Source organism: Eublepharis macularius, chromosome 14 (genome assembly GCF_028583425.1).
Source record: "Eublepharis macularius isolate TG4126 chromosome 14, MPM_Emac_v1.0, whole genome shotgun sequence".
Classification (NCBI taxonomy): domain Eukaryota; kingdom Metazoa; phylum Chordata; class Lepidosauria; order Squamata; family Eublepharidae; genus Eublepharis; species Eublepharis macularius.
In genome coordinates, this window is record NC_072803.1 from 68,196,364 (window position 1) to 68,340,126 (window position 143,763).

The following is a 143,763-nucleotide window of genomic DNA, read 5'->3' on the forward strand; positions in this document are numbered from 1 at the left end:
AAATTTGGAAGAAATAGACCGATATTTGCAAAAAACAGATCTACCAAAGATAACAGATGAAATGAAGCAGAGACTGAATGCTCCAGTAACAGAGGAAGAAATTGTACAAGCAACAGAAGCAGCAAAGATTGGAAAAGCACCAGGACCGGATGGGATCACTGCTAAATTTTACAAAGTAATGAAGACCTTGTACCGATATTAAAAAATATAATGAATGATACACTTCAAGGAAAAGGACTTCCAGATACATGGAATGAAGCGAGTATTGCTCTGATCCCGAAAGAATTACAAGACTTGACAGATGTGAAAAATTACAGACCAATTTCGCTTATAAACAATGACTACAAAATAATGGCAAGAATATTAGCAGACAGGCTTAAAATATGGTTAATGGACTTTATAGGAGAAGACCAGGCTGGATTCCTACCAAACAGACAACTAAAGGATAACTTGAGAGTGGTTATAAATGCCATTGAATATTTTGATAAGCGACCAGATAAAGAAGTTGGTTTTTTCTTTGCAGATGCAGAGAAGGCCTTTGACAATTTGCACTGGGATTTTATGTTCGCATCAATGGAAAAGATGGACCTAGGCAAAGAATTTATAGAAGCAGTAAAAACAATATACAAGGAACAAAGAGCGACAATCTGTGTCAATGACGACCTGACAGAGAAGTTTGAAATAAGAAAAGGCACAAGACAAGGATGTCCACTACCACCGTTGTTATTTGTGATGGTCTTAGAAATATTACTAAGGCAGATCAGAGAAGATGATGACATAAGAGGAATAAAAATAAAGAGATCTTCCTATAAGTTAAGCGTGTTTGCAGATGATGTGATGTTTATAGTAGAAGATCCACTACAAACTCTGCCAAGACTACTGGAAAAAATTAAGGAATTTGGAGATTTGGCAGGCTTCTATATAAATAAAAAGAAGTCAAAAATAATAACTAAGAACATGACCAAGAAGAAACAACAGGAACTAAGTGAAGTAATAAACTGTGAAGTGGTACATAAGACTAAATATTTGGGAATAGAGCTGACAGCTAAAAATATTGATTTATTTAAGAATAACTATGAAAAGCTCTGGACACAAATTGAAAGAGATATGATAAAATGGAATAAACTAAACTTGTCGTGGTTAGGTCGGATTGCCACAGTTAAAATGAATGTGTTGCCTAGAATGATGTTCCTAATGCAAACAATACCAATAGTAAAAGACAAAAAACAATTTGAAAAATGGCAGAAGAAGATATCGGAATTTGTGTGGGCAGGAAAGAAACCAAGAGTAAAGATGAAAGTTCTTTGTGATGCTAAGGAAAGAGGTGGAATGCAGTTACCTGATCTTCGACTTTACCATGAAGCGATATGTTTAGTCTGGATAAAAGAATGGGTGTCTTTAACCAATCATAAACTACTAACTTTGGAAGGATATAACAAACTATTTGGATGGCATGCATATATGTGGTACGATAAGTATAAAATGGACGCAATGTTTCAGCACCACTATTTGAGAAGAAATTTACTGTTGACTTGGCTAAAGTACAAAAAATGTATAGACCAGAAGAAACCACTTTGGATTATACCAGCGGAGGTGATCAACCCAAACTTAGAATATAAAGGAAAAGAATGGCTTACCTTCAAAGACTTAACAGAAGTAACAGATAACGAGTTGAAACTTAAACCAAATGAGGAGTTGCCATTCAAATATGGTTGGTTGCAATATAGACAAATTAAAGACTTATTTGACTCAGACCAAAGAAAGACAGGCTTTAGAACTAAGAATTCAGAACTAGAAGAATTACTGTTGGAAGATAATAGTAAAATAATCTCCTGGATGCAATTCCCATTGCTCCACATGATGGCGGTCGGCATATTTTTTGTAGTCCGCTTTAGCTTTGGTTAAAGTTTTTTGGATTACAGCCCACTGCTCCATGAGGGACGTCCACCATTATCCTAGATCCCCCGACCTCTTCGACTCTGGACTAATTTCAAAGGGGAAGGCTAGACCTTCATATCCATGAACAATTTTGAGTTTCTCCCGTTGAGCTGTGGATCGAGTTGTTATACGCGTACTCGGCAAAATGAAGAAATTGAGTCCAATTGTCCTGCTGAAAATTAATATAACATCTGAGGAATTGTTCTAAAACTTTATTAATTTTTTACGATTGTCCGTCGCTCTCGGGATGATGGACGGAACTTAATCCTTGTTCAATTCCAGCTACTTGTAAAAGCTCCCGCCAGAAGTTGGCAACAAACTGTACTCCTCAAACCGATATTACCTTAGAAGGAAAAGAATGCAGTCTTACAATGTGTTTCATGAATAAACTGGCGAGCTTCTTTGCTGTAGGTACTGTTGTGCAAGGAATAAAGTGAGCTTGTTTGGAGAACAGATCTACCACCACTAATATGCATATGCAACCTTTTGAGGGAGGTAGATCTGTGATAAAATCCATAGAAATGACTTCCCAGGGCCGGGAGGGGGTTTCCAGTGGTTGCAGAAGCCCTGGGGGTTTGCCTCTTCTAGGCTTTGCCATTATGCAAGTCGGGCAGGAAGCTACATATTGGGAGACATCTTTTCTAATACTGGGCCACCAGAACGGTCTCTGTACTAGGTACAGGGTTTTCAGGTAGCCGAAATGGCCTGCAGTTTTGGCGTCGTGGCATTGCTGCAAGTCTTCTTTTCTTAGGCTAGCTGAGATGTAGAGTTTGTCTCCTTTAAACCACTCTCCGCTTGCCGTTTGTGTCATTTTTCCTGTGGCCGCTTCCTCCCCCTCCTTTTCCACTTCACTTTTCACTTTTCCTCTCCACCCCTCGAGGCTTTCCTGCTTTCTCATTTGCTCTTTGGTTGCCTGGCTGCGTGTAGTCACCACACCTCCCAATTGGCTAGGAGAGAATAGAGTGTCGATAGTCTCCTCCCTCTTGCTCTGATGTTGGGGCATGTGCGAAAGAGCATCCGCTAGAAAGTTAGATTTACCGGGTAAAAAGTTTAAAGTGAAATCGAACTTTGAAAAGAATTCAGCCCAGTGAAGTTGTTTAGCGTTAAGGCGCCGGGGAGTGTGAAGCGCTTCTAGGTTTTTATGATCAGTCCACACCTGGAAGGGGTGACGGGATCCCTCCAGCCAGTGGCGCCAAGTGGTGAGAGCTACTTTTACTGCAAACGCCTCCTTCTCCCAAACATTCCAATTCCTCTCTGCTTCTGTGAACTTTCTGGATAAATAAGCGCATGGCCGTATTTTATTATCTTCCCCCTTTTGCATGAGGACCCCCCCCCCAGTGGCTGAATCACTGGCATCCACTTGCACTATGAAGGCTCGATTCTCATCGGGGTGCTGTAGGACCAGCTCTGTAGTGAAGTGGTCCTTTAATTTTTCCAACGCTAGCTGACAGTCTGGCCCACACCTTAGCTTTGCTAACGGTTTAGCGGCTTGATCTCCCTTCCCTTTTGTTTTCAGCAGGTCAGTTAGAGGGAGAGCAATCTGGGCGAAACCCTCAATGAATGGCATGTAGAAATTTGCAAAGCCCAGGAAGGATTGCAATTGCTTCCGCGTTGAGGGCTTCTGCCATTCTTGCACTGCTTTAATCTTAGCAGGATCCATTTTTAGCCCATGCCCCAAGACTCGATAGCCCAGATAGTCCAATTCCTCCTTATGGAATTCACATTTAGATAATTTGATTGGCAGTTTGTGGCGCATAAGAGCTGCCAACACTTTCCGGACCAATTTTACATGAGAGTCTTTATTTTCTGAATAAATTAACACGTCATCAAGGTAAACAACTACTCCTTTGTAAAGAAATTCATGCAGAACCTCATTGATCATCGTCATGTAAACCGCAGGGGCCTCTTTTAAGCTGAAAAGCATTACGAGATATTCATATTGGCCTAAGGGGGTGTTGAACGCGGTTTTCCATTCATCCCCTTCCCTTATTCTGACATGAAAATAAGCATCTTTGAGATCTAATTTCGAAAAGATCTTACCATGCGCCACCACACTGAGTAGGTCTCGAATCAAGGGGATGGGGTAGGCGTTGGACATCGACACAGCATTAATGCCTCGGAAATCCGTGCAAAGTCTGAGTCCCCCATCCTTCTTCTTCACGAACAGTACTGGGGTGGCGTGCGGGGAGGTGGCGGGGCGAATAAAGCCTCTTTCCAAGTTCTTATCTATAAACTTTCTGAGTTCTTGCCGTTCTGCTGGGCTCATGGGGTATAACTTTCCTTTGGGGAGCCTTTCTCCTGGAACTAGTTCGATGGCACAGTCTGTGTTGCGATGGGGAGGTAATCCATCCACCTCCTCCTCACTAAATGCTCGGGCCATATCTTGGTATTCCGATGGAATTAGATTTAGCTCCTCCGTTGTAAGGAGAGCGACCTCCAAATTCGCCGGGGCTCCTTCGCCCCACTCAGACCTCCATTGATGCTTTTGACAATATTCTTGGTCAAAGACTATCATCCCCTTTTCCCAGTTGATGTAGGGGTTGTGATCCCACAGCCACCTACTGCTGTGGGATGAGTGGGTACTTGGCTACTTGACTGACCACGTAGGGGCGGTTTTCCCAGTGCTTGCCCATCCCGGTAGGCACTAATTCTGTTTCCAGTACGGCTGGGTTCATGTTAGAGCCATCCATTTGCTCGAAGTTTATAGGGGGCTCTAGGGCATGGGTTTCCAACCCTAACCTATTCACTAGCGCCGGAGCAATAATGTCCTGTGAGCACCCAGAGTCTATCAAGGCTTGTACTCGCACGTAATAAAAAATAAAAAATATTATAAAAAAAAAAAGGCTTGTACTCGCACATGCGTACCCCTTTTTGGATTAACTAATTTTACGGGGATGAACAATATGGCCCCTCTTTCTCTCACCTCCTCCGGGGTGGTTGCCTCTTTGATCTGCCACTGGGGCCTCCTCATGACAGATCCTCCTCGTTTCCCGGCTGCCTGATGCCAGTGTCGTTGTCCTGGGTCGGAACTTCAAACTCCACTAACACCTCCTCGGCCTCTAATCCAGTATCGGGACGTCCTCTTTTGGCTTGTCCTCTACCCCTTCCAGCCCGTGGCGCAGGGACGGGTTGGGTCAGTGGAATCTGGGGGGGTCTGCGCTCGACAAGGGCACTGTGCAGCAAAATGTCCACTACTCCCGCATTTTAGACATAGCCCTTGTCTCTATCGAGCCTCTCTGGCTCCTCTTGTTACGGGAGTGCCACGTCCTCTGCCCGGGGTTGGAGGGACCCGACGAGACCCAGTGGCCTGCTGCTGCTCTACCAGGTGGACTACTTGGGTGCGGTTTTCCACCTGTCCGTTCCAGGGTCAGACAGTTCTATCGGAGTGGCTCCGGTATCCATCCTTCCTGGGTGAGGGGTTGGGGGATTAACAGGGATTCTCAACAAAATGTCAGACTATGGAATCCCAGTTATCCAGAGTTCGTCTCCCCCCTCTTGCAAGAAGCACAAGGTTTCTTGATTCCAAAAGGTTTATTGAAAGACAATGCTCATGATACAGTTGTCCATAATCCAAAGGCTGATCAGACCCTTGGCTGAACGAAAGTTTTGTTGAGAATGGCATGTAAAATGAAAGTTACAACATTTCAAACACCCATTCCCAGCCTCCCCCCCTAGTCCTGTCTGCGAAGGCATGAGAAGATGAGGACATCAAGGTCGTTGGCTGGACTGGATAGATAAGGCTCTTCGCTCCCATGGATATGAGTGGCCTGGACGACACCTGGGCCTGGAGGAAGGAAAACTAGACAACTACTTATTATAACACAAGTTAACATGGCGTTGCTCTGACTAAAGAACTGACATCCTGACAGTTGTATAGATTGACTTAGTCCATTTAATAAAATTGTCCCCAAAGTCCATATCTTCCAATATCTTAAACAGAAATTTCCAGTTTAAGTTGTCAAAGGCCTTCTCGGTGTCTAGGAAAATCAAAGCAACTTGTCTTTCATTATGTTTTTCTAAATATTCCAGAATATCCAATACTGTTCTTACATTATCCTTTAGATGCCTCTTAGGTAGGAATACACTTTGGTCTTCATGAATAATGTCCCGTAGGATACTTTTAAGTCTTCCTGCCAAGATCAATGCAAACAGCTTATAGTCATTATTTAATAGAAATATTGGCTTGTAGTTTCTTGTCAATGTGTGATCTTGTCCCTCTTTTGGAATAAGTGTTACGTTGGCTTCCTTCCATGAGTCCTGCATTTTCCCTCCCTCTAAAATAAAGTTCATCGTCTTTTGTAAAGGCTGAAGAAGTTCATCCTCAAAACACTTATAGTAGCTACTTGTAGCATCTGGTAGCTACTTGTAGCATCTGGTCCCCTTCTGATATATGTCCCCTTCTCTCCCCTCTCCCTCCTCCTCTTCTGTATTTGACCAGTTTGTATCATGCATCTGACGAAGAGAACTTGATTCTCGAAAGCTTATGCTACAATAAAATTGGTTAGTCTTAAAGGTGCTACTGGACTCTTTTTGATTTTGCTACTACAGACTAACACGGCTAACTCCTCTGGATCAGTAGCTACTTGGGAGGCCATCTGGTCCAGGAGCTTTCCCCAACTTACTCTTTTTTATGGCTTCTCCCACTTCTCTTACTTATAGGTCCATTCATAATTTGTCTTTGTTGTTCCATGTGTCAGGGCTTGCTGTGGTCACCGCTGGGCAGGGCACCGGCATGCCTGGCCCTGACATCAAAGGGGTGTCAGGGATACTGCAGGACCCTGCTCTGTGGAAGGAGGGGCAGTATACATCACCCAAACTCCCTCTCAGTCCACTTGCTGGCCTGCTCAACCTGATCCAGTCCTCCCCCTTGATCCCATTGATCCACCTTCCCACTCCCACTCCACCCTGTGGGTGGACTTTCCTTATATCCTACCCCTCATCCCAGGCTCCACCTGCCAGGCCACACCCCTCTTTTGCCATCCAGCATTGTCCTCGGCTGCCTCAAGCAGTTGCAGCTGGGGTAGCTACTTTGGCTGCATTGGCCAGCTACATCTGTGTCTCGTTGGCTGGCTGTCAAGCCTCTCTGGCTAAGCTGATTGCTGAAGGCAGGCCCAGCTGTGTCTCCTTGGATGGCTGCCCAGCTTTTCCAACAGAGTGCCTCAGGTGGTTTCACTTGGAGTTGCTTTGTTCCTGGAATCCCCTGGGCCAGGTTATTGCCTTCTAGCTGGGTTGTAGGCTGGGGCGTGGCTCTGCACTGCTGTGGCTGCTTCTCCTCCCAGGCTGGTACGGTTCCTGTTTGGATAGCTGCTGTCTGTCTGTCCCCACTGCCTTTTCCCTCTCCCTCTGCTCTGGCTCCCACTGGGTTGATGCCATTCTCCCTGCCTGGCCTCCTAGACTCCCACTGGAGGGTGGGACTAGCTGGCTTCCACCTGCCCCTTCTAACCCTCTGAGGCTTGGGTGCTTCTTTGCCTCCCTCCTGTGTAGGTAGGTTCTGGCCCTGGGAGCCTGTTGGGATGACTGGGCAGCTGTCTCCTGGCTGTCTCCTGTCTCCTCCTCCTGGCAAGTCTGGGGGCTGTGCCTTAGACCCCGGACACCGTGATCTTAGGTAGCTTCTGTTTATTAATATATGTTGTTTGCTGCTGGTTGCTGTTGCTCTTGGTTACAAGCCCCGCCCCTTACTGTCCTGGGGCTCTGCTGGGCTAAGCAGGAAGTGACCTTTTGAAACAAAAGGCTCCTCTTCGCCAGAGGGCGAGAGTTAAAGGGCTCTTGGCCTGTGGCTCTTAGCCTGGGGATCTGGTTGGGGGACCCAAAATGCTGCTGAGAGTACCCTGGGTATATATTTGGAAGGCAATCATGTCTACTGAAGCCCACTTCACAGTCACCTGCATGGAGTGTGCCATGTTTGTTTTCCTCCCAGAAGAGAAGATGGAGTTCACTTGCCAGAAGTGTAAGCTGGACAGACTTTTGGAAGAAAAGGTTCAGAGCCTGGAGGAGAGGATCACCACCCTTCAGGAAATCAAGGAGGGGGAGGATTTTATTGACAAGAGCCTGGGGGCTCGGCACAGCCTAGAAGAGGAAAGTCAAAGAGAAGAAGAGTCTCTCTCCCTTCTGAGCCTCCTCTCAGATCTAAAATACAAACCCAAAGACGTCAACAAAGAAAACGCTCTGGTCCACTTGATCTCAAGAATTGTTTTGAAGTGCTAGAGAGTGACGGAGATGAGAGTGGAAGGACAACCTCAAAGACCTGGAAGGGTGTGTGTTGAGGACATGGGGCCACACGGAAGTGGAAAAAAAACGGAAGGTGGTAGTTGTCGAGGACTCTCTGCTCAGGGGTATGGAACGCCATGTCTCTGGGCCAGATCCCCTATTCTGAGAGATGTGTTGCTTGCTGGGGGCCAGAATTCAGGATATTACCGACCAACTACCGAAACTCATCAAGCCCACTGATAAGTACCCATTTGTGCTGATTCATGTGGGAACGAATGACACAGCTGCGAATACTGTTGCAAGAATTAAAGAGGATTATGAAGCTCTTGGAAGGCAGTTGAAGGCATTGGGGGCACAGGTGGTATTCTCTTCTATCATTCCAGTCGTAGGAAGAGGAACATGCAGAGAGCAGACGATACTTGAGGTGAATCGTTGGCTGAGTTGGTGGTGCCAGCAGGAGCGCTTTGGGTTCTGGAACAATGGGATAGGTTTTCTTAGAGAAGGCCTTCTAGCACTTGATGGGCTTCACCTCTCAAGGGCAGGGAAGAAAATGTTTGGAATGAACCTGGAGACCTTCATTGAGTTTGGGCACTCTATGAAATTATTGAGCAGTCGGGTTAGAACAGATAGAAGAAAATACTACTTTACACAAAGGGTGATAAACACATGGAATTCGTTGCCACAGGAGGTGGTGGCAGCTACAAGCATTGCCAGCTTCAAGAGGGGACTGAACAAATATATGGAGCAGAGGTCCATCAGTGGCTATTAGCCACAGGAGATAGATGGTATTCTCTTTGTGGGGAGGTGGTGCTCTGTTGTCTTGGTGCTGGAAGGAAGGCAGTGGGAGGGCTTCTGGTGTCCTGGCCTCACTGACAGTCCTTTAGATGGCACTGGATTTCTAGCCACTGTGTGTGACAGAATGTTGGACTGGATGGGCCACTGGCCTGAACCAACATGGCTTTGCTTATGTTCTTATGTTCATCAGAAAAGCTTTATACTGATGCTACAAGGGGAAGGGGACATGGCAATTTCAACGATGAAGTGAAAACAGTAGTGACCCACCTGGGTAGGAAACAAAGGTACAAAGCTACAGGTGTTCAAAGTATGGGTAATAAGAAAGAAGAGCTTGAGCTTCTATTACAAACAGAGGGCTACAATATAGTAGGAATTACTGACACTTGGTGGGATGAGTCCCATGACTGGAATGTGCTAGTGGATGGGTATGAGTTGTTCAAGAAAAACCGGAAGGGTAGAAGAGGAGGTGGAGTGGCGTTGTATGTGAGGAGAGGGCTTGATTGTCAAGAAGTTATGGAGAATGGGGTGGACAGCCCAGTGGAAAGCATATGGGTTGAAATAAGGGGAGGAAGAACAAAGGGTATTATTGTTGGAGTCTGCTACAGATCACCTGACCAGCGAGAAGAAACGGATGCTGTCCTCTTTGAACAGATTGGTAGAGTATCCGGACATCAGAACCTTGTAATTACGGGGGAATTTCAACTTCCCTGATGTGTGCTGGGAGACAGGCTCAGTAAACCATCATGAATCACACAATTTCCTGACCTGCCTGGCCGTTAACTTCCTTTTTCAAATGGCGGAGGAAGCTACAAGGGGCTCGGCCATACTAGACTTGATATTAACCAACAGGGAAGAATTGGTAGATGAGGTGAAGGTGGTGGGGACCTTAGGGGAAAGTGACCATGTCCTCCGTGAATTTCAGTTGCTGTGGGGGGCCAAGGAAGTTCATAGCCAGAATCGTAGGTTAGATTTTCGTAGGGCCAACTTCGATGAACTCAGAGGCTTGATGAGAGTCATTCTGTGGCGGACTGTGCTGGAAGGGAAAGGAGCGAATGAAGGGTGGGCTCTTCTCAAACATGAGCTTTTGCAAGCTCAAGCCCTCACTATCCCAGCAAGAGGGAAACATGGTAAGGGCTCCAAGAAACTGATGTGGATGTACAGAGAGCTCCAGAATAAGCTAAGGGAGAAAAAGGAAATGTTCAGGAAATGGAGAGAAGGACAGACCTCTAAAGAGGAGTATATGAGGGTTACTAGGTACTGCAGATCAGCCATCAGAGAGGCCAAAGCTCGGTACGAGCTGGGTCTGACCAGGAGAGCTCGCTACAATAAGAAAATCTTCTACAGATATGTGAGAAGCAAACACAAGGTAAAAGAGGCAATTGGATCGCTGTTGGGAGGGGAAGGAGAAACTCTGATGCAGGACAGAGAAAAAGTAGACAGGCTTAATGACTTTTTTGCCTCTGTTTTCTCCCTGAAGAACTCAGGCACATCTAGAGATAGTAGAAAATGTGACAGGACACCTGAGTGGCTAGTTGACATTGACAGAGAGGTAGTGGAGAGGCATCTGGCTGCACTGGAGGAATACAAATCCCCTGGGCCGGATGGGGTGCACCCAAGAGTGCTGAAAGAACTTTCCAGAGAACTTGCAGAACCCCTGTCCATCATCTTCAAGGCCTCCTGGAGGACTGGGGATGTGCCACAAGATTGGAGAAGAGCGAATGTTATCCCAATCTTTAAGAATGGGAAGAAGGATGACCCGGGAAACTACAGGCCGGTCAGTCTGACTTCTGTTGGTGGGAAGATGTTAGAACAGATTTTAAAGGGATCAATCTGTAAGCATCTGAAGGACCACTCAGTGATCCGGGGAAGTCAGCATGGTTTTGTCCCTAAGAGATCTTGCCAGACCAACCTGGTTTCCTTCTTTGATCGAGTGACCAGCTTACTGGATGGGGGGAACTCTGTTGACGTGATTTATCTGGATTTCAGTAAAGCTTTTGATAAGGTCCCCCATGACATTCTGATGGGCAAACTGGAAGACTGTGGACTGGACTATAGGACAGTTTGGTGGACAGGGAACTGGTTAGAGGACCGCACCCAAAGAGTGGTGGTGAACGGTGTTTCATCAGATTGGAGGGAGGTGTCCAGTGGGGTACCGCAGGGCTTGGTTTTGGGCCCGGTACTTTTCAATATGAACAGTCAGTGTGATGCGGTGGCAAAAAAGGCCAATTCAATCCTGGGTTGTATTAAAGGGGTGATAGCATCGAAATCACAGGAAGTCATAGTCCCTCTCTATACTGCCTTGGTCAGGCCGCATCTGGAGTATTGTGTGCAGTTCTGGAGGCCTCACTTCAAAAAGGTGTTACCAGAACTGCTCTATTTGAATGGGGAATTAGCTAGCAGTCTGGAACTAAATTTAGATCTTTTAACCAATATATACCAGGGTCCTTCTCCAGATGCTCATGCAATAAAGAGGCAGACTAAATAAAGATACGACGTGTTTTACTAAATAATGTGGCGTATGCCTGAGCTAGCACACGCATACAAGGTTACATACAAGAGCTAGGAAAACAGAGTAGGAAAATAGAGATGGTTGCATTAGCGGGATAGCCCACTTGAGAAGTTGGGTATACTCACAATCCAGAGGCGGAGCAGACGTAAGAGCGAGGTGGTCTAATGCCTGCACTAGATCCGAAGTAGAGTGACAGCAAGGAGTCTGGATAGGAATGGCACGCACACCAGGTGGCTTGGGAGACCAGCTTAAATACCCCAAAACGTACCCTGGGGCTGGTGCAGTTTCTAGTGGTTCTCACGGGTGAAACAAAGGTTTTAATGGCTCTACAACTACCCTAGATGGGCCATCTTAGAATGTGATTGTATTATTGTGACACCTTAGGAAGAGGGGACAAAGGAGGGAGGGGGAGATCCGGGCGTGTTCAATGGATGTTCCAGCGGACAGGGCTTGTCCCGACGTCATCATCTCTGGAATGTGGAGGCTGCTTTGAGATGCATTCTCTAAGTGCTTGGGATGGTCGGCACTTAGCTGCTTCTCTGGGGCGGCTATTAAGATATGCAGAGCAGGGTGATGCTCGCCGCTGTGGACGTAGTCTGCTCGCTTCCCCGAAATGGCTTCTCTCAGTAGGCTGCTTCTCTGGGTGCCTCAGAACAGGCTGTTTCTTCTTCTGGCTGCCTCGGAACATGGCTGCTGGCTGGGCATGGCTGGGGCTTGCTAGCAGGCTGCCTGGTAGTGAGGGCAAGCTGGGTGACCAGCCCGCGAGAGGCTCCAGGTGGGAACTGGCCAGGGGGTGCCTGTTCAGGCTTGCGGGAGGTCTCCCTGGCTGGCACCTGGCTGCTAAGAGCGCAGCTAGGGCCCAGGTGAGGCAGGCTTCCATGGAGGCAGGGAAACAGCATGTACAACACAGTCCATAGCAGGAATAGGGCACAGGCACGGTCCGTGGTGGATAATAAACAGGCAGGAAACAGACACATGTATTGGAGTTCAGACACGTAGGAAAGTCAGGATACTGGCATGGGCAGTGTTGCCCAGAAAGAGAGTCTCTAGTGTAGCTTTAGTCCATAGCTTTAGTCTCTGGTAGAGACAGGAATAGGCATAGTCCATAGCAGATAACGATGCAGGCAGGAGACAGACACATGTATTAAGGTGCACACGTGCAGGGCAGTCTCTGGTGTAGCAGTACAACAGCAACGCAGGAAACTCAAACACAGTTCGTGGCAGGCCCTAGAGCAGGAGAGGGGGGCTACTTCGCAACAAAGGATGTGGACAAAATCAAGAGGGTGCAGAGGAGAGCGACGAGGATGATCAGGGGTCTGGAGATTGAGCCCTACAAGGAAAGGCTGAGGGACTTGGGAATGTTTAGTTTGGAGAAAAGGAGATTGAGGGGGAACATGATTGCTCTCTTCAAGTATTTGAAAGGCTGTCATTTGGAGGAGGGCAGGGAGCTGTTCCAGTTGGCAGCAGAGGGTAGGACCCAAAACAATGGGCTTATATTACATGCACAAAGGTACCGGCTGGATATTAGGAAGAACTTTTTCACGTTCAGAGTAGTTCAAAAGTGGAATCAGCTGCCTAGGGAGGTGGTGAGCTCCCCTTCCCTGGCAATTTTCAAGAAGAGGCTGGATGAATATTTGTCAGGGATGCTTTAGGCTGATCCTGCACTGGGCAGGGGGTTGGACTAGATGGTCGGTATAGCCTGATCCCAGTCCAAAAACTCTGCCAAGCCACAGTAATTTTGTCTACAATGTCCTCACCATCTTCTGGGATGGATCTAAACCTCAAAGCAAATTCTTTTGTATTTTTAACAGTGCCAGGCTGTCTAATTGTTTTTCAGTCAGACTATCATGAGAATCTACTTTGTTTTTTAATGTCTCAATTTTCTCCTTAATTTGATCCACTTCTACAGAGACTTGTTTCATAGATTGGTCCAATTTTTGAACTTGCTCTGTCATTTGATCTCTCAAAGCAACAATCTTTTTGTCTATTTGTTTCTCAAGGGAGTCCATTTTGGCCCCCAAATTCTTTCCCAACTCATCCATCTTATCAGTCATTTGTTGAAAATATTTCTGAAATTTTTCCATTTCTGGAAGATCTAGAGATCCACGGCGAGTTTTTTTTTTTTGCAGTTGTCATAACTTTGTAGATATTTCTGTAGTTGCCAGAAGGCGCCACAGAGTGGCAATAGACATGTAAAATTCTCTTAGTAGTGTCTCTCCTTCACTATAGCAATGGTATCTCTTCCAAGTCCTGTTGCCATAACAACAGAAAGAAAACCATAACACAGTCCAGGTGCTTTTATCTTGGATAGCCAAAACAAACAGTTGTTTTCCCAGTTTCATTTTCTCAGCTTAACTGTTCCTTTACTAGACAATGCTTTTAATTGCAAAAGTACTTTCCCCCTAAAAATGTTGAAATCTACATTAATAAATCTTGAACAAACATTCAGTCTTTAGACTTTTCACTTCCCAGGTCTATGAATCTTCCAAAAAGCTGGAATAAGAAAGATTTATTCAAACGTCCTTTATATCTCCTTTAAAAAAGGTTCTCTCCCCAAAGGATGTTATCTCATTGTCTTGGAGAAAATCTCTCTTCATTAACTTAAATTAGTCTCTTCTAACATCAAGAAATGAGGAGCCGAACACTTGGTGTTGATTATCGGCTCCAGCACTGCTATGAGTGAAGATAACTTTCCAAGATTCCAAATGCTGTGGCGGGAACCAATGCCAAAACCTCCGTCTCAGCAACCCCCCACCCCCCCGCAAGCAGTCTTAGGAATGCAGATGGGATCAACTCACGATCTGTCTTTTGATCCAAGCAGATAGTCGAGTGGAAAAAACTCCCACCCGACAAATTAGCAGTGTTGTTGGTTAGTCTTAAAGGTGCTACTGGACTCTTTACAAATTCAAAGTGCATCCTGATAAGATGGAGGTGGTGTGTTGAAAAAGCTCAGGTATTGAAGTCCTCCTCCACTCTTGATGGAGTCCTGCTGACACTCTGATTCAATTATGATCCCAGGGCTTATACAGGGCCCTTCATTACTACTGGAGAAGCAAGTCAATGCAGATGCAAAAAAAGAGAAAAAAAGCATTCTATCAGTTTCATTTACCCCTGCAGTTGGCTCCCTATCTTGACTCAGCCATTCTGACTCCCTGGATTCATGCCCTGTTACCTGGAGGCTAGACTACTGTAATGCACACTACATGGGGCTTCCCTTGAAGCCAGCTTGGAAATTCCAGTTGATACAGAACACAGCAGCCTTATTACTAGCAAGTGCTATGCAGGACATCTATGTCACTCCCACCTTGCAGTCACTCCATTGGGTACTGATCAGTTACTGGGCTGAATTCAAGGTACTGGTTATCACCTACAAAGTCCTTCATGGCTTAGGATTCACTTACCTGTGGGACTGCCTCTCCTACTATGTCCTGCCATGGCAGCTTTGGTTGTCTGAGCAAAATCTTATGAAGATTCCTCCTTGCAAATTGATTAAGATTGGCAGTCACCTGCTCACATAAATTATCTGTGGTGGCTACTGATTTGTAGTTGGATAGAAGGATCTAGAAGGGCACCTCCATATGGGAGTAGGGAGAGGGTGCTGCACTGCCTTGTACCATTGTAATCTTGCACTCTGCATCACTCACGCAACGCCAGTTTTCTGTTCACATTGTCATTTAATTTGCATTCCTGTTCCTAGTGCATTGTTCATTTGATGTCCTATATGGTGTGATTACATTTCTGTACTCAGCTGCCTTGAGTCTTAGTGAGAAAGTTGGCTATAAATAGGTGAAATAAAGAAATAAACAACAGTCCTGCAACACCCCTGCAAACTGCACTCCTCTGGAGCCACCATCCATCATATCTCTCCAAGCTTTGTCAGTTTATTGTCTCCACCCACAACCTCACTCCGGACTGGATCTGAGAGACAGCCACAATAGGAAAGCGGTGCTGCCTTTGCAGAACAGCCCACTGGGAACAAGATGTTCCTCGAGTCCAATGTGTGCCTGTGACAAGATGCACTGGCTGACAAGTTGCTAATTGCTTATGTCCCCCTTTAGGAAGAAAACAAGCAAAGTGGTGAACTGGTGAGAGCAACACCGGAGACCCACATGTTCTGAATTTTCTGGGAATAATATCTGTCAAGCGGTCAAGGCTGGGGAAAAAGGGGAGACTGTCTGGCAGAAACAGCAATTAAGAGCATACCTAATTCTTGCACAAATACACAAGCACAACACAAAGACATTTGTTTTGAAAGGGAAAAGCAATCTCTTAAATGTATGCAACCCATGGACAACATTAGCATACATTCTGGCGTCACATGTGGGGTTTACTGCTGGATGCCAGTTTGTTCTGGTAGACTCCTTTCTCTCCTCTCTTTCTCTCTTCTCTTTAAAAGAATGTTGGTGCTGTTGCCAAGGCGACTGCCTGATTGCATTAGGGGTGATGCTCTGCCTGAGGGATGCAGTGCTTTTCCTTAAAGGAGCACTGGCAATTTCTCACCACCTGTCTATTCTAGGAAATGAGGGCAAGGCACACAGGCCAGGGAGTAGGCTAGCCTTGCTCAGGTTAACAAAACAGGAATGGCTTTGCAGAGCCAGGCCAGAGGTCGGTATAGTCCAAAAGCGCCCCAGGAGGCCACAATGAGGGCATGAGATGCCTGATTTCCCCCTTGTTATTAATCTCAAGCACCCGGTTCTCAGAGGTATGCTGCTGCTGTATACGGAGGTTCCATTAAGCTCTCATGATGTGTAACCCTTCCTAGACCTACATTTGTACCATGCTACATTTACTTCTTTCCCTCTACCCTTTCTTTTCCTGTTTTCCCACTGGCAGTATTTTGGGAGAAGTGCTTGTATTTTTTCCTTGTGCTGTTCCAAAATAGCACCGTAATATCATTCTAATTATAGTTGTGCCCCTGAAAAAAAAACCATTTCTCAAGAGGCATGGGGGGGAAAATGAAAATTTAGCACTTACTGGGGATTAGAACCCTGGGGTGTCCTGTGATTGATATTAGCTGATCAGTGGAAGGGCATGTGTGGACAAGAAATCCAATATAGTCAGGGGAACTCTCTCCCATCTGGGCATCCTATGCTATTGAAATAATACAGTTCTATATCCATTCAGCATTGGCCAATTTCCTGCATGGCTGAGAATAATTTCTATTCAGGTCTCGGTTACCTCCTCCTGGAATTTCCAGCAGCCACCATAAGTGAAGCTCCACAACGGTCAGGTGCCTCCTGAGGCACTTCAGAAGAAATTAAGAAAAAATAGTCACTTTTATGTAGCATATAGGGATATCATATACCGCATATATTGTGTAGGGATAGTTCTTTAGTATGCCTTACAATAGCCCTACAAGGCAGACATGAAGGTCAGTGGCAGGCCTAAGCCTACCAAGTGAGTTGGTGACAAAAGTTACTCTGTCACTTCATATCACAGGAAGACCTAGTGGAAAGAGGAGCTGGCCAAGGCAGGAAGGACGAGGCAGTGCTGCCCTTTGTCAAAATAAAACCAAAGTCCAGGGCACTTGAAAGATCAAATGTGTTTGCTTCAGCATCAGCTTTTGTGAGCCACAGTCTGCTTCCTCATGAGATCTCATGTTGAAATGATAGTGGTTAGCTTTTCAAGTGCCCTGGACATGGGCTTTATTTTACTATAGGAGACTGGTGTGGCTTTGCAAGACCCTTTGTCAGTGAGATACCCTGGCGAGACTCTGGAGAACAAGAGGAGAGAGGTGGCAGGGCCCAGGGACGATTTCTAGGTGGCTGGACCTCTGGGAGGAAGAGGCTGGTGGTGTTTTTTAGGAACAGCCTCTTTAGTGTATTGAGACTGAGGGGGCTGCAGAGACAGAGCAGTGAATGGGATGGCAGAATCTTGGAAAGTCTTTGCTTTGCTTTTAGGGGGAAAATCTTTACAGTGGAGGAGAGGCAGACACTCGGAACTGAGGATACAGACTGGAGGGTGGCTGCTGGAGAGCTCCAGAAGCTTTGGACAGGTTGCTTTTGGAAACAGCAGATGCGTCTGATGCAGCCTGGTGTGTTAGAATTGGGATTAGATTCTAGAGTTAGAAAAAAATCATGGGATAGTTTTATCATCTGCTACTAATCATGATAACTGGGAGCAGAACCTCTGTGTTCAGAGGCAGTCTATCTCTGACTAACAGGTATTGAGGCCAAACACAAGAGGGGAGGGGCCTCTCCCATCACACCTTGCTTGGGCTCTTTTGTGAGGCATCTACCTGCCCATGGCTGGAAACCAGAGTTCTGAACTAACTGTACTGTGGACTGATAGAGAAGATGATCATGTCTTTGTTATGCTCCTTTGTTGCTCCTCCTGGATCTAGCAAAGGAAAAACAACGGGCAACCCCGGTACACAAACTGAAAGGAAACAACAAGACCGGGGATCCGCAACTGTAAAGTTAATTATGTATATTACTCAATTTTTCAATTTTTGAAGGGCAAAGTGCAAAAGTGCTAGTGTGAATAAATACATAACTGATTATACAATATAAATACAAAAGTACAAAAATACAGAGTCAATTCATTTACAAACATGGAATTATTTACAAATCTTCACTGTCCGTAACTCATTCAAGTCTTTGAAATGCAGAATGCCAATGATAGTAAAGGAAGCCGGTAGGTAGAGAGTTGTGCAAGATGTTATTCATTCACAGTCCAAGAACTTGAATTAATATTTGAAAAAACGCCGACGGAAATATGCAGGCAAATTATCATTAACCCGTTTCGTGAGTAAAAAACTCACTTCATCCTGGGCATAAAGTAATTCGGACCGGACATAAGTACATTACAGGCTCAAAACACACTCTCCTACCGCTTGTGAAGGGATGGTATTCACGGACTAAAGTCCTCCAAGCTGTGGGCCTTCCCAACCAGTAATACTTCCATTCTGTCTGGATTCAGTTTCTCTTCGTTTGCTTTCAGCCACTTGACCAGAGCAGTGACTCAGTACCTCTAACCAAAAAGAGTCCAGTAGCTCCTTTAAGACTAACCAATTTTATTGTAGCATAAGCTTTCGAGAATCACAGTTCTCTTCGTTAGATGCATGGAGGGCAAAAAGAAACTGGTCAGATATAGAGGAGGAGAGGGGAGGGCGGAGTAGATGCAAACAGCTCCTTCTGATATGGAGATGCAAACAGCTCCTTCTGATATGGAGATCAGTTTGCTTCTGTTGAGGAAATCAGTTACCTCTGATAATGAGATAACCATTCATAGTCCCTATTCACTCCCAGCTTGACAGAGTCAAATTTACATATGAATTCCAATTCAGCAGCTCCTGGATCTAGCGGCAGCCTTTGGCACAACAGATCATGCCATCCTGTTAAGGTGTTTAGAGACAGGAGGGGGTATCATTTAGAGACAGGACGGGATTTAAATTGCTCCTCTTGGACTCAAAGGGTTGCTGTTAGAGAACAGCTATCTTCAGTATCTTATCCCCTGTTATCCAACCTCTATGTAAAGCTTTTAGGAGAAATCATTTGTAGCTATGGAATTGGGTGTCATCAATATGTGGGTGATTACTGGCTTTATATTTCTCTATCCAAATCCATTGGAGATGCATTAGAGGTACTAGATCCAGAGGAGTTAGCCGTGTTAGTCTGTAGTAGCAAAATCAAAAAGAGTCCAGTAGCACCTTTAAGACTAACCAATTTTATTGTAGCATAAATACACTGGTTTCTGGACATTGCCATTTCTAATGTCAGATTTGTGTCCATTTATTCTTTTGCATAGAGGTTGGCTGGTTTGTCCAATGTACAGAGCAGAAGGACATTGTTGGCACATGAGGGCATATATCAGATTGGAGGATGAGCAGCTGTAAGAGCCAGAGACAGTGTAGTTGATGCCATTGGGTCCTGTAATTGTATTCCCTGGGTAGATATAGGGGCAGAGCTGGCATCTGGGTCTGTTGCAGGGCCTGGTACCTGTGCTGGTGACTCTGCTGGCCGATTCATGGTTGTGTGTGAGAAGTCGTTTAAGGTTGGGGGGCTGTCTGTAGGCAAGGAGAGGTCTTCCACTCAGGGCTTCTGAGAGAGAGGTATCATTTTCCAGGATGGGTTGTAGCTCACTGATGATACGTTGGATGGGTTTGAGCTGGGAACTATAGGTGACAACCAGTGGTGTTCTGTAGTTAGTTCCTTTAGGTTTGTCCTGGAGCAGACTGTTTCTGGGTACTAGTCTGGCCCTGTTGATTTGTTTCCTCACTTCATTTGGTGGGTACTGTAGCCCCAAAAATGCTTGTTGTAAATCTCTTAAGTGGGAGTCCCGATCAAGAGCATCGGAGCAGATACGGTTGTAACGTAAGGCTTGGCTGTAGACAATTGACTGAGTGGTATGTTTAGGGTGGTAGCTGGAGGCATGTAGATATGAGTATCGGTCTGTGAGTTTCCAGTATAAGGTGGTATTTATCCATCCATTATGTAGTTGTACAGTGGTGTCCAGGAAGTGTACCTGTTGTGTAGAGTGGTCCAGGCTCAGGTTGATAGTAGGGTGAAAGTTGTTGAAGTCCTGATGAAATCTCTCAAGGGCTTCCTTCCCATGGGTTCAAATGATGAAGATGTCATCCAAGAATCTTAAGTATAGTAGTGGTTCCAGTGGATGGGAGTTGAGGAAGCATTGTTCCAAGTCCGCCATGAATATGTTAGCATATTGTGGTGCCATGCGTGTGCCCATGGCTGTGCCATTAACCTGTAGATACAAGCTGTCACCAAATTCGAAGTAATTGTGAGTGAGTACGAAGTGACAAAGTTCAGTGGCGAGGTGTGCTGTGGTTTTGTCTGGGATAATATTCCTTATGGCTTGCAGTCCATCTGTATGTGGGATATTGGTGTATAAAGCCTCCACATCCATGGTTGCTAGGATGGTGTCATCTGGTAGGTTGTCAATGGACTGTATTTTCCTGATGAAGTCAGTGGTGTTCCGTAAATAGCTGGATGTGCTGGTGGCATAGGGCCTGAGGATAGAGTCCATGTATCCTGAGACTCCTACTGTGATAGTGCCTATTCCTGAAACAATGGGGCGTCCCGGGTTACCTGGTTTATGGATTTTGGGTAGTAGGTAGAATCTTCCTGGTCGTGGTTCCTGGGGTGTGTCCGTATGGATGCATTCTTGTATGTCCATGGGGAGAGTCTTTAATATTTTATTGAGTTCTCTTTTGTATTGCTCCATAGGGTCAGAAGGTTGTATTTTATAGAATGTTGCATTGGAGAGTTATACAATTACAAGGCCCACTGGCATCAACTACAGAGTCTCTGGCTCTTACAGCTGCTCATCCTCCAATGTGATATATGCCCTCATGTGCCAACAATGTCCATCTGCTCTGTACATTGGACAAACCAGCCAACCTCTATGCAAAAGAATAAATGGACACAAATCTGACATTAGAAATGGCAACGTCCAGAAACCAGTGGGAGAACACTTCAGTCTACCAGGACATTCCATCAAAGACTTAAAGGTCACTGTAGTTCAACAGAAACTTTTCAAAAACAAAATCCAACGGGAAGCTGCTGAATTGGAATTCATATGTAAATTTGACTCTGTCAAGCTGGGTGTCATGAGTCAGCCCTAGCCCCAACTGGCCACCTTACCTAGTGCCTCAGAGTCCTCCTCAGAGTCCTCCTCAGAAGATGAGCAGGAAGGGCCAGCAGGATCTCCTCTGGAGTTGGAAGTCCCTGCAGAAGCTATGGGAGAGGAGGAGCAGCCAGAAACTACTGCTGTTGCTCCAGAGGGAATTCAGCAGGAACAGCCTGGAGCTTCTGCAGAGACTGTCAGGGACGAGGAACAGCCAGAAACCTCCACAGAGGCTGTAAGAGACAAAGACTCCCCCAGGGCAAGAGCGAAATCCGAGCCTCTGGGGCCAGCTGAAAGGAGATAAGGCAGCGTTCCTGGAAAGGCGGAGGAGTGGCCGGCTACTAGCACAACGCCGGGCTGGGCTGTTCGAGGGAGAGGCAACAGCTGCCCCTCATTAGGACAGCAATAAAGGAAGACGCTGGGAAGACCGAAGCATGGAAGTAACTCAGCTCGCCACTCCCTGCTACCTGGACGTTCATGTACCCTGCTCTGCAGCTTGCTTGGACTTTGACCTTGGCCTGCCTATTGACTACTCTTCTGCCTGCCCCTCTCTCTCTCTGACTGATAGCCTGATCCTGACACCTGGCCTGACTCCTGGACCCCGGTTTGCTGTCTGGTAATCCTGAACTCCTGCCTGCTGTGTTCAGCCCTGCAGTACCAGTGAGCCTCCTGCCTGCTGTGCCCAGCCCTGTGCGCGACACGTTGCTTCCACCCCACAACTCAGCAGCTACTGGCAGCATGGACGCAGCCACAGCTGCTGCACTTGTAGTTCAGAACCAGACGCTGCAGCAGACAGTAACCCAACTGAGCAATGCTGTGGCTCAGCTTCAGCAACAGCTTCAGCAGCAAGCTGCGGCAGTACCGCCACCGGCCACGCCCAAGTGCCCGGTGAGCCCGCCAGAAAAGTTTGCGGGCAATGTGGAGGAGTTTCCTGTCTTCCTAGCCCAGTGCCAGCTGTACATCAGCCTGCGCCCCCGAGACTTTCCTGATGATAAGACCAAGGTGGGCTTCATCCTGAATCTTTTGAAAGGCCAGGTGGCCAAATGGTCCACCCCTCTGCTCCTGGAACAGTCGCCGCTGCTGCAAGACTACACTGGGTTTGTGGAGCGGCTCCAGCAAACTTTTGCCAACCCTATTAAGGCTGAGAGCGCCAACCGGCGCATCCAACGGCTCCGCCAGGGACGGGGGTCCGTGGCCACCTACGTGACGGAATTCCAGCTACTGGCTCAGGACCTTGCGTGGAATGAGGCAGCGCTGCAGGACCAGTTCGTGGAGGGCTTGTCCGATGAGGTTGCAGACGAGCTGGCCCGAACAGAACGCCCCAGTTCCCTTCAAAACCTTGTGGTGCTGTGCCAGCGCATTGACCAGTGCCTGGAAGCCCGGAGACAGGCACGCAGTGAAGGGGCCTGGCGGGGAGGGGTGCCCCGGCCAGTGCCTGCCGGCCCCTACTCCGCCCCCGATGCTCCAAAGGGGGTGGAAGGGGAGGAGCCCATGCAGCTGGGCGGCGCCCGACCCCGTCTTACGGCCGCAGAGAAAGCAAGGCGACGCACCCAGGGGCTCTGCTTGTACTGTGGCGGGGCTGGCCACTATGCCAACGCCTGCCCGGAAAAGCGCCACCCAGAAGGTGCAGCATGTCAGACTTGTGGCTAGATAACGTTCTTACTCCAGACTACCTCCTGCAATTAGACAACAGTCCATTGTTTCCAAAAGGCTTTTACTGAAGAATTAGTTCATTATAGTCCACGAGCCTGAACACAGGTCCAGGATGGTACATGTGCATTGTTACCAATGACAAGCAAAGCATGAGATACAGAGTAACAGATCACAGCAGGCCCAACCTCCCCCCACAGTTCTCAAAACAACCCCTTTGAAGTCGGAAGAGCAAGAAGCTCCCAAGGCCGGTTCTTGGTGGAACGTCGGTAGCCAAAACAATCCTTTTCTGCGAGATAGCTGCCTGGGAACCTTGGCACCTGGAAGAGAGCACTTACACACTGAAAGGATTAAAATGGAGTCAGTTAAGCAGAGGCATACAAGAAAGCAGTCTGGACCTGACATTCTGCCCCCTCTAAGATGTTTCCCCTCCAGGTTTCTGTGGGTAACGGGAGTGGAACGCCTTAACCAATCTAGGGGCATGAACATGTACAGAGTTCACCCATTCATCAAACCCAGAGTCAAAGTCCTTCCACCTGATGAGATAAAATAACTGGTTCCTTTGTATTTTAGAGTCCAGTATTTGTTGCACTTCATAGTGGGTTTGATCATCGATCAGAGTGGGGATTGGAGGTGCACGGGTGTGCCATTGGTTAGCAGGAGGGGCTTTTTTTAACAAACTTACATGGAAGGTATCATGTACATGACGAAGATTTTTTGGCAGATTTAGAGCAACAGTCACTTTGTTGATTACTTTGCGAACAGGAAACGGACCTAAAAATTTCAATGCTAGCTTGCGGCTGGTTTGGGTTGTTTTTAAATTCTTTGTGGAGAGGTAGACCAGATCACCCGGCTGTAATTCCCATTCTGCCGCGCAGTGGCGGTCAGTGTATTTCTTGTAATCCTGTTTGGCTTTGATGAGATGTTTCTTAATCTGCGTCCATTGTTGAGCTGCTTCCCCCCACCATTCAGTGACGTCGTTGGAGGCTGTAGTAGGGGGAGGAAGCGCCTCAAATGGGAAGGGCTTGAAGTGGAAGCCATAGACGATTTTGAAGGGAGTTTCTCCCGTAGAGGCGTGCACGCTGTTATTATACGAGAATTCTGCCAAGGGGAGCAAATCAAACCAATTATCCTGTTGGAAATTAATATAACAGCGTAGGAATTGTTCTAATATCTGATTTGTTTTTTCTGATTGTCCGTCTGTTTCTGGGTGGTGGCTTGAACTCAGGCCTTGTTCAATACCCAGTAGTTGTAAAAGCTCCCGCCAGAAGTTGGCAACGAACTGTCCGCCGCGATCCGAGATCACCTTGGATGGAAAAGAATGTATTTTTACAATGTTTTTTATAAAGATGTCAGCTAGTTTCCTAGCCGAAGGAATAGTAGTACAGGGTATAAAATGGGCTTGCTTGGAGAATAAATCAACCACGACTAAAATACAATTATGTCCCTTGGAGGGGGGCAAGTCTGTGATAAAGTCCATGGAAATTATTTCCCACGGTCGGCTCGGCGTTTCTAGGGGTTGTAGGAGTCCCGGAGGTTTTCCTTTTCGGGATTTGGCGCTGAGGCAGATGGGGCAAGATGCTACATATTGTGAAATGTCCTTGCGCATGCCCGGCCACCAAAATTGGCGCTGTACCAAATGAAGTGTTTTCAGGTACCCATAATGTCCCGCTGTGGGAGCATCGTGACAGCGTTGCAACACTTCTTTCCTTAAGCTTTTGGGTACGTAGAAGCGATCTCCCCAGAGCCATTCCCCCTGATTGGATTGTTGCAGTTTGTCTTTGGGCACATCTTCCCCCTCCTTTTCCACTTCAGCTTTTAATTTTTCTCTCCACCCCTGGTCAGGCTGGGGAAAGCGGGTGGTACGGCTGCGTGTTGTCACCACGCCCCCTAATTGCGTAGGCGAGAAGACGGTGTCTATTGTCTCCTCCCTTTTGCTTTTGTGCTGGGGCATGCGTGATAGAGCGTCCGCCAAGAAGTTGGTTTTCCCAGGGAGGAAGTTTAAAGTGAAATCGAATTTAGAGAAAAACTCCGCCCATCTCAGTTGTTTGGCGTTTAGTCTGCGAGGGCTACGCAGGGCTTCTAGATTTTTATGATCCGTCCAGACTTCGAACGGATGGCGGGCTCCTTCTAACCAATGTCTCCAGGTAGTGAGAGCCGCTTTTACAGCAAAGGCTTCTTTCTCCCATACATTCCAATTCCTTTCCGATTCTGAAAACTTTCTGGAAAGGAAGGCGCAGGGTTTGAGCTTTTCATCCGCCCCCCGCTGTAGTAGTACACCCCCAATTGCCGTATCGCTGGCATCGACCTGTACTATGAACGGGCGACTTTCGTCAGGGTGTTGCAGAACGGGCTCTGATACAAACTGCGTTTTAAGGTGATCGAACGCTGTTTGGCATTCCGCCGTCCAAGCCAATTTCGCACTTGGTTTTTTGGCTTGGTCCCCCTTATCTTTGGTTTTCAACAGTTCAGTTAGGGGGAGTGTGATTTGGGCGAAATTTGCAATAAATTCTCTATAGAAGTTGGCAAAGCCCAGGAAGGATTGTAATTCCTTGCGGGTTGTGGGGGTTTGCCAATGTAGTACTGCTTGTATTTTACTTGGATCCATCTTCAAACCCTCCCGGGAAATACAATAGCCCAAGTAAGTGAGTTCTGTCTTGTGAAATTCACATTTGGAAAGTTTAATAGGTAACTGGTTATTCATGAGGGTGGTTAAGACTCTTTTAACCAGTTCTACGTGTTCCTCTTCAGTTTCTGAATAAATTAACACATCATCCAGATACACCACGACACCTTTGTAGAGGAATTCATGCAGTACCTCATTAATCATGGACATGAAAACTGAGGGGGCTCCGGCCAGGCCGAAAGGCATAACCAAGTATTCAAATTGGCCGAGTGAAGTGTTGAAGGCCGTTTTCCATTCATCCCCCTCCCGAATACGAACGTGAAAGTAAGCATCTTTCAAATCTAATTTCGTAAAGATCTTATCTTGAGCCACGACGTTGAGTAGATCTCGTATGAGCGGGATAGGGTAGGCATTGCTGGAAGAGACCGCATTAAGACCTCGGAAGTCCGTGCATAATCTCAAGCCCCCATCTTTCTTTTTTACAAAAAGTACTGGTGCTGCATGGGGACTGTTAGCTGGCCGAATAAATCCTCTTTGAAGGTTGAGGTCGATAAATTTGCGGAGCTCCTCTCTTTCGTTGGGACTCATAGGGTATAGGCGGCCTTTGGGCAGCGAGGCGCCAGGTAAAATTTCCACAGCACAGTCTGTCCTCCTGTGAGGAGGTAACGAGTTGGCTTCTTCTTCTGTGAAGGCTTGTGTGTACGCCCTGTATTGTTTGGGTATTAGGTTGACTTCTTCCTGGGAGAGGAGAGCCGGTTCGGTTGTGGTCGGATCTTTTCCCCAATTTTGATTCCACCGATGACTTTTGCATGACTCATGGGTGAAGGTGATGCTTCCCTCTGTCCAGTTGATGTAGGGGTTATGATCGCATAACCACCGGCTTCCCAGGATCAAAGGGTACTTTGCGGTGGCACTAATAACGAAAGATCTTTTTTCCCAATGTTGCCCCATGCCTGTGATGACTGGCATGGTTTCTGTAGTCACTGGATTCATGTTAGTGCCATCCATTTGCTCGAAAATGACCGGTATGTCTAATTCTTTGACGGGGAGCACTAGTCCGTTTACCAAGGCTGGTGCAATAATGTCTCTAGAGCAGCCCGAATCAATAAGGGCTTGTACCCGGATGTGCATCCTTTTGTCAGAATTCACTAAAGTCACTGGTATGAAGAGTATGGACCCGTACGGTCGGTTCGGAACTGGAACTGACTGAGGTTTGATCTGTCGTTTGGGTCCTTTCACGACAGATCCATTTCGTTTCCCGAGGAGGGGCTTTCTGGATTCTCCCCTCCCGCCATCGCTGTTGGATCATATTCCATAACTTCTTCCAGTTCTAGCCCCCTCTCAGGGGGATTTCTTCTCGGCGCTCCCCTACCTCTTGCCATTCTGGGGGCTGGGGTAGGGCGCGGTGGCGCCGGGTAGGCAGCGGGGGCTGGGCGTCTGAGTTGGAGCAGAGGTCTTTGCACAGGCCGATAAGGACATTGCGCTGCAAAATGACCACTTTGTCCACACTGCAAACACAATCCTTGTTGCCATCTAGCATCTCTCGCTCCACGGATAGCGTAGCCAGCCCCCCGGCTCCCTCGAGCAGGAGTGGAGGAGCGTCTTTGGCCCGGAGGTTGTTGGTGTTGCTCCACCAAACGAACTTCCATCAGACAATTTTCTACTTCACAGGTCAATTGTATCCACCCTACCAGCGTAGGAGGATTATCTTGCATTAAAGCCCTGTCCAGCAATCTAGGGTTTAAACCCTGTTTAAACATGATAATCTTGGTGGATTCCTCACACCTTGGGCATTTGGCAGCAAGTTGTCGGAATTTGGCGGCATAGTCTCTAGCCGACATGTTGCCTTGCCTGATAGCCTGCAATTCTGTTCGGGCTCTGGTTTCTTCTAGGGGATCCTCATATTGAGCTCGGATTGCGTCTACCAGCCCTTGGAGTGTATCTAACTCAGGGGCCCCCACGTTATACAGTCCTACATACCAGTCAGCTGCTTTGCCTTGAAGACGTGACCCCAGATGTTCGATTTGACTAGCTTCATTTCCGAAAAGATGCCCCCAACGATTAAAAAATTGTACTACTTGTACTAGAAAAAATCCCAATTTGGAAGGGTCCCCATCGAACGTGGCATCCAACTTGACCCAACCCATCGGGAGGTCTTGTCGAGGGGCCGGTGCCGGCATTGGATAGACATCGAGTGGGCCGAGGGGTTGTCGTGGAGCTGGCGGCATCTGTGGTAGAGGGTGCTGCGGGTGCGGTTGCGGCTGGCGCGGTGAAGGCCCTCCCGGAAGCGGCTGGGGGGGGGTCCTCTCGGCATAGGTCGCGTTGGCCGACCGGGTGCTGGTTCCCCTCTAGGCAGCGGCTGATGAGGGGCCGGCCGTAATGGTAGCGGATGGAGAGGTAGCGGATTGAGAGGTACCGTATCCCCTCGAGGCCCTGGCGTTGGTCCCGTCCCTGGTATGTTTGGCGGTTGGTTCGCTTGCGTTGTAGGTGGAGGGGCTACCGGCTGGTCCGCTTGAGTCGTGGTTGGAGGGAGAAGCGGAGCCGTCGGCAGTAGCGGTTCTCCTCCGCCGTTGGTAGGAATGGTGGGACGGGGATCTCCCGGCTGCGGCCCGTCACCTCTTCCATCGGTCCCATCGTCAGCTGGTCCCACCGGTTGGTCAGGATGGGAATCATCTGGACACGGGTCAACTGGGCCGGGTCCTTCTCCGGTGAGCGAGTCCTCATCTCCCGTCTCCGGGGGCTGCTGCGGCCAGGGTTGAATAGGACCCCCCGGCCGAGGTAGGAGCGTTTGAAGGTTGGCCAAACTCTGACTGATGTCTGGTAATCCAGCGGGCCGATCACGACCGCTGTCCCCCGCAACTAGCACCGACAGCAGGTGGACGGCACTAGCCAAACTTTCTTCCATATTTATGAGTCTGTTTTCCAAAAGCTGCACTCTATCCATAGATTCCTCCCCCTCAGCAGCTCCGGCCGTCTGCGAGGTTTGCCTAGTTTCCGTCCGCGATCCCGTGGTAAGCGTTTGCTGCCAAGGCAAGGGTGTCTCGTCTCCTCGCTCCTCTTGGGACCTCGCGGCTAAGACTCCTTTTGTCAAGCCGGTGATTGCCGAAATGGCTAACGTTCTGCTTTGCAGTTGCACCCACTGGTGCTCACTTACTTCTTGTTGCCCCGACCACGGGGTGACTTCCGTATAATCCCAACTCAGGGTGCCACGGCGGGACGTGTCCCACTCCGATTGTTCGGTCGATCTATTCCAATATAGCCAAGGTTGTTCACCGGTTTGCTCGGGGATGGATTCCAGGCTACGCCGACTATCCAGCTGTAAATGCGTGAACATCGCGCTGGCCCTCCTATCCCTCGTTTCCCTTGGTCTCGCACCCCACTGTGTCGGGGTAGGCAGCGACAGCAGTGGAAGAGCTGCGGCCCGGGGCTGAGTATCAGCCCTGCTTGGAGCAAGGGTATAGATCGTTGTAACCGAGGAGTTATCCTCCCTCGGTGCAGGTATTTGAGAGTCCGAGCCTTGAGAGCCGGGAGAGGCATACAGGTCAAACAAAGGATCCCTGACAGGGACAGCTTTGGATTCCGTCTGATCCGGCTTAGGCATTGGAAAAGTTGATTGGTAACAAAATGTCAGACTTGTGGCTAGATAACGTTCTTACTCCAGACTACCTCCTGCAATTAGACAACAGTCCATTGTTTCCAAAAGGCTTTTACTGAAGAATTAGTTCATTATAGTCCACGAGCCTGAACACAGGTCCAGGATGGTACATGTGCATTGTTACCAATGACAAGCAAAGCATGAGATACAGAGTAACAGATCACAGCAGGCCCAACCTCCCCCCACAGTTCTCAAAACAACCCCTTTGAAGTCGGAAGAGCAAGAAGCTCCCAAGGCCGGTTCTTGGTGGAACGTCGGTAGCCAAAACAATCCTTTTCTGCGAGATAGCTGCCTGGGAACCTTGGCACCTGGAAGAGAGCACTTACACACTGAAAGGATTAAAATGGAGTCAGTTAAGCAGAGGCATACAAGAAAGCAGTCTGGACCTGACACAGCAAAAGCCCGGCCCCGGCTCGCGGCGACCCACGCGGACCGGGGTGAGAGGTTTACACCAATGGGGCCCTCGATGTCGGAGGGGGACACCTCCTCCTCCACCTAGAAATCCAGTTGCCAGATGGGCAGCGTGTGGAAACCCGCGCCATGGTTGACTCTGGCGCTTCCCGGAGTTTCATGGACCGGCAGTTTGCCCATCAGCACCACATCCCGTTGCACGAAAAACCCGTTGCTGCCCTACTGGAGGCCATCAATGGGCGGCTACTGAAATCCGGGCCAGTAACCCACAAGACTGAGCCGGTGGAGGTAGTTGTGGAAGGCCACCGGGACCACGTCCAGTTCGATGTAGTCTGCATGCCGCACTTCTCGGTAGTGCTGGGGCTGACCTGGCTCAGGGGCAGCAACCCGCTCATCGACTGGAAGCGCCAAGTCGTCCAGTTCCCGACCAGGAAGCCGGATCCCCTCCCGAAGCTGCTCGCCAGCGCCGACGCCAAGGTCCAGGGATCCCTGCTGCCACCCCGCTATGCAGAGTTCACGGACGTGTTCGAGGAGAAGGGGGCTGATCAACTACCTCCGCACAGACCCTACGATTGTGCCATCAACCTGATTCCCGATAAATCCCTTCCCAATGGACGCCTGTACTCGTTATCGGAGCCAGAACGAGTGGCCCTCAAGGACTTCTTGGCAAAAAACCTAGCACGGGGGTTTATCCAACCCTCAGCCTCTCCGACATCTGCACCAGTCCTGTTTGTCAAAAAGAAGGGAGGGGACTTGCGGTTATGCAACGATTACCGGGCCCTTAACCAGATTACAGTCAGAGACCGCTACCCACTACCTCTGATCCCTGACCTCTTAGAGCGGCTCCGAGGAGCAACCCGGTTCACTAAACTAGACCTGCGGGGGGAATATAACCTCATCCGGATAAGGTCAGGGGATGAATGGAAGACAGCTTTTGGGACTCGTTACGGCCAGTTCGAGTACCTGGTAATGCCCTTTGGCCTATGTAACGCGCCAGCGGTCTTCCAGCGTTTCATCAACGACGTGTTCCGGGACCTCCTCGACCACTATGTCATCGTGTACTTGGATGACATCCTGATTTACTCCTGCAACCCTGCCAGGCATGGGGAGCATGTGCGTTCTGTGTTGGAGAGACTTAGACAGCATGGGTTGTATGCCAAGCTCGAGAAATGCGAATTTGACCGGGAAGAAGTTGAGTTCCTGGGACACCGAGTGTCCAACCAGGGAGTACAGATGGATCCCGCTAAGGTCGAGGCGGTACTTTCCTGGCAGGCCCCCCGAAACCGTAAAGAGGTTCAGCGCTTCTTAGGGTTTGCGAACTACTACCGACAGTTCATCCCTGACTTTGCTGCACTAGCCGTCCCCTTGACCCGATTGACACGGCCCCGCCTGCCATTCCAATGGACCCAGGAAGCCCAACAGGCCTTTCAAACCCTGAAGACCCGGTTTACGACTGGACCGGTCCTTGTGTACCCAGATCCGAGCCTCCCGTTCATAGTGCAGGCTGACGCCTCTGACACCGCTTTGGGGGCAGTCTTAGCACAAAAACGCTCCTCCCACGAGGTGTCCCAACCATGTGCCTTCTACTCCCGACAGCTCACCCCAGCCGAGTGGAATTACACTATCTGGGAGAGGGAGCTGTTAGCCATCAAGGCTGCCTTTGAGACCTGGCGGCACCATTTGGAGGGAGCTCAGCACCTGGTGGTGGTGTATACAGACCACCGTAACCTAGAACATCTGCAAACCACCCGAAACCTAACGCAACGCCAAATCCGATGGGCGTTGTTCTTCTCCCGCTTTCAATTTACGATCCAATATATCCCTGGCTCACAGAACAAGTTGGCGGATGCCCTGTCCCGGAAACCCGAATTCAGCCGGCAGGCAGGGGAGAAGCCACCGGCCACAACCATTCTGGCTCCTGAGGTCTTTGCAGCCACCAATGCCCCAGATGCCCTGCAGGATCGGATCCAGCAAGCTCAAGGCACGGACCCCTGGACACAACGCATCACCCAGGGACTACAAGACCCCGCGCAGCCAGACCCCCCAGGCTACCTCCTGCAACAGGGCCTCCTTACATATGAAGGCCGAGTCTATGTTCCCCCAGGTGCGCTATGGGGGGAGGTACTGCAGCTTGCTCATGACACCCCAGCAGCTGGTCACTTTGGGAGATACAAGACCTTGCACCTATTGTCCAGGGATTTCTGGTGGTCCCGTATGCAGGTGGACGTGTTCCGCTACGTACAGTCCTGTGATACATGCCGGCGGGCCAAAGACCTTCCAGGGAAGCCAACAGGACTGTTACAACCACTGCCCACACCCGAGGGGCCCTGGGAAACCGTTTCCATGGATTTTGTCACGGACCTGCCACCCTCTAAAGGGCATACATGCATTGCGGTGTTTGTTGACCTGTTCACCAAGCTGGCCCACTTCGTACCTTGCCCATCGCTGCCTACAGCCAAAGATTTGGCATACCAGTACGTCCAAAACGTGTTCCGGCACCATGGGATTCCCCGGCACCTGGTTTCAGATCGGGGGGTGCAATTTACTTCGCGTTTCTGGAAGGCCCTCCAGACACTGCTCGGAACCCAGGTTCATCTGTCCTCGGCCCATCATCCACAGTCCGATGGGCAGACGGAGCGGACCAATGCCATGTTGGAGCAATACCTGCGCTGCTACATAAACTACCAGCAGGATGACTGGGCAGACCTTCTAGCCATGGCCGAGTTCACGTATAACAATTCAGTGCACGCCTCCACACGCCAGACCCCGTTCCTGGCCACCTACGGACGCCACCCACGTTACTTTCCCAGAGCAATGCCAAACTCATCAGTACCGTCAGCAGATGACTTCGTCCAGGAGCTGCAGGCCCTACACCTGGTTCTGCGAGAACAGTTGGACCGAGCCAAACGGGCCTACAAAGCAACCGCAGACCGGCGAAGGCGGGAAGGGGACCCTTTGAAGGTGGGGGACTCGGTGTGGCTTTCCACTCGGCACATTCGGTCACAGCGGCCCTCCCAGAAATTGGACCACCGGTTCATCGGGCCCTACCAAATTACCGCCCAGATCAATCCTGTGGCCTACCGATTGGAGCTCCCGCCAACACTCCGGATCCACCCCGTGTTCCATCGCTCCCTGCTCACCCCGGTAGCACCTCCACACCCCCTCCGTGAACCTGTACCACCGCCTCCCCCGGTCCTGGTGGACGGACAGGAGGAGTACGAAGTAGAACGGCTCGTGGACTCTCGCTGGCACCGGGGCCGTCTGCAGTACCTGGTGGAATGGAAGGGCTATGGACCCGAGGATAGATCATGGGAACCGGCCGAGAACCTCCATGCACCCCGCTTCATCCGCCAGTTCCATCGGACCTACCCCAGCAAGCCCGGACCCTCGGGTGGAGGGGGCCTTGGAAGGGGGGATGGTGTCATGAGTCAGCCCCAGCCCCAACTGGCCACCTTACCTAGTGCCCCAGAGTCCTCCTCAGAGTCCTCCTCAGAAGATGAGCAGAAGGGCCAGCAGGATCTCCTCTGGAGTTGGAAGCCCCTGCAGAAGCTATGGGAGAGGAGGAGCAGCCAGAAACTACTGCTGCTGCTCCAGAGGGAATTCAGCAGGAACAGCCTGGAGCTTCTGCAGAGACTGTCAGGGACGAGGAACAGCCAGAATCCTCCACAGAGGCTGTAAGAGACAAAGACTCCCCCAGGGCAAGAGCGAAATCCGAGCCTCTGGGGCCAGCTGAAAGGAGGAAACTTAGAGATAAGGCAGCGTTCCTGGAAAGGCGGAGGAGTGGCCGGCTACTAGCACAACGCCGGGCTGGGCTGTTCGAGGGAGAGGCAACAGCTGCCCCTCATTAGGACAGCAATAAAGGAAGACGCTGGGAAGACCGAAGCGTGGAAGCAACTCAGCTCGCCACTCCCTGCTACCTGGACGTTCGTGTACCCTGCTCTGCTGCATGCTTGGACTTTGACCTTGGCCTGCCTATTGACTACTCTTCTGCCTGCCCCTCTCTCTCTCTGACTGATAGCCTGATCCTGACACCTGGCCTGACTCCTGGACCCCGGTTTGCTGTCTGGTAATCCTGAACTCCTGCCTGCTGTGTTCAGCCCTGCAGTACCAGTGAGCCTCCTGCCTGCTGTGCCCAGCCCTGTGCGCGACACTGGGACTGAATAGGGACTATGAATGGTTATCTCATTATCAGAGGTAACTGATTTCCTCAACAGAAGCAAACTGATCTCCATATCAGAAGGAGCTGTTTGCATCTCCATATCAGAAGGAGCTGTTTGCATCTACTCTGCCCTCCCCTCTCCTCCTCTATATCTGACCAGTTTCTTTTTGCCGTCCATGCATCTGATGAAGAGAACTGTGATTCTCGAAAGCTTATGCTACAATAAAATTGGTTAGTCTAAAAGGAGCTACTGGACTCTTTTTGGTTAGAGGTACTGAGTCACTGCTCTGGTCAAGTGGCTGAAAGCAAACGAAGAGAAACTGAATCCAGACAGAATGGAAGTATTACTGGTTGGGAAGGCCCACAGCTTGGAGGACTTTCAGTGGGGTTCAGATGACCCCTGCGTGACTCAGTTAAGAGCTTAAGGGTTATAGTGAATCCACCGCTGCTGCTAGAAAAGCAAGTAAATGTAGGTGGAGCATGCATATTACTCCCATTCTTCAGTCACCTCATTGGCTACCCATCGGCTCAATTCAAGGTTTTGGCTATCACATGCAAAGCCCTTCTTGGCCTAGGTCCCTCATATCTGCAGCACCACATTTCTTCCTTTGCCCCACCAAGGCCGTTTCACTCATCCCAACAAGGGCTTCTGTAGATGCCACTCTGCAGTTGGGCAAAAGCAGCGGCTGCCCATACATGTGCATTCTGTACAGTGGTCTCTACCTCATGGAACAGCCTGCAGGAAGAGATCAGGGAAGCTCCCACTCTCGTGGCTTTCTGCAAACTATGCAAAACTGAATCCTTCAAGAGGGATTTTGACACTGGTAATAGGGCAGTATTGTAAGGGAATGTTCACAGAGATGCTTTGGAAAAGGGATAGGGACTGTTGACTATACTACACTGTACTGTACTGTGGTATAGTACTCTGCTGCTGCAAGTATGCTCCTACTGGGTATTTCCCACAACATTTAATACCTTAAATTACTTATGTTTTGTTTCAGCTCTATATTGGATTACTGCTTGTTTTAAAATTTCTGCAATCCATACTCTATTGTATTTTATTTTATTTATTTACCTTCAATTTCTATTCTGCCCTCCCTGAACTGGCAGGCTCAGGGCGGATTACATTCTATAAAACAGCACATTAATAACAACGATTTAAAATTAAACAACAATATAAAAACAGTACAATAGAAGTATTTAAAAGTCCAAGGAAGGCAGCGCAGGAGTAATCAGTTTATCAATTTCAGACCGCCACCGAATCCACCATATTAAGATTCCTTGCGTAGCTGGTTAAAAGAAAGCTCAATGGTGGCTGCCTTTAGCAGGGAGGGCGTTCACCTCTATCTGGCTGGTAGGGGCCCAGCTCAGCCTCCACCATACGCCTGGCAGAACAGCTCTGTCTTACAGGCCCGGTGGAAGGGTAACAAGTCCTGCCAGGCCCTGGTCTCATTGGACAGAGTGTTCCACCAGGCTGGAGCCAGGACTGAAAAGGCCCTGGCCCTGGTCGAGGCTAAGTGGGCCTCCCTGGGGCCAGTGACCACTTCTTGATCAAATATTCCTGCTGTTGATTGTATTGACTTACAGTGTGTAATCTGCCTTGAATCTCAGAAAATAACATAAATAAAATAAAATGTCTGTCTGGATGTAGACTGTTTTGACTATCAGAGGTGTCATAGTTGCAAAAGGAGCAGTAAATGTTTCAATGTTGACAATTACCTTTTTGGAAACAAAAGCCATTAGCATCTATGCTTGTGTAGTCCATGCGAGACCAAAGAGCAAGACTTGACCGCTGGGATATTTGCATTGTGTGATGTGTTTGTGATGTGCTGGTAAACAGTGGTAGATCTGAATACAACTGAATTGCTCAGGGCAAACGAAAGACGTTCAGAGGAATTGGATTTTCCTTCCTCTCAAATGAAACACTGGGATTTATGGACAGCTGGTATTGCAGAACACACGAAGCTGCCTTCACGCGAGCCAGCTGGGCCAGCCTGCCAGTGGCCCCTCCGCGCTGCAGCCCCGAGGTCTTGGAACTGGCGAGTTCCGGAGCAGAACCGGGAACTTCTCGCAGGCAATGCCAGAGGCAAGCTCTCTGCCGCTGACTTGGGGCTCCCAAGAGAGGCAGAAGAAAACGGTTCTTTTTGCTCGGGCATCGTTCCCACCCGGGGTTCTCCGACCCGGCCAGGAGGCCTCTGCGGGAGCACCGGCTCCGGGGCTGATGAGGCGGGAGAAGAGGCGGGAGCAGCGAGCCCTCGACGGGGCCCACCAGGGAGAGCCGGCCTTCCTCCACCTGCCGGCACGGGAGGCACTCAAGGGCCTCGCAGGCTGCGGGGCTGGCCGGTCTGCTGGCCCTGCCCCACTCGCAGGAGGGCGCAGGGCTGCCGATGCTCCGCAAGTGACCCCGGCAGTCATGGGGGGGCAGCGCCCCCACGACCTACTCAGCTGCCCCAAAGGGCCCGCAGCCTCAACGGGGCCGAGAGCGCTCCCCCGGCATGGCGGCGGGCCTTGGCGGCTGCTGGGGCCGGCCCATGGGCGCGTCTGGCAGGCCGGTAGCGTGGCCCCTCTCCCTAAAGGCGCCAGCGGGGGGAGCCTGCCCGTCCTCCCCTCGTCGGTCCCTTGCGGGCTGCGCGTCCTCCGCGCCCTTCCAGCCAGCGCCGTGCAGGGAAGCAAGAGCTGCTCGAGGCTGCGGGCGGCCCTTCGTGCAAGGCGCGACTCGCCGGTGAGGCGGGCCAGAGCGCGGCTGGGCTCGGGGCTGCAGCGGCGCGGGGCTCCCCTCCTCCCCCCCCACGCCCGTACCGCTGATGTCATATCCGCTCCTCCCCCGCCCTCGCGGCCAGGGAAAGTTTCGGCGAGAGCTAAGCCGGGCGCGGGGCGCTGCCGGCGGGCGGGCGGAGGAAGCGGCCAGGCGGGCGGTGCGGAGCTAGAGCAGCCTCCCAGCCGGGGCAGCATCGCCCAGCGCGGCAGCCGGAGCCAGGCGGGCGGGCCCGGCGCGATGCCACCCGCGGGCAGGCTGCTGAGCCTCCTCTGCCTCCTCCTGATGGGCACCGACCTCACGCAGGTAGGGCTGCCCTGCGGGCGGGACCGGGACCGGGACGGGACCGGGACCGGGCTCAGCCGCAGCCGCGCTCGCCATCGCCGGGGGCCGGCCGCGGCTGTAGCGGCGAGGGGCGGGCGGGCAGTGCGCATGTGCCGCGGCGGGACCTGGCTCGGGGCTCCGGCCCGGGGGTCGTCGGCGGGCGCCCCTCCCACCCCCCGGAGCCCGCCGGCAAAGGGAAGGGCGCGGACCCGCCGCGGGGTGGGGCTCGGAGGGCGGAGCGGCCGGGCTTGGAGCTCCCGGCTCGGCTCCGACCTTCGCCGGGCAGCCCCGGGGGCTTTCGGGGCTCGGCGCGAGTGGCGGGCGGCGCTGCGTTGGCATCGCGCTCTGGGGCCGGCCTGGGGGGGGGGGGCTCCCAGCCTCGGGGCGGCCTGCGGGCCACCTGGAGAAGACTCGATCCCCCGCGCAGCCCGAGCGCCTTCCCTCCGACCGCCCGGCCGGCCACAGGCTCCGGGCGGCGGCTGTTGCTGCTTTCTTCCCGGCATTGGCGAGTGGCGGGGCATCCATCCTCCGGCCGGCTCTCCCGCAGAAAGCCCGCGGAAGGCAGGGGCCACTCGCGAGGACTCCCCGCCAAGCCGCTCGGCCTTTGCCCGAACAGGAGTCTCCAGGTCGCTTGGGAGTGTTGCTGGCGTCCAAATCCCGCAGCATCGTTCCCAGAGGCCATGGCTCTTGGTTGGTGGTTGGAAGAAGGGAAGGGCAAGTGGAGGTTTCAGCCCGGGCTGGATCAGCTGCCCGCCGCTGCACATCCCCCTTCCCTGGGCAAGCCATGAAAGCTGCAAGATGGAGCTCCTCGGGGGGGGGGCGGGGGGAGGGTTGCTTTTTAACACACAAACCTCACTATGTGGAGCCCGCGTGAGCTTTAAAAAACCCCAGTGGTATTGAAGTGCCGTCTGTGCTGGGAAGAAAAAATGGAGCTCTCCTGGCGGAGCCATGCAAGACCTTGGCTGCCATTTTGGGGTTGCCCAGCACTCCCCGTAAACATGGCAGGCTTGGGAGGGGGAGAAGGGTGCGGACAGGAGAGGAAGGACCCCACAGCAGAGGAGGGGGTTGGATGTTGGCAACGGGGAGGGGGCTAAGCAAGAGCGGAGGGAGTGGGGCCATTTCCCCTCCCGTTCAAGTTTCTTACGGGTCCCTCTCTTAGGAAATAACAGTAAGGAAAGAAGTGCCTCTGAGCATGCATGGAGTACATTTCTGTCTTTCTCCTCCTCCCATTTAATAATCATCTCTCACCACACCACAACTAGAACTGGGAGGCCCTGCCTCCTAGGCAGATTGTTTGTGTTCTCACCTCTTTTCTTTACAATTAGCCAATGAAGGAAAAGAATGAGCAGCTATGAAGGTTGGAGGGACAAGCTGCCCCGTGAGGCACTGAGATGGCACTCTCAGCTCCCCACTCTTTCAGCTGACTCTGGGCATTGCAGGTGCAAAGTGGCTGAAAGATGGATGGTGGAGGAGGAGATGCTTAGATGGCCTCATTAATGATTCACACACACGCACGCACGCGCGCGTGCGCGCGTGCCATGATGGTCATTGTAGACCCTCAGAATGACAGCAAGCCCTCCCTCCTGGTTTTGCCCCAGCATTTAACCACCATGCACCATTCTCGCCATAGCAGAGAAATGGCCTCTGGAAAGACTCCCTTAAGGAATGAGATGCTGCAGGCCCAGCATGAGGAGCAGGCAAAGCTGCAACACGGGCTGCTGCAGCTTGGATCACTTGACTGAGACTTGGGGAGAAAAGCAGGCACAGAATGCCCTAAGATATGGCATCACAAATAAGTCTGGGTCCATTGCTCTGCCCTGGCATGCCAAGGCTCCCACTCTCAGTGGCTCAGGTGACACTCCATCATGTCTGCCAAAGCTGTGGTGTCCAGCTGGACTGCAGGCCTGAGCAGCCCTGCCTTCGCCCTGCACTTGGCTGAATCTCACGGGGTGGGGCACTGTTCCTGCTGGGAGTGGCATGCCTTGGCTGTCCTGTCTGGAGCCCTGTCCTGACTGGAGACAGTGAAGCAGGCACCCTTTCCATTTGGATTGAGGTCTCTGGGATCTTCTGAGCCATGTCCTTCTTCATGTGTCTTTGGGTCTGGCTTGGAGAAATTATTTCTAAAATTAACTTCATAATTGTCATCTGCACAGCTTGCCCCAGTTTCTGAGTTGCACCCCTCCCCTTACTGGTTACCTGGGTGGCTGAGCAGCCACGTACATCGATGAGCACGTTGTCCCAGAAGGCGTCTGGTGGTGGCCATAACAAGGTTCATTTCTCCACAGGGTTTTATGTTTATGTGCATGGGTGACATGTGAGGAACTGGTGAAGGGATGATGAGACACATTGGAAACACGGCAGATGGAGCATACATAGTTAGCAAAGTCAAGAAATTTTAAAAAATGGAAGCATGGGGGATCGCTAACGTATTGCTGTTAGCAAATGTGCAAAGTCATGCTATTTAGACCTCCAACATGTGTGAAGAAATGTGGAAGGGGAGCATTTTGTGAGCATGCTGATGGGAGACTGGCAAAATGGCCACTAAATGGTGAGAAGGAATGTTTGTGGAGCAAGTGTGCTAATTGATGTGCACCTCTGTATCCCCACATTTGTTCTTGGACCATGGTGGTCCTTAGGATGAGGTGTGTTGGTATGACATGTGTGGTAAGGGTAGGGGCGAAGCTACAGAACTGGCTGCTGTTTTCCAGTGCAGTTGCTTCATGGGAGGAGTGCTTTGGAGCTGACTTTCGGGCATAAGGTTGCCAGACCTTCCCTTGTTCTGTCTGCTGTTGAGGCTGCCAAAGGAAGTGACAGAGACTGAAGAGGAGGTGAACAGAAAAGACTCAGTGCTATGTGAGGCAGGCATTGTACACGACGCACTCAACTTCCTTGTTCCAGTCTGCTGGGGAAGACTGCAGCTCAAAGGCCTCCCCAGTCCTGGATCCAGTTGGTGCAGGGGAGGGGGGTGCATTCTGCAATCTTCCATACTTTCCATTCACCTTACAGGTCACACTTGCAGAAACACACTTCTGATAGTGTTGTGATCTGAATTCCTTTGGGCTTGCTCAAACCCTCTGCATTCCCACAATACTTGGACCCTTTCATGTTGCACAGAAGGTTAGTTGAAAGAATAGCTGTGGATGCAAACCTCATCTCTGCAAGGCCTGTGGAACTGAGGGACAGGAAGCAATGTGTGCAAAGAGGGAAGAACGGATGACCCTGAATGAAAGGATACACCCCTCTGCCAGAGGAACAGGGGGGAAATAGCTTCTTCCATGGTTTTGCTCCAACTTCTGAGCTGACCCAGGAACAAGTCTCATCTATACTAGATTTAAACTATCACTGTTGGTTGTTGGTTCTGAGACAAAAGACCTGGAAATCAGCAAAGCATTTGCTGAACTAGGGCCTGTGGGATGTCAGGACTTGAGGCCAGCTCTGACCTTGGCTTGGTAGGCAGCAAGTTGCAGTTGGCAGGTGATCCAGAGGCTCTGGACAGAAATGCCCCCACCCCAGGCTGCCGTCCTTGGCTTCCTCCTCTTTCTCCCCTCTCAGACCACCGGCTCCTGGAACTGGAGAATCAGCCTTGCCCTGATGGGCTGCTCCCCTCCCCCGCCACCAGTTTTCTGCAGTGGTACCTTTTTACTCCTGCAGTGGCCACAGCCAGTGCTGTATCCATGATGTCTCTTGTCCCGCCGAGCTTCTGACATCCTTGCTCTACTTCCTAGGCTTTGTTCAGCTTGCATATGCAGTCCATACATGGGACCTTCTCACCAGCCAGATTAACACAATATACTTAGATCAAGATGGGTAGCTGTGTTAGTTTGTCTGTAGCAGTAGAAAGCAGCAAGAGTCCAGTAGCACCTGTAAGACTAACAAAATGTGTGGCAGAGTATGAGCTTCCGTGAGCCACAGCTCACTTCTGACTCGTGAAAGCTCATACCCTACCACAAATTTTGTTAGTCTTACAGGTGATACTGGACTCTTGCTCTTTTCTACCACAATATACTTAAGTACACTTACTAGGAAGTAAGCTCCATGTAGATCAGTGAGGCTTACTTCTGAGTAAACATGCCTCAAGTTTGCGATGTTTCCTGTGCTGTCAACTTCCATTCCTTTTGAGAGCGCTTGCAGTGTGGGTGAGGCACAGCTATTCCTCCTAGGGGGAGGAGCCTTTTGTCCGTGGGAACAGGGCCCTCTGCTCTCACAACTGCTGGAAAGTAGAGCAGAGCAAAGCGGAGTGCGGTCCAGGGCTGGAGCAGCAGGAGCAGGCTGTGCAGTGGAGTGGGAGGGGAGTTCCCTCGCCTTCCCTGAAACCCTCTGCTGCAGCCTCTTCCTCAAGAAAAGGTAGCTTCTCAAGAGGGGACAGAATCCTTTCAAGGAATGCCAGCGTTTCCTTCTCTTGTGAATGGAGCCCTTTGCACAACTTGGGTTCCTGACTCTGAGGAAAGTTAATGGTATGGACTTCAACGCAAGAGAGAAGTTTGGAATCTCTGCCTTCCAAAATATGTGGTGACAGGAGAGGTGCTCATGGCTCTTGCCCTTGTTCATTTTGTTCCAGAAGGTACTTTTGCACAGTAAAATAAAGCTCTTCCTCGAGGGACATACATTTTGTCAAAAGCACTTGCTTGCTTACTTTGTTTGTACCCCTCTTTTCTCCCCAGTGGGGAGCCAAAGCAGCTTACACGGATATCCTCTCCTCCATTTTATTAGCACAACAGCCCTGTGAGGTCAGTTGGGCTGGGAGGGTGTAACTGGCCCAAGGTCATTTAGCATGCCTCCGTGGCAGAGTGAGGATCGAACACTGAGTCTCCCAGGTCTTAGCTGTACTTCTCACCACTCTGTGGAGGCGATCACCTGTTACCAAGTACATTTCTGATGGTACAAACAGGAAGCCCTTCAGTCCTCTTAGAGGGAACATTAGCCATCCAACAGGGTTCTCCTTATGAGCTGGAAACTGACTGGATCTATATTGTCCTGCCAGAGCAGTCCTCACAGATCTTCAGGCAAAGGCATCAGGAAACTCAGGGGGCATTTCTCTCCCTACGAGATACCATCTTGTTTCAGATCATCTCTGGTTACAGTTAAGGAGCACAATTCTGGCTAGCTCCTGCCAACACTAAAATACTGTTAATCAGTGCAGTGGGCCTGTGTCCCCTTTATGACAAAGGCACAAAGCCCTTTTCCTGAAAGAGGGTGCTCACTTGTCCAGCATTTTGAAATGTGTAACTCTTCCCTCCCCCTTTTTGTTTCCCCGGAAATCCTTTAGGAAAAAATCTCTCCAGTCTTGTTTCAGGCTTGATAGTAGCTTTGCTTTGTTGAAATTCTTGCTTTCCTGAAACGATGTTTAACAAAATCTCAGGAAATGCATGCTTAGGGTCTACAATTTAAAATGAACGTATCCAGGAATGTGCAGCCTCCTCCCATTTTCCCATACATCTGTATGTGCACCTAATGCACACACATGCGTCTGTTCCCTTAAGCAAAGATACTATTACATATTTATTGATCCCATTGAAGAGTATTTTGCTACTTATTTATTTATGTTAATACTTGGCTATTTTCTCTGGGAGTAACTTTTCAGCCATGAGCGCATTGGCAAAAATGAATGTATAGATAGTAGACAGCCCCCTCTCTCTACCTCATCCAGTTTGCTGTTTGGCTTCATGTGCACAGAACAAGAAACTTGGCCATGATGGGTGGTGCTTGGGTGTCAGAGCTGATGCATTTTCACTCCCCCAGATGTTGAGGGACAGAGCAGACCAGTTGTTACAGAGGCTGTGTGAAATGGAACAAGACCTGATCATGTATTTATTTTTATTTAACTGATTCACATTTTTATTTTTAACCTCCTAATTCTTGCTGTGCCCTGACCTGGATAGCCCAGGTGAGCCCGATCTCGTCAGATCTCAGAAGCTAAGCAGGGTTAGCCTTGGTTAGTAATTGGATGGGAGATCTCCAATGAAGACCATGGTTGCAGATGCAGGCATGGCAAACCACCTCTGTTAATCTCTTGCCGTGAAAACCCCACCAGGGGTCGCTGTAAGTCAACTCTGACTTGAGGGCACTCTCCACTCCAATTCTTGCTGTACATTGTCTTACCTTGTCTAAGGCCTGCTGAGAAAATGACCGTGGAGCACCTTTGCCATTCTGAATTCTCAGCGCTATGTGGTTCTTCCCACACTGCCACTCATCACTTCTGTTAGTGCATTCAGTTGAGGGCAGGGGCTGCTCTGCTCACTGGTGCAGTGAAGATGGGCACCCTGGTTTGGTATCCACCTGCCCTTCCCAACACTCCCTGACATTGGGCTTTCTCTACCCAGAGATTTTCACCACCACCACCACCCCGCCTTGGCAGTGTGCAAAACGACACCCTGGTGGGTTGTGCCCCAAGAGTCTGCCCTGCTTGTCCCCTGTGCTGGTGCCTTGTGATAAGGCTGACTCTGCCCTGATTCCTGACTCTTTTGCCATGTGGACTGGAGGCCTGTGAGACGGGAGCAAAATGGCCAGTCTCCAGTCTATTAGGAGAGCAGCTGCCTCCTCTCCTAAGCTAATTTATGTCACGTTTCACTAACTTCAGCTTTCACCAATAAAAGAGGAAGGTAATTTTCAGCCTTGGGCCATATTTATTACTAGAGTTATCTGTCCTTGTAATCAGGATTAGCATCCCTGTGCAAAGTCACACAAAACTAATTACCATCTTGCTGAATTAGATGGGGACAATAAGCCACACAGACAGCCAAGGAGAGTCCAGCTCTGGTCTGTGGATGATCATCTGGGACTTGGCTTGCTGTGCTGGGGATCATGGAGCCTCGAAAAACCTCCCAGCTCTGGCTGGCTTCATTCTTTCAGGGCAAAGAGCAGGGGAAGGAACGGCAGCATTTGGGTCTCTGTCACAGGAATTGTTTGAGCACGAAAGGAGAGCGGCTGATGTTGCCAGAATATCGGGGCTTGCCTTAAGTATTTTACCCCTCTTTTCTCCCAAGGAGGAACCCACTTTAATACATAATACATTTTAAATAAATGGAAGAAAAACAAACTATACGATAGCCGTATCCTGGGCTGGTCCTGGATCCTCTGGCAAGGGTGACTCAGGGCCAAGGGACAGGCAGCTTTTGGCTCCTGCCCCTTCCCACACCCACGCTCAATACCTGGAACAGAGGAGGAGGAGGAGAACCTCAGCCCAGATCTTCCTTCCTCTAACCCTTCCATCTGCTTGAGGTGAGTTTGTGGCAGAGGCAAGGTCTGAAACAGTTCCCCCTTGATCTGATTTGTTAGGAACCCGGCTTTCCCTGGCCTCTAGTATCCTTCATGGGTCAGGTGTCATCACGGGGTGCATGGAGGGATCTAGAGGCCCAATCCACTCTGAATGGAGGCTTCCCAGCGTGGTCTTCATAGAGGACCAAGGAAGAGAGCTGCCTTTCTTGGCTCGAATCCAGCCCTCGTTGCACATCCCTGACAACTTTTGCTCCAGGGAGTGAAGACCTTCACTAGGCAAGATGACTCAGTCCCAGGTCTTATGTGCTTGCTCGTTACAGGATTACTCGGTCCTTGAAGGCTTTCAGCCAAACGTGTGAATTTACTGTGTTAAAGATGTGTTGCATTTGATGTGGTATGAAAAGGGAAACAGAATTTGCTGCTACAAGCTGCAGTGATGGCTGCTGACTTATGTGGGTTTTTAAAAAGGTCCTTAGAGGGTTAAGACTATCAAGAGCTGCCATCTATAATCACTAAATGGAACTTCCACAAAATGGGTTAGTTTACTTGGGAATGCCAAGTGTTGGGAACAGAAACGGAGTTGCCAATGCCGTCATGTCCTGCTTGGAAAATCTGTTCAGCTGCTGTTGAAAATGGTGCTAGGCTAGGTGATCTATTCCTCTGTCAGTTAATAGTAGGGGACTAAAGCACCCGTAAACATTTTCTTTCCTAGACTGCATTGTCTGTAGACCCCACAAATGTAGGGCTGTGTGATTCCTTTTGACCCAAATGAAGATCTGTGGGCTGGCTTTATGCACAGTGCTAAAGAGAGCATCAGAGACCTTAGTTTGGCCTGGGTTGTCTCCAGCCAGCTTTTTCACCAGATCTCTGCCACTTCCCCTCCTTATTACACCCCTCTCCCACACGGTTCTTGTCTGTGCAGCACCCATGGTGGCCAGCAGTGCCCCCATGTGTTAAAAAAACCCACACTGCCTAAGTTGGATGGCCAAACTCTACAAGATTCACAATCTGCCAAATAACTTACGTTACACCACAGGGAAGGGTAAATGTCATTTAGTCCAATGTAATTTATGGGACGTGCTCTTTCCTGTTGTCAGGAGTTGGAAGCACACACACACACACACACCCCAGGCTACACTCAGCTCGTAGGCTGCCACCTCCTGTGGTATCCTTTTGCAATGACTAGAGCGGCTTGGGAGCGGGGGCAAGAAAATGCCTTCCCGTAGCTCAGAAGTGCCAGGCAGGTGGGCTAGGTGTGCAGGGTCCTGTGCTCCTCACCTGGCCTTGGCGGTCTCCTGCTGGGGCCCAGGGCCCCTATGTCTGGACAGCAGGAAGCTGTTCACTGGCCCCTGAGGGCCGCCTTGGAGCACTGGAGGGAAAGGCCATTGTAATTGGCACCCCAAGGCCACATGTTCAAAGATGACTCTGCCTCCTTTGAAGCTTAACTTAGCTTTTCATGCAATTAATTAGGGCTGGAGGAAACACTGTTCCTGAATTCCCAATTAATTCCCCCTCCGGGTACATTTTAGCTCTTCAAAGCATCCTGGTCTCCATGGCAGACTGTGGAATATATCCTCAATGCTCCTTCTGCAAGATACTTCTAGATATGGGGCTCAAGCAGGCCAATTCCAACTTCCTTCATCACCCCCCCCCACACACACACGCAACAGCTGCAAGCAACATCCAGAGGAGGATAAGAAGCATGCTCGGTGCTTGTAAGGCTATCTTTGTTGTGAGTCCCCCCACTTCTTTTTCAGTCTTGAGCACTTTTTTTCATACCTGCAGAGCCCTGCCTTGTCTATAGGAAATCCAGTTTAGCTACCCTATTGGAAGGCCCTTGGTCGTTACATTTGCCATTAGAAGGAATAAAAGGCAGAGCTGGAAGGACCTGCCAGAGAGGCGAAATCTCACCCCCTGCCCCCCTTCCTCCTCTCTTGCTGTGCTAATCTGCCCCCCCTTGCCCTGAACAATCATCCATTTTCCTCTTGTCTCCCCAACCTGGTTTTCCCTCCCTTCTGCCCACTTTCCTGATTTTGTATCTGTTGTTACCTTTGGGTTTTTTTTAAAGCCTCATAGGAAGTAGCTTCTTATATTTGTATGCAAATATAAGGTGCTGGAGGTGGTTGCGGGGTGGGCCTTGGTGTACCCCAGGCTGATGGTGCTGGGGGACTTCAGCATCCATGCCAAGGATGCCACCTCTGGGCAGGCTGTGGACCTGGTGTCAGCCATGGCAACCCTGGGAATCTCCCAGTTTGTATCGGCACCCATGCATAAAGCGGGCCACACGCTGGACTTGATTTTTGGGATGGGATTGGATGTGGTTCTGGATAAAATAGAGTTAGTGCCATGGTCAGACCACGTGGTCCTGGAGGCTTGGCTGGGGGTGCCACCCCCCCCTTGCAAGGGCGGTAAGCAGATTTATGCTCGCCCGCAGAGACTCATGGATCCAATTGGTTTCCAGAATGCCCTGCGGGAACCGATGCTCCACGGCGGTTCATTGGATGAGCTGGTGGAGGACTGGTAGGTCTGGCTCTCTGAGGCCATCGATGAAATCGCTCCCCGTCGTCCTCTTTGTTGTCAAAATCGCCGAGCTCCCTGGTACAGAGGAGCTATGGCGACAAAAACGGGAACTAAGACGACTTGAGCGCATGTGGTGGTGATCTTGTGACGAGACAAGAACATCTTATGGTTGTTTATGAGATCCTATGAGATGGCAGTGAAGGCTGTGAAGAAGGAAGCTGATGCTTCCATTGCATCAGCTAGCTCATGCCCGGCTAAATTGTTTAATGTGGTCCGTTCACTGGTCACCCCATCAGGCCAAGACCATCAAAATTTGGATTTGGAGTTAAGCTGTGAGGACTTTGCGAGTTTTTTTGTTGACAAGATCTTGTCTCTTCGTCGCGACTTACCAGCCACAGTTGATACAGTATGTGAACTAGAGGCCCCTTGGCCGTCTTCGGGGCAGACATTTGATCGTTTCAGCCCACTTTTTGGGGAGGAGGTGGACAGGGTTCTGCAGGTGGTGTGACCTACCACATGCCCCTTGGACCCGTGTCCGTCATGGCTGGTAAAAGCCAGTGTCGATGGACTACGGGATTCCTTGGAGGCGATTGTTAACTTATCCTTAAGCTCTGGAGTTTTCCCTAGGGCGTTAAAGGAAGCTATGGTACAGCCTCTCCTGAAGAAATCATCATTGGATTCTGCCGATCTGCTCAGCTACTGCCCAGTCTCGAATTTGCCGTTTCTGGGTAAGGTGGTTGAGCGGGCGGCAGAGAGACAACGGCAGAATTCCCTGAAGGAGACCTCGGCCCTAGACCCCTTCCAGTCCAGTTTCTGCCCAGGACATGGGGTGGAGACGCTGTTGGTCGCCCTCACAGACGATCTCCGCAGGCAGCTGGATTGGGGCGGATTGGCGCTGCTGATTTTATTGGATCTGTCAGCAGTGTTCGATACGTTTGACCATGACCTTCTGACCCACCGCCTTGCCGATGTGGGGATATGGGGGACAGCACTGCAGTGGCTAATCTCCTTTCTCCATGATCGGGGACCGAGGGTGGTGCTAGGGGAGAGGTTATCGTCTCATAGGCCACTAGAATGCGCTGTGCCACAAGGAGCGATACTCTCCCCGTTACTGTTCAATATCTATATGCGCCCCCTCGCCCAAGCTGGTGTGGAGTTTCAGGCTTGGGTTTCACCAATATGCAGATGACACCCAACTTTATCTGTTGACGGATGGCCGACCCGGATCGGCCCCGGATGTCCTGGAGCGTGTTTTTGAAGCTGTGGCTGGATGGTTGAGACAAAGTCGGCTGAAACTGAACCCTATGAAGGCGGAGATCATGTACTTGAGTCGTGGAAATGTGGATTCGGGACCCCAGCTTCCTGTACTCGATGGGGCAGTGCTTACACTGGCTCTGAGAGTTAGGAGCCTGGGGGTGATTCTTGATTCCTCCTTAACAATGGAGGATCAGGTCTCAGCGGTTGCCAGGTCCTCTTTTTACTATCTTCGTCAGGCCAGGCATCTCATGACTTGACTACAGTGGTCCAAGCAATGGTCACCTCTAGACTGGACTACTGTAACGCACTCTACGCTGGGCTTCCCTTGAGCCTGATCTGGCGGTTACAACTGGTGCAGAATGCAGCGGTGCGAGTTATTACCAGAACACCAATATGGGAACATATAACACTGGTACTGCGCCAGCTGCATTGGCTACCGGTGGAGTACCGAATCAGGTTCAAGGTTTTGGTACTAACCTATAAAGCCCTAAGTGGACTGGGACCATTGTACCTGTGGGACCGCTTCTCCCCATATGAGCCCCAGAGGACTCTTTGCTCAAGCGACAAACATCTTGTTAAAGATCCCTGGCCCTAGGGAGGCCCACCTATCATCGACCAGGACCAGGGCGTTTTTGGCCCTGGCCCCAACCTGGTGGAACGCTCTGTCTTGCGAGACCAGGGCCCAGCAGGACTTGTTTTCATTTCGCCAGGCCTGCAAGATGGAGCTGTTCCGCCAGGCATATGGGTGATGCTGGGCGGTGCCCCTCCCCCCTAGTGTGGGGGGTGAGATTCTGTGCCCTCCCGCCCAAAGTCATCTCACATCTTTATACGATCGCTGTAATCTGCTCTATAGACGGTGATAGGTGAATGTATAACGTGCTGCTATGTTTTTATTGTTGATAGCTGTATTTATATGGTGCTAATATATGTTTTAAATGAATGATACGTATTATTTATATTTTTAATGGCTACTGCTGATGAATTGTGTAGTGTGTTTTAAATTGCTGTGATCCGCCCTGAGCCCACTTGGTTGGGGAGGGCGGACTATAAATTTAAGTAAATAAATAAATAAAAATTGGGGTTTGTCCCAGATCCAAACAATCCCAGGCACTCTTGGAATGTTTATAAACATTCCAGCAACTAACGTAATGGCAAAAAAGTGGCTCCCTTCAATCAGTTGATGCCAGAGAAGCCTCAGTCAATGGCTTCAGAGGTTTAAATCTTCAGGCTCCCCCACCTCCCCAATGCATTTATTTATTTGAAGTGGGAAACAGGCAAAATCACAGCATTTTTAATATGTGCAAACTCTGCCTTTCAATTATGTGTGGCGTTTGTTATTCTATAACTGTTGAGTGCCCAAAAAATTAACCAAAGCCAGTACTGACATATAGATACATGTTTTTTTTTCTGGAAAGAATTGAAGAATTAGGAAAGGGTCAATGGGGAAGAATGGGTTATGTGCACTAATGGGGAAAAGGAACTGTCAAGCCAAATCTATTGCTTGGGAAAACCTTAAAGCAGGTATTTCCTAATTGCATTTCAAACAACCAGACTGCCACCTGTTCCAATTTAAAAATAATTGTCATTTCCAAAACAAAAGTGAAACGGTGTCTTTCCTGTCAGCTCTGTTTTGCTGTAGGGCCTTCATTGTTCAGCCCACACTGGTTCAGCCATATGTGGCCCGTTATGTCCCAGGCGTAGGACCAGCTGTTCTGAGAAAAACACCCTCCAAGCAGTGCCCCGGCATCTGTCAAGTGAGACCGAAGATGCAAGTGAATCAGAGCTGCCCGGATGTCCCCGTGGTGGTCCTTGGAGGAACACCAGACCGTGCAGAGCTGCCACCCCCCTCCCTCATACACATACCACACAAGTGGTTTTAGAGGGCTAGACATGCTTTCCGGGAAACTCTGAGTGCATATTTGCTTTTTACAAAAATTGATTGCTATCCTTCCACTGGGATATTGCTGATTTGGTGACATCGTGCCTTCCGTTCATTTTGCTTCCCTCTTCCTGGATTCATACGATTGGCGAAACAAGGCAGTGAGGGGTCAAACTGTGACCAGCATGAAGCCGTGATACACCACAACCAATCAGTCAGAGCTACCAGATAGTGTTGCTGTGTCTGAGGACAAATGACGGCAACTGAGAGGGCAAGACTTCCTCAGTCACATGGTCAGTTTGAAATCATGAAATGAAGGGATGATGTCACAGTGCTTTGTAGTCAAACCTCAGGCTGTGTGATGACATCACCGAAGGAGACTGAAGTCAATTAAATAGCCAGCAAGCTGTAGCAGCTAGACTATCAGACTGAGATCCAAGCCTACTCTAACCTACTTCACAAGGTTGTTGTGAGGATAAAATAGTGGAGGAAAGATCAGTGTTGTAAGCTACTTTGGGTCTCCACTGGGGAGAAAAGCTGGGCAAGATACGGCAATGTTAATGAACAGGTGACCATTTTTGCAAGCTTTTTTAAATGGAAGGAGCATTTTGTTTGACAGCTCTATTCTTGGCATTTTATTACATCTTTGATGTAATGCCCCCCTTTCAGAGCTAATTTAAGAGATGTCTGTACTATCATTTTCTGGAAGGCATGGAGTATTCTTTGGGCTCCCCCTCGTTAGACTTTTCAAGTAACCAGAGTGTCTTAGACTTCATATGTACAACCGGTTCGACATTGGGAATTGTGTGCTAATAGCATAACCATTTTGAAGTAAATTTTTCAATCCCTCTTTTAAAAGCTAGTTGTGCTCAAGCTGAGAGCCAAATTGGGAAGGGAAAAGGTAAAAATAGTTGGGATTCCCCCCACCATAGTGCAAAATGTTTGAGCTCCAGAGCTAGACAAATAGCTTCCTGTCCTTTCAGCTCATCTGTCCCTTGGGCCTGCTGGTCAGTCCTCCTCAACGCATAGTTGCAGGGGAAGGATTTTTCTGCATATCTGGGAAATCCTCCGATGATGCAAAAAGAGCTCTTGTGCCCATGGGCAGGTCCATTCCTGTGAGGGGGGTTGACGGTGTTCAAGTGGTCTGGGTGTCTTGCAATGTGTGTGTACAAACTGTCAGTTTTATGTACTGACTGGAAGTCCCTTAACCTTTTTGTGGATACTTTTTTTATATATATAAGTATTTCATTGGTTTTCTCATAGGGGAAAAAGGGGGATGGACAGGAAAAGACATAATAGTAACATCATAAAATCTGCTTGGGTCAGCATTCTACTTATCTATACATTTCACCTTACCAATCATATAAAGGCAAATTAAAATACTGCCTTTATATGGTTACTACATTCAAGTCTTTATATTTGTTTTTTATCCAGTTGTAAAAAGGGGTCCATGGAGCAGCAAAATCTTCTTCCATTTGTCCTTTCATTAGTGAGGTTAATTTGTCCATTTCTGCATTTTCCATTATCTTCGCTATTACTTCCTCCTGTTGGGGTATTGTTGATCGTTTCCAATAAGAGCCTTTTTGTGGATACTTCTTTTTGGTGGTATATAGTAACCAGAGTGCTTTGGGCTCTATTCTTACCAAAGTCCAGTCTTCTGGGTAGTCTGGAAATATAACCATTGGGGAGGAATATTTTGTATCCTGTTTTGACCGAGAGGTGGGCAAATAACATCTTCCAACTTGTCTAGTAACTGTGGTGAGAACTGCATTTTCCATACGAGTAGCTGAAGCATTTTGAAGCGCTGCTTCATTCTCTGCTCTGGAGGAAGGAAGGTTAAAAATAGCCAGTTTTCAATTTGTTCTAGAATTGAAATTCACATGTAGTCTACTTCAGTCCTCTTGGCCATGTGATAGTCTGAAGCTTTACAGAGACAGAAATGAGAGATCGCAACTGTGTAAGGCACAATACACAGTGAAAGGATGGGGGGCAGAACCGATTTCCTAGGGCAGCTTTTGGACAGAGCAAGGTGGTGGTTGGGGGAGAAGAATGTTCACGGACAAATAGTAAAACATAATTTGATAAAGCTGTTGCATGCTTCAGGGAGCAATCTTAAGGTCTACTCAGAAGTAAGTCCAATTTTACTCGCAGGAAATTGTTGTTAGGGTTGCATCTGTGGCTGGAGTTGGTATTGGCAGAGACTACATCCCTCCACATTAGAGATGGGCATGGAACAAAAAAAACCCAAACCGCTCGGTTTGTGGTTCATTAATTTCCATGGAACACAAACGTAACAAACTCACCCAATTTCTGAAAGGGTTCGGGGGGGCACAGGACAGCCCCCTTCATGCTTAGAGAAAAAAGCACCCTTTTCCCAAACACCTCCCCAGTCCCCAGTCAATAAGAAAAACAAGAAAGCAAGAGAAAAGAGGCTTTTCAGCCCCTTTTCCAGCAGCCAGAAGTGCAGGCCAAAGATACAAGTTCCAATCCCAATCTCAACACCACAGCTAGCCACCAAGCCACCAAACTCTCCTCCCACTCCCACTCTACAGAAACTGAAACCAGGAATCACACGGCTTGCCCTATTTACGGAAAAGGCAAGAGACAACAACACAGGAGCACTCTGGTTGGCAGAAAAACCTGCCTAACATGGTTTTGGAAGGAAGATGTTTGGAAGGTGTTACCATGGCTGCTGAAGGCCCAGCTCCTCAGTTGCCTTAGAGATTCTAACCCTCCCCCCCTTTTCCTGGCTGGATAAGCCAGAGTGGGAGCTCTCTAGTTGGCAGCTCTCTAGTTGACAGCTGCCAATCAAGCCTGGAGGCCTCTGATTGGGGGCAAGCTAAAGACTGCCACCGTTGCCTGGGCGAGGGAGTGTTTGGCGCCAAAAGTGTCCGAACCAGCAACAGAACAGTAAGAAAAGTTGGTTTGGTTCGGAAAAACACAGTCCCACGGAACGCGTGGTTCTTTGACTATGAACCAGCTGTTCCGTACGGAATTTTGTTCCGTAGTTTGTTTTGTGCCCATCTCTACTCCACATGCTTCTTCCCAATATTAAATAATATCTTACTAACCAGTGACCAAATGGGATCATGTATTGAGTTATGAAATCAAGTAGCATTTGGGTCACAGAACTTCGTAAGGACCCTGTGAGGCAGGGCAAGATTACTCTCTGTGTGTTGCAGAAGCTGAGAGACGGTAGTATTCAAAGAGGGTGTGGCAGAGAAAGGCAAAATATGAAACCGACTTGCAAAAGGGAGCCTGCAGTGCCAACTTCTCCTGGAAGAGGGCACCAGAATCCAGCTATTGGTCAGCATCTCTGGAAGCACCTTTGTGGAAGGCAGAAGGTGGGCCCTGCTCTGCAGCTCTTTGTCTCTTAAGGAAGCACACAGTTTTCCACCTGCGAAGATCAGCCGCATGGTTGGGTTTCCAGGAACACCCCGCCACTCCGCCATGAAAAGCAAGAACTGAGTCAGCAGCACACACACACCCCGCCGCCGCCCAATCTTCCTCTGGTTCTTTCCTTCCATATCTGGAGAAGTGAAAAGAGCTGCCTGGAAGCATAGAGGGGTGGCAGGTTGCTGCTCTACTGTGCTAGTCTCTCTTTGTTTCTAATAAAAGATGTGACATAAGCATGTTGAAAATGAAATGCATGTACACTGCTTTACCACAAGTCCTCTAAGCTTCTCTTCCAACACACAAGAAAGCAAATCATGCAAATGAAGTGTGCATACATCTGAATTTTGACATGATTAATCGTGCAAGTTTTCAGATTCTTCTGTTGTTAAACAAGAAATTACAGAGGAGAATGGATTCCAAAAAACATCAGTGCTACAGCCCCTGCTACAGCCCCCCCTTTTTTTGTACCAAAGAAGATGCCACAGAACAGTCAGCAACTAGAGAAGGGCTCCAGCTTCATGCCTCGCATTTCTTGCAGTTGGGGACTTCTGCCTCAGACCCTGGCGAGCAGCTGCCAGCCAGAGGAGACAAGGGGGCACCTAGATGGACCGGCGGGGTCGGATGCAGTTCCACCAGCTCAGTTTTTGACTGGATGAAAGCTGTTTCAGGCCATGATGGAGAGGCAGTGTGTAGCGTCTTCCCATGAGAGCAAGGGCTGCCTTGCACTGGACCGGATTAGATGGTGCTGGGTGCAAAATGGCTTGCCCCACTGGCCGCTGGGACAGGAAAAGGAGGCTCTCCCTTGTGGGATATGAAGGTCAGCAGGTGGAGAGGCAGAGAGCAGAAGCAGCACCTTCTTGACCACCCTGACCAAGCTGGAGATCCGTTTTAGTGTCTCCGAGAAAGAGTCTGTGGAGAGAAAGGGGCCTCCGCCTCTCGGCTCTCCAGGGCGCTCTGCAGTACTGACGCTGTGGTGCTCTTAGTAATACAACAGCCCTGCAAGGCACCGCCGTCCCGTCTCCCTGCTGTGGGCAGAAGCTGGGCGGGCTTGGCTTTCAGTCTCAGTGAAAAGCCCGCCCTAGGATGGCACTGCAGGCGGCCATAGGCGGCACTAGCCGAGGGCGGCTGGGGCCAAGGCCGGGCACCGCGAGCCCCGGGGAGGTGAAGCCGGATCCCCGGAGTCCCCGCCTTCGGCTCGGCCAGGCCGGGAGAGCCACGAGTCTTCCCTGCCCGCCCAAGGCGCCACCGCTGTGTCGCCCTCTTTGGCCGGCGCCGGCGGTCTCTCCCAGGCCTCCAGCCAGCCGGGCTCGCCGCCGCCACCGGCGCGCCTTCTCCCGCAGCGCGCCCAGCGTTGCTTCCCGGGCGTGCTCGGAGGCGCTGCGGAGCCGGGGGGAGGGGCGCGGCGACGGCCGCCTCCTTTGCCGCTGGAGGGCGGCGGCGAGGCGAGCGCGGCGGCAGGGGCGGGTCTGCCGGGGCTCCGCCAGTTTGACATCAGCGGGCGCCGCGGCTCCGCCTCGCCGATTCAGTCGCTCGGCGGACGATCCGGCGAGGCGAGGCGAGGCGAGGCGAGGCGGAGCGGGCGGCAGGCAGGCAGGCAGGATGAGGCCGAGGCGGGCGGCGGCGCGGAGAAGCTGGCAGGGAGCGCCGCCCGGGCGGGCCGGGAGCAGCGAGCGTGGCGGGGCATGAAGGCGGCGGGAGCGGCCGCGCGGAGCCGGAGCCGCTGCCGAGATGTCGGTGCCGCTGCTGAAGATCGGCGTGGTGCTCAGCACGATGGCCATGATCACCAACTGGATGTCGCAGACGCTGCCGGCCCTGGTGGGGCTCAACACCACCAAGCTGAGCGCCGCCTCCGGGGGCACCTTGGACCGCAGCACCGGCGTGAGTCCCGCCGAAGCAGGGAGGGAGGGCGCGAGGCCGCGGCGAGGGACCTGCTGCGCTTCGCGGCGCCCCGCGCGTGTGAAGAGGCGGCCCAGCGCCCAGCAGAGGCCGGGGCGGGGACGTCGGGAGCTCGCGGGCCGATCGCAAGCGGGTTGCGCGCCCCGCTGGCCCCAGGCTCGGGGCGGTCTGCCGGCCAGGCGCCTCGCGGGGGGTCGCCGGGTCAGGGCCCGGCCGCGAGGGGCTTCGGGCCAAAGCAAGCGCCCCCAGGCCGCCTCGACGCCTCCCCCCAGCCGAGGCGCTGCAGGCCGGCCCTGCGCGAGGGAGCGGCGTTGGCTGCATCCCGCTCGAGGAGGAGGCCGCCGGCGTGCCTGAGGCGCGCCCGCGGAGTCTGCCCGGTAGTTCGGCTCTTTTCTTGCCGGGGCGCGGAGGCGAGCGGCTCTGGGCAAGGCCCTTCGGGCGGGCGCCCTGCGGGGACTGGGCAGCCTGGTCCTTGGCCCGGGTCGGGGCTGCGTGTGCCGAGCTGCGCCGCGAGGCTGGGCGGGTTGGGGCTCCTCGTGCGCTGAGGTCGCGGAGTGCTGCGCCGGCAGCTCTGCAAGCGGGTCTCGGAGGGCGGCTGGAAAGCGGCGGCGGCGGCGGCGGGGGGGGCCTGCCGTGTCTTTTTAGAACGGGTTGTTGCTTGCAGTGTTCAAACACGGCCTAGAAGCCGCCCCCGATGCAGGGAGGGGGCTCAGCCCCTGCCCGCCTCTGCTCTCCACAGGCAACTCCTCTGTCGTTGAAGGGTCTTGCTGTAGGATCGTGAACAGAAACACAGAATTGGTAAACATGTCCTTATTTAGCCCTTTAACGCCCTTTAACCTCGTCCTTTAAACATCCCTAATTAAAATTGCAGTTTTGTGGAAACTTGATTTGGGGGCAAGTCCCTGCAGGGAGGGTGGGATATAAATATAATAAATAATAATAATAATTGGAATAAAGGGCACTTATCTCCAGGTGAAGCATGGGCAGGATTGTATTGCACAGGTGACTTTTCTGTATACTCTTCCCCCCCCCCTCGAATTTTGGGTCAGCTCAGTTCTTTCCAAATGGGCATTGGGTGTGGGCTCAGTGATCCTGAGAGGAGGTTTGCGCAGGAGTCACACCAGCTTCCGCCACTGACCATGGCATGGATGGAGGAGTGGCACTCGGACGCCCTTCCTGGCCGTGGGGAAGGCATGGCTGCTGCTAGCTCAGCACTATGGAGGTCACGGCTGCTCAGTCCCCAAGGCTGCCTGCTGATGCAATAGGGCAACCTCTGGGGGTCTGGCTGGCCGGCCATGTGGCTGCCCAATGCTGAGCGAAGAGCAGCCATGCCTTCCCCATGCTGTCTGAGGAGGGGCTCATTGAAGCCTGAGGGGCAGGCGCTGCTTCTTCAGCTGGTCTCCATCTGTGCAAAGAATGGATTTGTTTGGCTCCATAACATGGCTGTGGAGCCCCACTGACCCAGTTGACCCCATATAATCCAAGGCCTGGGCATGGAATCGAGGAGCTGCCTGGAGTTGTGTCCTGCTCTTTCCAAGGGGATCAGCGTTTAAGATGGCGAATATCCCGGTCAGCGAGATGAACACTGAACAAGTGCCCTGTGAGCCGCCTTAAGAAGCTCAGACCTCTCACACTCCCATTTCAAGCACGGGGGGCACATTCAGGAGGGTATCCCTGGTTCACATTTATTCATTGTATTTATTTATAGTCTGCCTTTCTGGCTGAAATTACGTAGCCCAAGTCAAGACGACTGTTGTTTGGACATCACATAACAAGATGCTCAGATTCATGGCTGGAAAAGACTCAGCAGCCAAGAAGACCACGCTTGCCCCCCAGAGCAATGAGAGCCAGCACACACCGGGATCCGGGAGATCCAGGTTTGACTCCCCAAGGCCAGTCACACACTCAGCCTAACCATCCGCACAGGGCTATTGGAGGATAAAAAGGAGGAGAGGGGCACCTTGCAAACCACTTTGGGTCCCCTCTGGGGAGAAAGGCAGGGTATAAATGAAGTGCATATAATAAACAGGGGAAGAGTAGGGGATGCACCTGCTGACTTGGTTGTCTAAAGTTTTCCAGGAGGTGCAGCTTTCACATCCTGTGTGGCTCCTCCCCATTACAAGCAGAAGTAGTGGATGATGGTAGTGAACAAAAATAGGCAACTTTGCTCAATGTGTGTTGGGTAGCAAATGCTGTTCTTGAATTCCATTGGTTCAGAGCTTTGTCATTTTGGAAAGTGCCAAGTGTGGAGAGCTGGTGATCGCTCTTGCAGGTCCCTGGGCAAGACCCGTGAACTGGAGATGCTCCCAGGCACCTCCAGCATGCAGAGAGCGTACTGTGCTCCTCCTCTTGCCCTAGAGGCATGGCTGTAGGGGCTCTGGGTGAGACCCCCCCCCACCTACCCATTGTCATATGATTGTCACATTGAAAGGCCAGGATTCCTCTACTCATGCTTAATTTAATTTATTCAATTTATAGTCCACCCTCCCCACACCAGTGGTCTTACCCTTGAGCACTGAAGCACCCTTTCCTCAGTCAGTTCCTCGGCCCCTCTAGCCCAGCACTATCGGAACAAAAAGAGACCCTCTCCCAGCCGTCACGTCTAGAATCCCCTCAACTGGAGCTGGAAAATGGGGGTGCTTAAAAGCAGGGGTCTGCAGTTGGGGGGGGGGGTGTCCCCTTTCCAATCTCCATATAAATTCCATAAGGTAGACGTGCTTTGGCATATATTTCTTTTGCCCTGTAATTTGGTTTAGTTCTCTTTCTTGTGGGAAGCAAACTCACCATAAAGATGCTTTTAAAGTGGTTAATTATTGATGTTGTTAGTAAAAAAAAAATAGTCTCTGAAGATGCTCTTTGGAACACTGAGTACCAGATGAATGTGGACATTGTGCAAGATCACAAATGAACCAGGCAGCAGGGAGGGCTGGAGGGAGGCTGGTCGCGGAGCTCCAAAGGGCTGCCTTGTGTCCCGTTTCTCCATACCGTGGTTTGGGCTGTGGCTGTTGCCAGTGGACATGAGCTTGCAACATTTGGTTTCATCTGAGCGGACTTGGTCATTTTTCAATATTACTGTTATGCTGTAAGGTGATCTGTCGGCGGCAGACACGTTTTTAAAGATCCGTTTACCCATCTGTGAAAAAAGAATACGTTTAGCAGATTGTCAGTGACTGCAAGATGGTTGGATATTCGTAGGGGCCGTAACCATGACAAGCTGTCTTCTTGCCAGCAGATCAAGTCTGTTGCAGAAACTACAATCCAGATGGCATAATGGCCTTTCTCAAAATATGGCCTGATCAACGATGAAAGAATTAGCAGAGGACTTTGCAGTACAGGGTAGCAAACAGGTGTGCCTGGTGCCTCTTTCACTGAAGCCTTGTGGAGCTCAGGGATCTGGTGCCGATGGTGCCTTCAAGGTTGGATCCTGCATTAGCTGAAGTGATTTGGCCCCTCAGTCCTGCTTTCTCTCATGCTCAGATAAACAAATTTCACCAAGGGCTGCTGAAGGAGATGCAGAAGCAGCCAGGCAGGTGGGAGGAGGGGGCAGGAGAGGAGGGGCCAGGGGTCCACACCCAGTTGGCGCTGCCACTTGCCCATAGACGGCTGCTCTGCTCAGCATCAGTCCAGAAGAACCCCAGAGGGAGAGCATAGCTCGCCATTTGATTTGGTTGTGTGTAGGCCAAGTCTGTGCTGGCTGACCCCATGGCTTGTCTTGACCAGCCTTCTGTCTCTTGCAGTGACCAACCAGACACTTCCGGAAACTCACAAGCAGGGGGTGGGACAGCTGGGCTGTTCCTCTGTCCCAAGCCTCTGCTATTCAGCTGGGGTTGTTAAAGCGAAGGGAGAAAAATGAAGAGACCGAACTGGACCTGCCAAGGCCTGGGGCACTTCTTGCTTCTGCTGCAAATTCACTCACTCTCCCCACCTCAACCTCCTCGCCTGCAAAACAGAGATAAGGATTGTTGGCATAGAAGCAGTTGGAGGGACATAAATGGAGAAAAATAGTAAAGAGTCCAGTAGCACCTTTAAGACTAACCAACTTTATTGTGGCAGAAACTTTAGAGAACCACAGCTCTCTTCGTCAGATGGCATCTGACGAAGAGAGCTGTGGTTCTCAAAAGCTTCTGCCACAATAAAATTGGTTAGTCTTAAAGGTGCTTCTGGACTCTTTTACTATTTTGCAACTACATACTAACACACGGCGAACTCCTCTGGATAAGTGGAGCAGGCAATGTGGTCTGCCTGTGGTCTGCAAGCACATTTCCTCTGCCCGACGCCCCCCCCCTTTTCCATCTGCCTCCTCCCCCCCCTTCCAGATGACTGTTGCCTGGGTCTCGATGGGGCTTCCCGTTCACTCTGTTCCTTCTGCATTTTGTTCCTTCTGCATTTTGCCATCTGAGACTTCCTTTCCTGTCTGCCTGATCAGGTGTTGCCTACCAACCCCGAGGAAAGCTGGCAGGTGTACAGCTCTGCCCAGGACAGCGAAGGGCGGTGTATATGCACAGTGGTGGCCCCTCAACAGACCATGTGCTCACGCGATGCCAGGACGAAGCAACTGCGCCAGCTATTAGAAAAGGTAAGAGGAGGACCGCACCAGCTGAGGAGCAGAAGCGGTTGCACCTGCTTGAATTTTGCATTGCACCTTACGAGAGCAGTTTTAAACTTTTCAAAGAGGAGACTGAAGGTAGCCTTTCCTTCAATTGATTTTCAATAGCTTTGGGATAATAAATTAAGAATTATCTGTAGACAGTTATGATACTGATGAATTAGGAATTATCAGTGTATCAAATGGGACTGCCTTATACTGAACCAGACTGTTTGTCTTCTATTCTGACTAGCAGCAGGGATATGCTTTTAGAAGTTTACCAATCAAGATCTGGCCTGAACCACATACAGTTTGTATACACAGTAAATACTTTGAATACAAACAAACATTTTTGACTTTGGGGAGCCAATGGAAGCCTTCTGACATGACCATTTATTCTGGCTCCCCACATCAAGGTTCATTTTCCTGGGCAGCAGGAGGAGCAGAGGGGAAGAAAAGTGACTCAGCAGTTACATACCTAACAGATATATGTCTGTCTAGCCTGCACAATTAGTCCATCTTTCTACCACACAGAATGGGACCAGTTACCATTTTTGAGCTCAGCGTTTTTACTTTCCACCAATGATTTCACTGTCTGACTGACGTCAGGAGGGCATTATAATTCAAGCAGCCGGGTTGGCGGCATATACGTGAGCCTACACGTCCCTGTATATTGTGAGGGGGGGGTGGTCTTTTAAACAAGGTAATTAACACAGACAAGGGGGTTAAATTTGCTCCTCTCCTTTTACATTGCTGTGCTCAGCTGTTCGAAGCATATTTCCTTCTGGCCAGGCTGTGATGGGGAAGTTAGCCAAACTGAGGAAAAAGCTGAAAGAAACTGAGCACAGCAGACTCGGGCATGGAAAGTGGTCGTGTTTGGCTCCTCTCACCCACCTATTGCATTTTTGTAATAAAAGAGATTCCCCATTCCTTATTTTCCTAATATGACAAGCTTTAATTATAATACTAAAGAATTTACTTCCACATTCACAGCTTGATTGTTTCAGATTTTTTTGATCTTTTGGATTGCTGTAATTATTTTGACAGGCACCAAATGCGAGCTCTTAAATTGCCAAAAGTAAAATACTGAATTCCACTAAAACACTAAATACTAAATTGCATACAACTACCCAATATGGTAAAATATAAAATACTGTAATCCAGTATCACAGGATATCAAATTCTGATCATCTGGAAAACATCTGGAAAGTACTTGATATTCTGAATTGCAGAGGAGAATTATAAGAACAGATTTATTCCAAGTCTTAAAGGCATTAATTCCTTTCAAACCTAAAGAAGATAAATTTGTTTGGTTCAATGAGGCACTTGATTGTTATGATGGTGTTGAAAGCCTCAAAGATATTCTCAAAGAGAAGAACATGCTCTGTGAGCTCTAATCAACAATTCATTGTTGGTCTTCTGTGCATTCCCACATGGGACTGTGTTTGCGCAGGCCTACCAACCAGAGGATTTGTAGCTAATTTTTACCACTAGAGAGTGCTTGACGCCTCCCAGAGCGCAGACGCGGCTGTTTTCCCTCCAAAACAGCCCCTGTCTGGGAGGCACGGCGCCCTCTGCCTCCAGTTCTTCTTTTGCTGCTGCCGTGAGAGGAGCAGTAGCTGGAGCTGTTTGTGAGTTCTTTCTGTCTTTACCTAGGAAAGGGAGAAAAGGATTATTCTTGAATACAACTATGGCTGATAAAGCCCTGTTCAAGCATTGCTCTAAATGCAACACCAAAATGGCAAGGACAGATGGGCATTTGCTCTGCCTCCTTTGTCTGGTTGAGGGGCACAGTGGTCAGGCCTGCAGAGCCTTCACTCCAAAAGCAAGGACGGAGAGATCCTCCCACTTAAGGCGGCTCTTTGGAAGAAGGCCATGGCCATGGAGAGCTCGAAGCCTAAGACTGCGGAAACTACCCCAGCCGAGAGCGCTGCTGGACCATTGGACTTCCCCCCACCCCCCCAACCACCTCAGTTGGATCCGACGCCAGCTCGGATCCATTTGTCTTCATGAGAGCTGTCGAGTCAGTCTGACCCTGGTTGGAACCATAAACAACCATTGGAGCTGAGATCACCAGTGCGCTTGGATCAACAGGCGTCTTGGAGCCAACGCTCGAAGTCAACGGACTTGGCTCATCTAGTGCCTTCTGACGCCCACTCCCACACAGGGTCAGGCCTCGACCTTGACTTCAGATCCATCTGTCTTGGAACTGAGAAAAAAGAGGGCTAAAACTAAGCACTGCTCTAGCAAGGAGCCAAGCAGAACTGAACCGATGAGGGACTGACGTTCATTGGCTCTAGAGATACTGGAGCCTCCGAGGACTCCTTCGGCAAGATCCAGATCATCCTCTGTAACATCTACAGAAGAGGGTGAGATTCTGCAAGAGCCATCGCTCAGAAGCCACCACACTCACTCAGGACGGGGCTGCTTGGGTGGATGCTTTTCGAGATTCTACCCCAACGTAGATATTGGAGAACCCTTCCGCACCGAATTGGTGTTCTCCCACGGGTCTGTCTATGAACCTGTGAGGAGACCTTACTCTATCCCAGAGTCTGAGATGAGCTACCAACTATGAGACCTGGAACCCGAACCCTCTGGGGGTGAGGCAAGCCCAGGAGATCCATGGGATCTATCCCCCAATGAGACCTTGGGGGACTCTGGTGAACATTCTCCTACTGAGGACTTCATGTCCTCAGTAGGAGGACATGAGTTGCTTCAGAGGATGGCCAAAGTGTTAGAGATAGATATAACATCTCTGGACCCCAAACCTACGGACAAGATCTTGAGGCATCTGTATTCGGGGTCTGCAGGTAACGTGACCTTCCCTGTCATTGAGGGCTTCGTGGACCTCATTAATTTCTTACGCGAGAAGCCAGCCTCAAATCCACCTTCAGCTAAGAAGGTGGAAGTGCTCTACAAGACACAGGATGACTCTTGCCCCTTCCTCTCGATCTACCCCCCTCCTTCATCATTGGTGACCGAAGAAATGCAGTCTCACCAAATGCAAGGGTCGCACTCAGAGCCTTCAGGCAAGGAAGGGAGGAAGTTGGATGTTATTGGCAGGAAGATCTACGCATCTGCTGCCCTAGCAATCAAGATTTCCAACTGTGCTGCGATGATGGCTGCCTATCAGATTTCCTTATGGAGGAAAGCAGCAGCTTTCCATGACAAACTCCCCAAAGAACAGAAACCTCTGGCCAAGGTCATACAAGGGGAAGTCCCGCAGTTAGCATGGCACCAGATGAATGCGGGACGGAATACATCTGATTCCATTACCGGGGCATTAACCTCTGCGATCGTCCTCCGAAGGCACGCTTGGCTTTGATCTATAGCCCTGCCAATCAACACCAGAAACAAGGTGGAGAACCTCCCCTTTGAGGGTAAATCCCTCTTCTCAGAGAAAACCGACGACTACCTTTCACAGAAAGAAAGGATAGACTGACAGCCAGATCGTAGAGCGTCCTTCCACCGATGCAACAGAGCTCAGGGAAACCGCAATACAGGCACCAGCCTTATTACAAAGGCAGACCATATAGGTACCAGCCCTACCAGACCTATGCGTATCCACAGACCCGATCTTAACAACTGAGCCAAGGGAGTCCCCCCAAGGAAAAGAAGTTTAGTGTCCTTAGACCGGTTCTTAAGAGCCTGAGCTGGTGGTTAGTCCACGATAATCTGATGCAAGGGATATCCTTTGGCTCGCCATGCATGGATGTAACTGTTACCACAGACGCATCTCCTGCTGGGTGGGGTGCACATTGTGGGAGCCTTACTGCCCATGGTACGTGGTCTCAGGAGAAATTCTCCCTACACGTTAATGTGCTAGAGTTGCGAGTGATACGTTTTGTCTTAATGTCATTCTCAGATATGGTCAGGGGCAAGTGATTACAAGTGCTAACAGACAATAGCACCGCTATATTCTACATGAACAACATCTCGCCATCTATGTCTGGAGGCAGTTGCATTATGGGAGTGGGCCATAGAACACATCCAAGCGGTGCACATACCAGGTGCAGAAAATGTGCTCGCAGACAGAATGAGCAGGATTGGCTGAAACTCCCACAACTGGTCCATAAGAAACCGCTATATCAGACCCATATTCACAGAATGGGGTTCATCAGGCGTAGACTTGTGCGCTACCAGGGCAAACAGGAAAGCCCCTATTTTCTGTTCCAGGGGGGTTCAGGAGGTGCCTTTCAGATTGCATGGTCCAGGGATCTATTCTACGTATTTCCCCCCATCCCACTGATCTCACAGATGGTGAGCAAAATGCAAGCAGACAGGACAACAGCCATAATAGTGACACTGTCATATATGCCTGCCTACATATCTGCCATATGTATTCTGTGCATTGTACTGATCCTCTGAGAGTATGTGAAGTTGCATATCAGTGGCCAGTTTGGCTGGGAGTTGCTTATCTTACAGGTGCCTACTGTGGTGTCTACTTTTGTTTTCGCAGCCGCTCAAGAATGTGTCCTTGATTGCCGACTTGAGCCTGGGAACTGAAAATGACTTCGTTTTTGTTTCTCTCCTCCAGTTCTTTTTCTTCTCCTGTCTCAACCCCTTCCCCCCCTTCCTGGCTCCTTCGCGCCAGAATCCTAACCGTCCATATCTGAAAGGCGGGAACTTTCCCTATAACTAACCCTTCCAAACTTCTGCCAATACCCGTGTCTGTGTATGCTGATGCTGATGGATCTCTAATAAAGTACCTTTAACTCATACCCTGGAGTGTGTGCAGTGGAGTACTACAGGGATCTAACTGCTGGAACCTGACAGACACCCTTTTGGCCCAGACAACCCTGGTTCCATTGCTTACATCAGATGACAAACCAAACCTTCAAACACCTACCCAGGGAACCGGACTTGATCCTGTGTCAAGGGGTGCATCACCATGCTCTAAATAAACTCAGACTGACAGCTTGGCTACTGAGGCAGTAGGGCAGTTGTCGTCCAGAGTGGCAGAGGTCATTTAGAATGCCAAGAGACTGTCAGCCAGAAAGTCTTATGACTACAAACGGGAGAAATTTACAGTCTGGGTGACACAGAAAGGGGTTGACCCTTTCACCTGTCCCCTGGCTCTAATCTTAGAATGCTTGTTAGATTTGAAGAATGCAGGACTTTCCATGTCCTCTATTACAGTCTACCTAGCAGCGATTTTGGCCTTCCATGCCCCAGTCGATAAGAAGTCTGTATTTTCTCACTACACCTCAAAGCTATTCATGAAGGGTTTTTTTGAACCTTTTTCCTCCAACAGGGAAGATAGTTCCACAATGGTCATTGCAACTAGTGTTATCTAAACTGTTATCATGCCCATTTGAGCTGCTGGTGACCTGCCACCTCAGGGAACTCTCCATGAAGGTGGCAATTTTGGTTGTAATAACATCGGCTAGGAGGGTTAGTGAGCTAGCAGCTCTGTCAATGGACCAGCCTTTCCTTAAAATACATAATGAGAAGGTGGTCCTGAGACCTAGGCTGGAGTTTTTGCCTAAAGTGGTGTCGCGTTTTCACGTGATGCAGGAGCTGTCACTCCCAGTGTTCTTTCCTAACCCGGGGGATGAGGCATAGAGAACGCTCCGCAGCCTAGATGTTAGGAGGGCTATCCTTTTTTTACCTAGACCGTACTAAGGCCTTCCATATAGATAGACAACTGTTCGTTTGTTATGCAGGCCCAAAGAAAGGGAAGAGAGCGAGTGCCCAAACTGTTGCACTCAGTGGGTTGTGCAGGCTGTGTTACAGGAATGCCAATTCACCTTGTCTTTTGGGAGTCCGTGCGCATTCCACGAGGTCACAGGCAACATCGACGGCGTTTCTGAGAGGAGTCCCTCTGCTAGATGTATGCAGGCCAGCAACTTGGTTGTCGACGGACACCTTCATAAGACACTATGCCCTAGACGTCCTCGACAGACGAGAGACAACAGCGGGCACAGCCATCCTGCAATCCATCTTTCGCTGAAGAGGAGACTCCACCGTGCAGGTTAGAAGCTTGTTGATCTCCCATGTGGGGATGCACAGAAGACCAACGATGAAAACAGGGCTGCACTTACCTGTAATTGTTGTTCACTGAGGTCTTCTGTGCAGGCACACATGCCCTCCCTCCTTCCCCACTGGTGCTCTTCATGCTGAGGAGTGCGGCGGCAAGAGGAGCTGGGGGCAGAGGGCGCCGTGCCTCCCCGTTAGGGGCTGTTTTGGCAGGAAAACAGCCACGCCTGCACTCTGGGAGGTGTCGAGCGCCCTCTAGTGGTAAAAATTACCTACAAATCCTCTGGTTGGTAGGCCTGCGCAAGCGCAGTCCCATGTGGGAATGCACAGAAGACCTCAATGAACGTTACAGGTAAGTGCAACTCTGTTTTCTTATAATCAAGACCCCTCAAACATCTTTTGATTAACTTACTCAAATCACTGCTACTTATAGGATCATAGAGTCAGAATCATAGGGTTGGAAGGGACATCCAAGGTCATTTAGTCCAATCCCCTCTACAATGCAGGAAATTCACAACTACACCCCCCCCCCCCCGACTGCCCCAATGACCCCTGCTCCATGCCCAGAAGATGGCAAAACACTGTCAGGATCCCTAGCCGAACTGGCCTAGGGAAAATTGCTTCCTGACCCCAAGGTGGCAATTGGCCTTACCCTGGCATGTCAGAAGGGGCCACGAGAACTAAGCACTGGTGTAACCCATTCTGCCCTGCCTATCATGTCATGGGTGATGTCTGAAAATCATACTTTGTATTCCAAATATTTATCCCAATCACTTGTATGATGATCCAGCATAACTAATCCAAGAAGACCTCCTCCAGGAGCCAGTCACATTTTCGGGGGGGCCCTGAGGTGGTCTTTGCTGGCTTTGGCTTTGCCTGAAGTATTGAAGCATCTGCTCTCACTTAAGTGACTCCCTTTGATTTCTTTTTAAAGCCATTTGATTAATGAGGGCTAGGAATGCCAGCTGTGAACCTGCCCCCTGCATCCTGGAAGGCTGGCTTGTGCTCTGATCCAGACTGCCAGGCAGGGACACAGAGGGCACCTGCTTGTTCAGCGCAGCTTGGCTTGGGGCAAACGGGGGTGAGCTAGAATGGTGTTCAGAAGGACACGGGAGACTTGGGAACACATGCAGAGCAGGGAACTTCCAGTAGACGTGGACGTGCTGTGGAAGGCTCTGTGGCACATGGTGCGCCTTTAAGTTAAGTAGAAACAAAGCTGTGTGTGTGTGTGTGTGTGTGTACAAGTGTTCATTTTTATAGGAAAAACGCCAGAGCAATTGATGTTTGCAGCGTTTTCTGTGCCAAAGATCCTGTTTCTGTGGGAGGGATGTAGTTGGCTTGGCCAAGGCATGAGGGCTGTATAGCTCTGGACATGGGCAGTTGATGATGCAATGCCAAATCCTATTCTGGAGAGAACTGATTTTCTGGACAGGATCCACACATGCCTGTTTTTCTCCATATATAAATTTTGTGTGGATACACAGACCAAGATGCCAAGAGATTATGAGGGAGGCGGGGAGGAAATGTATGCACACAAACACTAAGCTTATGCAAGAGTTACATGCTACAAACCTCTGATGCAGTGCAACTATGAACTAAACATGCTTGAAGAGAGAAATTGTAAAATATTAGTTGAAATCCAGCAAGGAAAACCAGGACTCTAGCAGGGGACAATGGACTTCAGGGCATGCATTTTCCTCAGAGGACTCATAGCTTGCTAGTTGAAAGAAAAAGAGTAAGTGTGGCACTTGTGGGATCAACCTAGGCACAATCTGTGGATCATTTGCATTATCCTTAAACAGTGGCCAGAGAGCAAGGGAGATCTCGGTTGGAATGGTGGCATGGGGGGAGGGGATTAACCCCCCCCCCCAGTCTTCCCAACCGAGGTCAGTTCGCCAGAGCTGCTTTTTGCCCCCTCAGGCAAGCATGTGGGTAGGCACCCGTGTGCTTCACTTCTGTCTCACTCTTCCTCCAGAAGGCTCCTGAGTGGCATATAGAATCACAGAGCTGGAAGGGGCCACGCAGAGACCATCTAGTCCAACCCCCTGCCCGATGCAGGTTGAGCCTAAAGCATCTCTGACAAACATTCATCCAGCCTCTTCTTGAAAACTGCCAGTGAGGGGGAGCTCACCACCTCCCTAGGCAGCTGATTCCACCTTTGAACTACTCTGACCGTGAAAAAGTTCGTCCTAATATCCATACATTGTCCTTTCTCATCCTTTGTATCCTCACAACAACCATGTGAGGTAAGTTAGGCTGAGAGCAAATGGCTGGCCCAGGAACACCCAGGGTGAGAGTGACAGCTTCTGGATCTGCTGTAGGAATCACACGACACAGGGTTGAAAATGCTGAACACCCGTCCTGCCACTTGGGCAGTAGTCCTTTATTTAACATAGCATGCATACAGCAAGAAACAATGGCTGAAGAAATAGATGTTTGTCTTTTGCTAATCCCTTGCTAATCAGTCACCAGGAAAAAACAAGGAAATCGCACGGATTAGCAGTCTGACACAAAGTTAATGAAGAAAGACCCTTTGTATTGTTAAGCTCTTACGAGTATCAGTGGAGCAGAGTGGCAGAGTGCCCTGTGATCAGGGTGGGTGTGCCTATCCACTGGCCTACAATCTGCGCAGCATTTAATCTGAAAACACATTGTGGGTCTCCTTGGCGCAAACTTTGGTTTGCCTTTGCCTGACTGTTGAAGTTTGGGGATACACACACACACTCAGAGAAGAGAAATCGAGGCAGTTTATTTGTTCAGAGAATTTCTGTGCTGCTGCTCCAGAGATCTGCCTGAGGCAGATTATAGCGTGAAAGTAAACAAAGCAACAGACACATTATCAGGATTAAAGTGTAAAGAAAATATGACATAAAAAGAGCATAAAAACATTCAGCAGCCTAAAATGATATTCCATAAAGCAGTCCACGGGCTAGATACAAGCAGAACATAAAAACGGCTTGAAAGGACAGAACTCCTCTGTTGAAAATGTGGGTCTGAAGAAACATTTTGGCCTGGTGCCTAAAGGACATCTTGAGTGGGCACCAGAGAAACCTCCGTATTCAGGCGTGCTTTCCATGGACTCGAGGAAAAAGTGTGATCTGGAGGACTTGTGCTGGGCTGGCCCCCCAAGACTCCCCTGCTTTACGTTGCCCTTGACACTGGAGCCCGGCATTTGAGGGTCATTTATAGTCCGCTTTTCTCACTGAGAGACAAGGCAGATTGCATAGTGTGAGATGAGTGCAGTCAGTATCAAGGACATTTCTGTAAACAATGCCATAGGGTAAATAAATACAAGTTCACAAAGACGTAGCATTAGCAAGGATCCAATACAGAACTGAAGAAATGATGAAACAGAACATAAGCAATTCTAGGGCTGACCATAGACCACATGAAGTACAAGTAGCTCATAGGAGCACATAAGCAATGGATAGTCCTTAAGGCAACACAGTGGTGAAGTCTATGGTCCCTAATTAATTAGCGAAGCATCTGAGACCCCCTCCCTACAATACTTCCCTCCTATCTGAGTAAAAAGCCTTTTTGAATAATCCGGTTTTGCATTGTTTGCGGAAAGCCAGGAGAGAGGGAAGGGGCCCTGCTGCACTGCTCCCCAAACCACATTAGCCGCTTGGCAATGCAATTGTAGGTCTAATTTGGAAAAGAGGCCTGGTTAAAAAAACGATAGTGGTCCAGATGGAGCAGAGGACTCTGGCCATCCTGCAACCTGTGCACTTCCAGGAGAGGGCGCAGATCCACCTGGGAAGGACCACGGAGGACCAGTGCTGTGGCCGCCTGCTTCTGAGTGGACTTGAACATGGTGCCGCCCCCCCCCCCCCATGGCCTCATTCCCTCCAACTTCTCCCCACTCCTGATTTTCTCCTGGGGGCTCATAAATGGATACTGAGCCCAAGTGGGAGGCAGATGCTGTGTGTGGAGAGGTGGAATTTACCAGGGAAGCAATGAGCTGTGGGCACGGGGAGGGTTGCAGGTACTCTCCCTTGTGTGTCCCTTTAGTTCCATGAATCAGACCCGTCCCATAATTCAGAGCAGTTTGGGGAGTCCCAAGTGTGCTTCCACGTCTCATTTGAGCCTCGGAAAGCAGATTCAAGGCACAACTCAGTTGCTCTTGGTGCTTACTGGGAGGCTGAGCCTGCAGCCTCAGGCAAGGTGAGAGTTTCTTGATTGACATATATGTCTGCAGTCATAAGGCTTTGGCTTTCAAACAAGACAAAAATGGAGGCTGAATTTCACAGAATTGCAACACAGAGCCAAGCCCCCTTAATAGGGTGCATGCTGATGACGCCATCTCATTGCACCAACCTAGGAGAAAAGCACATGGTTTCTCTCCTTTTGGGGAAACCAGGAATGGATACACTACTCCAAAATGTCTGTGATTGATTAACTGGCCGTTTAGACAGGTCCATCTCCGTCTGCTTGTCTGGTGACTGATACCTTAATAATCAAGCCAAGTTTGTGCCCCCTGCCTGGCAACAAACATTGTAGCTGATGTTCCTGCTGTCAGCTTTGGCAATCAATGACTGTCGTGTGCAGATGAGGAGATGATAATTCATATTGGAGTAGAAACATCCTTAGTCGAACTCTTCCTGGAAGGCTGGGAGTGGCTTCCGCAAGGCTTTCTTTCTGTGGCTTGTCTTCATTTGTACCAAGGATGCACCAATTATTTTCCAGAATGGGTCAGAGCAAATGATTGAGAAAACTCTCTTCGGTTTTAGAGCTTCTGGCCTTTAACCAGCAGTTCCTCAAAGTCCAGTCTACCACCAAGTTCCTGCAGTGGGGCTTTGTTCAGGAGTGGGTTCATTGTGGCAAATTGTTTTACTAGCTCCACTGATGTGCTTTTGTCAGTAACTTGAGCAGCTGTTGTTAGCAGGTGTGGATGTTCAGCACTTTCTGAGAAAAGCTCCACTCCCCCATTGCTGCAGGACAAGTTGCGGTCAAAGGCACAAGAGCATATTAGGTTGGCGTTTCCTGTTACGTATGCCACCCAAGTGGGTGTACCAGCCGAATACAGTTGGGTGTCTGGGCACAGTTTGGCGCTTTGAATGCTGGCAGCACTATTTAAAAAAAATGATAGTGGAGGTTATTAATATGTATTTCAGTTGCATGTTTGCAGTGTTAGAAACACTGACGTGCCTCATAGTACCAGTCAGACTCTCTTTGGCTACGGCCTTGAGCATGACTTCCACCTCACTAAACATGCTTAGTTGGTTCTCTCTCTTTTACATTTGGGACCATTATAGAAGCAACAGTGTATGCAAATCTTTTTGCTAATCTCCCCCACCCCCCAGACTGCATATTGTATAAGCCAGGCTTCCTTTAACTGTTTAACTCTGTCATCAACCTGATGGTCTCTGTTTCCCCCTCTTTTATCCATCCTGGCCAGGTACAAAACATGTCGCAGTCAATAGAGGTGTTGGACAGGCGGACCCAACGGGATCTACAATATGTTGAAAAAATGGAGAATCAGATGAGGGGGTTGGAATCCAAGTTCAAGCAAGTGGAAGAGACCCACAAGCAACATCTGGCTAGACAGTTCAAGGTGAGCGAGCCTGCCTGCCTTGGCCCTGATTCCCTTCCCTCACCTGAGCCCCTTCCTTGGTGTGGGAGTTCAGGAAGAGAGATCAAGGCACCAAACTCCAATAGATTGGCAAAGCAAACCGCAATTTTTAATTTTCCGCATGTATCCTGTTCTCATTTTCCTGGCAATTTTTCCTTTTTAATCAAGGTAATTAAGAGAAATATCCACCCCCCCCCCCTCCCCATCCCAATACACTGAATGTTTTGTTTGTTTTTCTGTCATGCTACCAGAAGCGTTTGGTGTCTTAACTGGCCCTGCTGCTGTTCCTTTCTTGTCATGATGGAACAGAACATGGGAAAACTCCGAGGCAGGTCCACCTGCTCAGCTTATGCAACTCAGGCTGCTGTTCAAGGCACAGTTGGCATCTCAAACAAAAAGGCACCATGTGACCTTTTTAGGAGTGTCTCCAAAATCTTCCCCATAAACTTTCCTCTTTTTCCATTTATGTTTCATAGCTGCTCTTTCTGCTTTGCCGTGAAGTCAGCTTTCCCTTAACCTCGGGGCCCAAGCGCTCCCATGTTCAGGGTTAATTCTGCACCATGTCCTGCTAGAAGATGCTGTCACTTATTTCACATAACTTATTCTTGTGCTCGTCATTGGGAAGGGTAGAGCTATCCTTGGGACATGGGAGCCCCCACCCACATCTGCTAGCCGTTTTCAGTCAGTCCTTCTCTGGTTGCTGAGACCTTACCAAGTGTTACTCACATGTTGTCAAGCATATATCCTCAATCATATAGGCTAGAAACTTCCTTTTTAATAAAAGTGAGGATACTCAGAAATCTGAATTCTGCACCAGTTCTACATTTTGCAAGTTTTGGAGCTTTCACACAATGGTAACATACACACAGTCCCATTTATACTTTGTGCTAAAGCAGAAGGCAGTATCCTGCTTTCACTGTAAATGTACTGGATTAGATTCCAGAGAGGCACAGAATTAAAATGTAGCCAGGCAGTGTGATTTACAGCAAACTTAAGATGGATTACTTGCATGTAAATCTTCCTTTTTCTGCATTGATGGGAATAATACTCTACAGTGTTAAAATAAGATTATATAATATCTGATAAAACCTAGTTAATTTAAAATGGAGCTCCGTGGTCAAATCTGAAATGGCCCCTAAAGTTGGGGTCTCTTGCGCAGAATACAATGCAGAAGAGAGAATGTTTGAAAGCTTGCAATATAATAATGTAATCTAGTTTTTAATAGTAGTAGCAGTATTAACAACATGCTTAATTCATTTAAATGCGAGATTTTATCTTGCCTTTGATTAACAGTGCCCAAAGTTTAATGAAATTACAGATGGACATAGGCATAATTTAGTGCCATTTATGGCTGCAATTCCCTCAGTGTTGGCCATGGTGAGCCACAAGAGAGGAAAGATTTTGATCTTTCAAGGCTCCTGTAATCCCATCATAATCCAAAGGAAGGAGGCCACCTGCTGTCTCCCTTAACGATGCACTGCTCCAGCTTCCTTCCAGCCTGCTTCTATTGGGACAGATAAATTTCTCCTGTTTGGGGCATCAGGAGTGATTAAACCTTCCAGTGTCATTTGCAGTTCTTGGAAGAGTTTGCCTGTTGCATCTTTCTGTGATCCTTCTCAGGGGTTTCCTCTCTCCAGTCTGTACAGCCCTGCAAAAAACACAGTCTACATGTTATGTGGACACTACAGGGTGCATACGGGTTTTACCCATTTGTCTAACCTTCACCTGAGTGTGGGTCATTGGTGGGGGATTCCCACTGAATGTGTGTATAGGGTTGAAGGAGAAACCCAGAGGGGTAAAGGTCCTCTGGCACAGGGTAGTTCATTCCCTTTCACACTCTGGAAGACTTCTAAAGAACGGCCTCCTGTTTCAGCCACCAGAAATGTGAGAAATGCCGGGCTCAGGGCTCTTGCGTGCCCCCATTTTTGTTTTGCTGGCCATCCCAGATGCAAATGCTGGACCAATTTAAGCAATTAGCAAAGTGAAGTACTCACACTCCAGCCTAAGGTGTGGGTGTGCCACCCTATACAAAAAAGGCTCCCTGCACATACCTTGGGGGACAGTAAACTAAGCCCTTCCCCGGAATATATTAGCTTTTCCACATGCTCGGAGATCTTGTTTGTGGGGCAGAGAATTCAGGTTTGGGAGGAAAGGACCACCCCACCCACCCACCCCCGCAACAATACATCCGCCACTGGATTCTGTCGGTTCTGAATGTGCAGCAGCTGCTCTGTCGCCCCGGTCTATCTAGTGGCCGAGAGCCTTTTCCTTGTGGCTGCGCTCCTCACTTTCTCTCACCAAACTTCCTTGAGAATGTGGCCGGGGTGGGGGGTGGGAGTGGCTTGGAAGTTCCGCACACAGAGCTTCCCATGGTTAAAGGTTTCCACCAGAGAAAGTCACTGCAGCAGCTGAGATTTGCAAGCCCTCCCCACATTGGAGGGGGCTTGTGATGAGGTTGGAGCAGGAGGACCCCCCAGGGATCGTTCTTCTCTCTGGGACTTAGTGCCTTTGGAAGGGGCTCCAGCTAAAAGCCATTACTTTGTGATTGATTGTCCAGCTAAATTGTTTTATTCCAGGCCCTGTCCAATTGGACAATTAGTAGTTTGCCTTTCACTAGTGGGGGATGACTGAGGCAGGGGGGCTGAAAGCAGGAGGGCTGCAGGACTATTGGACTTGGGCAAGAGCCCTGTGCAGTAGCGTGCCTTCCCCTGGAGCCCCTTCCTTCCCCTTCTCACCCCACGTGGTTTTCCAGCTCATTTAATGGTTGTATAAATTAGAGGGGGGGTTGGGGGGCTGCTGCTGCACAACTCCTTCCCCTGCAAGCCCCTGACAGGTGCATGTGCCCAGATGACCCCGTAGGTCTTTTGTGCGGTGCTCCTTCCCCCACATTTGTGAACGATGGTGTAGCTGTTTGGGAGGCTGTGATGCTACCCATTTTGACCTGTGTGTTTGCCTGGGAATGCCGTTGGGCAGGTCAGAGCCTGTACTTTTAATTTGGGGGTCTGTGAATTCTGTCTGTGTAAGGCAGGCTGGCTGGTGAGCAACGCCCTTCAACAGTGTCTCGTTTTCTTGCTTGCAGGGCTAACTTTACAGAAATTTTTACTATGTCGCACTGGCTGAAGAAGCTGTTCATCCCCCACATGTAACCATGAAAAAAGAGGGCAGAGAGCTTTCCCCACCATCCTTTGAGTTCTTCTTCCTTATGAGTTCTGTTTTTCTCATGTTTTTTTTCCCCAATTAGCGCCATTATCAGCACCACACAACTGAGAGCTCTTCCTTTGCATGTAACTGTAGAGATGCATTTCATGACTTTCTCATTTTGGAAATCCTTGTCAATGCATTGTTTATTATTATTATTATTATTACTATTATTATTATTATTTTATGGAAAAGAAAAAAACAAGAATTTGTGTATGTGATCTGAAGCATGTAACCTTAAGATGTTGCATTCTAAAAACAAAAAAAAATTCTAAATAAAGGCCTTTTCCCAAATAAGACGGTGTTCTTCAGACTGTTTAATATATATGTAATATATATATATATATATATTTATACATCCTTTGCACATTTGGACGCCCCTCCCCAGCATTAATAATACTAATAATAACGATGGCCATATTTTGGTGCAAGCATAGACAAGGCGTGTCTCACGCAGGCAGTGAGCAGGGTGGGTTGGGTGTTGCACGCAGACCACTGAAACCAAGCTTATTTTAACCTTGCAGGCGATAAAAGCGAAAATGGAAGAGCTTAGGCCCTTGATCCCAGTGTTGGAGGAGTACAAAGCCGATGCCAAATTGGTTTTACAGTTTAAAGAGGAGGTCCAGAATCTGACGTCAGTTCTAAACGAGCTCCAGGAGGAAATTGGCGCCTATGACTACGAAGAGCTTCAGAACAGAGTGTCAAATCTTGAAGAGAGGCTCCGGGCTTGCATGCAAAAATTAGGTAGGCCGTGCACCCTGAGAAAGGACAAGCACCACCCACGTAGGGTCAATGCATTTTCACACGTGGCGCTTATTTGGGTGCGGAAAGACACGGCGGTCCCCTGGGAGCCACACCTTCAGGGCTTTGCTTGTGCCAGCAGTGGCCTCTGTCTGATTACCACGGGTTAAACTCTGGGACATTTGATTTCAAGACTGCCCTTGAGCAGGTGCTAAGCGTATTTCTTTCCCCTCTGAGTCCCCACACCTCTGGTATAAGGGAGGGAGAAGGGTTGCCAGATCAGAGGGTGTCAGGTTTTCTCCTAGAAATTAAGCACTGAACTCCCAGAGGTTAGACCTGAACTTAAGCCAGGCTCCAAAGAACCAGGCCTGCCTCAGAGGGCTTTGGAATGATTCTTCCCCAGATAACACCCTCTCCCCAGCAAATGATAGAGAGGCAGGCATTTCCTAACCAATTTTGAATTTGGAAGGGGTGGAGGGAGGAGGTATCTGCTGGGCAAAAAAAGAAAGGAAGCCTGAAACTCCGCCAAACACACCCAAGTATTCTTCATGTTCTCAAGAGAAAATTCCTTTCTAGCCATCTGTGGGGGTGGGCGGGTGGGGGTGGAAACACTCCCAGATCCTGCATGCTTCATGTTCCAGGTTGCCCTCTGAAAACAGACACGCCCTCCTGTTCAGGCCATACACAGAACAGCCTCTGCTCCCCTCTGGGTGGGGAAAGTTGCCTTGGAGGGAGGGCCCTTTTCCTGATTGGAGCCTCTGCTGCCCGTGCATGCAGCATTGTGCTTCACCAAGACCACTGCCCTTCGGTGGGGGTGTCACATCTCTTCAAGGGGCCAAGGGAGGGAGCCTTGCTCCAACACGCAGGAAGGCTACTTTAGAAGGGAGGCAACCCTGGCTGTGGAACTCGCAGGGAGTTTCAGGCAAGGCGTCCACATTGACAGGCAAGATGAGTTTCTTGGCCAAGTAAGGATGGCAGCAGTGTTGGGGGGAGGGATCGTTGCTGGTGGGAGGGGGAGGCAGATGGCTCACTTGGTCCTCTTCTTGCTGAGGCCGCGGATTCCACCCTGCCAAAGTTTCTTCCTGGGGTGGATTTTATTACTGGGAGTAGCTGTGCAAGGGAGCCTCAGATGTGTTGCCATGGAATGGAAGATCTACTGATCTAGGTCACCCTTCCAAGGTCCCTCTGGGTACTTCTGCCTGGGAGTTCTGCTTTGGGCTAAATCTCAAGCAGTGTTGCTTCGAGGTGCTCTTGGTAGTCGCCCTGTCCTCCTACTTATATTGCCTGTTTAACTGGGCTCCCTTGGCTGTTGGAAACAAGACCAAAGAGAGTGCTTCACACATCACATCATTTAACTTGTGAGGATCCCAGGAGGTGGTAATGGTCAGCATCTTTAGTGGGTTTAAAGGCAGTGGGCCTCTTCAGGGAGACCGGATTTGTAGCCATTAGCTAGGACATCCAAATGGAGCCTCCACTCATAGTGGCAGTGTACCTCTGATTTAGGGTTGCCAGTAGGGAGCTCAGATCTCTCACTTCAGTGGAGACCTACTGTTCTCCCTGTTCATTAATCACTAGCCCACTGAGGGCTGGTGGGAATAATTTTTTTTTAAAATACTGCCACGTTGGTGATGCAATGTCGCTTCTGGTGATACTGGACCATAGAGTTTTGCCAAAATCCTAGGGTGTCACATTGACTTGCCAGCTTCCAAGTGAAGTCCTTCCCCAAATCTCACCCTCCCCCAAATCTCCAGGAATTTCCCAACCTGAAGTTGGCAACCTAGAGTGCCAACCAGTCCTCATTTTCAAGCCTATCAGTTGCTAGAGTCACCTGGTGACCACTGTTGGAACAGACAGTGCTATGCTGGGTGGGCTTTGGTCTGTTTCCGCATAACAGTTGTTGTTTGTGCAGGCTCCTCTTAAACATTGCTACAAGACTGATCTTCACTACATTTATTCTCATTCTAGGAATTAGTGAGCAGCAGGTTCTAGGCCTAGTCCGGTCCCCTGAGCAGAGCACCTGCTCCAGCTTTCAACAGCACAAGTAAACAAGGCATGTGGCTGAGCAGAGTGCTGTCAGCAAGCTGTGTGGGAGGCTGATACGGGGCTGTGCCTCACCCCTGCCTTCACCCTCACAGTGGCTGTGGGTTTACTTTCCTCCTCCTGTGATTGTGTGTGTGTTATATGCTGTCAGGTCGGTTCTGATGTATGGCGACCCTGTGAATGAAGGACCAGTGACTGGCTTATATTTTAAGAGCTTAGCTTGAAATCACGCATAGGCTTGGACTGACCAAAAATACGGATTTTTAAATTTGATATTGCTCTGGATAGCACCTGCTGCATGACTGAGGCCTATCAGCTCTCGTCTCCAGCGTTATCGAGTAGAGGGCCAGAATGCACATAGACCTTGGAGACAAACAGAAAAGGGAGACATTTTTCCATGAAATGCCTCTAACCAATTTCAGTGATTTTTTTGAAAGGGGGACTGAAAACGGGGAAATATTTCAAAGGGAGGATGGGGTGCTGCCATCACTCTATATTGGCTTTATCTGTTTAGCTTTATAACGTAATAAGCATTAGGCTCAGAAAGGCCTGATCAGCAGTGTTGCTTTTTGTTTTGAATTGTTTAACTGGTACCAGTATGGGGGGGGGGGTAGCATTTGGAAAACAAATAGAAAGTGAACAGCCGTCCAAATGGGATCTGGGCGATCTGATAGAGTGGCCAACCTCCAGGTTGGGGCTGGACTTCTCCTGGAATGACATCTGATCTCCAGGCTTCAGGGATTGGTCCACTGGAGGAAACGGCAACTTTGGAGGGCAGATGATAGCATGACATCCCTGTTAAGACACCTCCCCAGCCCCAAATGTCCAGGAATTTCCAACTCAGAGATGGCAGCCCTAGGATGTGGTCCCCCTTTCACGCTGAAACCGTTCTGTGACACTTCTACATTGCCCTGGTGACTGCAGGCAGCGCCCCTTCCCCCACCTCACAGGCAGACAAACGCAAGTGTGTTGAAGGGGCAGTTAAATTCCCTGTGTGCCGCTTGGCATTCTCTGTGCTGGAATAGGGGCCTCTGAATGCCCCAGGCTTTGCCTGTAATATGTACCAGTGCCCCATTTTAAGGCTTGTTTTCAGTCATCATTGTGGCATGGGCAGTGCACCCCCATTTTTACTCTCTGAGTGGCAGGCCTGGAAGCATCTTGAGCATTGGGGGGTATTGTTTATCCCTGTGCCTGTCACATTGTGGCTACAGTGTGCCTACAAGGGAGCAGGAATGGCTGCACCAACCCTGCCTCCTGCCTAAGTAAAACAGAGTGTGCTTGTCCTGACTTCCCTCTCCCAGGGCAATGCCAAGTGGAATGTCTCATCCCTTCTGCTGCAAGGAAGGTGTTCCCTGGAGGATTGTTCCAAGTTAGCCTGGACTCCCCAAGAGCCTTGTCCAGGACTGTTGGGTGGACTCTGTGTCTTGTCCCCCCATCATCTGCCTTGCCACTCTCTGTGTCATAACCTTATGGTATTCTCCTTGCACCCGCACTCCATGTCATTGGCTACCAACGGCAGTGGGTCAGGAAAACAGACGACCTTACCAAACAGGAAGGACATTCCCAGTTGTAGGTCTTCCTGGCAGCTGCATTTTAAGAGCAGCATCCAATGTGCTCTCAGTGCCACTGAGGTGTGCGCATCTGTCGCTCTGTAGATCACAAGATGTCACCAGGAACTAAGGGCAGAGATTTGACCAAGGTATTCAAGGGAGAGGGGAAACGATGGCCCCGATTCTGCACCAAAGAAAGCCAGTATTCCCACCTGCAGTGTTTGTTTCTTTCATTCAGTATCTAGCAATTAAAGATACAATAAAACTCCCTGTACAATAGAAAATTCTTATACATAACAGCACAATAAAAACGGGAAATAAGGGGGAAAGATACAGAAATATAAAGCCATGTATTAAGACAATAAATTTAGAGGGCCAACCTGTGCCAGTTTGCCCACATTTCACAAGGCACTCCTCACACATACACACCTTTCCAAGTTTCTCTTTGCAGTCTGAAAAGCTGCCTTGCAGAGACCAGCTACTAAATTCCCTCAGCCACGTGGACCCCCCTGCTTGCCCACATACTGATTCCAGTGATATGTCTTAAGACCCACATTTGTGGTGTGTTTAGACATCCTAAAATGGGAGAAATACATTGCCAGTTTTCAACCATTTCCCAGCCTGTTTTCTAGGACCACAGCCTATGTTCATTAACACTGTGAGCTTTTGTGTTCTCAAGAACTCTTTATAAGCAAACTTGTAAACATTTGTATGCTTTAATTTTGTTGCAGAACTATTTTGTAAATGCCTGAAAAAAAGTTTCATTTTATAGTGAAACAGAAGTAACAGATTATTCTTGTGCACACTTTAGAATGGCATTTCTTTTTGAATGAACATGAGTTCGGGCAAGCTGGTTTGAAATTCAAGGCTGCCTTTGCACATTATTAGAATATTGTGCTACCATTGTGTTGCACTGTAGTACCCCTTACCCCATAGACTGTCTTCTCTACAGAGGAGAATCCAGTTGCAAGCACAATTCTGTATAATGTAAAGAGAGCTCAACATCCAGAGATGTTGGGATACAACCCCGGAGCCTCACAGGCTTTCCAAGTTTACTTCTGCTCTGGCCAATATGAGAAGTCCAGAACTGGAGCACTCCTGTCAAATGGTCGTCCTGCCTCTATGTAAAGACCTCACAAGAAAAAGCCCACCACCTTCAGAAGCAATTGGCGCTATGGTTTATTTATTTATTTACTTGCTTAAATTTATAGTCCGCCCTCCCCAACCAAGTGGGCTCAGGGCGAATCACAACAATTTAAAACACACTACACAATTCACCAGCAATAGCCATTAAAATATAAATAATACATATCATTCATTTAATATGTATTATTACCCTATATTAGCACCATGTAAATACAACTATCAAAATTACAAACATAGCAGCGCGTTATACATTCACCTATCACCATCTATAGACGATCATATAAAGATGTGAGATGACTTTGGGCGGGAGGGCACAGAAACTCACCTCCCCCCACTGGGGGGACGGGCGCCGCCCAGCATCACCCATATGCCTGGCGGAACAGCTCCGTCTTGCAGGCCCGGCGAAATGATAACAAGTCCTGCCGGGCCTTGGTCTCGCAAGACAGAGCGTTCCACCAGGTTGGGGCCAGGGCCAAAAACGCCCTGGCCCTGGTCGATGCTAGGCGGGCCTCCGTAGGGCCAGGGATCTTTAACAGATGTTTGTCGCTCGAGTGAAGAGTTCTCTGGGGCTCGTATGGGGAGAGGCAGTCCCGCAGGTATGACGGTCCCAGTCCACTTAGGGCTTTATAGGTTAGTACCAAAACCTTGAACCTGATTCGGTACTCCACCGGTACCCAATGCAGCTGGCGCAGTACCGGTGTTATATGAATTACTCTTGGCATTTGGAGGTTTTGTCTAATGCACAACCCAAATCTACCCTCTTCTAAGTAAATGCCATTCCTTAGAGAGACCAAGGGAGTTTACTGCTGAATGCCAGAAGGAGGACTTTGGCTTTTGAGCCCTGCTTGTGAATTCTCTATCTATTTGATGAAAAGGCAGCATTTTCTAAACTAGAAGATAAACAGACTGGGCTGGCTAAGTATCCAGAAAGAGGATACTGGACCAGATGGCCTTGGTCTGATCCGGAAAGGCTCTGCGGCATGACTTCCGAGTCACACGCAGGCTGTCCTTGCCAAGCATTGAATCATAGAATCATGAGTTGGAGGGGGCCATATAGACCATCTAGTCCAACCCCCTGCCCAGTGCAGGATCAGCCTAAAGCATCTCTGACAAGTATTCATCCAGCCTCTTCTTGAAAACTGCCAGTGAAGGGGAGCTAACCACCTCCCTAGGCAGCTGATTCCACTTTTGAACTACTCTGACCATGAAAAAGTTTTTCCTAATATCCACCTTTGTGCATGTAATTTAAGCCCATTGCTTCGGGTCCTACCCTCTGCTGCCAACTGGAACAGCTCCTTGCCCTCCTCCAAATGACAGCCTTTCAAATATTTAAAGAGAGCAATCATGTCCCCCCTCAATCTCCACTTCTCCAAAATAAACATTCCCAAGGCCCTCAGCCTTTCCTCGTAGGGCTCAGTCTCCAGACCCCTGATCATCCTCGTCGCTCTCCTCTGCACCCTCTCGATTTTGTCCACATCCTTTTTGAAGTGAGGCCTCCAGAACTGCACACAATACTCCAGGTGTGGCCTGACCAAGGCAGTATAGAGAGGGGCTATGACCTCCTGCGATTTCGATGCTATGGCCCCTTTGATACAACCCAGGATTGAATTAGCCTTTTTTGCCACCGCATCACACTGACTGCTCATATTCAGTTTACAGTCCACTCTTACCCCAAGATCCCTTTCACATATACTACTGCCCAGAAGTGTATCCCCCATCCAGTATTTGTGCTTCCCATTTTTGTGGCCCAGACGTAATACTGTGCACTTGTCTTTGTTGAATTGTATCCTATTCACAGCTGTCCACTTCTCCAGAGTCTTCAGGTCTTGTTGAATTTTAATTCTATCTTCTTGGGTGTTTGCTACTCCTCCCAATTTGGTATCATCAGCAAATTTGATGAGCATCCCTTCCACTCCTTCATCCAGATCATTGATAAAAATACTGAAAAGTACCAGGCCCAAAACCGAGCCCTGCGGCACCCCACTGGACACCTCCAATCTGATGAAATGCCGTTGACCACCACTCTTTGAGTGCGGTCCTCCAACCAGTTCCCTATCCACCGAACTGCCCTATAGTCCACTCCACAGTCTTCCAGTTTGCCCATCAGAATGTCATGGGGGACCTTATCAAAAGCTTTACTGAAATCCAGATAAATCACGTCAACAGAGTTCCCCCCATCCAGTAAGCTGGTCATTCGATCAAAGAAGGAAACCAGGTTGGTTTGGCAAGACCATGCTGACTTCCCCGGATCACTGAGTGGTCCTTCAGATGCTTACCGATTGATCCCTTTAAAATCTGTTCTAATATGTTCCCAGCAACAGAAGTCAGACTGACCGGCCTGTAGTTTCCCAGGTCATCCTTCCTCCCTTTCTTAAAGATTGGGATAACATTTGCTCTTCTCCAATCTTGTGGCACATCCCCAGTCCTCCAGGAGGCCTTGAAGATGATAGACAGGGGTTCTGCAAGTTCTCTGGAAAGTTCTTTCAGAACTCTTGGGTGCACCCCATCCGGCCCAGGGGATTTGTATTCATCCAGTGCAGCCAGATGCCTCTCCACTACCTCTCTTTCAGTGTCAATTAGCCACTCAGGTGTCCTGCCACATTTTCTACTATCTCTAGATGTGCCTGAGTTCTTCAGGGAGAAAACAGAGGCAAAAAAGTCATTAAGCCTGTATGCTTTTTCTCTGTCCTGCATCAGTTTTTCTCCTTCCACTCCCAACAGCGATCCAATTGCCTCTTTTACCTTGCGTTTGCTTCTCACATATCTGTAGAAGTTTTTCTTATTGTAGCGAGCCCTCCTGGCCAGACCCAGCTCGTACTCAGCTTTGGCCTCTCTGATGGCTGATCTGCAGTACCTAGTAACCCTCATATACTCCTCTTTAGAGGTCTGTCCTTCTCTCCATTTCCTGAACATTTCCTTTTTCTCCCTTAGCTTATTCTGGAGCTCTCTGTACATCCACATCGGTTTCTTGGAGCCCTTACCATGTTTCTGTCTTGCTGGGATAGTGAGGGCTTGAGCTTGCAAAAGCTTGTGTTTGAGAAGGGCCCACACTTCACTCGCTCCTTTCCCTTCCAGCACACTCCCCCATGGAATGACTCTCATCAAGCCTCTGAGTTCATTGAAGTTGGCCGTACAAAAATCTAACCGAGTCTGGCTACGAACTTCCTTGGTCCCCCCAAAGCAGCTGGAATTCAAGGAGGACATGGTCACTTCCCCCTAAGGTCCCCACCACCTTCACCTCATCTACCAATTCTTCCCTGTTGGTTAATATCAAGTCTAGTATGGCCGAACCCCTTTTAGCTTCCTCCACCTTTTGAAAAAGGAAGTTATTGGCCAGGCAGGTCAGGAAATTGCGTGATTCGTGACGCTTTGCTGAGCCTGTCTCCCAGCACACATCGGGGAAGTTGAAGTCACCCATAATTACAAGGTTCTGATGTCTGGATACTCTGCCAATCTGTTCAAAGAGGGCAGCATCCATTTCTTCTCGCTGGTCAGGTGGTCTGTAGCAGACTCCAACAATAATACCCTTTGTCCTTCCCTTATTTCTACCCATATACTTTCCACCGGGCTGTCCGCCCCATTCTCCATAACTTCTTGACAATCAAGCCCTCTCCTCACATACAACGCCACTCCACCTCCTCTTCTACCCTTCCGGTTTTTCTTGAACAACTCATACCCATCCACTAGCACATTCCAGTCATGAGAATCATCTCACCAAGTCTCAGTAATTCCTACTATATCATAGCCCTCTGTTTGTAATAGAAGCTCAAGCTCTTCTTTCTTATTGCCCATACTTTGGGCATTGGTATATAGACACTTGTAGCCTTGTACCTTTGTTTGACCTTTCCTACCCAGGTGGGTCCCCACTGTTTTCACTTCATCACTGAAGTCCCCATGTCGATCGTCCCCTGCCCCTTGCGGCATCAGTTTAAAGCTCTCCTGATGAAGTTCTCCAGGTTCATTCCAAACGTTTTCTTCCCTGCCCTTGAGAGGTGAAGCCCATCATGTGCTAGAAGGCCTTCTCTAAGAAAACCTATCCCATGGTCCCAGAACCCAAAGCGCTCCTTCCGGCACCACCATCTCAGCAAACGATTCACCTCAAGTATGGTCCGCTCCCTGCACGTTCCTCTTGCTATGACTGGAAGGATAGAAGAGAATACTACCTGTGCCCCCAGTGCCTTCAACTGCCTTCCAAGAACTTCATAATCCTCTTTAATTCTTGTGACAGTATTCACAGCTGTGTCATTAGTTCCCACATGAATCAGCACAAACAGGACACTTGATGAGTTTCGGCAGTCGGTCAGTAATTTCCTGAATTCTGGCCCCCGGCAAGCAACACATCTCTTGGAATAGGGGATCTGGCCCAGAGACATGGCGTTCCATACCCCTGAGCAGAGAGTCCCCGACGACCACCACCTTCTGTTTTTTTCCACTTCCATGTTGCCCCATGTTCTGTACGCACCCTCTTCCAGATCTTTGCGGTTCTCCTTCCACTCTCATCTCTGTCACCATCTCTAGCACTTCAAAACGATTCTTGAGCTCAAGTGGACCAGAGTGTCTTCTTCGTTGACGTCTTCGGGTTTGTACCATAGATCTGAAAGGAGGCCCAGAAGGGAGATCGACCCTTCTTCTCTTGGATTTACTTCTTCATGCTTGTGCAGAGCCCCCAGGCTCTTGTCAATAAAATCCTCCCCTTCCTTGATCTCCTGAAGGGTGGTGATCCTCTCCTCCAGGCGCTGAACCTTTTCTTCCAAAAGTCTGACCAGCTTACACTTCTGGCAAGTGAACTCTGTCTTCTCTTCTGGGAGGAAAACAAACTTGGCACACTCCATGCAGGTGACTGCGAAGGGGGCTTCAGTAGACATGATTGCCTTCCAAATATATACCCAGAGTACTCTCAGCAGAGTTTCGGGTCCCTCAGGCAGATCCCCAGGCTAAGAGCCACAGGCCAAGAGCCTTTCAAAAGGTCACTTCCTGCCTAGCCCAGCAGAGCCCCAGGACAGTAGGGGGCGGGGTTTGTAACCAAGAGCAACAGCAACCAGCAGCAAACAACAGCAATTCACTCAGCCCCCAACAGCCCCACACAGAACTTAACCAGAACCACTCTCTCTAGCAAGCTACACAGAGCCCACTCACCCTCAGCTTCTCACGCAGTAGCTAGGAAAGGCAAAAGGCAGAAAGACAAAAAACCCTTACCTTCTAGCAGCAGCTCACCACCGTGTGCTCTTGCCTCAGCCGAGGTGATTTAGCTCTGACTCTGGCAAGATCCTGAGATCCTGAGTTGTATTGGAATGGGTCACTTCTTCGGGCTGCTTCCATGCTAGAAAAGAGTTCACCTTTTCTGACATCAGAACCAAAGTTTGCATTTCCCCCTTCTTTCTTACTCAGCTGCAGTTGCTGGGAATGCAGATTTGAGGTGTCAGGTGAGCCCCTTCCTTTCTGGTCCACATCACTCACACCCATGTACAAAGGAGCCAAGCACCAGCCAGGTCCTGCAATGAGTTCCCACAAGTCAAGCAGGCCTGTGATGCACTTTGGTTACTGGCAGATCCTTTGAACTACTGCACTGGTTTTAAATGGGTATTTGAAGGTGGTTCCGTGGAGCCCTGGAGGGGGAGGGGCCACAGGAATCCTCATATAGCAGATTATTGGACCCAGGGTCAAGGTCACTCCTTCTACCAGTTCCCTTTGGATTTTTACTGAAGCCAAGAAAAAGGAATGGCAGTTTGAACACGATCGCTGCATGAAGCAGGAAGAGGTTTGTACTGAAAAGGGAGATACTAAGAAGGTGCACCTGGGCAGTGGGGCAGGGGGCTGAGGGAGCTCAAGGGTTGCTAGGAGAGACAGGAAAAGGAAATGCGCTTGGGAGAGGGCAGCACACCTTGAAAACTGGTCCTTCAAACAACTTCCATGCAGGCTGGAGCCCCATCACCTTCCAGCTTAGAAATAATGCTCTCTCTCTCTCTTGCAACTTGGACCGCAGCCTCTCTTCAGTCCAAATTGGGTGTGCCAAATCATAGAATTACCCAAAGAGAGTGACACACACTTTTCCACCTGCAGTGCTCCTTCAGCTGCTCAAATGAATACTGTGCACTGTCTGTTACTGAATTACACTGTATTGAATTACACTGAACAATCTACCTTGAGTCTTGGTGAGAAAGGTGGACTATAAATAACATATTGAATTACAGTGAGCACCTGGGGCTTTAAATAAACAATACAATAAGTTATAGATTGCAGGAATTTGAAAACAAACAGAAAACTAATACAGAGCTGAAACAAAGATGAAACATGGGCAATTTGGCATGACATAATTAATGTCAGTAACAGCGCACAGGAGTATAGTGTGCACCCCATCCCTTTATTGAAGTATCTCTGAGCCATCTCCTTACAGCACAGGTCTATTATGTGTGTGGGAAAGCCCTCCTGAATAATTCGGTTTTGCACAGTTCGTAGAAATGACATGTGAGCTTCCCCGCCCCCGCTGCCGCCCCCCATGCTACATGTCCAGTGGCTTCCTCAGCCAGAAGCTTCTGAAGTGCTTTTTGGCAGGGAGTGCTGAACATCTCCCTTCTTGTTTGGCTGTACTAGCTGATCAGACCTCTGAACAGACAGGTTTCCTTGGCAGCTGTTCGTACATTCAGCCTCCTCGGATTTCTCCAATCCTTGACGAAGATAGTGGTCATTAACTGGTTGTTGTTATTTATTGGTTTATTTTGGAGATATGTATGCCACCCTCTAGAGACTTGCATGAGCTTGTCACACAAGGTAAAACCAGTGCAATAAAACTAAAAAAAAACACCCATAAATTGTCAATAGTAAAACAAGCCATAAAAATATTCTGCAGCCTTAAACAATGCCCATAAAACAGTCTTCAACCTAGGAGCAGATTCTTAAAAACTGTTCAGAAATATGGAACGCTTCACTAAAAAGCCTAGGTAAAGAGAAATGTTTTGGCTTGGTGCCAAACAAGACAGTAATGGAGGTACCAGGAGGGCATCTCAAAGGTGACCAAGTCCCATCCATGGTTGCTGCCAACTTTATGAGAGCAGGGCTTGGGAAGAGGACATTAGTGGGGTGGACAACATGGGAGGATTTGGTCCTCCAAGTGCCCCGTCTCCCAGCTTTTTAGGGCCTTAAAGATAATGTCTCGGTGTTTGCACAGGGGACTACCTTTACTTTAAAGGAACCAGCACTTCGAATTGTGCCTCGAAACAGGTGTGTGTGTTACGTGCCAGCAAATCGCTTCTGACTTACAGCTGCTCTAAGAATGAAAGACCTCCAAAACATCCCATCATTAACAGACTTGCTCTTGCAAACTGGATGTTGAGACTTCCTTTATTGAGTCAAACATCTCATTTTGGGTCTCCCTCTTTTCCTGATGCCTTTCACCTTTCCAAGCATTACTGTCTTTCCAGTGAGTCTTATCTTCTCATGATACAACCAAGGCACGATAGCCTCAGTTTTGTCATTCTAGCTTCTAGGGAGAATTCAGGCTTGATTGGCTCTAGAACCCACTTGTTTGTCTTTTTGGCCATCCATGGTATCTGTAAAACTCTCCTCCAGCACCACATTTCAAATGAATCAGTTTTCTTCCTGACAGCTTTCTTCGCTCTCCATCTCTCAGTTCCATACATAGTAATGGGGAATCCCATAGTTTGGATTATCTTGATCTTGGTGCCCAGAGAGACATCCTGAAGGATCTTTTCTAGTTCCTTCACGGCTGCCCTTCCATGCCTCAGTCTCCTTATGATTTCTTGGTTGCAATCTCTCTTTTGGTTGATGATTGAGCTAAGGAATAGAAACTCTAACAATTTCAGTTAATTCATTGTCAGTCTTAAAATTTTGTAATTCCTCAGTAGTCATTACTTTTATTTGCTTGATGTTGAGCTTCGGTACTTTCTTCCTTAACATTCATCAGTAGTTCTTTCAAGTCTTCACTGTTTTCTGCTAGTAATGTAATCATCTGCATATCTCAAATTGTTAATGCTCCTTCCACCAATTTTCACTCCAACTACTTCTAAATCTAATACTGCTTTCCTTAAGATATGTTCTGCATATAGATTGAGCAGATAGGGAGATAATATACATCTTTGTCTGACAACTTTGCCAACTGGAAACCATTCTGTTTCACCATATTCTGTCCTGACAGTAGCCTCTTGTCCAGAGTACAGGTTGTGTATCAAAACAATCAGATGTTGTGGCAAACCCATTTCTTTTAACACCATCCATAGCTTTTCATTATACACTCAGTCAAAAGTTTCTCAGTAATCTATAAATCACAGGCTGATTTTCTTCTTGATTTTTTAGGTCTTTAAATTCTTCAAGAATATTATTTAGATTTTGGCCCTATGATTCTTTTAGTGTTTTTCTTCAGTTTTATTCTAATTTTTGATATTAACCGTTCATGGTCTGTACCACAGTCAGCTCCTGGTCTTGTTTTAGCTAAGAGAATAGAGCTTCTCCATTTTCTGCTTGCAGTTATATAATCTATTTGATTCTTACATTGACCATTTGATGATTTCCACGTATACAATCATCTGTTCAGTTGCTTGGAAACGTGTTTTCAATGAACAATTCATTCCCTTCACAAAATTCCATGAATCACTCTCCTGCTTCATTTTGTAATCCTGGTCCAAATTTTCCTGCAATGTTTGATTCTGCTTTGTCTCCTACTTTTGCATTCCAGTCACCTATGCTTATCAACATATCTTGTTTAGGTGTATGATCAATTTCTTCTTGGACATTTGCGTAAAATCTTTCCGTTTCTTCCTCCTCAGCATCTGTAGTTGGGGCATAAACTTGAATGTTGGTTATGTTGATAGGTCTTCCATGAAGTCTGATTGATACTAATCTCTCAGACTTATAACTCTTGATTGCTTGTGCTATATTTTGCCTCACTATTAGATCAAAACTGTTTCTTCTGAGTTTGACATTTCCAGAGTAAAACACTTTGTAATTTTCTGACTAAAAATGCCCTGAGTCAGTTCGCTTTAGTTCACTCACACCCAGGACTGTGTTGTTTAAACATTCCATTTCTTGTTTTATGATTTCTAGCTTACCTAGCTTCATACTTCTCATGTTCCATGTTCCTATTATGTGTGTCACACAGCTTTGGATGTTCCTTTTGCATCCATTTATGTCCGCAAATGGACATCTTTTTGGCTTTAATCCAGGCCCATCATTAAGAATAGTGCTCTTCGTACTTGTCCTCAGCTCTTCCCCGGTAGCCAATTGAGTGCCATTCGACCTGGGGTCCTGTCTTCCATCTTCTTTCATATTGGGTTGTCTCATAGGATTTTTGAGGTAAGAGATGATCAGAAGTGGTTTAGCATTGCCTTCTTCTGCGCAGTACTAACCAGGCTTGTCCAAGCGACACTGCTGTTGTCTGTGAAAGATCCTGAGCTGTTGTCACCTTCCAGTACTGCTGCTGCCCAGTAGCTAGCCTCCAAGGATTCCTCTGTTCCCATTGCTGTTGGAAAATTCAATTCTCTTCTGCTGATGTGACCATTGATTCCTGAAAGGGAGGGGAATGCATCTTAGTCTGGTGTCTCAGCTTTGCCCATTCCATCTTGAGTGACTCTTCCAGGAGTTTAGACTCTTGACCAAGCCTGTGCTCCTGACGGTGTTGCTCTCAGCTTCACTGACACACTCAAACCCCCTCACCACATTAAGGTGCATATCCATGGGGGGGGGGGAATAGTCAGTACAGCTCTCTCAGCACAGAGGTAATATGATTCCTGCATCCAAATCTCAACAATAACTTGATCATCATATCTTAGACCAATAGAATTTTCTGGACACTTTTCAAAAGTGCATTATAGTAATCTCACCTGGATGTGATCAGTCAGGCTCATTGTGTCCAGATTACATTTTGACATAAGTTGATGAGTTGATGGCATACTGTGTGGAGCTGATAAAGGGTGGCATGTGCCATGGAGGAGACCAGGGTCCAGCAACATCCTAAACTGTGCAGCTGGTCCTTCAGGGGGAACCACCTTCAGAACAGACTTATTTCTGAACACTTGAGCAGCTTTGTCACTCACCAACATCACCTGAGTTTTGTCCAGTCATTCAGCGAAGAAGGAAAAGCACTCTGCAGATGTTTTTTTTATTACTTACTAGATTTTTATACTACCTCTCCCTCGAATGAGGCCCAAAGTGGTTTACAACATAAAAAAACAAATAAAAGCAACATTAAACATTATATATTATAATATATAGTAAAACATTCAGTGCCGCTTATTATTTCACGTGTATCATGGCTAGGTCCCGATGTGGGAAATAGGATCCAGGGCTAAGCTTTTGTTTGCTTTTTTGATAGATGTAGTAGTTAGAGTGACTCACCCAGTTTAGGAGAACTAGTTTCAAATAGAGATGGGCATGAACAGGAAAAAAACCGCAAACACGATGTTCGTTGTTCATTGCCATCCACGAACGGGGACTCACGAACATTTACGAACATGACCTGTTCACAAACATGTTCGTGGTTGGATGTTCATGGGGGCCAGCAGGCTCTCCTCTAGCCATCATCCAAGTTTGGTCAAGATCCCTACCGCACCACTCCCAGAAACCTGACCTGAGCAGGCACCAGGAAAGGTACCAATAATAAATAATAGCTTGGCCCCAGAGCCTGGCAGCAGCCCTGGAACCTGAAGGGATAGATTCCTATCCCACCACACACAAAAAAAACTCAAGCACTTTCTCACTCTCAAAATGCTAACAGCAGCTGTCTCTCACTCCACTGTCTGCTGAAACTGAAAGCCAGAGCTGGGAGCACGGTGCCTTTTATAACCAGAAGTCCCATAGAGCAAAACAGGAGGTCTGTGGTTGGCAGTCAGAACTGCCTAACGGGTTGGAGGGATGAGAATGGTGTTCCCATGGCTACAGAAGACCCCCCTCCCCCCTGTTCTTTGCTCCCTTGTAACAAATTTGGAGCTCCACGTTTGGAAGGAAGACCTGCCTATCAAGCTAAGTTGGGCTTAGATTGGGGTTTCCAGAACAACAGCAGTAGTTCAGACAGAGTTCAGACAATCCCTGCCTACGTTGCCAAGGGAATTGATTGCAGGTGCCAGACTGTCTGGCTTGACGAACGGCTGACGAACGCAATGAACGAGGCTTGCAACCGCCCACTTGTTCGTTTAGAATGGGGCCTCACAAACAGCTTGGGACCTCATAAACAGCAGATTGGGCTGTTCGTGGCTTTTTTTTGTTCGTATTCCTGTTTGTGCCCATCTCTAGTTTCAAATCCTCAGTCTGCCGCTCTTCTTCACAGGGTTGTTGTAAGAATAAAGTGGTGGAGGCAAGAATGCTTTTTAAAGAATGCTTTTTTGGGCCTTCACTCGGGAATCATTATATAAATAACTAAGTAAAAGTAAAAAAAAATAGTAAAATACTAAACACCGTTTCATATGCCAACAGTTCATTGCATGTTGCCAAATGTCGAATGTTGTGGCTTGTTGATAGTCAAATCCTGTTGTTACCACATATCCAGTATGGAGATGAATTATCATTGGATATCAGGTAGCAAAGTCAACTAGTCTTGTTTGAGAATATCTGGAAAATATTTATTGTGAAAATTTGCAAAGGCAAATTTGGGAGCAAATGCACTTAGTGAAGAGTTTTGATGGTGGGAGTGTGTACCCCCACCCCGCTTTGGCATTGCTGCCCTCCGTTCCAGCCACCCGTTTGCTCTTCTGCAGCCCTGGCAACCCATCCGTGTGCAAAAGAGCTGCTTCTGTGAGGGCCTGTGGAGAGGCCAATGCTTGTTAAGAGGGAGGGAACCACCAGAAGTGTCTGACATTTCTTCTCAGTTTAATTACTTTTAATTAAAATCAGCTTGAGAGGAAGAGAGAGAATGAAGGAAGAGCTACTGCAACAACTCTGTTGCTGTTGTCTGCTGGTTACTGGAGGCTGAAGCTGGACAGCCCTGGCTTGCCCCAGTCATCACATTAGAAGCCTTTTGGAGCTGGCCATTTGTGGATCCAGCAGCTGCGCCCAAGGGTGCAGAAGATGCATCTTGGACCCCTTTTTATGTCAGGTGACTGTCACTCGGTGAGCTAGACAGTCCTGCGCATTTTTGACATTAGGGCGGGCAGCTCCAGGTTGAGCCTGGAGCCTGTACAGGGTGGGGTTTGGGGAGGAGAGGGACCTCAGGAGAGGAACCCACCCTGTAAAGCAGCCATTTTCTCCTAAGTAATAGATTGGAGATCAGTTGTAATTTTGGGAGATCAGCAGCCACCACCCGGAGGCTGGCAGCCCTGTTTTACATAGGAGGGTGCTCAGTTGGTTTGTCTTCCCAGCAGTGTATGAGCATTGCAGACTTTTATGCTTCCCTGAAGGGAGTGGGAGTTATGTTTAGGATTTTGAAATGGTGAACAACCCCAGTTTAAATTAGAAAACCACATCTTGCAGATTCATGGTCAGTGGTGAAAGAGATGTTATTCCAGTCAGAGATAAAGCACCTGAATAAGCATTCTGCATTTGAATGTCCTGATGAGCGCATGTGACATGTAGCCCCATGATGTATCTGCCCAGGCTGCCGAATGCCCGAGCTCCCTCACAAGGGGGCCAATGAGTATGGGAAGCAGACTGGCTTCTGTTGTGGTACATTTGTCCGGAGAAGTACTTTACAGGCCTCCAGGGATTATGTGAAGTTCTGTAGAAATTCATTTTTAAACAATAAGATGGCTTAGGAAGGCCGCAGTGTGAGAACCTGTTAAGCCATTTTAATGTTTGACATTATTCGCTCACTCATGCGGTGTTTGGCTGTTTTGCAGCCTGTGGGAAATTGACAGCAATAAGTGACCCGATTACAGTCAAGACTTCTGGTTCAAGATTTGGCTCGTGGATGACCGACCCCCTAGCTCCAGAAGGTGAAAACAAGGTAGGCTTGGGAACCTCAGAATGTACCTCTTGCGGGGCTTTGGGATCTCTTTGTATAGAGCCTTGGGACACAAAATGAGTCATGTGGAGCTGCCCAGAGAACTCTTGTTTGATCAAGCAGGGATCCCAAAACCTCCCTTGGAATTTTCCTTGAGTTAAAATCTGGCAGCCACTCTAGAAAGGGCTGGCTCTATGCCTCTTGATGCTCTGCCTGTGGGCGTCACAGAGGCATAGACACTGAACAACATGGGACTTTATCTGATCCAGCAAGGTAGGGGTGCAATGATGTGGAGTCTCTGGTGAATTTCATAATATCCCTTTACAATACCTGCTTTACAACCAGTTCTGGCTGATTGTCTTTTACTGATGCAGCCTCAAAAGAATCATCAAAGGGAATTTATTTCCACCTCAGTCCCTGCAGCAGACAGATTGTGAAAGAAGGGAGGGGGGACGGCTATCAAAAGAAGCAAGATCTGGTCTCCAGATAACCTGCTCTTCCTTAAATATCCATGTGGTATTGAAAGGCTTAAGAGACAGCAATTTGGAGGCAGGCCTCAATTGTGAGAGGAGTTCATTGCTATCCTACCTTCTAATTTATGGAGATTTAGTCATTTTATTGAGTGCTAAAATCTCACTGGCTCATTACCGCTTTATTGCTCAGAAGTAGGGCTTAGACTGTGTTATCTATTAACCTTCAGAGAAGGCTTTGTGCTTTCCATAGGTATGATTTTATTGTGCACGTTAGCTTTGGTAACTCTTGCAGAATTCTATGTGCAACATATTTGTTGTTATTAATACATCATCATCATCATCTTCTTATCTTATGAGACAATCCGGAATTCTGTAACCTTTGCGCATTTTGGAAGTGTGTATAATTGTTCTTATTTCCCCTAATTTTGTCTCTGTTTTTCTATTTAACCTGTCAGGGCTTGCTGCGGGCACTGCTGGGCAGGGCGCCGGCAGGCCTGGTTCTGACTTCAAAGGGGTGTCAGGGATACTGCAGGACCCTGCTCTGTGGAAGGAGGGGTGGTATACCTCACCCTGGCTCCCTCTCAGTCCACTCGCTGGCCTGCTCAACCTGACCCCATCATCACTCTTGCTCTCCTCCATCAACTTTCCTCCTCCCCCCCCCTCACTTCTCTCCACTCCATCACTCCTACACAACCCACCATGCCCTGTAGGTGGACCTTCCTTATATCCCAGCCCTCATCCCAGGCTCCACCTGCCCAGCCACACCCCTCTTTTGCCTTCCAGCATTGTCCTGGGTTGCCTCAAGCAGTTGAGGCTGGGGTAGCTAATTTGGCTGCGTTGGCCAGCTACAGCTGTGTCTCGTTGGCTGGCTGTGAAGCCTCTCTGGCTGAGCTGATTGCTGAAGGCAGGCCCAGCTGTGTCTCCTTGGCTGGCTGCCCAGCTTCTCCAACAGAGTGCCTCAGGCAGCTCCACCTGAAGTTGCTTTGCTCCTGACATCCCCTGGGCCAGGTTACAGCCTTCTAGCTGGGCTGTTGCTCCTGACATCCCCTGGGCCAGGTTACAGCCTTCTAGCTGGGCTGTAGGCTGGGGTGTGGCTCTGAGCTGCTGTGGCTGCTCCTCCTCCCTGGCTGGTAAGGTCTCTGCTTGGTCAGCTGCTGGCTGGCTGTCTCCGCTGCTTTTGCCCTTTCCCTCTGCTCTGGCCCCCTCTGGGTTGACCCCACTGTCCCTGCCTCCTAGCCTCCCACTGGAGGGTGGGACTAGCTGGCCTCCACCTGCCCCTTCTAACCCTCTGAGGCTTGGGTGCTTCTCTCCCTCCCTCCTGTGTAGGTAGGTCCAGGCCCTGGGGGTCTGCTGGGGCAGCTGGGCGGCTGTCTTCCGGCTGTCTCCCATCTTCTCCTCCAGGTAAGTCTGGGGGCTGCACCTCAGACCCCGGACATAACCAAATTCTGGGTTTACTTGTCATGCAGAGGGGCAGGCAGCTGAATCTGCTTGGAATCTTACCTCTGCCACCCTTCCGGCCTCTTCTCCAAGCATTGTCCAAATAATTCAAAGCATAATGTCATAGCCACGAGGCTTTCTTTTTTAAAAAAAATCCTGACGTAATGCCTCGTCCTGTACATGAAGTGTTGTACTTTGTGTGGGTGCAGAGCAAATACTGAGAGCATCCAGGCCAGAGATGGGCAACCTTTTGGGCTCAGTGCTAAAAGAACCTTGACCTGTGCAGATGCTGTTGTGCCTGCAAACAAAGAGAGGGGGAACTGGAGGTGAGGAGGTAGGGGCGGCTGGGAGCAAGCCAAGCCCCAGTTGCCCTGCCACTCCTTCAGGGCTCACTTCTGAATTAGCTGATGGTGGGTCAGGAGGCAAACATGGGCACAAGCCTCCTCCCAGAAGTGCTGCCAGGGCCTCAGTTGTTTGGGCAAAGGACCAGCCCCCCACCCTTGTTGACCTGTCCCAGGGACACAGAATTCCCGGCACACAGCCCTGATGGTTCCAGTTAGGAAGCACATCCAAAGCTGTTAGCTATTTAGGTATCTACAACACGGATATTTTGCTTTTTAACACATTCTCAAAGCAGGTTATATAAAAAGGTAAAACAGTTAAAACAGCATAGAATTACCAGCCCTTCCTGAATGGGCACAATGAGAGGTGCTGAGCTGCTCTTGCTGGTGGTCTCAGCAATGGCAGTTTGCAAATGGAGGGAGGTGATGAGACCCAGGCCCATGGAATCTCATCACCCTCTGATGGTCCCATTCAAATCTGCATTGACACCCACCTTCTCTTGATAGTTCACTACTATATACTTGTATGCCTAGTTTTTGGAAGTGTGAATGTACTCCATTGAAACACATTTTGTATCAAACTGTGAGAAAACCTCTGAGTCCCTCTATGGTGTCCATATCCATGTTGACCCTGCTGCCATACAAGCAATCCCTCAAGCCATTGAATTATGGGCTTGCATGTGTGAACTGACCCTTCGTTCAGATATCATACCCTTAATGCTAAAAACGAAATACAAATCCAGACACCAAAATGCAACGTGGCTTGCTCTCCTTTGTCCCTGGCATTTTGTCCAATGGAACACTTCCACCTTTTCTAACACTGGTTTTTCTGCATGTGTTGTTTGTATAGGTCTGGTATATGGACAGCTATCACAACAATCGCTTTGTCCGCGAGTACAAATCCATATCCGATTTTATAAACACAGACAATTTCACCTCTCATCGTCTCCCTCACCCATGGTCTGGAACTGGCCAAGTCGTGTACAATGGCTCAATCTATTTCAACAAATACCAAAGCCACATAATCATCAAGTTTGACTTGAAAACCGAGACCATCCTTAAGACTCGTAGTTTGGATTACGCTGGTTACAACAATGTCTACCACTATGCCTGGGGTGGGCATTCTGACATCGACCTCATGGTGGATGAAAACGGCCTTTGGGCTGTCTATGCTACCAACCAGAATGCGGGGAACATTGTCATCAGCAAGTTAGACCCCAACACCTTACAGAGCATCCAGACTTGGAATACCAGTTACCCAAAGCGCAGTGCCGGTGAAGGGTTCATAATCTGTGGTACTCTATACGTCACCAATGGCTATTCAGGAGGAACCAAGGTGACCTACGCTTACCAGACCAACACTTCCACTTACGAATATATAGATATCCCCTTCTTAAACAAATATTCTCATATTTCTATGCTGGACTACAACCCTAAGGACAGAGCCCTCTATGCCTGGAACAACGGCCATCAAATACTCTACAACGTCACCCTCTTCCACGTTGTCAGATCTGATGAATTGTAGTCCACTTTTGTCTGGAAAGGAACTGAATGTGTAACAGAAACAAACAAGCAAGAAAATAAACATGGAAATACACTTACTCAAGTAAAAAAAAATACAGAAAGAATTTTGAAAACAGAGCAGCTGCCAAAATGTATGAGCAACAGGATGAGCCAGTCTTGAAAACTTGCAAGATCAGCGTTTACCTCTCTAGTGTTCATTGCATTCGAATGTGTTACAGACAAAGCAAACAGTTAAAATAAATCACTGGTCTGCAGCTGGAACTGCACCTGAAAAACCACTTTTGAGGGTTTTTTGGAGGGTATGTGTGTGGTTTTTTCCTTATGTTCCAATAGCGAAGCTGTAGTTATATAGTACAATGTAAGGCAATGACTGTTGGAAATTTATTGTTGGGGTCAGGGGTGGGGGGGAAATACAGTTTTCTCTTTTTTGTTAAGTTGCATGGACATTTTCGTGCATCACAGCCAGTTATGATGGATGTGTGGTTTGTATTTGGAAATATTAAGTTGATTCATGTTGGCAGTGTCTGATTTAACAAAAAAAGAGGTCAAGGGTGGGGGTAGCCATTCCAATGGAGCTAGCTACTAGTCTCTCTCCCTCTCTCTCTCTGTTTTATGTCACTTTTAGAATAACTGTTTGGAGACCCCAAGTAGCTAATGGATCTGTGTCTTTAATAGCTATAAAATTTTTAAAAAAGAAAAAAAAAGGTTTCCAGTATGTACTATGGACAAATTGTTGTACTCAAATATTTGTTTGAACTTATGTATCCAGCCAATATCTTGTACATTGTATGTCTGTTATTAACCAGAGGTGGCAAAACTTTGTATGTCCAAGTTTATGCAAATGAATGTTGTAAATGCAAATGATGTCATTTGGATTAATAAATGAAGGTTTCATATATTAAAAAAGATAAGAGCAGTGCAGCGTTTACCCTTAAGAACAGATAACAATTACAGTGAAACTAATAAAATTAGAGATTTACTCTCTGCCCCTGGAAATCTGAAGGAGGGAGCTTTGACTCTTGAAAGCTTATACCCTGAAAATCTTGAGGAGTTAGCCATGTTAGTCTGTAGTCACAAAATAGTAAAGAGTCCAGTAGCACCTTAAAGACTAACCAACTTTATTATAGCATAAGCTTTCGAGACTCACAGTTCTCTTCATCAGATGCATCTGACTCTTTACTATTTTCCTGAAAATCTTGTTGGTCTTTAGTGTGCTACTGGACTGAAATCCTGCAAGTATGATCAAAATTCATTTTTGGATTTTACATTTCACCTTGGGGGAGCGGGGGAGGGTCTTACATTTGCTTCAAATTTCAGAGTAGACAAAAATGTTTGTAGCACTTTGAAATGCAAATGCTCTTAGTTTCTTAATATCAAAGAAAAACATGATAATAAAGTCTTGAACTCTGATCAGTGATCATCATGTTGCCAAATGCAGGGTTTATTTCCTTAGATCCCTTAAAAATAGCTGCTTTTTAGATAAACATCCCCTTCCACATTTCTAGTTGTAGAAGAATTTGAAAAATATTTGCACGGGCTTGTTAAATATTCATGATCACGGCACCTGGCAGTGTGGTAAGCACATCATTGCCCACACATCCCTGGAGCACCCATTGCATGGTGACAACAGTGTAGCCCCAACATGCTGCTGATACTTGCCCTGGTGTATTATGTGAGTATTGAGGCCTGCAGGGTGATTTCCATCCTTCATCATTTTTATGGAATGTCTGTTATTTGGGCAGTAAAATTATCAACACCTTGGGACAATAAAGTCTATGGAAAACTATTTAGAAACAATTAAAAATGGTCAGCACCAAGCTGTTGTCCCGAGACCCCAATTTCATAACCTTATTGACAATGTAAAGGTCCTTCTAGAGCAACGAGGGGAAGCTGCCTTGCTTTGTACTGAGCCAGACCATTGGCTTATCAGCAGGGTAGACTGGTCTGTCTTCCTTTCTAAGCTCTGTGCTCCTGAAGGCACCATGTAGCTTTAAGATCATTAGGAAAGATCATGGTCAGTGGGCACTGACTGGGGCTTTAGGTTGCCGGGATTCTTGCAAAGAATCCATTGATGAGCCTGCAAGAATAATTTAACATGGCTTTGGGATCCAGAGACAGGGTGCCCTTCAAGTGGATTTAATATACATCCATTTGACGCAAATGAGGTGGGAGTTGCTGGAGTCCTGGTAATATCCTTGTCTCAGTACTGCTTCATCAATGTGATGGAGCAGCAGGCACAGCAGTGAGTGGCACAGAGACGGGGTGTGCAGACCCCCTCCCACCACTTGCTGTCATTTTCATAGCTGGGGAAACAGCTCATTGGACCATGGATAGCATTTACTGTCATTATCCATGCAGAAGTACTTGTGGGTGAATACTGTTGGGCCTGGAAAACATTAGGGGGCCAAAACCCTTGACCCTCTCTAAAGGGCCCCCTTCCCTCAGCCTGCCGAGGCTTCCCTTTGCTCTCTCTCTCTCTCTCTCTCTCTCTCTCTCTCTCTCTCTCACACACACACACACACACGCCACAGCAAACCTTTGGAGTGTTCTGGCAACTGAGAGGCCAGTTTTGTTGCTGCCTGTTAAAAAGCTGACTGAGCTTGATAGTGTCAGGTTTGCCCAATGGGCATATGGCCCTGGGGCAACTTGGGCAATTGCTTTGTTGGGCAAGGCACCTTTAGTTCTAGGTAATTAATGCCAAATGGATTAATTCATTCATTTAATGATTTAAATAATAATAATGCCAGATGAATGCCCTAAAGACAGATGTTTTGCTCCTTGCACAAATGATGAGGCATTAAGAGTTACCCTGGAAGAGGAGGGATCACTAGAATGACAACAAATAGTGAGTACCTGCCTCCGTTCCTGAGGACTGGAAGGCAGCTAATGTCACCCCCATCTTTTAAAAGGGTTCCAGGGGAGATCCGGGAAATTACAGGCCAGTCAGTCCAAAGTCAATACCGGGTAAGTTGGTAGAAACTGTTATTAAAGAGAGAATTAGTAGGCACATTATGAACAAAAGCTATTGAGGAAGACTCAGCATGGGTTCTGTAAGGGAAGATGATGTCTCACGAACCTGTCAGAGTTCTTTGAGGGAGTGAACAAATGTGGACAAGGGAACCAATAGATGTCTACCTGGACTTCCAGAAAGCTTTTGATAAAGTTCCTCATCAAAGGCTTTTAAGTCAGCTCTATAGTCATGGGGTAAAAGGACAGGTCCTCTTGTGGATTAAAAACTGGCTAATGAATAGGAAACGAGAGTGCGTATAAATGGGCAATATTCACATTGGAGGGTGGTAAGCAGTGGGGTAACGCAGGGCTCAGTATTGTGTCCGGTGCTTTTTAACTTGTTCATTAATGATTTGGAGTTGGGAGTAAGCTGTAAAGTGGCTAAGTTTGCAGATGATTAAATTGTTCAGGGTGGTGAGAACCAGGGAGGATTGTGAGGCACTCCAAAGGGATCTGTTGAGGTTGGGCCAGTGGGCGTCAACGTGGCAAATGAGGTTCAACATGGCCAAGTGCAAAGTAATCCACATTGGGGCCAAAACCCCCCAATATAAATACACAACGATGGGGTCCAAACTGGAGGAGACTGACCAAGAGAGATATCTTGGAGTCGTGGTAGATAACTTACTGAAAATGTAGATACAGTGTACAACGGTGATAAAAAAGGCCAACACTATGCTGGGGATTATTAGGAAGGGAATTGAAAACAATTCCTTTCATAATGCCCCAGTATAAATCAATGGTATGGCCTCATTTGGAGTACTGTGTACAATTCTGGTCACCACACCTCAAAAAAGATATTATAGCACTAGAAAAAGTGCAGAAAAGGGCAACTAGAATGATTAAAGGGATGGAACACTTCCCCTATGAAGAAAGGTTAAAGCGCTAGGGGCTCTTTCACTTGGAAAAACGACGACTAAGGGGTGACATAATAGAGGTTTACAAGATTATGCATGGGATGGAGAAGGTAGAGAAGTACTTTTCTCCCTTTCTCACAAGAACTCGTGGGCATTCAATGAAATTGCTGAGAAGTCGGGTTAGAGCAGATAAAAGGAAGTACTTCTTCACCCAAAGAGTGATTAACACATGGAATTCACTGCCATAGGAGGTGGTGGCAGCTTCAAGCATAGACAGCTTCAAGAGCGGATTGGATAAAAATACAGAGCAGAGGTCTATCAGTGGCTATTAGCCACAAGGTACAGATGGAACTCTTTGTCTAGGGCAGCGATACTCTGTATTCTTGGTATTTGGGGGGGGGGGGCAATCAGTGGGAGGGCTTCTAGTGTCCCTTCCCCACTGGCAGACCTCCTGGTGACACCTGGTTTTTTGGCCACTGTGTGACACAGAGTATTGGACTGGATGGACCATTGACCTGATCCAACATGGCTTCTCTTATGTTCTTATGTTCTCTTATCTGAAAAAATTACCATCATTCTGTAATGTTATCACAGTTCTTCAGATGTTTGGGTTGGATTTGCGGCGGGGGGGGGGGGGTGTCTGTCATCAACTCAGATTTTATCCAAGAATAAGTGAGGTATCACCTCAGTATGTGATATGTGTGGCTGTTTGCAACTGTCCAGTTGTTAGCCTGTCTATGCCAATATCTCCTAGATGTTTAGTTAGTCCTTTTGGAGTCGCATCTAGCTCTCCTGTCACTACTAGTAGGACCATTGTATGTTTCTCCCAGAGACGCTGAACTTCAGAGCTCAGATCTTGAAATGTTCTCTTTTCAGTCTCTTTTTCCTCAGTCGTCTGGGATTGCCACATAAGTCAGTTTGACCTTCTTACTTTCAACCACAGTAATATCCAGAGTATTATGTTCTAGCTTCTTATCCATTTGGATTTTGAAATCCCTCATTTTGAAATTTCTCATTTTCAAAAACTTGGGTTTATGTTCCCACCAGTATTTTACAGATAGTAGCTCATACTTTTTGCATAAATTCCAATGCAGCATTGCAGCTACTTTATTATGGCTCTTTTAATAGTCAGTTTTTATGATCTTACTGTACCAACCTTTTCATCTGCCTTGTTACATAATCTACACTTGCTGTCATTCATGGTCTTTTCAAAATTTGCAGCTACCAAATCCTACTGTATCTGCTTTCACTGAATGGCCTAACTGTTGATTGTGTTGTATTTTTGCTCTGTGAATGTCCTAGCTATTGATCGTATTGTATTCAGTTGCAGTATGCAATCTGCCTTGGATCATAGTGAGAAAGGCGGACTATAAATAAGCAACAGCAACAATAATAATGTAGTTCATTCTTAATACCTGTTCTTTTGCAGCTAATATAAGTCCTTCTATCTCTTGTCAATATCCTGTGCACTAGCCATTTCTAGTTGTTACTCTTATCAACTTTACCATCAGTGTTCTTCATATATTGTCCATGCAGTGGTCTGCTTTGCCATGCTTCCATACGTTTTTTCAGTGTTTCTTTCCTACATTAGTCTTTTGTACCCTTATCTTTAATTCTCCCTATACTAGCTTATATGCGCCCTGTACTTGGAAATCTTGTGTACAACAGCAGTTATCTGCTACTTCAATATCACCAGCACTTCCAGAATTGTTCTCAACTTCAGCAGATATTTTCCTTCCAACATCTTGACTTTTTCATTCTTTAATTTCCCATCTTTCAAACTTTTCAAGCAACTTGCTTCTGAATTTTGTTGAGCTTTAGATCAAGGTGAATTTTCCATTTCAGTGTCTTCTCTTTCGATACATTTCTTGATTCGTCAGTATCATACGCAAGGGCTCTTGTTATGACCACAGCTGAACTGTATAGCCACTGGTTTGTTTGCTGGTATTGCAGCAACAGTGCAGTTGTCATTGTTGATTATTTCCTTCAATTTATTGTTTGGGACAAGCTTCAAACTTGGCAAATGCCTTTGGCCTTCCCATACTAGCCATTGTTTCAAGGGCTCTCCTTCTTAAATCTTCTTGCTTCTCTGTTAAAACCGAGTGTTATCCTTCCAGAACAATTCCTAGAATATTAAGTCATAAGGTAATCTTTAAAACATTCTGGACATTTTTTAATTACCCGTTGTGGATATCTTGTGGCCTCCCCTCCACCTTGATGAATTGGGGCCGAACATGTGGGGCATGGAGTTGTGTTGTTTCGTGCGCTCAGTTCCAGTAACTCTTGAGTCATTTCCAGAGGCATTCGATGAGGTTCCCTCATGATTTTAAAATGGACACATTTCAGGTGATTTGTTTTGTCCTCGTTAGGCTCTAGTCATGGTTCTTCGTATTTGTGTGTGTATGGGTGAGGCATATATGATAGAGAAAGTTTGCCTCTTGGCCATAGATTACTCACGAAGGCAGGGTTCCCTACTTGTACGACTGCCTGCTCTATTGTTCCGCGCTTTTCTGCATTCTCTGCCATATGCTGTGGTGAATTCACAGCCTATTTGAGTCAGTGTAGCTCCAAGTCCCACTGCAGGGGGGGGGGAGGGATCCAGCCTAAGCTCAGTGTTTTCCTGGGGATCAAATATGCCATCGTTGCACCACTGAAGAGGGATGCCCTTGAGGCGAGATAATGCTGCGTGGTGTGTAGCCGTGCACTCCCGTGCTTTATTCTTGCTAGCGAGTTCTCAAAAGGGGTAAGTACTGGTTGCAAGGGTGGGACAGAAATGTTCACAGTATATGGCAAGGCCAACTAAACCTCTAAGTTCAGATGACGTATTTAAGTCTACAGCTTCTTGTACGGTTGCCACTTTCTTTGGATCAGGCAAAATACCTTGACAGTGAAAATATATCCAAAAAATCCAGCTCATGCTTATTATATTCACATTTCTCAGAATTTAATGTGAGGTTGCATTGTAATTTTCATACACAGAATGGAATGCACCTGTGTAGAAAAACCACAGATTTCATAGTACTATCAATGTGGAACTTAACCCTAATAGTTCTTACGCTTACCTATGCCACAAAACATATTTGTGCAAGCTTGAAGAATCTGATCCAACTGGGTTAGATGAATGTTGCAGACCATATGAATAAGTTTCAGTGCACTACCTGCCATTGCTGCAACATAGAAAGCAGCTGTGGTCTGCGAGTCTTGAAATTACGGCTTTGTTTGAAATTGTCCACATCTTCCAGGCCTCTTGGAGGACAGGTGATGTGCCGGAAAACTGGAGGAGGGCAAATATCATCCCAATTTTCAAGAACGGGCAAAAGCACAATCCTGGGAACTAGAGACCAACCATGCTCACCTCTGTCGCAGGGGAGATACTGGAGCAGATACTAAAGGCGCCAATCTGCAAGCATCTAATGGACAACACAGTGATATGGGGAAGCCGGCACAGATTTATCCCCAACAGATCCTGCCAGACCAGCGTCATCGCCTTCCATGATCAAGTGACCGGTTTACTGGATAGCGGGAATGTTGTCAATGTGGGTTATTTGGATTTCATTAAAGATTTTGACAAGGTTTCTCCTGATGTTCTGAAAGGTAAACTGGAGAACTGTGCAGTAGACTCTTGGATGGTTAGGTGGATAGGGAGCTGGCTGAATAATTCCACCCAAAGAGTGGTTGTCAATGGCATCACATCTGATTGGAGGGCAGTGTCCAGTGGAATGCCACAGGGCTTGGTTCTGGACGATCATTTTTATAAATGATCTGGACAAAGGTGTGAAGGAATTACTAATTAAATTTGGAGGTGACACCAAACTGAGAGGAGTAGCAAACACCCTTGAGGATAGGGATAGAATTCAATGAGATCTGAACACACTGGGACGCAGCTAGGATGCCACTATGGTCTTTCCGCACAGGACTTTTTCATCGGTTCTGGTCACATGCTGCATCGGTTTCTCTCCATAGTTCTGCATGTGTGGTCAAAATACTCCAATTCAGTCTCCACACTGCTTCCCAGACTGCATTGCATTCTGCACAGGAAACAACTGCATCAACTGCAGAGTCAATTATTCCCTGGGTTTTCTGTGTTTTTCTCCCTGGACAGGAAGGAGAAGCTTCCTTGAAATTTTGATGGAGCTTGCACAAAAAAAGCCTCCCCCCCTCCCCACCCCCCGCTTCCTGGATAGTTTTCCCCCATAGGAAATAATGAAGCCAAATGTATTTGGATTGCTGAATAAAACCTGGATCTGAATGCTAAAATCAGTATTTTTGGACCTTAATATCTGAAATATCAAATATTTATGCTATTTCAGATACCTGGATCCAAATAATACCTTTTTTCACACTCCTAGTGCCCTGAAACTAATATAAAACATGAAATGGGCTGCTGAATATTACAGTAACTACATGTTAATCACACAGTTCCTGATCACATGGATTGGACCTTGTTTTGCTCTATCCTGCTGTATCCCTGGCCCGTCTGAATATAAGTGCCTTACATTGCTACTGGGAAAAGCACAGAGGAAGGTTTTGGTGAATCTCCAGGGGAAGATCAGAACTGACTTCAAAAACAGGCACTTTACTTGAGAGAACAAATAAAAGCTCTTTTGTCTGCTAAGTGGATCCTTCACAGACTTGAATATTTCTCTCATCCAAAAGTTGGGTCAAAACTCCCACAGTTCCCCAATAGCACTGCAAGGCTACCTGGCGTGCAGAGAAAAGGTGAGCTTAGCTTGTAATAAGTCCACATTTCCTAGTCAACAACCAGTTTGAAAACTCAAGTAAGAAAGGGTCTTACTTGACCTAGAAAAGCTGACAGAAGTTTAATTACCAGCTATTGTTACTGCATTAGAATAATGAGAGTTTACAGAAATCTCCAGCCTGCCAGATGTTCCTTCTGCTTGGAAAATGTTCAATTCACTGCCATCTGTCACTTCACGTCAAACAAGCCTTCCTAGATGATCTGAAGGACCACATTCATCTCAGCTGTACAAGGTTAAACACAGTAACGTAATTATCTATGGTAAACATAATGATGAGTCAGGGGAACTCTCTGTCACTAGGCCTTAGCAAGGACAAGAGTGTAGCTGGTCCCACAAAGAGTTAAGAAAAAGCCATTAAAAATAGAGGCATACTGGTGTGAGAAAGATCCATAAGCCTTCAGAAGAGGGCATGAAAACGGAAACCTGCCCTAGCAGCAGAAGCAGAAGCAAGTGGCAGAGGAAAGGGGGGCAATGAGGTCCACCCACCAAGACCCCATTCTGCTCCCTGCTGCTGATGCCCCAACACCTGCTCTCCCTTCCCCCCATTGCATCTGCACAAAAGCACAGGCGGAACAGCTATTTCATAGCTCAGGACCATCCTCCACATCCCTTTTCCTTGTAAGCTGCACTATAAACACTACAGCACAGCCTGGCAGGGAAATGGGGGGGGGGGAACCCTTCAAAGCACTAAAGGGAGGAGGAGGAAATGGTGCATGACAGCAAGCAGCCCTGTGCCAATGGGAAGGTGGGGCTGAGCTCTGCCTGCTCCCCTTGGTGGCCACAGCTGGTGCATCCAGACAGATGTCAAATCAGCAGCCATCATGCAGAGCCAAATAGGAGGAAAACGGGGAAGTGCTGGCGTGGAAGCCTCCTTAGAGAGAGATGGAATCATCCTAAGAAATGTGTCCATGCTTATCGTTGCTGTTTTATCTGGCTGCCCATTCCCAATGTGCCTGCAGTTGCCCCAACACCCTTTGGGGATATTGCAAGGGATTGTGGGGAAATCCACAAGAGTTGCCTCCTGAGCCATCTCTGGGGTTACTTGCAGTCAAGACCGGTCCTGATTCAAGCCAGTGCAGAAGCTCCAACGGGAAAAGCACAACTGGAGCTTAGCACAGCTGACAACACAGGAGGATAAGAAGGATGAGCCCGTCTAGCGGCAACCACCCCTGCCTTGCGCAGCAGCAGCCAGACAGTTTCTCTGGAGGGCCAACAAGCACGGCATAGAAGCCCTTCCCTGACGCGGCTTCCTGGCACTGGGCCTCAGAGGTTTGCTGTGTCTGAATATCAGCTTCTTAAGGAGCTGATGGTTTTGCTTCGAGAAAGGGAATGCTCTCCAGAGAGAGAGAGAGAGGGAAGGTGTGGGTGGGTTTCCCCCCCTTGGCCTGCCCAGTCCATCCCCATTCTTGCCTTACATATAACTGGGTGCAGGGCTGGATCTACGGTTGCCGGCGCCCAGGGCAACTGAAGACTGGCCACTTGCGTGCGTGCACATGCTTCCAGCGCTGCGTGATAACGTCACTTCCGTGACATCATCACGCAGGGCGGTGCGTGCTGCCCGGCGGCAAGCCGGCTGTCCCAGCGTGCTGCAGAGCTGGCAGCGGCAGTGCGGGTGGCTGGGAGGCTGCCTGTGCCATTTGCCTGCCCCACAGGACGGGGCAGCTGGCTTGCTGTGCGCCCCCTGTCCTGCGGGGCAGGCAAATGGTGCGGGCGGCCTCCCAGCCACCCATGCTGCCTTTTGCCTGCCCCACAGGACAGGGGGCACATGACAAGCGCGCCCCCTGTCCTGCTGCCCATGCGCTCCTGGGGCTGGCAGCTGTGCCCGGCACCCCCTCTTTGGCAGCGCCAGGGGCAGACTACCCCCCCTTGCCCCCCCATCGATCTGGCCCTGACTGGGTGGGTGGGGTGGGAGAAAAAACAGAGCACAACATGACCAGGCTCTGCCTCTTTGGAGGATGCCCTCCCCATCCCAGCAGCCCTTGCTGCTTGACAGGCATTCAAGACGCTGCTCCCAAGCACACGTGGAAAGCCTCGGAGAAAGATACTGAGGAATGCAGCCTCCACTCCTGTTTTGGTGCCTGCCTCAACACTCCCATAGCATTGTAAGCAATGCCTAGGAGGTGTCAATAGCAGGGGGAAATTCTGAAAAGATGCATTTTCTCATCTCCAATAGTTCTGTGTAGAATGGAATCAACGAAAGAAAAATATGACCAAAGGGGAGAAATAATACTGAAGAGGAAGATGGTAAGAAGGGCCCTCATTAGATGCTAAAGCTCATCCTCCCTTTTTTTGTTTCTTTGTTGGTTTTGTTGTTACATCAGGTGCTCCTGGGTGCAAAATCCATTTGCGGAATGAAGGGGTGAGAAAGTGGAGCTGGTGCGTCTGGACTCAGGTGTATGTCCCATGTGGGCCATATGTTACTCTGTGATTCTTTAAGCAGCACTGAAAGTTGGAAAAGGTTTATTCTCGGTTTATTCACCGAGAATAAAAACTGCGCTGCCTATGGCAGCCAGTCATAGGCAGCACAAAAACTGATGGAGCTCTTCCCGCCCCCCCCCAGCATCTGGCACGCAGAGATACTCTGAAGTACCTCTGTATATGCTAAGAGCCCCGTTGCCTTTCTGTTCCTCCACTGAGCTGTCCCCTGAAAAAAAAAACTGTGGCCCTCAACAAGTTGATTACGGATTATGTATTATACTGACATTCAAGAGTGTTTTGATATTGTGAAGGCCAATGGCCATATACAATAAAGCGAATCTGAATCTGAACAAGTTGGTTATGGGAAGAAGTGATTCCTTTTGTCTCTCCTGGCCCATCTGCCAATCAGGAGAGGGAGACAAACATCTAGTCTGTCCATCTAGTCTGTCGGCTTAGGCAGGCGATTGTAAGCCTGCTATAAATACCAAGTAAACAAGAAAGGCTCCAGCCCCCTCCCACCCCCATCTGTTCTGAGACAAATCCCAAACACATGAAAAGAGGGACTCAAGGAAAACCGATGAGAAACAGATGCTCCCCGCCAGAGCCACGGCAGCCAGCTGCAAAGAGGCACAGCCAGTCCGTTTTTGTTAGGGATGCACCAACCCACCCCTTCTTGCCACACTTGGACATCTTGGAAACTCCACTTTCCTGGAATCAGCAATTTCAGTTGGGTTGTTCCCATGTGGAGACAATTCTCTGTGTAGGTCTTATTGATGCCGCTACTACAGACATTGCAAAAGCATTTTCAGGGGTAATGGAGCATCCACACGGAAGTTCTCCCTGTACTTTCCTTCCCTCAGCCCTTCACAGCCATCATCTCTCTCCTCCACTGTATCAGCAGAGGGACTGGCTGGGGAGGGGATCTTTTTTTTTTTAGACCTGCACTTTCTGGATCACTATTACCATTATAAGGTTATAACCCTCCGTTGCCATTATCTGCTGGTGGGTGGTGGGGAGTGCCGTCAAGTCATATGGCGACCCCTGCTGGGATTTTCAAGGCAATAACAGAAGTGGTTTGCTATTGCCTGCCCCTGCGTAGAGACCCTGGTCTTTCTTGGAGGTCTCCCATCTAATTACTAACCAAGGTTGACCCTGATTAGTTTCCAAGATCTGACAAGATCGGGCTTGCCTGGCCTATCTAGGTCAGGGCCATTATCTACTAGTTCCTCTGAATTTCCATTTTTTTAAAAAACCCTGTTTTTCAGCCTCTTTTATTGCTGAGGTCTAGCTTTACCCTTATGTCTCTGCAATGAAAAGGATTAGAGATTTTTTTTAAAAAAATGAAAGCTAGGAATACAGGGGAGCTGGTAAATTATGACAATAGATTGCAATAACACAATTGCACTGTAGTGAGCTAGCAATTGCTAATTTAAAAAGTAAGTCTGAAAAAAGCCCTCAAGTAGCATGAAGGAGGGTTGACACCCGAAATGGGCTGAACCCCCCCCCCCCAAAAAAAAAGGAAAAGAAAGGATGCCAGTATAGGCATCACCTTCAAAAATACACACCCTTCTCTCCACAGAGCATACAAAGACACTCTGATCACAATCTTTCAAAAAAAAAAAAAAGATCAGTTGCATGCAATTGCCGTTTTCTGTGTTTTCCCCAGCTCCATGTGTGGTTTCCCAAACTTGCTTTGGCACAATCTTTCTGGAAAAATTATACTCAAAGCAAGTTTGGGATCCATGTGGATAGGAAGATATGGATTTCTGCACCTCCCTGTCCACATTTCGTACCATGTCTCACACCATTTCCTGTTGCACAATCTTTGGGCTTTTGGCCAGCTTGTATAAATTCAGAGGTAGGTATAGCATTATAGTGTCATTATACTCTAACAATATACTTGCTGTCAGTTTTTTTAAAATCCTGCAAAGTACATTCTGGTGGTAGTGAGGGGATGGGCAGGCATCCCCATCCGGGTCTTGTGTGGCTGCTGTGGAATGGGGAAATACCCCATGTGGAAGAAACCATCACATCAAAGGAGGTGTAGCAAAGCAGAGGAAAATCCCCAAAGTGGGGATTACATGGGGCAAAGCCACGTGGATGAAGCAAACAAGCCCACACCAGACTGAAAGCCAAACCAGAGCAAGGTCTCCATGTGGAAGCAGTTGCTCCTTCAAACTCCAAGAAGTTCCCTTTCCAAAATAAACCAGAGTGGAACTCATATATTAGTGTCACTTGACCCAGTGCACTCCTGGATTTCATTACCTCTGTCTCAAATCTCATTTGTGACCTCAACCTGAGCGTCATACTGGGCCTGTGCGTGTGCTAGCCCCAGGTGACAATTCAGTCTCACACACAGGGCAAGAAGGCAGTAGCTGCTTCCTCTAGCTGACAGTAAAAAGTCTCTTCTGTCTCTGTATGTGCTGGTTTCATTTAGCTCTCATTATTCTATTACACTTTTATTTTTGTATTCTCCTGCAGCAGTTTGCACTTACAACAACCCTGTGAGGTAGGTGAGAGAGACTGACTGCCATAAGAGCCTTTAGAGGGCTTTATAGCTGAGTGGGGAGTGGAACCTGGGTCCTCTCAGGCCTCTTGCCACTGCTCTGGCTCTCTGCGGTTCCCTTGTAATGAGGAATTTCGTTAGTTCTCCCTTGACTCTTATAACTTCAGGTCTCAAACACGTTTGCAGCAACGGCCCTTTGTGCTGCGTGAGCATTTGGGTTGCAACAGTGCACAGCTGAGAAAGAAATCCTCCTCGTGACAATAAAAGATTTGGATGCTGGGGGTAGAGGCTGGTGCTGCTGCTGAATGAGGAATCAAAAAGGAAATTGCTCTCTTTGAGGATAATCAGCAAAGAGAGGAGGGAGGCAAGCCGCAGATCTGACAAGAAGCTTTTTCATCTGCTCATGGAGGCTTTTCCTGATTGACATGTTGTAACAACATAAGCTTCCACTGAGCTATTGTGAATCCCTCAGCTGAAGCTCAAGGAAAAGACTGAACTGCAGGCTCGGCACGGCTCTCCTCCCACCCATGAGCTGACTGCACGTGCTCCCTCTCTCTTGCTGCCCCCTCCCCTCCCCAGAGGCTTAGATTCCTTCAGCTGGAGACAGAATCAATAAGGTGATGATGACCTTGTTTTTTACAGCTGCAGCTGGGATATCAAGGGGTAGGCGCTCCATGCTGCAGCCAGTGATCAAGATGGGAAGCTGCTGCTGGGCTTTCTTTTTTTGCTCAGTACTGTATGCTCTACCAAGGATAGTCAATGGGTGGTGGGAGGGTCAGATGCAGCCCCCAAACACTTTCCGTGGGTTGTGGTGATCCTTCCAAAATGTTTTCTAGTTGGAAGAAAAAGAGCCCCCCCCCTTCAGGCCCTGCCTTTCTTTAGGATTTGGGACATGTATGGAACACACGAATATGCATCTTGCATTCCATGCTCTGCTTCGGCACATGTACATCACAACCGTGCTTCTCATCTTGCCACATAGTGTAGACCCAGTTGCAAAGCTGGCCTCTCGCAGCCTCTTTCTCTCTTTCTAGGGAAGAGGTGGTGGATGATTCCTGCGCTGCTTGCATGGGCCTCTCTGCTTGGGCGTGCTTCGATGGCAGCCACGACTCGCTACCGTCCACACACAGGAGGAACTCACAAGCCCCTGCCCTTGTCCACCTGCTCACACACACTGATGTCAGCTGTCTGCAGCTTAACACCTTTCCCCTCTTTTGGTAAAGCTTCCCTGCCTCGTTACCTGAAGGATGCTGTCGCTCCTCACTGGTAAACCAGCAATTTAATAATCTTCCTGACCTCGAAGCCAAGTTCATTCTGTTCAAATTCCTCAGCAATCCTACCCCAAGTTGGCAATCAGAAATAAAACAAGTTAATCTGCAAATATTGGTTTTCTTGGTATGATCCTATTTGATGTCTGAGAACTGCCTGCACAAAGGAACACATGACAGGTGGCCTTACACTGAACTGGGGCCTTGGTCAGTGTTACCTGCTCAGATTGGCAGCTGCTCTCCGGGGTCTCAAGCAGATGTCTCTCACATCACCCGCTAGCTGATCCTTTTCACTGGGCATGCCGGGGATTGAACCTGGGACCTTGACATGCCAAACGGATGCTCTCCCACTGAGCCCTGGACTCTCCCTACCATTTGTCAACATGTTACAAAAGCTACCACAAGACTCCTGGACACATTATTGCCTCATTATTGGGGAGGGTGTGTGTGTGATTTCCCTGACACTAGTCTCCACAAATGCACCCTTGTGGTCACTTGTGCAACTTTCCCTCCTAACTGGGCTCTGAGACCACATGCAAGAAGATAACTTTGGGGATGAGAGTAATGAATCACTGGCCACGGGAAGAGCTCAGCACTGCGCTTTCCCTGCTCAGCAACTGCGCTCTTCAAATCCCCTCTCCCCAGTGCTGTGCTATTTCATCCAGAGTGGTCATCGATCTCACCCCACAGGGCTCGGAGTTCCCCAGCCTGGTCAGGCTGCAGGTCCCCTTTCACCTGGTCCTCCGTCTCATCCTGGGTTGAGCCAGCGCCCTCGCTTCCACTCATCCACATCTGGGGTAGTCTTCTCCTCCTCGAGTATGGTGGAGGGGTTTGTACATGGAGGGGTTAGTCGATTTACTGTCCCCTCTGCCTCAGCTTCTGGTCTCGGTCCCAGCGAGCCCTCTCCCCTAGCGGAGCCCACCCCCTCTGGGTAGCCATCAGCCACTTCAGATAGTCGCTTCTGAGCTTGGGGTAAGCTCCGAGGCTCGTCGGTGCTTCAGCGCCTTGCCACTCCATTGAGCTATCACAACTAATAGGCCTGGAGACAACTTTCCAAGTTGCCAACAAAATTTTGCCCTACACAAGATTAATTCCGGATCAAGGGAATCATACAAGGAATTCTGAGGGAAGACAAACAAGTTTCAATGTGGCTAGTATGTGTTGGGGAGGACCATATGTGTATGTTGGCTCAGTGCTTTGCATGGAGAAAGTCCCAGAGTCACTCTCTGGCATTTCCAGTGAAAAGGGTCACCTGATAGTTGCCAAAATTTTCTCGCTGAGGCCCTGGAGACAAAGCTGGCCTGAACAGAGCAAGGATGTGACTCAGAAGAAGAGAGCTTCATGTGTTCATGTGCACACATTGGAGCCCCTGCTCTAGGCACATTCGCTGTTGGGATTTATCCTGAGCAAGAACCTTCTTTTGGTGCTTTTCCCTAGCTCAGGATTAATGGGCCACTGTGGCTGGAAAGAGGCTCCCAGACAGCAGACAGGATGTGTGCATCAGCCTTAGATCCAGATGCTTCCTGGAGTAACCCCCCACATAGCCACAAACTGAAGCCCCAGAAATTGAGTGCTGGGAAGGACTTTCTGAAGGACAATGTTTTCATATAAGAAAAACAGTTCCTACAAAGACCTGGGGGGGCTGTAAAGCTGCATTGGGTCTTGGTGGACGGGGAGAGGGCTACCTGGGAACTGCATCTGTGCAGCATTTCTGTGATGGAAGAGAAGTGTGACAGGAATGTCATCAATAAATAATGGTGACATTTCCCTAGGCTTCTTTGTGGATTTTTTGCACAATCCTGCCCTCTGCACATGGGACCCAGCTGCCTAATAATTGAACCCCCAAAATGCTGTGCCACATGATAACAAATGTCTTTGTAACAAATGTCAGCTGCCTCCAGCAAATGTACATAAAGATTACATCCTAGTTGGTTGGGGGAGGGGCTAGGAGGGGGGGTATCTGGTATGTCTTTTCTTTCTAGCTGATAGATTTATTTTCATATATAATCCAGTAAATAAATATTGGATTTTTATCCCTTGACTGAACCTTCACAAGGCCATTTCTGCCAAAGCAACCCTCCTTGTTTGACCTTCCATTGCTATCAATGGCCCCACTTCCTTCCGTGTTGTATCAGAAAGACAAAGAAAGAGCTGCAGCAAAAGTGACCCAGTTTCCCAACCGGCTGGATGCTGGCTGGGCGAACAGACACCGGTCCAAATCTCCATGGCAACAGAATGTGCTCACATTTTAATTATCTTCGTACACCAGACATCTCCCCTCTTGGAAAATGTATGGATTTCAGACCAAACAAATATGTGTCCCATCCCAAACAGGGGGCCCAAAAGTAAGGGAATGATGGGCTTAACTTCAATGGCCAAAGCCCCCTAAACCCAGCCCTACTCAGCCTTCTCCAGGCCCCCACACCACTTGAAAGAGTACCAGGGATGAGTTAGGAATTTCAAATCTCACCTCAGGAATGAATTTCCAAGACGGCAAGCCACACTTTTCTCTGCCTCAGCTAATGGTCATGTGGTCTACCTTACAGGTCTATGGTAAGGATGGAATATTGAAATAATGCCCAAGAGGACTTCTGGACTCTCAAAAGGAGCACCTGAGATGGTCAAGCATTCTTAAGGGTTTTTTTTCATCAGCTGCCAGGGGCCACACTGATTTCAGGCCCGTTAAAGACCCACATTTTAAACTGGGGATTTGCAAACCTATTCAGTAGACAAATGTATCCAGCAGGGCTTTCAGCTTAGGTAATAGTAGCACAGAATTGCCATCCTATTACATTTCTTTTTACCCTGTGGCAGAGGCTGCTAATCTCTCTATCTTTACAGATGATTCTATGATGTTGAAAGAGCAGGCAGATTTGCCCCCATTGCTGATTTACATGCATGTTCTAATCATCATGACTATAAAGGACAAGAAAGGCTGCTTGTTCTCTTCCCTTCCCATCCAGCAGTGCAAATCCAAATTAACTCAGTGAAAACGAATGAGGAAGTTGATAACAAACTCCTCATTAAGGCAAGGGGAGGTCTTAGTGGAAATCCATCTCCATGGCAATGGGGACTGCTTACACTCCCTCAAAAAGGTGGGGGAGGGCAGGAGTTTGCAGGGGTGGGGCTAACCCTGGAAGGTGGGCACTTGGCTAACTCAGGGCAATCCACAGGGTTCTCTTCCTTCTCGATTTTATCCTCACAATACCCTTGTGAGGGTTTTGAACCTGTTTGACCCAGTTACAATGAGAGATATTGACAGGTTCCTGGTATCCGTGAAGGCCCCTGTCCACTGGATCCTTTCCTGTCTTGGCTGCTAAAATTCTGTATAGACCACATAAATGATCCCTTGATCTCTACCCTAAATCAGTCACTAACTCAGGGCACCTTCTCTCAGCCACTCAAAAAGGCAGCTATCTGCCCACTACTAGACAAAAATCTGCAGCCAATTATCACCCCACCTGCCCTTGCTGGACAAAGTGACCGAGAGAGCAGTAGCTGACCAACTCCAAGTCTTCTTGGATAACTCTGGTGCTCTAGGCCCTTTTCAGTCTGGTTTCAGGCCATGCTATGGGATGGAGACAGCTCTGGTGGCTTTAGCTGATGGCCTCCATCTGAAGGAGGCCATGTTTCTTTGTTGCTCCTCCTGGATCTGTCTGCAACCTTTGACACAATACATCAGGCCATCCTGTTGAGGCATTTTGTCATAGATGCCTCTCTGCATATCTGCCATGAATGTATTCTGTGCTATATACTGGTCCTCTGAGGGCATGAGCAGTTTCGTATTGATGTTAAGGCAGTAGGTTATCTTGCAAGTATTTCCTTTCTCTTTCCCTGCTGCCTCCAGCAAGTGTCCTTGAAGGCGGGCTGCAGCCGGCTCAAAATGTATCCTTCTTGGGAACTGAGATGATTCATTCTTTGTTCTGTCTAGCCTAAATCTAGCTTCTCCTCTTCACCCCCTCCCCCGGCTCCTTCGTGCCCAAACTTCAATGGTCCCTATCCTGATGGCAGGAACTTTCCCTATAACTAACACTACCGACCCCATCCACGTCATTTCTGCCAATTCAGCTGTCTGAGCACCTTGAACTTGATGGATCTCTAATGAAGTTACTTCAACCAATACACCTGTGTGTTTGCTGTGGAGAACTTGGGGAATCTACCTGCCAAGGACTGACACATTTGGAGGCAGACACTGGTTTCACAGAATGTACCTTGGACAGGTTTAAATGGCTCCTCATGGAATAGACTCAAAAGGTTGCTGTTAGTGACCAGCTATTTTCAGAGGGAATTATCTTGTGGAGTTCCACAAGGTGCAATCTTATACCCCATGTTATTCAATCTCCTTTAGGAGAAAGCATTCATAGCTATGGAATAGGATGTCATCAACATGTGGACGACACCCTATCTCACTATCCAAATCCCCTTGGGATGTAGTAGAGGTTCTAAATTGCTGCCTGACAGCTGCGGTCAAATGGCTGAAAGTGCACAGCTTGAAACTGAACCCAGATAAGATGGAAGCGATGCTGGCTGGGAAGGGAGAGCTCTTGAAGGACATGATGCTTTCCACCTTTGATAGGGTTCAGTTGACCCTGGCTGAATGTTAAGAGTCGAGGAGTTATACTGGATCCAGCACTGCTGCTAAAGAAGCACATTAATGCAGCTGCAAAAAAAGTCTTTCTCCCAATTCAGAGTAGCCTGGAAAATGGCCATTCCATATAGTAGAGGCCACAACAGAGAATGTTCACGTACAGTAGCTGTTGATTTTGCCATTGTGCAGGGTGGCACCTGTAGAAGGCCTTGTTCAGATGAGTGAAGTTGCTGTAGCGAGGCATAGGAATAGAGGTGGTTCTGTACATATGAGGGACTGAGACCATGAAGGGCTTTGTATGTGATTGTCCGGGGTCTGAGGAACAGCCCCTGGCCTTGCTGGGAGGAAACAGTGAGAGACAGCCGGGAGGCAGCGGCCCTGCTGCCCCAGCCAGCCATCAGAGCCAGAACCTGCCTATGCAGGAAAACCTGCCTATGCCAGGAAAAAGAGGCAGGGGTCCAAGGCCCCAGGAGGCTGAAAGGGGCAGGGCGAGGCCAGCTAGCCCCACCATCCAGGGAGAAGGCAGGGGGCTGGGCAAAGTAGAGGGAGAAGGCAAGGGCAGGGGCAATAGTGACCCAGCAGCTGCCCAAGCAGAGCCCTTACCTGATGAGGAGAAGCAGTCCCAACAGCCCAGAACCACACCCCAGCCTATACACCAGCTAGAAGACAGTAGCCAGGCCCAGGGAGTGCCAGAAGCCAAGCAACCTCAGGTGGAGCTGCCACAGGCATTCTGGGGGAAGAGCTGGGCAGGCAGCCAAGGGGCCACAGCTGGACCTGCCTTCAGCAATCAGCAGAGTCAGGGAGGCTTGGCAGCCAGGCAACACAACATAGCTGGTGCCAGTCAGTGGAGCCAGATCAGCTACCCCAGCTGCAACTACTTGGGGCAGCCCAGATCCAGGCTGGAAGAAGGGTGGGGCGGGGAAAGGAAACCCTATAAAGGATGGCTGGGAAGAGCTCTGGGGTGGTGGGTTTGAGCAGGAGCAAGGAGGAGAGTGGATGAAGGAGGAGGAGATGGCAGAAACCAAGGGGAGTGAGTGGCACAGGTTGAGCGGGCCAGCGAGTGGAGTGAGAGGGAGTCTGGGTGATGTATACCGCCCCTCCATCCACAGAGCAGGGTCCCGCAGAATCCCTGGCCCCCCTTTGATGTCAGGAGCAGACCACCCAGTGCCCCACCCAGCGGTGGCTGCGGCAAGCCCTGACAGTGATAGTCAAAACCTTGAATTGAACCTGGTTACTGATCTGAAGCCAATGGAGTGACTGTAGAATGGAGTCATATGCATGCTTTGCTTAGCTCCTGATAATAATCGGGATGTGGCATTCTGCACCAACTCGAGTCTTTGATTTCAAGGGAAGATCTATGTAGCTGCATTAAATTGCTTCTCTAACAGCAATACCAAATCCAGTATAACCTTTAGGCTCTTAAATGAATCTGTAAGAGACAACTGAACCCCGTGCATTGGAAAGAGATCGGGACTGCAGGCTATACTACTGCGTACTTGTAAGGACTTGCCAGTTGAATCTCAATAACTTTACTGCAAGAGCCCAAGAATTCATGAATTAAAGATCTATTGATGATCCCCAGTTCAGCATCCCAAAACGTTCTTTGTTAGAAATAAAATCTGATTCTCAATACCCAACATATATAGACATTTAAGCACAGCCCCGCTCCCCCCTCCCAGTCCCCTCTTCTATCTACAGCGAATACAGGAAGGAATTTAGAGACAATAGATAACTACTGGAATGCAAGGTTATGTATCTATGGCAATGGTTCTTGTCTTGGTAAAAGTTCAACATAGTTCCTCTGCCTGCTTGCAGAGAAGAAACAGTGTCAGCTAACAGGAATTTTTACACACAGGATTTTACGCAGCATGTCAATGAATATCAAACTTCAACATTAAGTCTGAAGCACAGCAGGAGCTGACCATGAAGCTTGGCTTATAACAGGGGCCACGACCCTAACAGTACTGGTCTGTTGCTGTAAGGATGCTCCTACAGCGTAGTTCTGCATCATGTACTATATCATATCAAATTGCTTATGTTTTGTTTCTCTGTATTGGATTGCTGCTTGTTTTCAAATTTCTGCACTCCACACCCTATTGCATTGATACTGAATGTCTGAGTCACTGAATGTTTTCATTCACACTGTGTCATCTATTTGGAGTCCCACTAAGAAAGAAGAACTACCAATGACATCAAATAAATAATTTTTAAAAAATCGCACAGTGAGCTTCATGGAGAGCCCTGCTCCTCAGCCTCGCCCAGTGCTTACTACTAGCTCCACTGGTTCTGTTCGAGGCACGACAGCTGGGTCCCAACAGGCAGGAAGCCAAGGGGTACAATCCTGGTCTGGTGCAGGGGCCTGTCAGTCCTTGGCAGGTAGATTCCCCAAGTTCACCACAGCAAACACACAGGTGTATTGGTTGAAGCAATTTTATTATTTATTTATTTATTCATTTATTTGTTTATTTATTTATTTCATTTTATTTTTAACCCGCCCTCCCCGCAAGTGGGCTCAGGGCGAGGTACAACACTGATTAAAATACAACTTAAAATCGATCATAAAACCAGCAACAGATAAAATACTGTACCCCTTTTGGGGCAACCAGCGTGAGTGGACTCTCCATACCCCTTGTAGAGGGAGACCGGTGGAAGGCTTGGCAATGATGGGCTAAAATTAGCCTCCACCATATGCCTGGCGGAACATCTCTGTCTTACAGCCCCTCCTAAATGATACAAGATCCTGGCAGGCCCGAGTGTCCTTACACGGAGACTTCCACCAGGTTGGGGCCAGTACCAAAAATGCCCTGGCCCTGGTAGAGGCCAGCTGAGCCTCCCTAGGCCAGGGACCACCGGTAGATGTTTTCCAGTATACCTACAGGACTGCCTCCCTCCATATGTTTCTCCACAGCAGCTTCAATCATCTGATCAGTGTCTCCTGCAGGTGCCAGGCTGCATGTGGGCAAAATCAACAGCAGCCCATACACAGTGTCAGTCCTTGGGTTTCTAAAGGTTGTAGAAGGCCAGGCGGTTCCCCCTGTCTTCTTTTCCCCATCAAACATACTTGGCACATGGATACATACTGGGAAATGACCCTTCTCATGTTTGGCCACCAAAATTGTCTCTGTACCAGGTGCAATGTTTTCAAATACCCAAAGTGTCCAGCTAATTTGGAGTCATGACATTGTTTCAACACCTCCTTTCTTAAACTGGCTGGAATATACAATTTACTTTGTCGGTACCAGCCTCCCCCCTCTTCCCTCTATAGTTTATCTTTGGGTAGGGCGTCTTCCTCTTTCTCTGTTTCCTCTTTCACTCTTTCCTCCCAGTTCATGGAGGGAGCATTCTGCTTTAATTGTCTGGCTTGGCTCCGAGTGGTCACTGCCCCCCCCCCAATTGGGCTGGCAAAAACATTGTGTCTATTACTTCCTCTCACTGGCTTTCATGGTGTGGCATGCGCGAGATGGCATCTGCCAGGAAGTTAGATTTGCCAGGGAGGTGCTTCTGCGTAAAATTAAACTTGGAGAAGAACTCTGCCCAATGTAGGCATTTGGTGCCTTGTGTCCGGGGTCTGAGGCACAGCCCCTGGCCTCGACAGGAGGAAGCAGGGGGAGGCAGCCAGAAGACAGCAGTCCTGCCGCCTCAGCCAGCAGCCAGGGCCAGAACCTGCCTACACCAGAGGAGGAGGGCAAAGGGCCAAGGCCCCAGAGGGCTAGAGAAGGCAGGGAGAGGCAAGCTAGTCCCACCCTCCAGGGAGAGGATAGAGGGCTGAGCAGGACAGAGGCAAAGGGCCAAGGCAGGGGGAATAGGGACCCAGCAGCAGCCCAAACAGAGCCCTTACCAGCCAAGGAGGAGAAGGAGCCACAGCAACTCAGAGCCACGCCCCAGCCTCCACCTCAGCTTGAAGACAGCAACCTGGCTCAGGAGACGCTCAGAAACCAACCCCTTCAGGTGGAGCTGCTGAAGGCATTCTGTGGGAAGAGCAGGGCAGCCAGCCAAGGGGCCACAGCTGGACCTACCTTCAGTAATCAGCTCAGCCAGAGAGGCCCAGCAGCCAGCCAACGTGATGCAGCTGTTGCTGATCCAGACAGCCCAGACAGCTACCCCTGTTGCAACAGCTTGAGACAGGCCAGGCCAATGCTGGGAGGCCAGGGAGGGGCGTGGCCTGGCAGGCGGGACCTGCAAGGAGGGCGGGGTGGTGAGAGAAGGCCCTATAAAAGCTGGCTGGAAAGAGCTCTGGGGTGGTGGGTTGGAGCGGGAGCGGGAGCGGGAGCGGGAGCGGGAGCGGGAGCGGGAGCGGGAGCGGGAGCGGGAGCGGGAGAGGGAGAGTGGATGAAGGAGGAGGAGATGGCAGAGACCAAGGGGAGTGAGTGGCACAGGTTGAGCAAGACAGCGAGTGGAGTGAGAGGGAGTCTGGGTGATGTATACCGCCCCTCCATCCACAGAGCAGGGTCCCGCAGAATCCCTGGCCCCCCCTTTGACGTCAGGAGCAGACTGCCCAGCGCCCTGCCCAGCGGCAGCCGTGGCAGGCCCTGACACCTAGTTTGCGTGGGGTGTGCAGTGTCTCTAAATTCTTATCATCACTCCAAACCTCAAATGGCACTTTAGCCCCCTCCAGCCAATGTCTCCAGATGCACAAAGCTAATTTAATGGCCGAAGCCTCTTTGTCCCATACCACCCAATGGCACTCAGTTTTAGAATTTTTTTTAATATGTAAGCACAGGGGTGTAATTTCCCATCATCATCTGCTTGCAAAATGACCCCCCCCCCATTGCAATGTCGCATCCACCTGCACGATAAATTTCCAGTTCTTGTCCAGGTGCCGCAGGACTGGCTCAAAGGAGAATACGGTTTTTAAGTGCTCAAAACCCTCTTGGCATTCCTTAGTCCAACCTAACTTAGCACTGGGCTTCACCTCTTGTGGCCCCTTCCCTTTGATTTTCAGCAAATCAATTAATGGCAAAGTTCTTTATGAACAGTCTGTAGAAGTTAGGAAAGCCCAGGAACGATTGCAACTGCCTCCTGGCTTTGGGGGGTCCCTCGCCCCCACCCCCCACCACTTGTATTTTAGCAAGATCTATTTTTAATCCATGTCCTGATATTCTATACCCCCAAAAGTCCAACTCCTCTTTGTGGAATTCACACTTGGACAGTTTCACCGGCAGGTGGTTGTCCCTCAGGGATTTTAGTACCCGGCACACTAGTTTCACGTGGGACTTATAATCTTGTGAATAAATCAACACATCATCAAGATAAACAACCATGCCCATGTACAGGTACTTGTGTAATACCTCATTAATTAAATTAGTAAAAAACCCTGGCACCCCTTGTAATCCAAATGGCATGACTCTGTATTTGAATTGTCCCAAGGGAGTGTTAAAAGTGGTTTTCTATTCATCTCCTTCCCTTATACTTATTCGGAAGTACGCATCTCTTAAATCCAATTTAGAGAAGATCTTTCCTTGGGACACCACTCCCAGCAAATCTCGGATCGAGGGGAGGGGGTAAGTGTTGGACATGGAAATGGCATTAATTCCCCCTATAATCAGTACAGTCTCAAACCCCCGTCCTTTTTTTTACAAAACAACACAGGTGCAGCATGAGGGAAGCTAGCAGGGTGGATGAATCCAGTCGTGACAGGTTTTTGTCAATGAACTTACGCAATTCCTCTCGCTCCCCTGGGCTCATCGAGTATAATTTTCCTTTCAGAAGCTTTTGACCCAGGATCAGTTCTATAGCACAGTCAGTAGCCCTATGTGGCGGGGGGGGGGGGGAGTTCATCAGCTTCCTTCTCATCAAATACTTGGTTCAAGTCCTGGTATTCAGGGGGAATTTGCTCTATCTCTTCCCGAGTTAACAGGGCACTCTTGGGGAGGCGGGGTGCGCCAGGACCCCACTCTGACTTCCAGATATGAGTTAGGCATCCCCCCCAGCAAAACACAGCGCTCCCATTTTCCACTTCACAAACAGGTCATGGTCCCATAACCACCTTATCCCCAACACCAACGGGAACTTGGGGGCATTGCTTACGACAAAAGTTCTGGCTTCCTAGTGATTCCACATCCCTACTGGGACAAGTTTAGTTTCCAGATTAGCTGGGGCCCCTTTCATTCGAGACCCATCCATCTGCTCAAACACGATGCGATGGTCCAGTTTACATATGTTCAGCCCCAACCCGGTGACTAGGGCCGGAGCAATCAAATCCCGATTGCATCCAGAGTCAATTAACGCCCACACTCGGATGTGAGTCCCCCTCAGGGGGTTAACTAAAGTCACTGGCATGTACAGTAAGGCTCCTTTCGGTCTCACCTCTTGAGGTGCTGGTTCCTTTGTGACCTGTCGGCGGGGCCTCCTTATGACAGGTTGTTGGCATTTCCTGCCAGCAGGGTGGGAGTCTCCTCCTCCAATGGCTCTCCGCTCGACACGTCTGAACCCTCTGCCACCTGGAGCTCTGTTGCCACTTCACTTCTTTTCTTGGGGGCCTTTTTAGGCGGTTTGCCCATCAGGGCTGTGGCTTTCTTCATCAATTGGCTCCTCTCCACAGGTTCCCTTCGCCCTCCCAGGCATTCAGCGGCAAAATGGCCTACTCCCCCACACTGTAGGCATAGGCCCTTCTTCATTCAGATGGCTCACTCCATGTCCGGGAAGTGAAGGCTGAGGGCTCTCCTCTCTTTCCTTCCTGCTCCAGAAAGAGCCAGTTTGATGTAGTGGTTAAGAGCACGGGACTCTAATCTGGAGAACTGGGTTTGATTCCCCACTCCTCCACTTGAAGCCAGCTGGGTGACCTTGGGCTAGTCACAGCTCTCTGGAGCTCTCTCAGCCCCACCCACCTCACAGGGTGTTTTGTTGTGGGGATAATGATGACATACTTTGTAAACCACTCTGAGTGGGCATTAAGTTGTCCTGAAGGGCGGTATATAAATCAAATGTTGTTGTTGTTGTTAAAGGGGTTTCTTGGTTGTCCCCTGATGCTGCATCTTCAACAGCTTTACTACTTGGGCTTGGTTCACCATCCCAACAGGGTTCTGGGGTCATCTTGTACCAAGGCCTTGGGCACTAAGTCAGGGTTTAACCCAGTTTGGAAAAATTCAATCTTGCTCCCCTCTGTCCAGTCATGCACCTTTGCTGTGTACTGCCTGAATTCCGCGGCGTATTCACGCACGGGCCGATTGCCCTGCCGCATCCTTTTCAGTTAGGTTCTCGCCCGCTGCTCTTTGATCGGGTCCTCGAATTGAATGTATCAAGATTCTGTAGTTCTGGGGCCTGGGCCTTGTATAGGGTGACATACCATTTAGCCACCGAGCCACCCAGCCTGGACCCCAGGTGGCATACTCGGCTGTGCTCATTTGGAAAGGTGTGGCTCCACTCTTGGAAAAACTCCAATGCTTGTACAATGAAGAAGCCCAACTCTTTCGGGTCTCCCTCAAACCGCATATCCAATTTGCGCCACCCCTGCTGTGGTGGCATGGTGGGAGGGACCCCTTGTGGGGGGACTGGTAATCCTGAGGGCGGTAGAAACAGAGGAGGTGGCTGCAGTTGAGATGGTTGTAGAGGTGGCCCGCCTGGCATGTCTCCTGGTGGCTGGATGACCGGGGCCCCTAGGGGAGTTGGAGGGAAGGGTGAAATCCCCATAGGCCTACTGCCATTCCCTGGGGTGGTGGGGTGACTGGTCCTCCTTGGAGTGGAGGAACAACAAGTGGTAGTCCTGTTGGCCTAATGGGCCCTCTCCGTGGAGGAAGGGGGAGGAGGGCATCATGGCCTAAGTGGCCCCCCGAGGAATCCCCCCCAGTCCATCTCCATTGGGCCCTGTCCCTGTCGGCGCTCCCGCCAGCAGCAGCCAGTGCATCATCTCTTATAGTTCTCTCGTCACCTGCGCCATCTCCCTCTTTAGTTCGCCTATGTCCCCCCATACAGCCCACAGGTGCTCGTGGTTAGTCTCTTGGAAGTCCTTCTCATCCAGGGCTGGTATGGGGCTCCTTCATTCCTCCTCGGGCTCGCCCCCTAGCTTCGAGGGTTTCACAAGGTTGAGGGGGGTCTCCTCATCTTTCGTCGCTACTGATCCAAGGAACTTTTCCAGTTCGAACATACTATGGCTGAAAGCCATGCCTCGCCGTCGTATCTTCTTCTCTCGGTTTGGTCGGCCCACCCATCTTCGGGGTGCCCACTCTCGAGAGGAGGTTACTAGCCAGTTTGAGGGGTCTCTCTGGCTGCCTCATCCCCTGGGCTCTGTCCCGGTTCCAGATTGATTAATTGTCCCTCTATTGGCTCCGAAGTTCCCCGGTCTAACTCATATGCCATGGTGCCAGTAGTCCAATGTCAGGGTTTGGGGTCCAGGGGAAAAGAAAGGGACTTCTGCCAAAATGTCAGTCCTTGGCAGGTAGATTCCCCAAGTTCTCCACAGCAAACACACAGGTGTATTGGTTGAAGTAATTTTATTAGAGTTCCATCAAGTTCAAGATGCTCAGACAACTGAATTGGCAGAAGTGACATAGATCGGGTCAGTAGTGTTAGTTATAGGGAATGTTCCCACCATCAGGATAGGGACCATTAAAGTTTAGGTGCAAAGGAGCCGGGGGAGGGGGTGAAGAGGAGAAGCTAAGTATAGGCTAGACAGAACAAAGAATGAAATCATCTCAGTTCCCAAGAAGGATACATTTCGAGCCGGCTGCAGCCGGCCTTCAAAGACACTTGCTAGAGGCAGCAGGGAAAGAGAAAGTAAATACTTGCAAGATAACCTACTGCCTTAACATCAATAAGAAACTGCTCATGCCCTCAGACGACCAGTATATAGCACAGAATACATTCATGGCAGATATGCAGACTGGCATATATGACGGGGCCATCTTAGTGATTCCAGGCCCAGGTAAAAATCCAGGATAGAACTTCAGAATCAAAGTCACCAGCCCACTGGGCAGTAGCAGCTCTTGCCTGCATCCCATGGGGTGAGGACTGCTCTTTGCTTAGACCTTGGTGGCAGGGGTTGGGTGCCACAGGGAGTGCTGCACCTGCCTCCTGCCAAAGGGCTCCAAGCAAGAGGCAGCCATGTGAGGTGGGTGGGAGCCACTGCTGCCACCAGAATCTGGCTGCCCAAGTCCCAGATGGGGCAGGTGTGAGCAGCCACTGCTGCTGAGCCGGCTGCCAACCTCTGCTGGGGTGGGTTGGGGCAGCTGCTCCTGCTGCCCATTGGTTAAGATTGGCCCTCGTCTGGTATGATGCAATGCACCTTCCCCATCCATGTGCTCATGGACCAAAAAGTGCAATAAAAAGCCTGACTCTAGCATGCCCCCCTCACTGAGTGCGTTCTAACCCATAGCGTGAGGCAATATGGCTGTTTCTTTTTTAGTCTGTAGAAAGAGAAAGATTCAAATACAACATGACCTATTTTACCTTCTGTCCCTGGATGAAGGATGTTGGCGTGGTAAGCGCTCCATAGCAACGGAATGTGCACAGTTTAATTACTAAATCCCCCTGGTGTACTCTTGTGAAGATAAATGGATGCAGGCTGTTTTCCACCTTTCGCAGCCATCCCTATGTCTATATTTAGCAGTTCTGTTGTTCCAGTTTAACCACATGTAGATCAGAGAAGGAGAACCAATAGATCAAGGCATGGTCAAGGTTCAGAGGAGGAGCCTGGCATTGCCCTGACCTTTACTTCCCATTAACACAGAAAGTGGATGCAAAAGGCTTGCAGGTTGCCAGGACCATCAATTTCCACTTCCAGGTATGCTGCCCCCTTGGCTAGGGACTGGTCAGCAGCAGAGTCAAGGCAGAACATGTTGGGTAGTGAAGATGGAGCCTGGGAACAGAGGTAGGGCAGAATCCAGCAGGATGTGGCGGGACCCAGACAGAATCTAGTGGAATTTGGCAGGACCTTGATCATAGATCCAGAGGAGTTAGACGTGTTAGTCTGTAGTCGCAAAACAGTAAAGAGTCCAGTAGCACCTTTAAGACTAACCAACTTTATTGTAGCATAAGCTTTCGAGAACCATAGCTCTCTTCGTCAGATGCATCTGATGAAGAGAGCTGTGGTTCTCAAAAGCTGGCGATGCATCTGATGAAGAGAGCTGTGGTTCTCAAAAGCTGTTGATGCATCTGACAAAGAGAGCTGTGGATCTCAAAAGCTTACACTACAATAAAGTTGGTTAGTCTTAAAGGTGCTACTGGACTCTACTATTATGGTAGGATTTTGGTTTCAATTGCATTTTTTGTCTGCTATTTGTTGGTGGGGATTATGATCCCACTTATTTGGTCTGCTTTTCACTTGCTGTATTTTATTGCTGTTTTTAAATCGGGTATTATTCCCTGCAGTACAATATACAGAAAAACAGTTACAAAATAAATAAAACAAGAGGCATATTTGGGTTGACCTGCCCAGAGTCCTCAATGTGGGGAAGTTTTTTTAAGTATTAAAAAAAAAAAGAATTTCAAGATTATCAAAATTTTCCAAGAGTGTTCCAAGCTTCTCTAGCTAGTATTTATTGCATGATCTACCTAGTATTTAGCCTCTCTAGCTAGTATTTATTGCATGTTCGGTGGACAGGGAACTGGTTAGAGGACTGCACCCAAAGAGTGGTGGTCAACGACATTTCATCAGATTGGAGGGAGGTGTCCAGTGGGGTGCCACAGGGCTCGGTTTTGGGCCCGGTACTTTTCAATATTTTTATCAATGATCTGGATGAAGGAGTGGAAGGGCTTCTCATTAAATTTGCTGATGATACCAAATTGGGAGGAGCAGCAAACACCCAAGAAGATAGAATTAAAATTCAACAAGACCTGAAGACTCTGGAGAAGTGGGCAGCTGTGAATAGGATGCAATTCAACCAAGACAAGTGCACAGTATTACATCTGGGCCACAAAAATGAGAAGCACAAATACTGGATGGGGGATACACTTCTGGGCAGTAGTATATGTGAAAGGGATCTTGGGGTAAGAGTGGACTGTAAACTGAATATGAGCAGTCAGTGTGATGCGGTGGCAAAAAAGGCTAATTCAATCCTGGGTTGTATCAAAGGGGCCATAGCGTCGAAATCGCAGGAGGTCATATCCCCTCTCTATACTGCCTTGGTCAGGCCACACCTGGAGTATTGTGCGCGGTTCTGGAGGCCTCATTTCAAAAAGGATGTGGACAAAATCGAGAGGGTGCAGAGGAGAGCGACAAGAATGATCAGGGGTCTGGAGACTGAGCCCTACAAGGAAAGGCTGAGGGCCTTGGGAATGTTTAGTTTGGAGAAGAGGTGGTTGATGGGGGACATGATTGCTCTCTTTACGTATTTGAAAGGCTGTCATTTGGAGGAGGGCAAGGAGCTTTTCCAGTTGGCAGCAGAGGGTAGGACCCGAAGCAATGGGCTTAAATTACATGCACAAAGGTACCGGCTGGATATTAGGAAAAACCTTTTCACAGTCAGAGTAGTTCAAAGGTGGAATCAGCTGCCTAGGGAGGTGGTGAGCTCCCCCTCACTGGCAGTTTTCAAGAAGAGGCTGGATGAATACTTGTCAGAGATGCTTTAGGCTGATCCTGCACTGGGCAGGGGGTTGGACTAGATGGTCTGTATGGCCCCTTCCAATTCTATGATTCTATGATCTCTAAGTGCTGATTCCAACCACCAAAGGGAGAATTTATCTTTGCTGACCAGGGATTGGCAAATGATCAATAGTTCCTTCATAGGCCTTCCATTAAACAGATGTTTCCCTTGCTTTATTATATTCTGCTACATCCACCCTGGCCCTTTCCAGGCCCACAAAACCTGGTGAAGTCCAATTGGCCGGGCTGGCAAGAAGACTGCTCACGAGGTGAGACAGAGGCTGGTTCTGCTGCATGGGGGCAGTTCCAAATTTGGCTCTGCATTCACAGGAGTATGGAGCCTTTGCAAGGGGTAAGTTCTTTTCCTTCTTGCTCATCCTGCCACCAGTCAGCTTTTTGCTGTTTTTTCCCCCATTCAGCAGTTTAACTATCATTGTAGTGTTTTTATAGCTTATTTATTGTTTTGCTCCATTTATACCTTGCCATTCTTCCCAATGGAGACCCAAAGTGGTTTATGTTGGTCTCACCTCCATCTCACCCTCTCAACAACCCTGGGAGGTAGGTTAGGCTGAGAGATTGTGACTATTTGAAGGTCACCCAGTGGACTTCCATGGCAGAGCAGGGATTCAAATCTGAGTCTCCCAGATCTTAGCCCGGCACTCTAACCACAACATTGCACTCGCTCTCTTAGTATACCACACAGGTATCTCTGCATGGCACATGACTAAGAGTTTATGAGCAGTGTGAGATCTTAATAGGAAAATATCTTTATTCACTAGCATACATCCTACACAGACTAAAACACAGAAGCATGGGAACATTTCAGAACTCAGTTTCAGAAGTTGCACAATACAAGAAACAAAATATAGAAGAGAACACTAGCTAAGCTTATCCTTTGCTTTTCCCCAAGAGAAATGGACACAAGACAACAGGAAGTTTAAACAAAGGATGGTCGCTTGCATTGTGGGACGTCAACTGTGTTTCTTGCTGTTCTTGTGCCCTACCTCTGAGTGAGCTGAACATTTCACCCTGTGCCTCCCAGCTGGGATGGATTCTGAGGCACCAGTCTGGTCCTGGAGGGATGAGCTACCCACTTCCAGCAAAACTAGCATTTGACCATCATGTTATGTCATGCACTACTGGTTTTTAGGGCTACACAAGGATATTAAAAGCAATCCATCTTGTCCCTCAATGACAGGAGAGCCAAATGATCTCTGGTCTTCCTCTCATTTAAACTGGAATTCATTAACAAGTTCAGGACAATGGAGTCCCAAGACTCAACAGGGATTTTTATCTTATTACAGATGCTAATTTTACTACTACTCTGCATATTTCCTGCTTCTAATCAAGCCTGCATTGTGCATTTTGCATTGTACTGCTGCGTTCTGGCTCTGATTGGCCCTTCTTTGCAACACCCTCTCCCACCTTCTGACCTGGATAGATGGGCTGATGGAACTTCATTCTCATATGTATCGGACTAAGGGAGCTTGACTCTTGAAAGCGTATACCCTGGGAAATGTTGCTGGTCTTCAGGGTGCTACTGGATTTGAATTTGATTCTACTGCTATGGACTAACATGGCTACCCACCTGAAACCACCATCTAGTGAGTTTGCTTTCTTCCCTGAGCATACTGTGAGGATCTTGTAGAAGAGTATGAGGCATGACCTCCACACAATACGACCTCCATTAACTACAGAGGGGACCAAAGAGGGGGTGAGGTTGACCTCAAGTGGACCAGGAACTGATGTAGACGTCGGAGTCCGGTAGTCCGGAGTCCAGATTCACAATAGGGGACTTTATGATTTTCCAGTCAGATTCTTCCATAGGAATTATGTCCCCTGTGTTTATGGCATTGATTCTTCTTCAGTTTCATAACTGTTCTCTTATTTAGTCAATTGTTACAGCATTTGGTTAATAAATAGGCCTTTTTCTGTTCACTCTACCTGGGTACTTCTTGGCTTATACTTGGCCTTACAGCAGTGAGTGCTCTTAACAGAATAAAAAGCTGGGGGGGGGCAGGGAGGGTGGTCATATCCTTGAGCCAGAGTGGGAGCAGCCAGCCAAGGCTCTTGCCTGCTGCGGAGGCTGGGCTGAAGTGGGAAGGAGGGTGTGTGTGTGGCCTGGAGGGCTCACAACAAAGCCCTGCCATGGACTTGCCATTCCAGAGACACCTTTAAAACAGTAAAAACAGTAAAGAGTAAACAGTAAAACAGTAGAGTCCAGTAGCACCTTTAAGACGAAGACAGCTCTCTTCGTCAGGGTGGCTCTGATGATGCATCTGACAAAGAGAGCTGTGGTTCTTGAAAGCTTATGCTACAATAAAGTTGGTTAGTCTTAAAGGTGCTACTGGACTCTTCACTATTTTGCAACTACAGATCAACTCGGCTAACTCCTCAGGACCCTTAAAACAGAGAGCTGACCTTATCTGGGGTACACCTCATGTTATGAGTAGCTGGCCTAATGGCAACATTCAGTGAGCTTTTGTTAAGTTATATTTTACGTCATCTCAGCTTTTTGAGAAGAAAGTATTAACACACACACAATCAGAGGGGCCTGTCCTATTCCAGAATCCTCTGAGTTGTGCCTTGATTCACCCTAGCTGCAAAACACTGTTGATAAATGTTCCATCCATGTACATTTTCACAGTGCTTTTTTGATAAAAGAAAAAGGTGTCAGTAGTACGCATATACTGTATAAGGTTGCACCAAGCTCCACCAATTCCTCCCTCAGTCCTTGGGACAGCTCCCCAAAGGTGCCAGTACTCAGTACTAGTGAGTACCACCACAGAAGAGCTCTGCATTTTTCAAAGCACAAGTTAAACTGCTTTGGGATCCCAGGCTGTAAGAAGAGATTGAAAATGCTCTTTGCCGCCTGCATTTGGGCCTGGCCTGGCTTTCAAGGGCTGATTCTGTTGCCAGGATTTTCAGGCATTGGGTGGCTCTTGAAAACCCTGTTACTGGCACTGAAGCTGTAGTTCATGGCAACATTCACCAGGGACTGGGTACCCACTTGGTATGGTACAGAAGGTGGCACGATTCCACTAGCTACTCCTTTTGACTCAGTCTATTCTCTAAGGAGCTCAGGCAGTGTACTTGGTCCTCTCCCTCATTCTGTCTTCACAACAACCCTGCAAGGAAGGTTAGGCTGAGCAAGAATAACTAGATCAAGGGGACCCAGTTTGTTCCCTGGCAGAGTGGGGAGCTGGACCTGCCCTGCGAAGGGAGGCTTTTGGCGGAGTGCATCTCCTCAACTGCCAGTTCTCCCTGGAACACAGATACCAGAATGAAGTCTGATCTGGATGCTCAGGTCAGAGCACGGGGTCTCCAAGGGCAAAGACAAGATTAACTGAGAACCCATTTTCAAAGTACGGAGAGGAATCTAAAATATGATGTGATATCCTGCTTGCTTTGAAGAACTTGCTGAGGATACAATTCTCTGTTTTCAGTTCAAATGCCAGCTTGAACACCCCCCCACCCCACCCCCCACACAAAACCTTTTCTGACGAGCCAAAAAGGATATAAAAGGCATTGTTTTGTGAAATCTCCCTAAAACAATTAGGATGCAAAGTAGTGTCTCTGTTTGTGACATAATTCTCTCTTGGCAGTTCAAAAGCCAACTTGGGTTCTCTGACTTGTGCATGCACACACGTGCGTGTCACACACATTTTCCAGAGCTAGTGGAAGGTGACCCTGTGGGAAATGGTGTTGGATTCGCCTGCCTGGATGTCCATGTTGGGCTGAGTGCTGCTGAGGCAGGAGAGGGAGGTGCCAACTGCTTGCAACTATTTAATTCATCCAGGTGGCTGAAACTCAAATATTAAAGGAGAAACAATGTGCAGGTATGTCACTTTGATTTCATGACAGTGTCCTTGTGACCCAAGGCCCAAGGTTTTATTAACGGTGTCTAGCTGACCATTACCTTAAATGGGTGGAGATTTGAAAATTCAGCTGTGCATTCTATATATGTTTTGGGCTTGTAGGAAAATGTCATTCTTTCCAAAAATGGAGTAAGATACTGAAACCGGTAGTTGATCAATAAAGTTCTTTTACTGCCTGCAGTGAAGTCTTTTTGAGAGTCACTTGGCAGATCCTTACACTTGTACCTTTTAGGAACTTTGCAACCAAGACTCTCGAAAACCAAGAGATCACAATTTGCACAATTTGATTGATATCTATTTCTTTAAAATATTGATACATCATTTTCTTTGAAAACCTCAAGGCAGGTTACAGAAAACAAAATCTAATATATAATAACGAAATTACGATCAATATCCAACCCAACAAAGAGCCAAACAACCAACTTCACCCACAGGGCCTCCTTCTAAGGAAGTTACAGTCTTGGCTTCATTGGGCAGCCCAAGAAACTCTCCTGACTAGAGGTGGGCACGGTCCGCATAACGGACCTAATTTCGTCATGAACTTACCCAGTTCGTCCTTCGCGAACACGCGGGACGTGGGCTTGTGTTTTTCTCATGAAAGCGCCGAACATTGGGGCTTTCTGTCTGTGTGTCCGTTGGCCTGTCATGCCAGGATTCCCGCTCAAACAATTTCCTAGGCAACGGTGTGGAGCCACCTTCCCCGTTTGGAACACACCAACCTTAGCCCAGGAAACCTTGATTGGCAGCTCTGTCAGCCAAACAGAGATCACCAGCCTTTCTGCATAAAAGACAAAGCGTGCGAAGCCCCGCTCCATTTTGCTGGCGCGGGGACGCGAGTTAGCTTCTAAGCTTAGCAATTGCTTGCTGTGGGGAAGTTTTTTTGTGTGTGTGAGAGCGCGGCTTGTGCCTTGGGGCTTTGGAGCTTCAGTTGCAAGAGAGCTTACTCTTTTCTCCATTCCTGTTTAATTTTTTTCTCCTTTCAATTCTAGTTTTCTTAAGAGCACTTTTAAAAAAATCCTTTTACCGCACTATCGGGTTACTCTGATTTCTTTCTGCGTTTTTCGAGTCCTTGGGTTCTTCTCGGGCTTAATCCTCCCCTCCCCCCAAAAAATCTGTTCCTTTTTTCTGGGTTGCCGGTGGGTTCTATTGTGCTGTGACGCCACCCCACTCACAGACCCACAGTGGGTGCAAGGCAGCTTTGGGCGTTGTCTGCTTGAGTTCTTGCCTTCATTCCCCCACGTTCTTTCTTGGCTGCTGATGAGATGCAAGGGGAGGGAGACTGCTATTAGGCTCTGTGAAACACCCACTCTCTGATGACCGGCAGCACGTTTTGGGGGGCTCTCTCTGCTTCACTCCTTTCAAAGCCTTTTTAGTGGGTGACTTGGGGGGACATTTCCAGCCTGGCTTTTGAGGTGCAAGGGGGCTGCTGCTGGCCTCTGTGAAACACCCACCCTAGGACCACTGGCAGCACGTTTTGGGGGGCTCTCTCTGCTTCACTTCTTTCTAAGCCTTTCACTCCCTAAATAGTGGGTGACTTGGGGGGACATTTCCAGCCTGGCTTTTGAGATGCAGGGGGGCTGCTGCTGGCCTCTGTGAAACACCCACCCTAGGACCACTGGCAGCACGTTTTGGGGGGCCCTCTATGCTTCACTTCTTTCTAAGCCTTTCACTCCCTAAATAGTGGGTGACTTGGGGGGACATTTCCAGCCTGGCTTTTGAGATGCAGGGGGGCTGCTGCTGGCCTCTGTGAAACACCCACCCTAGGACCACTGGCAGCAAGCTTTGGGGAGCTCTCTCTGCTTCACTTCTTTCTAAGCCTTTTTCACTCCCTAAATAGTGGGTGACTTGGGGGGACATTTTCTGCCTGGCTTTTGAGGTGCAAGGGGGAGACTGCTACTGGCCTCTGTGAAACACCCACTCTTTGATGACTGGCAGCACGTTTTGGGGCTCTCTCTGCTTCACTTCTTTCTAAGCCTCTCTAGAGTGTCTTTTGTGGTGCATTCTTCCCTCAGCTGGGGTCCAGCTGGGTGCCACTTGGCTCTGCCCTACCCTGCTCCAAGCTTTTGGGGCTCTGTGCTTCATTTAAAATTCTCACTTGTTTGTAGGTATCTTTTCTCATAGCACCATGAGGGTTGGAAAGAGAAATAAGAGTGGTTGTGGTGGGAAGAATTGCAAAGGTTGTCCTGGGTGCCCATCGGTGCCCAGTACAAGTGGCACCAGGGATAGGGAGACTTCAGAGGCAGCACCTTGTTCTACAGCTTTGCTTTTGGGGATCAAGGAGCAGGCAGAAGAGCTCTTAGCTGTGCCCATGGAGGATCAGCTGCAAACACTCTCCGTGGATCGATCTCAGGGGGCACCGGAGGGTCTGGCAGAAACATCCAGCTCCTTCCCATCCCAACCTCCTATGTCTTCCCCTGCCTGCACTCCACCACCCCCCGGCCCAGCTGCACACTTCAACCATTAAGACTTTGTCCTGTTCCCGAGCCACAGATTCCTGGTGTCCATTTTAACCCCACACTTTGGCGGCACTTCTGAACCATCCCAAACGACCCATGTTCGGTGCATTGCCAGGTCTGCAATGCCATGGTGCATAGGGGTGTGGACCCCAAACACCTGTCATCCAGTGTCCTCCGCAGGCATCTTCAGAGACATCACCCAAGCCTGCTGGCTCAAGAAAAGCCATCAAGCAGTGGGGTGAAGAGGGCTGCTGAGCAGGGAGAAGGGCAAGTGGAACGGGAGTCCACCCCAGTAAGAAGGCTCACACCCCTGAGAGCACTGTGGGTGGGAGTGGAACTTCTAGGCAGGCTACCCTTCAGGAACTTGTTCCCTCTGGCTTGTCCCTGCCAAGCAAAAGACTCAGAGGGAATGCTCAGGAGGCAGGAACTCGTGTACTGGCTGAGATGATAGCCCTGGATGGACTCCCTTTGTCTGTGTTGGAGGGTGTGGGCTTTCGCAGGGCAATGCATCATTTTGCACCCTGGTTCACAATGCCCTCGCAGCGGACTGTTGGCCGGCAAGTCTTGCCCACCATCTACAACTGCGTGGCAGAGATGGTCAGGAACCAGCTGACAAGAGCAAGAGGGCAGACTGTGCACTTCACAGCAGATCTGTGGAGCAGCCGTCATCACGGCTACCTCGCCATCACTGCCCACTGGTGGCAACCGGAGGACCTCCGGAACACCGCAGTCAAATTGGGGGCCCGAGAGGAGGAGCCACCCCTGCCGGCGGGCTACAGAGTGGTTCTTCTCCAGGCATGGGGGATGGATGCGGATCAGAATGGGAAGAACATTGCCGCTGTGCTGAAGGGTTCACTGAGGGACTGGTTGTCCCCAGGCGATGCTGTCCGTGGCTACATGGTCACAGACACCAGTAGAAACATGCTGGCGGCCCTGAATGAGGCATTCCTGGAGGGCATTGTCTGTCTGGCCCATAAGCTGCACCTGGTCGTGGGGGATGCTCTCGGGTTGGGTAGCGTGGTCAAGCCCAGCTGGGACCAGGGAACATTGGAGATGCGCAACCTCTTGGATGGCTTTCGTTGCCTCGGCGCCCACTTTTCTCGCAGCATTAAGTCTGCCCGACAGCTGCACAAGAAACAGGGGGAGGGGGGAGATCCAGAGCACGAGCTCTTCCAGGACATGGCAACCCATTGGAACTCCACCTACGTGATGATAGCTCGTCTGGTGGAGCAAAGACATGTGTTGGAAGATATCATGTCCTCAACGCCCATCATGCATGCAGGAAATGTGCTCAGCATCAGCTCTGTGGACTGGCTAGTCCTCTCTCAAATGGTGCGTGTCCTCAAGCCATTTCGGGACACCACCGATCTCCTCTGTTCCTACCAGTCCAGCCTGGGGCAAGCTAGCCCCCTGATTCATGGGCTGGACTGGGCACTGGCGAGCCCCTGACCCAAGCAAGCAGACACACAAGCCCTGTCCCTGGTATCCTCCTCCTGACGACACGTCCTGTCCCTGGTATCCTCCTCCTGACGACAAGCCCTGTCCCTGGCACCTTCTAAGTACATCCTCTTATTCTTTATATGATTTGTATATTGACAAAACAGTGTAAGGCACATGATGACTGAGCTTTACAAACATATATTATCCTCTTCCCGCCGACAAGCCCTGTCCCTGGCACCTTCTAAGTACATCCTCTTTTTCTTTATATGATTTGCATATTAACATAACAGTGTAAGGCACATGATGACTGAGCTTTACAAACATATATTATCCTCTTCCTGACGACAAGCCCTGTCCCTGGCACCTTCTAAGTACCTCCTCTTTTTCTTTATATGATTTGTATATTGACAAAACAGTCTAAGGCACATGATGAGCTTCCTTGATTGACTGCATCACGTTCGGTGAAGTGGGTTTCGTCAGCGACTGTCCTGCTCCCACGAGCACAAGGGCCCCTCTGAGGGTCAATCCCCAAAGTCCGGTGACAAGTAGGACAGTGGCCCAGGTCAGAGCCCAGCCCCTAACCCAAGCAAGCAGACACACAAGCCCTGTCCCTGGTATCCTCCTCCTGACGACACGTCCTGTCCCTGGTATCCTCCTCCTGACGACAAGCCCTGTCCTGGTATCCTCCTCCTGATGACAAGCCCTGTCCCTTGTATCCTCCTCCTGACGACAAGCCCTGCCCTGGTATCCTCCTCCTGACAACAAGCCCTATCCCTGGTATCCTCCTCCTGATGACACGTCCTGTCCCTGGTATCCTCCTCCTGATGTCAAGCCCTGTCCTGGTATCCTCTCCTGATGACAAACCCTGTCCCTGGCACCTTCTAAGTACCTCCTCATATTCTTTATAAACTCTACTACTTCCATTATAATTTGTATGTTGAAAAAACAGTCTAAGGCACAACTGTTGTCCCTTTCTGGCGAGGCAGGAAGGTGGGTGAGGTTGGCTGCCGCCAAGTTTACGCTAAGCCGGAATTTCAGGTGCGGTCACCTGGTAGGTATGGGATCAGGCTTCCCCCGGGTGAATGTGGCCTCCTTCCCCCCCCCTTGGTGAAAATACCAGCACACTCTATTTTGGCCTGTCGGGAATGGGGGGAACCTCCCCCTCCCCCTCCTCCTGACGACACGTCCTGTCCCTGGTATCCTCCTCCTGACGACAAGCCCTGTCCCTGGTATCCTCCTCCTGACGACACGTCCTGTCCCTGGTATCCTCCTCCTGACGACAAGCCCTGTCCTGGTATCCTCCTCCTGACGACAAGCCCTGTCCCTGGTATCCTTCTCATGATGACAAGCCCTGTCCCTGGTATCCTCCTCCTGATGACAAAGTCCTGTCCGTCTGTGGTGGTCTCCACATCGCAGGGGCAGGTCTTGTTGGCAGGAGGTCTTCCTTGTGGCCAGAGGAATATGGACTTGTCTGGGGTCTGAAGGCTTGTGCTTCCAGAGACCCTGTGGAAGAATATACTCGTATGGTGGTCAACACATCATTGTGGTGGGATTCCGGATGGCTATGGCACCCCCTCGGTTTTTCATTTTGGCTTCTCAAAGTAAAACTGGAGTTTGATGGGAGAAGGCCTCCCTGGCGGATTCCCATCGGACAGGTGATTTTCGGCTGTCACTTTCTCTCCATGTTTCCTGCCCACCCATCCCCCAACAACAGGGCCACATTACTGAGGTCTCCCACCACCAGGGGTGGGGAAGGCATCCATCCTCTGTCCTGTTCCTTTCTGCTCCGTCGTGGCGGTGAGTTGTTCGGACAGTCAATGAAAGCACTGTCCTGGTTGTGCATGAGCTTCTGTTTTCTGGCACCATGCCGCCTGTTCCTGTCTGTGACGGCTGCCGTGCACAAAGGAAATGTTTTCTCTTTGGTAGCAGTTTGTAGGCAAGCCTCTTTTGCCGCTTCTTATTCCATCTCTTCTTTTCATGCCCTCTCCGTCTCATCATGACACCATCCAATCTCCTCTTTTCTCCCGCCCACCTCGTCAGTGAGGTGGGTTTTCGGTTGACTGGAGGTGGGAAGGGTGGTTGTTCCTTGTTAGCACCTGACTCAGCCTTCTTGGGAGGTTGACCTTTATGAAGGGCATAGTCCTATGCCAACCAAGCAGGCACCTTCCCAACTGGCACACCACATTGGAGAGGTGGGTTCAAGGCAAGCTGACTTCAATGGGTGCACTACCCATCACAATCATGTGTTGCAGGAAGACGCGTGCTAATTCCCCTGTGCTAGGCACTCCCTCATTGTCTCTGGCCCTCCCTCCAGTGCTTCGTGGCAATGGAAGTTGTGGAATGCTTTGGTCACGGCCACCAAGTTGGTGAGGTGGGTTCCTCATGCTGTTCTGGGCTGGCAACTGCACCCCAGGATTTCCCACCCTCCACATTAGTGGGCTTCAACTTATTTTGGGCACCTTTTGTGCGAGTTCATGATGACCAATGTGTCTGCATGTGTCAGAGTAGGACTCTGCCCCCATGCCCCTGCTCTCAGAGCCACCCTCTGGCTATGGGTCCAATCTCTCTTTGGCAGAGGCCAAAGGCTCACCTCATTATTTTTCACCTGCTTACCTTTTGTGTCCTTTTTTGTATGTGAAGCGATCCTGCCAGCTAGGGCCGGTTTTCTGTATGTGGTGGCGTAGAGCTCCTGTGCAAAAGGGACTTATGTTTCTGTCCTGTCTGATCACTTAAAGTCCCATTTCCATGGTACCTGGTATGTCACCCCCCAATGGGGGGAAGAGGTTCCATTGGTTCTGTCCAGCCATGGGGAAGGGGGGGGGGGGCGGCAAGCACATGAGTTGCCTTTGTTGACTGCACCACATTTGGTGAAGTGGGTGTTGTCGGCGACCGTCCTGCTCCTGCGAGCACAGGGGCCCCTCCGAGTGGGGAGGCTGATTCCGCTTGCTTCCTCCAGGTGTGGGGAGGGTGACTGTTGCAAAAGCATGAGCTTCATTGCCGAAGCCACTACGTTCGGTGAAGTGGGTATCGTCAGCAACCGTTCTGCTCCCACAAGCGCAGGGGCCCCCACGAGTGTGGAGGCCAGTTTCAGCAGATTGCAGGGCATGTGCAAGGAGGGGTGAGGCCAGGCCACCATCGAAACCCACCTCTCCGACATGGTGGCCGCCCTCTCACCAGCCACTCAGACCCCAACCTGGGCCAGTGAAGGGGGCCCCCGCAGGGAGGGGCCGGCCGCCGCCAGCACCCACCTCCCTGTCTTCGCGGCCACCCTCTCCCCACTCACCCCCCAACTGGGGCCAGTGAAGAGGGTCCCCGCAGGGAGGGGGCAGCCTCTGTCGAAACCCACCTCTCCGACGTGGCGGCTGCCCTCTTGCCAGCCACTCGAACCCCAACCAGGGCCAGTGAAGGGGGCCCCCACAGGGAGGGGCCGGCCACCATCGAAACCCACCTCTCCGACAGAGCGGCCGCCCTCTCGCCAGCCACTCGAACCCCAACTGGGGCCAGTGAAGGGGGCCCCCACAGGGAGGGACCGGCTGCTGCCAGCACCCAGGCCACCATCGAAACCCACCTCTCTGTCATGGCGGCCGCCCTCTCCCCCCTCTCTAAGCACATGGTGTTGAACTGCTACATGTGCGGGGTCAGGGTGTGTGATCTAAAGAAGCCTCTTTCTGCCAAGTCGGAGCACCCAGCTCAGGATTAACTGGTTCTCCCCAAATTTTCTGCCGCTGTGTCTCAATTTATTTAGAAAATGCATATGCTGCCTCTTCAGAGACTTGCTTTGCATGGCAGGAGGTGGATTCCTGATTTGAGTGTTCCTTGCAATATGTGCGCTGCATTAGGATGCTTTTAATATAGTATTTATTTGATCTACCAGTGTTTCATATTTGTATTTTATTATGTTATTTATCTGCTCTGAGCCCACTTGCGGGGAGAGCAGACTATAAATAAAAAAATTAATAAATAAATAGTAAGCGAGATCTCCCCCCCACCCCTTGCTGAGCTGACTTTGCAGGGATTTTTTTAAGCATAGGAGCACTTGCAGTCAAAAGAGGCCCGCTCTATCAGCTCAGGTCTCTGCTATCTCACTAATACCCAATTGCCCACCGGGCCTGAGCTAACTACTCTTCTGCCTTGCCTTCCAGGATGTTCACCAAAGAAACCTCTAGTTTTCTCTGGGAATGTCCCTTTCCAGGACATCCCTTTCATTCCTTGGCATTTCAGAAGGTACTGGCTACTTCCACGGCTGCAACTTCACAGACACCCCAGGAATACAGAGGGATGGGCAAATCTGCCTGAGATGGTTGGATGATGTGAAGTCCTGCCAGCTCTGAGCTTTCTCCAGAGCTCTCTCTGTGATAATTGACAAACAACAACACCTAAAGCAGAACCTCAGCCGTGTAGAAAGAGAGGCCATAAACAGCCTCCAAAATAATTCTGGCATCGTAATCAAGGAAGCTGACAAAGGCGGAGCAGTTGTCATCATGGACAAACAAAATTATATACAAGAAGCAGAAAGACAACTCCAACACAACATTCTATAAAATACTACCTTCTGACCCCACGGAAACCAACAGACCGATACTCATATCTACATGCCTCCAGCTTCCACCCTAAACATACCACTCGGTCTATTGTCTACAGCCAAGCCTTACGTTACAACCGTATCTGCTCCAATGCTCTCGACCGAGACTCACACTTAAGAGATTTACAACAAGCATTTTTGAGACTACAGTACCCACCAAATGAAGTGAAGAAACAAATCAACAGGGCCAGACTAGTACCCAGAAACAGTCTGCTCCAGGACAAACCTAAAGGAACTAACAACAGAACACCACTGGTTGTCACCTATAGCTTCCAGCTCAAACCCATCCAACGTATCATCAGTGAGCTACAACCCATCCTGGAAAATGATACCTCTCTCTCAGAAGTCCTGGGTGGAAGACCTTTCCTTGCCTACAGACAGCCCCCCAATCTTAAACGACTTCTCACTTACAATCATGAATCGGCCAGCAGAGTCACCAGCACAGGTACCAGGCCCTGCAACAGACCCAGATGCCAGCTCTGCCCCTATATCTACCCAGGGAATACAATTACAGGACCCAATGGCATCAACTACACTGTCTCTGGCTCTTACAGCTGCTCATCCTCCAATCTGATATATGCCCTCATGTGCCAACAATGTCCTTCTGCTCTGTACATTGGACAAACCAGCCAACCTCTACGCAAAAGAATAAACGGACACAAATCTGACATTAGAAATGGAAACGTCCAAAAACCAGTGGGAGAACATTTCAATCTACCAGGACATTCCACCAAAGACTTAAAGGTCACTGTGGTTCAACAGAAACCTTTCAAAAACAAAATCCAACGGGAGGCTGCTGAATTGGAATTCATATGCAAATTTGACTCTGTCAAGCTGGGACTGAATAGAGACTATGAATGGTTATCACATTATCACAGGTAACAGATTCCCTTTACAGAGGCGTGGTCTGGGGGAGCCCAGTGACGCCTGGTGTGGGCTTTCGGGGATCACAGTTCTCTTTGTCAGATGCAGCTGGCAAGGAGAGCTGTGGTCATCGAAGGCTTATACTACATAGGAATTGGATACTTTCACTGCTACAAATGAATACGGCAAACTGACTGCACACCAAAAGGAGATGTTTACATTTCCAAGCAAAGGAATGTTTTGACTGCCTCCACGCTAATTGCATTCTGTCTCCTTGTGATATATGTTCCCTTCTTTCTCCCCTCTCATCCCTCCTCTTCTGTATTTGACCAGTTCGGATCATGCATCTGATGAAGAGAACTTGATTCTCGAAAGCTTATGCTACAATAAAATTGGTTAGTCTTAAAGGTGCTACTGGACTCTTTTTGATTTTGCTACTACAGACTAACACGGCTAACTCCTCTGGATCTGTGAACTGTGGTGGCCACTCTAGCCAGGAGAGGGCAGGCATGCTCAGTGCTCTCTCTGGATTGCAGCTCACCTCCTCTTGGACCCCACTCAGACCCCCGTTTGCTTACCTTTGGCTTTCCCAGAGTTGGTAGCAAAAGGCTGCATTTGATCAGCACTTTCTCCTCAACTCTTTCATGCAGAATACCCAACTGAGCTGATCAGGAAGTTGTGACTAGAGCAAATGGCTGAGCTAATGAACTAGCCTGAGGCAGATCTAGTTCATTTCCCTGACCTGCCTAGCTCTCCAAATTTATGCCCACCCCTCAGTGTTATTGGGTGATTGAAAAATAGTCTCTTTCAATGTGGCTTAATTAGATTTGCAGCATCAACACCTCTGGTCTTCCCCCCCAACACAGCCCTTTCCTGTGAATCGAGCTGTACAAGAGGGTGGCAGGGGGTTCAACTTACTGTGCTAGGGGGGTGCAGCAGTTTTTAATTTTTTTCAAAATAACTTTTGGCAGAAGGCAAGATGAAAAAAATCTTCATGGTACAAGAAAAAATCCAGACCCCGGACTGGAAGCCAAATTCCAACCACAATTTAAAATGTGACTTTTCAAGGGACAGGCCTGGGGGTCCCTTGTGGACAGCCACTTCAAAGCTACAAATCAAAGGCTTCCAGGGCAATGCCACCTGGCCAGGCTGTCTTGTGCTCCCAATCAACCCAGCTAAGCAGTCCTTCCTTTGCTCTTTCCTGACCAGCCAGGCTTGGGCTTTGCCTGCGTAACAGTCAGCTTGGGCCTGATTCCCCTGCTTGCTGCTGGATCAGGCCTCAGTCACAGGCAGCAACTGGAGCCTTCTGCTTATCCCGCCCCCCCCCCCCAACTCGCTCTTTCTACTGCCTGCAGTTCAGCACCACATCTGGATCTCAATTTTCAGTCATTCTGAGCAGTTGAAGGAAATCTAGACCAGGGATGATTCCATTTTCTCAAATAAGATGCTCAAAAATGGAACCTACTTAATTCACAATGCCTTGAATCTCTTCAATCAATGACCTTCTATTATAGCATTGGTATCTTGTTCACAGTTTGAAGTAAGTAGTATTTTGAACCATGTTGTGTCTGCACAGTGGCATCATTTAGTACGGCAGCTGACTGGCTGGTTGTCAGTGGCACATATTCACAACTTACTGGATTGCTTGGATTGCATAAGCCCGAGATCATCATGGGCAAGTCAGGCATCATTTAAAATGAGTTCCATTCTGACTGTATGTGCCGCTTTTGCTCCTGTGCAGTCAATGGCTTTACTCAGCAGCACTCATCATGTCAGCACACTTCGAGGATTGGACTACATTTCCCAGGCAGCAGTGCAAGAACATGCATCATATTTGCACTCCAATTTGGGACACTTGATGAATGTGGCTTTGGAAGCCAGGCAAGCAACATGGGCAAGGCTGGGGTGTTAGAAAGACGAGCCAGGCAGCTTTATTTATTTATTTATTTATTTATTTATTTTTTCTTGTTGTTATTGCTGCTGCTGCTATTATTATTGTTATTGATTTTGATTTTAATTTTTAGAGCACCTCTCCCTGGAAACAAAGCCCAAAGTGGTGCCTTCTCCCCTCTCCTTGCAGACAGCTGATTCTTCTTGATGAGCTGGAGGGTGAGATGGGCAGAGTGCGGTTATTTTTAGTCCATCTTTCTCACTGAGACTCAAGGGGGAGCACATGATAAATGGCCGGGACATTTAAATAGAAAATACAACAGGGTATAGATTGCAGAAATTGAAAACAAGCAGAAAATCCAATACAGAGGTGATTTAAAAAAGAGACAAAATGTAAGCGATTTGACATGACATATTAAGTAAGATGGAAACTACTCAGTAGAAACATACTTACAGGAACAAACAATACACAGTAATATAGTCTACAGTCTCTATCCCTTTAACAAAGCATCTCTCTGAACCATTTCCTTACAGCACAGTCTTATTATCTCTGAAAAAAAATATCTCCCAAAATTTAATTTTGCTTAGTTTCCAGAAAACCAAGAGAGTGGGAGCTTCCCTGACCTCTATAGCAGGCTGTTCCATAAGTGGGGGCGGGGACCACCACAGAGAATGTGCATGCACAACAGCGTCTGTTGACTGTGCCCATTTGCAGGGTGGCACCTGCAGAAGGCTCTGTTCAAAGCTGCTGTTGCAGAGCATCAGGAGTAGAGATGGGCACGAACCACATTACGAACTTCAAAAACCCACGAAAATGGCGATCGCGATCTGGCAGTTCGTTATCAGCCATGGCCAACGAACCAGCGGTTGGTAAAAGCCTGGTTCAGTGCGTTTGGCTGCGGTTCGGGAAGGCAGACATTCAGGCGCCAGCAATCAAATCCCCTGGCAACAGAGCCGGGGGAATGCCTGAACTCTGTCTGCACTACTTCTGTCGCCCTGGAAACCCGAATGGAAGCCGAATGGAAGCCAAGCTTACCTTGATTGGCAGGTCATTCTTCCAACCACGGAGCTGCAAAGTGGTTACATGTTGGGAGAAGACACCCAGGGGAGGGAGGGGGAAGGGGTTGTCCTGTAGCCACGGGCACTCCAATCTCATCCCTGCAAACCCTGATAGGCAGCTCTGACGGCCAAACACAGACCTCCTGCGTTGCTCAATGGGACCTGTGCTTATAAATAGCCGTGGGCTCCCAGGCTGGCTTTCACTTTCTGTGAGCAGTGGAGTGGGACAGAGCTCTTGCTTGCCACTTGCTAGCCTTTGGGGAGAGAAACTAATTCAGCTTGGATTTGGGGGATAGGGATCTATCTCCTCTGGTTCCAGGGCTGCTGCCTGGCTCTGAGGCCAAGCTCAGTGGGCACCTCGGCTGAGAGCTCACATTGATTATTCATCAGTGCCTGATCTGTTCAGGTCTATGGGAGTGGTGGGCAA

The 143,763-nt window shown here is 48.8% G+C and overlaps 1 protein-coding gene across 2 annotated transcripts; it reads left to right on the plus strand.

Annotated features, from left to right (window-relative positions):
- Nucleotides 1-36,386: 36,386 nt before the first annotated feature.
- Nucleotides 36,387-96,303, plus strand: OLFM1 (olfactomedin 1). Of its 2 annotated transcripts, none has more exons than XM_054998058.1 (6): nt 36,387-36,596; nt 59,204-59,353; nt 70,740-70,895; nt 74,636-74,855; nt 92,368-92,474; nt 95,573-96,303. In XM_054998058.1, the coding sequence occupies exons 1-6, from the start codon at nt 36,531-36,533 to the stop codon at nt 96,245-96,247; spliced, it is 1,374 nt and encodes a 457-aa protein (XP_054854033.1). In that variant the 5' UTR covers nt 36,387-36,530; the 3' UTR covers nt 96,248-96,303. The 2 variants fall into 2 exon arrangements, with proteins under 2 accessions (XP_054854033.1, XP_054854032.1); XM_054998057.1 differs by lacking the exon at nt 36,387-36,596 and adding an exon at nt 54,398-54,759.
- Nucleotides 96,304-143,763: the final 47,460 nt, after the last annotated feature.

Excerpts from the sequence above, each read along its gene's own strand:
- OLFM1 (XM_054998057.1), top strand. The coding sequence starts at position 54,610 with ATGTCGGTGCCGCTGCTGAAGATCGGCGTGGTGCTCAGCACGATGGCC. Across the intron at positions 59,354-70,739 it reads TGCGCCAGCTATTAGAAAAG|GTACAAAACATGTCGCAGTC; the intron begins GTAAGAGGAGGA and ends CATCCTGGCCAG. Across the intron at positions 74,856-92,367 it reads GGCTTGCATGCAAAAATTAG|CCTGTGGGAAATTGACAGCA; the intron begins GTAGGCCGTGCA and ends GCTGTTTTGCAG.